The 144,179-nt window shown below is 45.2% G+C and overlaps 1 protein-coding gene across 1 annotated transcript; it reads right to left on the bottom strand.

Moving 5' to 3' along the window:
- Positions 1-9,503: 9,503 nt before the first annotated feature.
- On the bottom strand, positions 9,504-120,285 carry LOC147122283 (glycogen debranching enzyme-like). The gene is made up of 34 exons (XM_085983248.1): positions 120,155-120,285; positions 119,532-119,678; positions 113,162-113,369; positions 110,645-110,811; positions 88,870-89,073; positions 82,075-82,256; positions 80,580-80,691; positions 80,314-80,431; positions 77,693-77,795; positions 77,470-77,567; positions 76,481-76,620; positions 75,028-75,215; positions 72,556-72,679; positions 70,200-70,363; positions 69,393-69,494; positions 63,770-63,925; positions 63,483-63,633; positions 52,220-52,344; positions 51,985-52,094; positions 51,734-51,868; positions 41,537-41,667; positions 39,962-40,098; positions 38,600-38,733; positions 34,321-34,496; positions 33,701-33,803; positions 31,776-32,001; positions 26,423-26,534; positions 25,953-26,088; positions 21,128-21,240; positions 15,630-15,841; positions 15,249-15,346; positions 14,894-14,981; positions 14,669-14,802; positions 9,504-11,040 (listed from the first exon to the last, which is right to left on the bottom strand). The coding sequence occupies exons 2-34, from the start codon at positions 119,611-119,613 to the stop codon at positions 10,923-10,925; spliced, it is 4,587 nt and encodes a 1,528-aa protein (XP_085839374.1). The 5' UTR covers positions 119,614-119,678; positions 120,155-120,285; the 3' UTR covers positions 9,504-10,922.
- Between the last annotated feature and the right edge of the window lie 23,894 nt (positions 120,286-144,179).

The raw sequence follows: 144,179 nt of genomic DNA on the forward strand, positions 1-144,179 counted from the left end.
TAATAATGGACTCCAAAATTTTACCTACCACAGATGTTAGGCTAACCGGTCTATAGTTTCCAGCCTTCTGTCTACTGCCCTTTTTAAATAAGGGTGTTACATTAGCAGGACATATTGAGAGAGTTGTTAGCAAAGCATATGGGATCTTGGGTTTCATAAATAGAGGTATTGAGTACAAAAGTAGAGAAGTTATGTTGAACCTTCATAAAGCGCTTGTTAGGCCATAACCGGAGTATTGCGTCCAGTTCTGGTCACCACACTTAAGAAAGGATGTGAAGGCCTTTGAGAGGGTGCAGGCCCTTGAGAGGGTGCAGGGATTTACCAAAATGGTTCCGGGGATGGGGGATCATAGCTACAAGGACAGGTTGGAGAAACTGGATTTGTTTTCATTAGGCCGAGGGGTGATTTGATAGGTGTACAAGATTATGATGGGTTTGGATAGGCTAGACGGGGAAAGGCTGTTCCCACTAGTTGATGGTACAAGGACTAGGGGACACAGATTTAAGGTTTTGGGCTAAGAGATACGGGGGGGGGGGGGGGGATGTGAGGAAAAGCTTTATTACGCAGCGAGTGGCGAGGACCTGGAACTCGCTGCCGGTGGAAGTGGTGGAAGCGGACACGCTCAATGTTTTCAAGGGGAGACTGGATAGGCACTTGAGGGAAATAAATTTGCATGGCTACAGGCATAGAGCAGGGGAATGGGACTGACTGGATTGCTCTACAGAGAGCCGGCACAGACTCGATGGACCAAATGGCCGCCTCCTGTGCCGCTATGACTCTGACTACGATAGAGGTGCAGTGAAGGGCTTCCTAGAGAGCAGAGTGCCCAGCAGTCATCTTGAGTTATCAATTTATTTATACTAGTCCAATATTGGTCTATAGACCAACACTTCTTCCCATCTTTCAACTGAATAACAAATGCCATGAGATTAATTGTTTAGAGTTCCATGACTACCGCTCAATGAAACTTAATGAGAAAGTTACCTACATAAATCTAAAAATATTGCAGTTGAAGGCTGTAATAATACATGACTGTAAAACGCTTGAAGCTTCTCACTTGCTGCTTATGTTGTCATCTGACTCTCCAATGCCCCAGTACCAGCCACACAGCATTACAGTCTTTTAGCTGTTCTTCGAGAGGGCTATTTACTTTAATGCCATAAAACTCCAAGGGGGCTAAACTCGGTTGATTTGCCTTAAGTGGGCGCTAACGGGGCGCAAATCAACTCGCGCCGGTAACGCCTCCCGTGAAATTCAGCAGGAGGTTAGCGGCGGCTTTACCCCCAACTCTTTCATCCAGGAATTAAAGTAGGGTTCTCCAAGGCTTCTTGCAGTAGGTTGTTCAGCATACAAAGACACACGGGGCTGGATTTTGTCAATGGGGAGCTTTTGGAGGCGGGACTCCCACTTTGAGTTGTAGTCCTGCCTCCATCGACTTGTGGCCAACCCACGCTATTTTCCTTTGATTGACGTTGTTGAGCCCGCCCAGTGGGCTCAGCAGGCCAAGGGACATCTGGTTACTGGTGATGTCAGCAATTGACATTTCATCAGTCAAGAGCTTTTGACAGATGAAATATCAGCGTTTGACTGCTGTTTGAATCTGTCAAACACTGACAATCTGTACTCCAAGTTAATTCTTTCCTCTCAGGATGATTTAGAGATCTCTCTGGAACACAAAGCTGAATGCTGCAATTTTTGACAGCTCGCGGCCATTCTGCTTTCTGTGCCGGTGAGATGAGGGACTCCTGTGACCTGAAGGAAGGCTGTAAAGGTAAGTAAATGTAAGTACAATTTCTTTAAACACACTTACCTCTGCACTCATCACTCACCTGAACACTGGACATCTCGACCCCTCCAAGCCCTTCAGCCCGCCTCACTAACTTGCCGTGGTTTGGAGCCGTCGGGAATCCCACACTTCAGCAATGAAAATAGGGATTTGGCTAAAAACTGCCAGTATTGGCACTAATCCCCTTCCCACCTCGGGGAGGCGGCTCCCAGCGTGGGTCGGGTAGCCGCCTCCTTTGAAACTGGCATGGAGGCGGGTTGGGTTCGTGCCCCCCGATTTCGAGATTTTAACCCCCCCACACGCCTTCAATCCCGCCTCCACGGCCCAATGAAAATTCTGCCCAATCTGTCTTCTAACTTGAGTCCTTCTACTCCGACTCAGTGAGAGAGCTCTCCAGACCAAAAAGCAGAGGCTGCAGCTTTTGACAGTTCAGCGGCCATTCTGCTTTCTGTGCCAGTGAGCTAAGGGACTCCCGAGTCCTGAAGGGAGGAAGCCTGCAGGAGAAAGTAAAAGTAAGTAAAACTTATTAAAACGCTTTACACACACCTCACACACTTACCTCTGCACACATGCACCAATTACTCACCTGCACACCGGACATCTCGACCCCTCCACCCCGTACAGACCGACGGCCCGCCTTGCTAACTTGGTTCGGAGCTGTTGGACAGCCCACACTTCAGAGCTAAAAATAGGGATTAGGCAAAAAACTGCCCGTTAACAGGCAGTTAATTGGCACCAGCCCCCTTCCCGTCTCGGGGAGGTGGCTCCCAGCACAGGTCGGGCACCTGCCTCCTGGGACATTGGCACGGAGGCGGGTTGGGGGCAGGATGGGTTCCTACCCCCCGATTCTGCAATTCTCCCACCACTCCCACCTCCTCGGGGCTTGGAAAATCGAGCCCACGGTGTCTATTGTGATCAAGTCCCTCTCGCCTCAGGATGGCCAGCACTTGTACCACTCCTTTGTGTTCTCAATACCAATTCAGTTCAGTCAACTGAAGGCACTTCAGCACTCCTGTTCACTTTTATTGTTAGATTCAAACAAAAATACAACTAACTTCAAACTTGTCACAAACCTGTCTTTCTATCCTGTCAGTCTGCCCGTAATTTAAAACATTTGGTTCATATATACCCTGGCTTATTTAATCAGGGACACCGGTGACCACTTATTTTGGAACCCAGATGGCTGTCGCCATCCACTCCCCATGGTCTTAGTGCCCTATTACTTCGGGAGTTATGTACACTTCAGTACACTATTCATTGCTCAAATGCAAAACACAACTACTAACACAGTGCTGTAGAGGCCTAACATCGGAGAGGAACTATCCTATAGGCCATAACTTTTGGTAATCTGTCCCAATTATAAATGAGGGTTATAATTACCTTTCGCCAGAAGGTTCTGGTTTCCCACATGTCAAAGCGTAACTAAATAGATTACAGGTGATGCGCTATCAATTACTCAAAAGACTGAGGTTAAGCGAGTAACTAACAGGCTTTTATTAACAAGAGAATGAAGGTGTGCCTCGAGTGGTCGACCAGTCCAGAATACAGAGGGACTGTGGAGCAGTCACCGTTATACCTGGACTCGTGGGAGGAGTCAGCCGAGGCATGTACAGACATGTACACAGTGGAATACAAACACACCCACAGGCAGGTATAACAGTGGTTTACCACATTCACCTTGTTTAAAAATGAGTCCGGCGGGGTGAAGTGTATTAAAAGTGTGTGTATTGGAGTCTCTCCGGAGGTCTTGTCTGCCGCTGTGATCGACGTGGCGACGGCAGGGGCGGTGAAGCTTCCGGCGTCGAGTCCCGTGTAGGCTGGGGCACTGGTGTGTAGTCCTCGTGGGTGTCGAGCAGGTCGCGGGGCCCAGGCGTGCCATCTGCTGGGGTTGGATATTGGATCGTTTGTGGGGGGGGGGGGTGGTAGTGGGTAGTGGGTTACTGGGGCCCCCGAGGGTGCAAGGTCTCGTATGGAGACTGTGTCCTCCCGCCCGTCCGGGTACGCAATGTAAGCATACTGGGGGTTGGCGTGGAGGAGGTCGACCCTCTCGACCAGGGGGTCCGTTTTATGGGTCCTCACGTGTCTTCTCAGTAGGACCGGCCCTGGGGACGTCAGCCATGGCGGTAGCGATGTCCCCGATGTGGACTTCCTTGGGAAGACAAACATTTTCTCATGAGGGGTGGCGTTAGTGGCAGTGCAGAGCAGTGACCGAATAGAGTGGAGCGCATCGGGGAGCACATCCTGCCAGCGGGAGGTCGGAAGGCCCCTAGACTTTAAGGCTAGCAGGGCGGCCTTCCAAACTGTCGCATTCTCTCTTTCCACCTGTCCGTTCCCCCAGGGGTTGTAACTGGTGGTCCTGCTTGTGGCAATACCCCTAGCGAGCAGGTACTGGCGGAGTTCGTCGCTCATAAACGATGAGCCCCGGTCGCTATGGATATAACTGGGGAAACCGAACAGGGTGAAGAGGTCGTTCAGACATTTAATGACCGTGGCACTGGTCATGTCCGGGCAGGGGATGGCGAACGGGAAACGGGCGTACTCATCAATAATGTTGAGGAAGTACACATTGCGGTCGGAGGAGGGGAGAGGCCCTTTAAAATCAACGCTCAGGCGCTCGAAGGGGCGAGTGGCTTTTATCAGGTGAGCCCTGCTTGGTCTATAAAGGTGCGGTTTGCACTCAGCGCAGACTTGGCAGTTCCTGGTCATGGTCCTGACCTCCTCAATGGAGTAAGGCAGGTTGCGGGCCTTGATGAAGTGGAAGAACCTGGTGACCCCCGGGTGGCAGAGGTCATTGTGGAGGGTCCGCAGTCTATCGATCTGCGCGCTGGCGCAGGTGCCACGCAATAGAGCATCCGGGGGTTCATTGAGCTTCCCGGGCCGGTACAAGATCTCGTAATTGTAGGTGGAAAGTTCGATTCTCCACCTCAAGATCTTGTCGTTTTTGATTTTGCCCCTCTGCTTGTTGTTAAACATAAAAGCAACTGAACGCTGGTCAGTGAGCAGGGTAAATCGCTTTCCGGCCAGGTAGTGCCTCCAATGACGCACAGCCTCCACAATAGCCTGGGCCTCCTTCTCAACAGCGGAGTGTCTGGTCTCCGGGCCCTGGAGGGTTCGTGAAAAGAAGGCCACGGGTCTCCCCGCCTGATTAAGGGTAGCGGCCGGGGCAAAGTCGGACGCGTCGCTTTCCACCTGGAAGGGGATGGATTCGTCCACTGCGTGCATGGTGGCTTTGGCAATGTCTTCCTTGATACGGTGGAAGGCTAAGCGGGCCTCTGCCGTCAAGGGAAAAGAGGTGGACTTGATCAGCGGACGGGCCTTGTCCGCATAGTAGGGGACCCACTGGGCGTAATAGGAGAAAAACCCTAGGCACCTCTTCAGGGCCTTGAGGCAGTGGGAGTTCCATAAGGGGACGCATCCGGTCGGGGTCGGGACCGATGACTCCGTGTTCCACAACACAACCAAGGATGGCGAGGCGGGTTGTGCGGAATATGCACTTCTCCTTGTTATACGTCAGGTTCAGGAGTTGGGCGGTGCAGAGGAATTTTTCGAGGTTTGCGTCATGGTCCTGCAAGTCATGGCCGCAGATGGTCACATTGTCCAGATATGGGAAAGTGGCCTGCAACGCATTTTGATCGACCATCCGGTCCATCTCCCTTTGGAAGGCGGAGACCCCGTTGGTGACGCCAAAGGGAACCCTAAGGAAGTGGTAGAGGCGGCCGTTTGCCTCAAAGGCAGTATACTGGCGGTCCTCAGGGCGGATAGGGAGCTGGTGGTACGCTGATTTCAGGTCAATGGTCGAGAAGACGCGGAACTGCGCGATCTGGTTGACCATATCAGCTATGCGGGGGAGTGGGTAAGCGTCCAGCAGGGTGTAGCGATTTATAGTCTGGCTGTAGTCGATGACCAGGCGCTGCTTCTCGCCGGTCTTAACGACCACAACCTGGGCTCGCCAGGGGCTGGTGCTGCCCTCAATAATCCCCTCCTTCAGGAGCCGCTCCACTTCAGTTTTAATGAAAACCCTGTCCCCGGCACTGTATCGCCTGCTCTTTGTGGCGATGGGCTTACAGTCGGGGGTGAGGTTAGCAAACAGTTGGGGGGGGGGGGGTGACTCTGAGTGTGGAGAGGTTGCAGCTGGTTCACGGCGGGCAATTTGGAAGCTGCTGGCTGCGAACTGTGAGTGGGGGGAGGGGTCCGCCGTACGCCATCGTAACACTTTTAAGGTGGCACTGAAAATCTAACCCCAGTAGAACGGCAGCGCAGAGGTGGGGCAGGACCAGAAGTTTAAAATTATCGTACACAGTCCCGTCTACTAAGAGTGTCACCACGCAGTAGCCGCCAATGTCCGCCGACTGGGACTCGGAGGCCATAGAAATCCGCTGGTGCGCAGGCAGGACTGGGAGAGAGCAACGCTGCACCGTGTCGGGGTGGATGAAGCTCTCCGTGCTCCCAGAGTCAAAAAGACAGGTTGTTTCGTGACCATTTACCTTAATGTCCATTGTGGACCGGGCCAGTTGGTGCGGTCTCGCTTGGTCCAGCGTAACGGAGGCCAGCGTAGGGGTCGGTGTGTCGCTGCGGGTATCAGATGAGGCGGTGTTGGGGGCCGGCGGCGTCCATGATCCCCATGTGGCTGGAGGCATCCAAAATGGCTGCTGTTTCGGTGGTTCGCACATGGCTGGGGAGGCCCAAGATGGCGGCCCGCACGCGGCGCTGCTGAGGTTCGGGGTGGCTTTGGCCCTGCAGACGCTGGCGTAGTGTCCCTTCTTCCCGCAGCCCGAGCAGATCGCATTTTTCGCTGGGCAGCGCGCTCTGGGGCGTTTGGCCTGGCCACAGAAGTAGCATTTCTGGCCTTGGGACACTGCTGCGGTAGTTGGGCCGTTGCTGGGATGTGGCTGGGGTGGCACGGCGCTACGAGACGGTCCTACCGTGTCCCAGGCTGTCGTTCTCCGCGGCGTCCACGGTGCAGAGGAGTAGGCATCCATGCCCCGGTAGGCTGCGTCCAATGATAGTGCGAGTTCAGAGGCCTTGTTGAGGTCGAGGTCACTCTGCTCCAACAGTCGCTGTCGGGTGTCATTGGACCTGTGGCCCGCCACAAAAGCGTCCCGGATAAGTTCCTCTATGTACACGGCGGCCTTTACATCCTTACAACCACAGGCCCGGCCAAGCACAGACAGTGCCTGAAGGTATTCCTCGGTCGATTCCCCAGGTTGTTGTTTACGACTTCCCAGGAGGTGCCTGGCGTACACCTCGTTCACTGGGCGCGTGTACTGGTCCTTGAGGAGCTTGAGAGCAGCCGTGTACGAGGTCGCGTCCTGGATGACCGAGTACGCTCGGTGGTTCACTTTGGAGATCAGGACATCCAGTTTGTCCTCATCCGATTTGACCGTTGCAGCAGAGGCGATCAGGAATTTTTCAAAGCACTTAAGCCAGTGAGCAAACTTGGTGGATGCGTCCGCCTCCCGATGGTCTAAGTCCAGGCATGCTGGTGTGAGGATCTTCTCCATTATAAAAAAATCTTGTTAATAAAATTGATGCGCTATCAATTACTCAAAAGACTGAGGTTAAGCGAGTAACTAACAGGCTTTTATTAACAAGAGAATGAATGTGTGCCTCGCGTGGTCGACCAGTCCAGAATACAGAGGGACTGTGGAGCAGTCACCTTTATACCTGGACTCGTGGGAGGAGTCAGCCGAGGCATGTACAGACATGTACACAGTGGAATACAAACACACCCACAGGCAGGTATAACAGTGGTTTACCACAACAGGTAAATGTAATAATTATCAGAGACATTGTTACAGATACGCTTTGTCCACAGGTAGTATTTGTATGGGTACCTATACTTTCTCCAGTGATCGTGCCAGCTAGCTATTGTTTGTAGTCAACAAGAAGTGGAATATTAATATGGAATTTTCAGGTCTTTGTCTCAGGTAAATTTAGGACTCCACGAAGAGCCCACACAAGTAAAAGTTTATTTTGAAAACCAGCTTAGATTTACCCCTGTAGGGAGCCTTTAAATTTAATAATTTCCTCTGATCTTCACAAACCAATTCACTTTGGACCAGGTGCTTAGGACCTAGTGATTAACTTGTATTGGACCTTGGTTAGACCACACTGGGAGTACTGTGTACAGTTCTGGTCGCCATATTATAAAAAGTATATAGAGACACTGCTGAAGGTGCAAAAAAAGATTTACAAGGATCAGGAAAGGATCAACAGGTTGGGTCTCTTTTTTTCTTGAAAAGAGGAGGTTGAAGGGTGACCTAAGAGAGGTCTTTAAAACTATGAAAGGTTTTGAGAAAGTAGACACAGACTGTTTTCACTGTGGGGAAGAGCAAAACTAGAGGCCATCAATATAAGATAGTCACCAAGAAATCAAATAGGGAATTCAGAAGAAATTTCTTTACCCAGAGAGTGGTGAGAATGTGGAACTCGCTACCATAGGGAGTTGTTGAGGCGAACAGCATAGATGCATTTAAGGGGAGGCTAGATAAGTATATGAGGGAGAAGGGAATAGAGGGTTATGCTGATAGAGTTAGATAAGGAAGGATGGGAGAAGACTCGGGTGGAGCATAAACACCAACATGGACTGGTTGAGTCGAATGGCCTGTTTCTGTGCTGTATATTCTATGTAGTTTTATATGTCTCCCTTCTAAATTAAATCTTAGGTTTTAATCTCTCCATCTGTCCATAAAACTCAAACCTCTCCCCCCTTTCCCTCATGGGAATACATAAATTTTACACTCTCGCATTTGAAAATTCTCTACAGTTGATCAGTTGTCCTGTTTGTTAATGCTTCTTCCCAGTTAATTTGGGTCAAATCCCTTTTTATCGAACTCAACGTTGAGTTTTTCTAGCATCACTATCTTGGACTATTTTTATACTTTTCTGTTTTCACGTTGAACCTATGTTGCAGTTGCTATTTCCCAATTGCTCTACTCTCACATCCGTTACATCAGAGAAGAGATTTACAAGCTGGGGGGCCTGAAGTCTGAATCAAAATATTGTAGTTTAAAATTGGATGATAAAAGTTTCGAGGAATATTCATATCGATGTTTCAAATTTTGTACAAAATGTAGGATGCCCATGGTAAATGGGCAAGCAGAGTAATCAGAATTTTTGGTATATGCTGCATGTAATACTAATCCTAATCCACATCCCACTTGAAATATAAATTGAAGACAAGATAGAAACAAGGTGAATAGTCACAGTATACCTCTGTGCAGATTATGATGATATGTTGGATTGTTCCAGAGCATGCCAGAAGTAATAGATGAAGCATTTAGTACCTTGGGCAACGTAGTACTGTCCACGAAACAGCTTACCAGCAATATGATCAGTGTTCCCATTAACTTTTATTTTACAGTTACAATGGCAGTTCTAGACAAGACACATTTCGTAACTAAAAAATAACCAGCAAATAAGCCAATACCGAATGCCGGATCAAAGTTTTTGTTATGTTGGATATCTGTAGACAAGAATACATTGTAGCAAGCTTTTATCTCATCAAACTTGAGTTATTAAAATGAATTCAAAATGCAATAACCCCCTCTTTAGTAAATCTGTACTGTTTCCAGACATTGGACAATAAGTATTGCATTGCAAAATTATAAACTTTTAATCTAAATAATGAAGCATAAATTGAGAAAACATATTACTCAGACTTACAAACACCATTGAAGGACTCCACATGAATGACAAACCACACAGGCACAAAGAGCATAGTCTGAGTGATTTAATGCAGTAATATTTGTTTAATCATATCTGTAGATAATGTCATATTCTGTTTGGCTCGTAGCCACCCTTCCTTATAATACACAAAATAGCCACAGAAACTGCTGCTGTATTTCATATTTAACCTTCCCCATAATTCTAGGTGAAAAGTGGCACCTTTTTTAAACAAAAATATGGCTAGTTTCTTCAATATTTGGAAGGTTTGACTGAATAATGTACTATACTTAGGAGTGAAGAGGGAAAAGTTGATTGAAGGACAAGATCACAGTTCAAATACCTCAATCAGCTTGCCTGTCCTCCATTGCCTGGTCCAGTACAAGTACTTAATTCCAAAAGGCAAACTTAGAGTCTGCATGTTGTAACACATTGAAACCGTCAATCCTGGTTTTTGACAACAGCACTTAGAGATGAACAGCATGGAACACTGTTACAGCAGCTTTCAAAAACTGATGGCAACTCTACAATCTCATTTGCTGAAATTCTTAGAATTACTGAAATTAGCTGCAGATAATCCACAGGCAGTAATGTGTTTTTGATTTTTTTCCCCTAAATCCGATACAAAAATACATGCATATTGTATGGTTCTGTGCCTATACTCTATGACAATCTCAATACAATCAGTAATGTTATGACTAACAGTACCATCAGATCTTTGAATATATCATGTCTGCACTCTCCCTCCATTAAACACACACAAACATTAGATTGCTAATAGTACAATTCTAAATGTGCAAATTTCATGCAAGTACTTAAAATCATTTTCATTCCATTGGGCTTAAAATAAGCTTGTACACAGTAGTATGCAAGATAATGCTCCTTGTGCATTACCTCACTATTGCTACTCCTCCAAAATATTTTTGAAAGTGCTTCAATATTGCTGTAAAATTCTAATTTTCCAATCCATAATGTGTGTTAATTCAGGTTATATGTATCTTGGCCGGCACGCACAATAATGGTGACAGCTACAATGCGGCTCAAATTGTGATTTGCACAGTGCATCCTTTTTAAGTAAACAGTCATGAGCCAATCAAACTTCATGCTCTAGATTCAGATCTACACACTGTTGGTTAAGTATGTAAAGCAAGTTTCAGATCAGTGCAACGTTGCTAACAGCCAGACAAGAAGCAGATAAGATCACATCAGTTAATATCACAATCACTTTATAACACAAATTTAAAAGCTCCTTTTATGCTGATCACCTTAGCACAATAAGGGACAAGAGATTACATAACACTTTAGGCCACAACTTTATCCTGTCCCAGTGATGTGATCTGATGTTTTTAAATCGTATCACAAAAACTGTACGGTTAAATGGCAAATGGTATTTAATACTATGGAGGGACGCTAAAGGACCGTCTTCAGTTGAACTGATGTACTGCAATTGGCAACAGGAAAACACTGCACTTCAAAGTTCATACAGAACTTCTAGCGTGGTAGATAATGACCAGGCCTGGGTTTCACAGCTAAATCGACAGTACCCCCCATTTTCATTTGTAAGCTCTGGAAGACCTTTCCAGGAAGATCTGCAAAATACAAAAAAAAAACACCAAATAGTAAATAAAAAGACTGCAATTCATTTTACTTAGTAGCTGTCACAGTTTGATATTCTTTGACTGTTTTTCCATGAGAGGGACTTGGACGTCAGCTACGTTAAGACTTTTTTTTAAGCATAAGCTTGCCTAAAAATGGTTAGTTTCTGAAGACAGCCCCATGCTGCGTTATCAATCTGTTATTACTAGGTTAGAGGTGCTATATAAATGCAAGTAGTAGTTGTTGTAGGTAAACTGTAATTACTATGCGAGTTCGGGAGTGTCTGAAAAACAGAGCACCTTAGTGTTGAACTCTTAATCTCTGTGGGCTGGGGAGAGAGACTTTTAAAACTCAGAATATGACAAGGTTGCAAAGGGATTAAACTGTGATGCTGGGTGGTAGGACAGAATATAGAGATTGTGCTTTTAAATTGAGCTAGACAACCCACCGAGGGGGTTTAGCTCTCATGTATTTTTCCATTTTTGTAACAATATGCGAAGTCGTACTGTGTCCTTTACCTACTATAGACTAAAGCTGCTTACAATTTGAACCAAACTTCATCTCACCCAGTATTAACTCGGTCTGCCGTCAAAGCGACTGAAGGAGAACACACAAAACATGGAAATCTGGTCATGGTGGTTTTCACTGTTAATGCCCTGGGTCCTGCTACTATGCAAACTGTGACAGCTACTAAGTACAATTTCCATATAAAGTAGAGGCCCAGATCACCTAAGCGAGTGACTGTTGCCACTGTACACAAGGTACAATCTGGATGTTTTACTTGAGGTAATTTCCATGCACTACATCGATAAAAAGACAAGAAACATTCTACAATAGTGTTTTAAAAAAACATTAAACAGGGCTCGACGACACCCGTAACCGGACTTGGAAAAGCACATACAGGAAACTCTTTGGTATCCGGCACCGACGGGACCGGCGTGTTGCCGGTTGATCAAAAATTCCAGATGACGGAGAGGGTTATCTATTGAGGCTATTTTTAACAGAAAAATTAAAAAAATCAAGAAATGTGCAGTATACAGTAATTGGGTACTCACCTACAGAATGTTGTGTTAAATGGATGGTGGAAGATGCTTGATTAAGTACAGTACTGCCAGTTGAGGGTAATGCAATGCAATGACTACCAGCAGCGTGGGGGACACACAGTACCCCTGTAATATGGCGGATCAGAAGAGACTACTGGCAGTGTGGGAGAGTCAGACTCCTGTTACAGGGGTATTGAGGTGTTCCGACAGCGCCAAGAAGCCGAGTAGTGGCAGTTTGGAGAACTACCCCCACTGACTAGCTCAGCCACCGCGGGACACTCGGACTCGGCAACAATGCCGGTTATTGAGGTGTTGTTTTCGGAGTGAGAATTTTGTCAGTTAATAGAGAATTCCGGATATTTTAGGTGCCGTTTTTCGAGTTTCCTGTATTTGAAAGCTACTCCTGGTTCTATTTATGAACTCAAATAAGATTTGCTTTTTTTTTTAAAAAAAGGTGAATTTTCTGCTGGGTGTCTTTGCACCTACCACGAGTTTTTAAATTCTGATCATCTATCTTAGATAGATGAGTTAATAAAAAAATTCAACTGATGTGTGTTTTACTATAACAATCACCATCTGGATTGGAATTATAAAGAAACCGAAACATAGAAGATAGGAACAGGAGTAGGCCATTCGCCCCCTTGAGCCTGCTCTGCCATTCAATGAGATCATGGCTGATCATCCAAACTCAGTACCCTGTCTTCTCCCCATATCCTTTGATCACTTTAGCCTTAAGAAATATATCTAACTCCTTCTTGAATATATTTAATGAATTGGCCTCAACTGCCTTGTGTGGTAGAGAGTTCCACAGGTTCACCACTCTCTGGGTGAAGAAATTCCTCCTCATCTCTGCCCTAAATGGCTTACCCCTTATCTTTAGACTGTGACCCCTGGTTCTGGACTCCCCCGCCATTGGGAACATCGTTCCTGCATCTAGTCTGTCTCGTCCTGTTAAAAGTTTCAATGAGATCCCCTCTCATTCTTCTAAACTCCAGCGAGTATAAGCCCAATCGACCCAATATCTCCTCATACGTCATTCCTGCCATCCCAGGTATCAGTCTGGTAAATCTTCGCTGCACTCCCTCCATGGAAAGAACATCCTTCCTCAGATAAGGCGACCAAAACTGCACACAATACTCAAGGTGTGGTCTCACCAAGGCCTTGTACAACTGCAGCAAGACATCCTTGTTCCTGTACCCAAACCCCCTCGCTACGAAGGCCAACATACCATTTGCCTTCTTAACCGCCTGCTGCACCTTCAGCGACTGGTGCACAAGGACACCCAGGTCTCATTGCACTTCCCCTTTTCCCAATCTATTGCCGTTCAGATAATAATCTGCCTTCCTGTTTTTGCCACTAAAGTGGATAACCTCGCATTTATCCACATTATACTGCATCTGCCATGCATCTGCCCAATCACCCAACCTGTCCAAATCATACTGGAGTTTCTCGGCATCCTCCTCACAGCACACACACCCACCCAGCTTTGTGTCATCTACAAACTTGGAGATATTACATCTAGTTCCCTCATCTAGATCATTTATATTGTGACTAGCTGGGGTCCTAGGACCGATCCCTGCGGTACCCCACTAGTCACTGCCTTCCACTCAGAAAACGACCCGTTTATTCCAACTCTTTGCTTCCTGTCTGCCAACCAGTTCTCTATCCAAGTCAATACCTTGCCCCCAATCCCATGTGCCTTAACTTTACACGCTAATCTCTTATACGGGACCTTATCGAAAGCCTTCTGAAAGTCCAAATACACCACATCCACTGGTTCTCCCTTATCTATTCTACCAGTTACATCCTCAAAAAATTCCAGTAGATTAGTCAAGCACGATTTACCTTTTGTAAATCCATGTTGACTTTGTCCGATCCTGTCACTGTTTTCCAAGTGCTCTGCTATTACATCTTTTATAATGGACTCTAGCATTTTCCCCACTACCGATGTCAGGCTTACCAGTCTATAATTCCCCGTTTCCTCTCCACCACCTTTTTTGAACAGTGGGGTAACATTAGCTACCCTTCCAATCCATGGGAACTGTTCCAGAGTCTATCGAATTTTGGAAGATGACCAGCAATGCATCTACTATTTCTAGGGCCACTTCCTTAAGTACCCTAGGATGGAGATTATCAGGCCCTGGGGATTTATCGGCCTTCAATCCCGTCAATTTCCCTAACACCATTTCCCTACAAATACTGATTTCATTCAGTTCCTCCCTCTCATTAGACCCTATGTTCCCTGACATCTCTGGGAGGTTATTTGTGTCCTCCTTTGTGAGGACAGAACCAAAGTATGTATTTAATTGGTCTGCCATTTCTTTGTTCCCCATTATAAATTCCCCTGATTCTGACTGCAAGGGACTTCACCAATCTTTTTCTCAAATGTAGTGACATTCACCAAGAACATTACTTCAGTTAATACCAAAAAAATGTTGAGACACAAGCTAGACACAAATCAAGTTACTGTGGTGATTTGATGTGAAGTTAGATTTTAGAACAATGTTTAAGAATAAAAATTCTGCAAAGGAAACTGCATTAATTAGCTATTTTTTAGTTCTTTAAATTATTGACTTACTTTTCCAAGTAGTCATAATGATGAGAAAGAACATTCTTCACTAAATATATAGTGTCTTCATACAATTTCTCTCCCATCACCTTTGAAAAGTGCAACTTTGCACGTAGGAAATATCCAACAGGCCACAGCCATTCCTAGAACCAAAAATACAACATACAATAATCGTGACATTATATACAAAAAGCATTGTAGCTAAACTTGGTGAAATATAGTACAAATAATTACCGGTCCTTGGTGGTAATTAAAGCCTCTAGATATGTGGAAGTTGCCATTGTCAAAAGAGTTATCATATACACCACAGTAAACCTGGTCACTAGGCAAAAGGAGAAAACAAACATTACGAACTCTGTTAGCATACATTAGCAAAGGAGTCTACTGTGGATAAACACAGAATATGGGGACCCACGAACAGGCTACCAAAAGAGACACCTTAGAATCAAGAGTTCTGTACATTTGTTCATTTTTAAATGCAGAAGTGTTAAAGATCACTATTGTACATTCCACCAGTAGTTTGTCTTCATTAACAACGATTATTCTATCGGAAACCGGGAATATTAGGATCAGCAATAATTTAACTCACTCTGGGTCCAAAGTTTTCAATCCCAGGGGTCCAAGCAGCTTCTCCTCTACAGTTTTTAAAGCTTTCCATGCTTTTTCTGGCATGAAAAGCTCAGGAGCCTGAAAGCATAAGGTATTGATTTTATTGCTGTAATTAAAGCTTTAAGCATTCATGTTATTTTGCATGCCTCATACCAGGGGGCGAGCTCAGAGATTGCACAGCCGATTGGAATGGCAGCGTAAATGGCACCAAGCTCAGGATGTAATCACTTATGTAATTCAAATATTAGCCAGTCTCAGAGCCAATAATATTTAAATTGTGGTATCTTTACTGATAACTTTATTTCTTTAAATTGTAGAATAAAAACAATAAACATTTATTCTGACAAATCTGATCACTTACCACAACCATAGCTATAGGGAAGTTTGGCCTCAGTTGATAGTCACACCATGGGCTGGAAGCACCATAACTGTCTTTATAAATGTTCCTTTTGTGGACAAGGTTGGGAGACTTTTCATGGGGATCAAGTGGATCATCCGAAACAAAGAAGTTCTTTTCAAAGTTCTGTTGTATTTTTGTGTTCCACTCCTCATATGTAATCAGTAGTTCTTTTCCTATATAGTACAATATAGATTTCATCATCCAATTTCGCGGGTTTAGAAAAATAATTTAAAATCAAAATTATAAACTTAATTTATAAACCCCTTAATGTAATGAAGCTTGAATCACATGACTTTAAATTTCCAGCAATGAGACTGACCTCATAAATGTTAGTCACTTCACTTATGAAATAAAACTGTATTACACAGACACCCACGAGTTGTTGCAAACTGTTGATTATAATGTTTAACTGGGTTTGACTAACATAAGGTAAAACCGGCTACTAAAATAATTGTGGATAATAGGGAGTCATTTTCAATTTTGCTGCCTGAGCCGAAAACTGGCAGAACAGGTTTCAAAGAAACGTAAATTGTGCGGGTTCCATAACAGGCAGATGATTCATTCCACCACAGAAACTGTGAATGGGCCCACTCAAGAAAAGTACTAGGAGGAGCACTGGACACACCCCGGTTTAAAAAAGGGGGGAGGGTTAAATCCAGCAACTACAGGCCAGTCAGCCCAACGTTGGTGGTGGGGAAACATTTAGGGCTGGATTTTCTCAGCCCCGAGGAGGCGGGACTGCTGGGAAAGTTGCAGAATTTGGGGGTGGGTGACAAACCCACCCCCAACCCGCCTCCGTGCCCTCCTGCCAGGAGGCGGGAAGCAGTCTGGCCCCAGGTCCCGTCCCCTTGGATGCGGGAAGGGATTAAAGCCTATTAACTGCCTGTTAACATAGAAACATAGAAGATAGGAGCAGGAGTAGGCCATTCGGCCCCTCGAGCCTGTTCCGTCATTCAATGAGATCATGGCTGATCATCCAAATTCAGTACCCTGTCCCTGCCTTCTCCCCATATCCCTTGATCCCTTTAGCCTTAAGAAATATATCTAACTCCTTCTTGAATATATTTAATGAATTGGCCTCAACTGCCTTCTGTGGTAGAGAATACCACAGGTTCACCACTCTCTGGGTGAAAAAATTCCTCCTCATCTCTGTCCTAAATGGCTTACCCCTTATCCTTCGACTGTGACCCCTGGTTCTGGACTCCCCCGCCATCGGGAACATCCTTCCTGCATCTAGTCTGTCTAGTCCTGTTAGAATTTTATAAGTTTCAATGAGATCCCCTCTCATTCTTCTAAACTCCAGCGAGTATAAGCCCAATCGACCCAATCTCTCCTCATACGTCATTCCTGCCATCCCAGGTATCAGTCTGGTAAATCTTCGCTGCACTCCCTCCATGGCAAGAACATCCTTCCTCAGATAAGGCGACCAAAACTGCACACAATATTCAAGATGTGGTCTCACCAAGGCCCTGTACAACTGCAGCAAGACAACCTTGTTCCTGTACTCGAACCCTCTCGCTACAAAGGCCAACATACCATTTGCCTTCTTAACCGCCTGCTGCACCTGCATGCTTACCTTCAGCGACTGATGCATAAGGACACCCAGGTCTCGCTGCATTTCCCCTTCTCCCAATCTACTGCCGTTCAGATAATAATCTGCCTTCCTGTTTTTGCCACCAAAGTGGATAACCTCGGTGGATAACCTCGCATTTATCCAAATTATACTGCATCTGCCATGCTTCTGCCCAATCACCCAACCTGTCCAAATCATACTGGAGTTTCTCGGCATCCTCCTCACAGCACACACGCCCACCCAGCTTTGTGTCATCTGAAAACTTGGAGATAGTACATCTAGTTCCCTCGTCTAGATCATTTATATATAGTGAATAGCTGGGGTCCTAGGACCGATCCCTGCGGTATCCCACTAGTCACTGCCTGCCACTCGGAAAAAGAGCCGATTATTCCAACTCTTTGCTTCCTGTCTGCCAACCAGTTCTTTATCCAAGTCAGTACCTTGCCCCAATCCCATATGCCTTAACTTTACACACTATTCTCTTATGCGGGACCTTATCGAAAGCCTTCTGAAAGTCCAAATACACCACATCCACTGGTTCTCCCTTATCTATTCTACCCGTTACATCCTCAAAAAATTCCAGTAGATTAGTCAAGCACGATTTACCTTTTGTAAATCCATGTTGACTTTATCCGATCCTGTCACTGTTTTCCAAGTGCTCTGCTATGTCATCTTTTATAATGGACTCTAGCATTTTCCCCACTACCGATGTCAGGTTTACTGGTCTATAATTCCCCGTTTTCTCTCTACCACCTTTTTTGAATAGTGGGGTAACATTAGCTACGAACCAATCCATGGGAACTGTTCCAGAGTCTATCGAATTTTGGAAGATGACCAGCAATGCATCTACTATTTCTAGGGCCACTTCTTTAAGTACCCTAGGATGTAGATTATCAGGCCCTGGGGATTTATCGGCCTTCAATCCCGTCAATTTCCCTAACACCATTTCCCTACAAATATTGATTTATTTCAGTTCCTCCCTCTCATTAGACCCTATGTTCCCCGACATCTCTGGGAGGTTATTTGTGTCCTCCTTTGTGAAGACAGAACCAAAGTATGTATTAAATTGGTCTGCCATTTCTTTGTTCCCCATTATAAATTCCCCTGATTCTGACCACTGTGGACCCAGAGTCCCCGACATCTCCATTGTAGAGATCAGACTGGCTGTTGCATCCTCCGATCCAACAGCCAGCTGATTTCTGCAAAGTAGAAAGGTTTAATGCGTCCTGAACACACAGATTCATCAAACTACACAGAATGTCAGTGTTCGACAGCTCCACAGAGCTGTCAAATGATGACATTTCTTCTTTTAAAAGTTCTTGACAGATGACACGTCATACGTTGACGTGCTCTGTCACTGACTTCCCCCTCATTGGCCTGCTGAGCCCGCCGGGTCAATCTGGGGAAATTCCCACTGGTTGGCCAGAAGCTGCTGGAGGCAGGATTGAAAACCGGCAAGCAGCAGTCCCGCCTCCAAAAGCTTCCCATTCAGAAAATCCAGCCCTTAGAGACAATAATCCAGGACAAAATTAATTGGCATTTGGTAAAGTATGGGCTAATAAATGAAAGCCAGCATGGTTTTGTTAAAGGCAAATTGTGTTTGACTACCTTGATTGAGTTCTTTGATGAAGTAATGGGAGAGGTTTGATGAGGATAGTGTGATTGATGTTGTGTATATGGATTTTCAAAAGGCGATTGATAAAGTACTACATAATAGAAGTTAGCAAAAATAAAGCCCATGGGATTAAAGGGACAGTGGCAGCGTGGATACAAAATTAGCTAAGGGACAGAAAGCAGAGTAGTGGTGAATGGTTGGTTTTCAGGCTAGAGGGTGGTATATAGTGGTGTACTCCAGGGGTCGGTGTTAGGACCACTGCTTTTTTGATATCTATTAATGACCTGGACTTGGGCATACAGGGCATAATTTCTAAGAAACCCATTAAATGTCGTAAACAATGAGAAGGATAACAACAGACTTCAGGAGGACATAGACAGACAGGTGAAATGGGCAGACACATGGCAGATGAAATTTAACGCAGAGAAGTGATACATTTTGGTAGGAAGAATGAAGAGAGGCAATATGAACTAAATGGTACAATTTTAAAGGGGGTGCAGGAACAGAGCGACCTGGGGGTGTATGTACACAAATCTTTGAAGATGACAGGACAAGGTGAGAAGGCTGTTTAAAAAAAGCATATGGGATCTTTGGCTTTATTAATTGAGGAATAGAGTACAATAGCCAGGAAGTTATGCTCAACCTTTATAAAACACTAGTTAGGCCTCAGCTGGAGTATTGTGATCAATTCTGGGCACCACACTTTAGGAACGATGTCAAGGCTTTAGAGAGGGGGCAGAAGAGATTTACCAGGGATGAGGGACTTCAGTTATGTGGAGAGACTGGAGCTGTTCTCCTTAGAGCAGAGAAGATTAAAATGAGATTTGATAAAGGCGTTCATGAATGGTTTCGATGAAGTAAATAAGGAGGAGGAGGGTCGGTAACGAGACGACACAGATTTAAGGTGATTGGCAAAAGAACCAGAAGCGGTATGAGGAATTTTTTTAAATTTTTTTTTATATAAAACACAGCGAGTTGTGATCTAGAATGCACTGCCTGAAAGGATGGTGGAACCAGATTCAATATTAACATGCAAAAGAAAATTGGATAAATCACTGAAGGGAAAAAAATTACAGAGCTATGGGCAAAGGACAGAGGAGTGGGATTAATTGGATAGCTCTACCAAAGAGCAAGCACAGGCATGAAGGGCCGAATAGCCGCCTCATGTGCTGAATCATTCTATGATACTATGGGGGAGAAATTGGGTGAGTAGCGCCACCTGTTAGCGCTTAAAGAGGCAGTCAGTGGCTGTAGCGCCACTGGCTGCTTCTCCGGCGATATTCAATAGGGGCGCTAATGGTGGCGTTAGGCATTTGCGCCGCGCCGCCACCGATGACGTCATCGGTGTGCGCAGCGCCCCATTCGCGATATTTGGTAGCGAATGCCGCAGTTGCGCCGCTCGCTACCCGCGCCCGGTTCACGGGGCCTTACTGTGCCGGTAGCGGCGCAAGTTACGGTGGAGGTGCGGGGAGGCCGCTTTTTCGGCGGCCGCCTGCCAGCACCTCCATCCCCGGCCTCCTAACACACACCCCCCCCCCCCTCCCACGGCATTGCCGGCTGTTTCCCCGAGAGCCCGGCACTTCTCCTTGGTGCCGGGCTCATTTGCCGGCACTCGCGATCGGGGATCGCGCTGTTGCAGGCACCTCCCCCTTAACAGTGGGAGGAAGGCCTGCAGTACCGCAGCGTGCCGCGCCGCAGCATGTGGCGCTGCGGCACGTTGCGCTGCGATAATCAGTTTCAGCGCCCTAAGAGGGGCGTGGAGCGCCTCGAGCCTCGCCCCGTCTCCCTCGAGGGGCACCGAAACTGAATTTCTGGCGATCGGTATCACTCCGATCGCTGCACTAAATCCTGCGCTCAGGCGACTTTTTGCGCCACTTTGGCGCCCCAACCCAATTTCTAGGCCCTTGATTTTAAAGCATTAATTTGCAGCCAAGTATACTACTAATTTAAACTTTCAAGGACTGGAACCGATAGTGATATTCAGCAAATATTTGAGAATGTAATAAATGTCTACTTCAGGTATTGAACAGGACTCATACAGTGTAACAGCAGTGTGCCATTCAATCCCTCAAGTCTGTTCCGTCATTCTATTAGATCATGACTGATCTGTATCCGAACTCCATTTATCTGCCTTTGATCCAGATCCCTTGATACTCTTTACCTCGCAAAAATCTACTGATCTCAGTCTTGAAAATTTCAATTGACCCAACAGCCACAGTTGATGTAGTCCAATTGAAACATGGAAAATTATGCAGAGATTAACGTTCTCACCATCTTTATGTGCCTTGACTCCATTGTAAGGGAAGAGAGAATTTTTGTGTAGCTCCATCAACCAGCGAATAGCTGATTTACTGAGGCCAACAATTTCAACTGCAGATCCATCTCTGAAAAGTAAATACATTTCAAATGGTCACTTTAAGAGATTGGCTATTTCCCTGTAGGAAAAAGATTGTTGGAGAGAATGTAACAACTTGCATTTATATAGTGCCTTTAACATAGAAAAATGTTCCAGACTTCAGAGATATAAAGGAAAAACAAACTCCAAGCCAAAAGGAGTTGGGAGGGATTATGAGGAATAATTAAAAGTTTGGTCAAAGAAGTGAGTTTTAAAGGAACAGTGAAAAGTGGAGAGGCAGAAGGGTTTGAGGAAGAAATTACAGAGTGTGGGGCCAATGTGGCTGAAAGCACAGCTGCGCAAGGATGCACAAGAGACCGGAGTCAATGGAACAGAGAGTTTGGTGAGGCTGTTGAGATTGAAGCAAGTTATAAAGATAGCTAAGGGTGAGATACCTCAGTAAGGTACCCTCTCAATTATTTCCTTTAATTTTTTTTTGTTGGGATGCTGGCAAGGCAGTATTTATTGCTCACCCTTGGTTGCCCTTGGCATTTGAATCAACTGCATATAGTGTGTGATTGGAGTCACGGATAGGCCAGATCGGGTAGAGGGGTCAGGTTCCCTTCCCGGAAAAACATTACTAAATCAGTTGGATTTTAACAACCAACCATTCAGCAGCTTTTATGGGCATTTTTTCTGTTGCTAGCTCACGTTATATTTTGCTAGGATAGTCATCCATTATGCAGATTTAGGGGGTAATTCCATGAGTCTCTGCTGTTAGCAGGGGTCTCTCGCTTGTCTGCAGTACAAATATCAGAACTTCAGCAGGCATCATTCACATTTTTCCAATCAGAATGGCGAGAGCTCGAATTTCTGATTTGTACTGTGATGGGCTCGGCTACCCGGTCGGGCAGCACAGAATCAAAATCCCACCCCTCCCATAAAATGCACCTGCCATAAAATTTTCTGTTAATCAACTACAGTTTATTCTGTTGAGCTATAAAGGGAAAAAATATCAGCCAGGGCTCCCATTCTGATGACTGCCCAGCAACCCGAACATATGTGGTGGTTAGCTCAACACTCACTGTCTAGGCTCAGGCTACCTCGGTGAGATATAGGAGGGATGCATGGTGCCCTATCCCAGCAATAGTCAGGGCCTTTAGAAGGAGACCTTGCCCCAGCCTTCAACAGCACCTCTAACATAGAAAATGTTCCAAAGCCTTTCAAAGGCACAATATAAAATAAAAATGGATGTGGAACCAAAGATGTTGTGCTCAAAAGCTTGGTCAGAGGTGAGTTTTAAGGAAGGTCTTAAAGGAGGAGAGGGAGATGGAGAAGCAGAGAGGTTTATGGCGGGGATTCCATAGCTTAGGGCCTAGACGGCTGAAGGCACAGTCGGCAATTGTGGGGTGAAGGAAATAGAGGATGCACAAGTGGCTAGAGTTGGAGGAATGCAGTTCTGAGGGTTGCAGGGCTGGAGGAGGTTATACAGATAGGGAGGGTGAAACCATGGAGGGATTTGAACATGAGGAGGAAAATGTTTTAATCGAGGTGTTGGTGGATCAGGAACCCGTGTAGGTCAGTGAGCATAGGCGTGATGGGTGAATGGGATTTGGTGCTAGTCAGAATACGTTCAGCAGTTTTGATGAGCTTAAGTTTATGGAGGGTGGATGATCGGAGGCTGGCCAGGAGAGTATTGGAATAATAGGGCTCGATTTTCAGTGTGCCGTGGAGTCGGGTTTGGAGGTGTGCGGGGGGTTAAATTCCCAAAATCGGGGGTCCCGACCCCATCCCGCCCCCATGCCAGTTTCAAAGGAGGTGGGCACCCGCCCCGCACTGGGACCCGCCTCCCTGAGGCGGGAAGGGATTAGTGCCAATTAACTGCCAGGTAGTTAACAGGCAGTTTTTAGCCTAATCCCTATTTTTAAGCTTGAACTGTGGGAATCCCGACAGCTCCAAACCACGCCAAGTTGGAGTCGTCGGGCCGTTGGGTTGAAGGACTTGGAGGGGTCGAGATGTCGGTGTTCAGGTGAGTGATGTGTGCATGAGTGCAAAGGTAAGTAAGTGTGTTTGGTGTGTCTAAAGTGATTAAATAAGTTTTATATACATTTTCTTACCTTTTCAGCCTTCCTTCCTTTAGGTTCGGGGAGTCCCTCATCTCACCGGCACAGAAAGCAGAACGGCTGCGATCTGTCAAAAGTGACAGCCTGCAGCTTTCTGTGCAGGAGAGATTTCTAACTGAGTCTGTGGAGAAGGACTCATGTTAGAAGTAAGACTGTCAGTGTTTGACAGCTTCAAACAGCTGTGAAACACTGATATTTCATCTGTCAAAACGTCTTGACAGATGAAATTTCAGTCTGTGATGTCACCTGTTGCCGGGTGGCCCTTAATTGGCCTGTTGAGCCCGCCGGGCAGGCTCAACAAGGTCAATCAAGTTAAAATCGCGTGGATTCTCCGCATCTCGATGGAGGCGGGACTACAACCCCGAAAGTTGTAGTCCCGCCTCCAACCCGACTCCTGAATGAAAATCCAGCCCATAGAATCTGGAGGTACAAAAGCATGAATGAGGGTTACAGCAGCAGATTGGCTAAGGTAGGGTGGAGACTGGCGATATTACTAAGGTGGAAGTAGGTAGTCTTGGTGATGGAGAGGATATGGGGTCAGAAGCTCAGCTCAGGGTCAAGTAGGATGCTGAGGTTGCGAACAGTCTGAGACAGTGGCTGTGGAGTGGGATGGAATCGGTGGCTAGGAAATGGAGTTTGTGGTGGAGAACAAAGACAATGGGCTAAAAATTGAGTAGTGCCCCATTTGGGGCTCTAACTTGGCTGGGGCGCTACTTTTAGCACCCCGGAAAAACTAGCGGGGCACTTCCCTCTTGGGGCGTTGCGAGTCAATATCGCGGTTTACGTGCCGCAATGCCACATCACGCCGCGGTATTGCAGGCCTTCCTCCCCTTCTTAAAGGGGAGGGGCCTTGTGCGGCGCGACCCAGGGCCCAGCTGGGCCCCCGGGGATCGGGAGTGCCGGCAAAAGAGCCCGGCACGCAAGAGAAGTGCCGGGCTCTTGGAGCGTAGCTGGCACTCCGCGGGGTGGGGGTGGGGGGGGACGACATTCAGGAGGCCGGGGACAGAACGTAGGCAGGTGGCCAGCAACAAAAATGGCCACCCCGCACCTCGCCTTTAAATAGCGCCTCCCCGGCTGCAGGTTGGGCCCCCTGGCCGCGTCAGGCATAGCATCCAGCAGTAAGTCAGGGGGCACTCCCGAAGATCGCGAGCGGGGTGCTGCGCGCGGCAACATCATCCCCGGTGGCGCAGCGCCGCGGGGCACTACCGGTTAGCGCCGCCGCTAACCTCCCGCTGAATTTCGCGTGAGGTGTGGGCGGCACCGTGCCTAGGCGCTAGTTGCTTTGCGCCCCGTTAGCGCCCTCTTAGGGTGTTAACGGGAGGCGCAAAGCAACCCAATTTTTCCCCCAATGGCTTTAGTCTTCCCAATGTTAAACTGGAGGAAACGTCAGCTCATTCAGAACTGGATGCCAGACAAGTAGTCTGACAGCACAAAGGCAGTGGAGTGTTTGAAAAAGGTGGTGGCAAGGTAGAGCTGGGCACATGTGGAATCTGACGTGTTTTAAATGATGTATTTGAGGAGTAGCATGTAGATGAAAAAGAGGAGGGGGCCAAAGATAGATCCTTGGGGGGCTCCTGAGGTAACGGTGCAGAAGCAGGAAGAGAAGCCATTGCATGAGATTCTCCGGCTATGACTGAAAAGGTAAGAGTGGAACCAAATGAGGGCAGTCCCTCTCATCTGGACAGAGGAGGCATTCGAGGAGGACGGTGTGGTCAACCATCATACAGGCTGTAGACAGGTTGAGAAGGATGAGGAGGTATAGTGCACCACAGTCACAGAGGATGTAATTTATGACTTTGTTAAGGGCCGTTTCAGTGCTGTGGAAGGGGTGCAAACTCGATTGGAGAGATTCATGGAGATGCGGGAAAGATGGATACACATTTGGAAGGTGACAACAAGTCAAGGACTTTGATGAGGAAAGGAAGGTTAGAGAAGGAGCAGTAGTTTGCAAGGACAGAGGGGTCAAGGGTGGGTTTTTTGGGGGGAGGGGGGGGGGGATGAGAATGGCTGATTTGAAAGCTAAGGAGACAGTGCCCAAGGAGGAAACAGTTTACAGTATCAGCTAGCATGGGGGCCATGAAGGGAAGTTGGGTAGTCAGCAATTTAGTGGTAATAGGATCGAGTGAGCAGGAGGTGGGTCTCAAGGACAAGGTGAGCTTAGAGAGGGCATGAGGGGAGATAGGAGAGAAACTAGAGAAAGATGCAGTACTCATATTTGTTCTTCTGTCCTTCATAGTAATTCGCGTTTGGAATCAAGTGCCTACCCAACATGTTTATCTATTATAACAGCCTCTGTTGGAAAGCAAATGCAATTAATTGAGTCGACCTAGGCAACTTGAGAGTCATGCAGGTCATGGGACCTTCTCCCACAGTGGATTGGCTCTTGCCTAGTAACATCCTCGAACACATTTCTGTGGAGAGCAACATCGTCACTCTTGCCTTAACTATTGCGAAAATGTTTTTAGTACCAAATTCGGAGTTTCAAGAAATGGAAAGCTAAAATAAATTTTTATTAACATTTACAATATTGTTTTAGTAGGGTCACAAAAATGGTTTTTGGAAACAATTAAAAAAAAAAAAATCTAGGTCTATTATTTGAAGCTCAATATTTTTAATCTCATTTTACTGAGACTTTTACCTTGGTGTAGCTGGAACTCCTTTGTTTTGAGCTATATCACTTTCTCCCATTTTGTCCATCCAGGTGCCACAGTTGTATCGCTGTCCTCCAAACACAAAGCCTGTCTCTAGGTCCACGCCTATAGCAACATTGAAACCTACATGGAAAATAAACCCAATCATGTTACATATAGGACACGGCTGTTGCCAATGAACCGGAAGCTGCATAGAAGTGTTCTGCGCACACGCTCTTCCGGTTCGTTATGGGAGAGGGCTTGTTAATTTTTATTTTAAAAAGCCAGGAAGGGAGCGGGCTCGTTAAAAAAAAAAAGCAGAAACATCACGCATCCGGCCGTTGGAGCTTCCGCTTCCGGTCGTTGGCAGCAGTCACTCCGTTACATATAATGCCTCATCACTGACCATTCATTTAAAAATGACTCATTGTATTATTTAAAGTACAGTGTGCAAGCATCAGAGATATAGCTTAAATACCTTCATCTTTCATGTGCGAGTCCATATGAGGTCCGGCATTTCTTTCTCTGTACTGTACACCTTCCAGATGGCGCTGCATGGTCTCCTGAATGACATCATGTAGGGGCTGATCCTGGTCAGAAAGATATCCCAAAATGTATTAATTGGAAAATTTACAAAAAAATGTTTTAAAAGAAAAACAAAGAAATACATAGATACATAGAACATAGGAGCAGGGGTAGGCCATTCGGCCCCTCGAGCCTGTTCCGCCATTTAATGAGATCATGGCTGATCATCAAAATTCAGTACCCTGTCCCTGCCTTCTCCCCATATCCCTTGATCCCTTTAGCCTTAAGAAATATATCTAACTCCTTCTTGAATATATTTAATGAATTGGCCTCAACAAGTATTACGTTATGTTAAATGAAATCCTTTCACAAATAATTTTTCCTTTTTTATTTTTAGTTAAACTTCCTACTCTTGAACCCAGTTTAAACACATCCCCATCAAAAGGCATCTGCCCAGATTTTGTGGGTAGCGCCGAACGAACTTACATGTGCCCAGGGAGACTCTGTGGGCTTTTGCACTGGAACTTGTGGCTATTAGAAATCAAAAACAGTGTGGTGGCCTCTACAGGGGATCTAGGACCTGTGTGAACAGGACAAGCAATGGTGTGTCTCCTTAACCAATCAGATTGAAGAATCCTTACTGGACACTTCTTTACTAAACCAGGAAGTGCAAGTTAGAATAATGTCAAATCGTGTACAGAAAGCAAGAGAGGGAAAAAAGATGGGATTAAGAGACAGAGATATGAGACAAAGAAAAAGTAATTTTTAAATTAAAAAAAAATCTCCAACAATAATTAAAATCTGTAGGAATGAGACTCCACACTTGTAAAAGCTAATTTTCAGTGCCAGAGAGATTGTTTGGCAGTAATTAAGAATTATCACACTGTTAAACAATCACTTACACTTGAATGGACAAGCCCTAACTTTCAGATGAGTTTAGTGGGTAAGTATTCAAATTCAACTTCACGCTGTTCCATGTATTTGAATGCAGAATCCCTGGGCGAGATACCAGTTTAGCAAAGCTTCTGAAGGAGCAGGGCAACTCGGACAGCAACTTCCTGATTTCTGGGTTTAACTATGCCTGTGCGGCTGCTGGAGGTCGTTGTCCAATTTATTCTTTAATAATAGCGCTGAAAACCTCACCGTTATTTTTACCGTAATTCTATGTAAAAAATCTGGGCCACCATTGCAGAACAGGAGACTATTACATTTCTGAGACAAACATGTAGACCCACTTTACTCATGCAGACAGCCCTTTGTTTACCTGATCTCTACCTAGTCCAGAACCATTAGTAGAATCAGTAACAATTACAAGGGTATTAGTCGCTCCTAGAGCTAGCACTTTCACCGAAGGGGTAATTTGTTACTACAGGTACTTGCACATTGTCACATTGCCTCAAGACAAGGAAAAACTGACACTAAATCCAAAAGGCCATAGTAGAATTTGCTCAAAGGCATGTTTAACAAGGCGCCCCATCATCAACCCAACAAGTGCATCAGAATAAAATCTTTCTTAGCCAATATATTCCTACCATTGTCTATGCTTATTTCTTGCTCCTAAAAATTCTTACATTCTTGTGTTCAAACTTTCACAAGCAAAAACTTTAGAACTGCTGTGGGGTAGCTGAAGCTGATGGGCATCACAAACAAATCAAAAGGATCTTTTACATTACAATACTGATTTCCTGGAGTCTCTCTGGCCCATTTATATTTCTATTCAGTCTGACTGGAAGGATTATCATTGTCGTTATAAGAACATAAGAAATAGGAGCAGGAATAGGCCACTTGGCCCCTCGAACCTGCTCCGCCATTCAATAAGATCATGGCTGATCTTGGGCTCAAAGTCACGTCCCCACCCGCTCCTCATAACCCTTCACTCCCTTATCTTGCAAAAATCTGTCTATCTCCACCTTAAATGTATTTAATGACCCAGCCTCCACAGCTCTCTGGGGCAGAGAATTACACAGATTTATGACCCTCAGAGAAGAAATTCCTCCTCATCAGTTCTGAAAGGCCGACCCTTTATTCTAAAACTGTGCCCCCACATTCTAGATTTCCCCACGAGGGGAAACATCCTCTCTGCATCTACCTTGTCGAGCCCCCTCAGTATCTTATATGTTTCAATAAGATCACCTCTCATTCTTCTAAATTCCAGTTATTGGCTGATTGTCTGATTTGGCCTGCTGGTAGCATCTTTAGTTCCATCAATAAACTGATTTCTCATAGAAGGCGCGATGAGAACACTGATGCAGAGTCTGCAAAAGCTAAATAAATACATTTCTGCTCAGTGCCATTGTCCATCACACACCAGGAAAAAACAAGGTGGTGAATCCAGCAGCAGCTCACAAGACACATGAAAGTAGATCTCTCCTGCTTTCTATTTTAACTGTAGATGTTCACAACAGAAATACATGTTTGCCATCATCTGAAGTTTTTAAAACATATAAATGTGCCTTAGGTGCAGCACTGATGCTAGTCACTATGCAGCTTCACTAGTTCTTGCCACGCTCTTACTGGTTGATGGGCACAGAAAACCATCAATTTCTATTCATAATAAAAGGTTGCCTCAGAGCAAATTTAAGCTTTCTTTCTCAATGTTTTTGGCTTTCGGTAGGGGGAGGAGAGACAGACAGACAGAAAACAGACAATCATTTCAAGCTTTCGTCATAGTAACAGCTACAATACAAGATCACCACCTAGGATAGGAGCAGGAGGAGGCCATTTAGCCCCTCGAGCCTGTTCCGCCATTCAATGAGATCATGGCTGATCTGCGACCCAACTCCATATACCCACCTTTGGCCTATATTCCTTAATGCCTTTGGTTAACAAAAAGCTATCAATCTCCAATTTAAAATTAACTGATCTAGCATCAATTGCCATTTGCGGAAGAGAGCTACAAACTTCTTCCGCCCTTTCTGTGTAAAAATGTTTCCTAATTTCACTCCTGAAAGGTCTGGCTCTAATTTTTAGACTATGCCCCCTAGTCCTAGAATCCCCAATCAACAGAAATAGTTTCTCTCTATCTACCCTATCTGTTCCCTTTAATAGCTTGAAAACTTCCCTAATTTTGGAATACAACCCTAATTTGTGTAATCTCTCCTCATAAGTTAACCCTTGGAGATCGGGCATCATTCTGGTAAACCTACGCTGCACTCCCTCCAAGGCCAATATATCCTTCCTAAGGTGAGGTGCCCAGAACTGCTCACAGTGCTCCAGGTGTGGTCTAACCAGGGTTTTGTATAGCTGCAGCATAACTTCTACCCCATGTATTCTAGTCCTCTAGATATAAAGGCCAACATCCCATTAGCCTTTTTGATTATTTTCTGTACCTGTTCATGACATTTTAATGATCTATGTACCTGGACCCCCAAGTCTCTTTGGATCTCCCACTGTTTTTAGCGTTTCACCATTTAGAAAGTACCCTATCCGTTTTTGGTCCAAAGTGGATGATCTCATATTTGCTTACATTGAAATCCATTTGCCACAGTTTTGCCCATTTACTTAATCAATATCCCTTTGTAATTTTATGCTTTCATCTACACTGCCTACAATGCCGCCTATCTTTGTGTCATCGGCAAATTTGGCTATGTGGCTTTCAATGCGATCATCTAAGTCGTTAATAAATACAGTGAATAGTTGAGGCCCCAACACGGATCCCTGCGGGACACCACTAGTCACATCCCGCCAATTAGAGGACCTGCCCATTATCCCCACTCTCTGTCTCCTGCCACTCAGCCAATCTCCTAACCAGGTCAATAATTTGCCTTCAATTCCATGAGCTTCAACCTTAGTTAACACAGTCTCTTATGAGGGACTTTATCAAATGTCTTCTGGAAGTCCATATAAATAATATCCATGGACATTTCCCTGTCCGCTACTTTAGTCACCTCTTCAAAAAATTCACTCAGGTTTGACAGGCATGACCTACCTTTCACAAATCCATGCTGACTCTCTCTGATCAGCTGAAAATTCTCCACGGTGTTCAGTCACCCTATCCTTAATTATAGACTCCAGTCATTTCCCAACAACAGATGTTAGGCTAACTGGTCTATAATTCCCCGGTTTCCCTCTCTCGCCATTCTTAAATAGCGGAGTGACGTGCGCAATTTTCCAATCTAAAGGAACAGTTCCTGAATCGAGAGAACTTTGGAAGATTATAGTTAGGGCATCTGTAATATGCTCACCTACTTCCTTTAAAACCCTGGCATGGAAACCATCTGGTCCTGGGGATCTGTCACTCTTTAGTGCCATTACTTTCTTCATTAGTTATTTTGCTTACATTAATTTTATTGAGTCCCTGTCCCCAATTCAGTATTAGTTTCCTTGGGATTTCTGGCATGCTATCTGCTTCCTCTACTGTAAATACTGACGCAAAATAATTATTTAACATGTCCACCATTTCCTCATCATTGACAATATCACCGATATAAGTTCTCAAGGAGCCAACATTGCGCCTGGCCATCCTCTTTTCCCTAATATAATTGTAAAACTATCCTGGACACACTCAAGAAATTCACTACCTTTCTGACAGGTGCTAGACTGCTTATCCCAATCTATGATAGTTAAAATCCCCCATTAAAATCACTCTGCCTTTGCTACATGCTTGCCTAATTATGCATTTATACAATACAATCTAGCACTTCACAGCTGCTACCAGGGGGCCGACACACAACTCCCACGACAGTCTTAAATCCTTTCCGATTTCTTAATTCTACCCATAAAGTCTCCACTGCCTGTTTACCTCTCGTTAGATCCTCTCTTATCATTGAAGTGATTTCATCCTTAATCGCTAAGGCCCCTCCTCCCCCGCTACCATTTTCCCTATCTTTCCTGTAGACCTTATAATCTGGTATATTTAGATCCCAATCCTAACCGTCTTGTAGCCATGTCTCAGTAATGGCTACCATGTCATACCCTCAAAGTTGAATTTGCGCCTGCAGTTCATTCAACTTATTCCTTATACTCTGTGCGTTTGTTGTGTTTTGAATGGGGAGTTATTATTCTCAGGCTATTGAACAGAAAATGAAAAGGTGAGATTTTGTACTGTTCTATTCAACCATCACTTTGTGCGAAAGAAAACAAGTTATGGCCTTTAATTAAAGCTCATTTACTCCTACTGAAGTTGAATTCTAATATAAAAGATGAAGGTCTAAAATAGTAAAGCAAATATCCTGAAGTAATGATACCCCACCAGCAGAGGTGAAAAAAGCCCTTTGTAATTACAAGTATTTGTCACTGTAGAAAGAAAGTTACTTGCGCCATAGTTATACATTGCTGCAAATTACTAAAACAAAGTAAACAATTACCTCAATGCCTGGAGCAACAGCTGGAGACTGGTCAGTAGGGTACAGTCGAGATACAGGACATTTGAGAATTTGCACTCCATTCTCAACTATGTTACAGTAATCCTGAATACATTGAAGCCACCACCAGACAGCATCTCTACAATTGTATCGTGCATATATTCCATGACCAAGTAGATTTGGAATTAAGCCATGTCGTAGAGTGCTAGCAAATGCAAGGATTATATTCCTGTAATCAAATTAAATAATTTGAGAAGTGACTCCAGATTTTTGTTTTAAAAAGGCAACTAATTTACATTAATACAAAAACACAACAACAATTGCAAAACATCTGAAGCCTCAAATGTATGTCACCCATCTCTGACTTGACTTTAGCACTTGGATCACATGAAACTTCGATACCTGTTTAATGAAGAATTTGAGATCAAACAATGGACTCGCATCAAATGGCTTTGACAAATAAAGCCCGATGATAGATTTTTAAAAAAAACCACAAACTCAAAATATTGCAGATGCTGTAAATCTGAAATAAAAACAGAAAATGCTGGAAACACTCAGCAGGTCAGGCAGCATCTGTGGAGAGAGAAACAGAGTTAACGTTTCAGGTCGATGACCTTTCATCAGAACCTGATAATAGATAAATTTGCTTGCCTGAAATAAGGTAAATAGTAGAAGTATAAGGCTGTAGAGAAAGTAAAACTTGAGAGGTTTCATCAGACAGGGCATACTGAGACAGAGATCTTACAGTACGATTGCATGTTTTGTTGCGAGGGTGTAGGATGTAATTCCCGGTGTAAGGGTGTAGGATGAAATTCCCGGTGTAAGGGTGTAGGATGAAATTCCCGGTGTATGAAAAGATGCAATCCCTAGGAATTCCACTACTGTGAATAACTGTGAAAATAGAACAGAAATCTCAAACCCGAGAAGGAGATTTGCCACTGGGTCACTTTTAATGATCAAAGACACCCAAACTAATAAACAGAGTGGCTCACTAATCCTGCATGGATATACCTCTGGTGGGAGATTGGGCAAATGGCAATTAGAATCCAGTGCTGCTGCCACCACTTGCGCCTCCGGGACAATGGGTCTTCTTTTATTGCATCTTGCTTCATGGTTGCTTCCTCCGTATCTACAACAGATCACTTTGTGGGTGGCTAAATTGACTTTTAGTCAAATCTATTTCCAAATTGTAGTCATCCTGGAATAACCGGAGATTTTTTTTGAACACGTAACTAGTGTGTCATGTTTATATTCTTTAATTCACTGCCATTTCTCATTTAGGATTGCCTACTGAAGATCTGTTTCTCACTTTGGTGCAATTTTTTTTTTTTTTTTTTAAATGCTGCTCATCTATAATCTCTTGCAGTTCTGACAAGGGGTTTACACTTCAAATGTTACCTTATCTGTTCTCTTGACAGATGCTGCCTGACCTGCTGAATGTTTTTGATTTAATGGGTCATGTTTCTTAGGTTTCAGAATTAGGGTGTACAAGTTCAATCAGGCCAAAGCGGCAAAATACAAACTAATTTCACAATGCAGAAGTTTAGGATCCTTTTTCTAAACTCACTAGCCGCAGAAAATTGATTCTAGTTAAGTGCACGCACTATGTGACTTAAAATATTACAAGAGTGTGTCTTATCACTCCTCTGCCTTTTGCAGACTCAATCAACATTGTCCTGGCAAAAAGGACAGTATAGAGTAGCCTGGGTGCAAAGTGAATTTTCAGCTCATTTTCAGAAAACAAAACAAAATTTAGGAGAAAAAAAGGCAAATGTGACCAGGAAAAATATTAATGGGTACAAAGAGCAGAGAAATGGGTTTGGTGTAGATAGTTCCGTTGTGGAGATAGCACTGGTACAGCACGACGGGAAGAATAACCTCCTTCAGTGGTGACATTTCTAGGATTCTATGACATGATCGCTTCTTACCTGGCCTCTAGGTGGCGTCCTGTAACCAGTAGTAGACCTCGGAGAGAAATGAACGTATCTCTACCCCAACAGCGGAATAAACCAGCAGAAAAATGTGGCAACCCTTAAGAAATTTGAAAATTTTAAGTAGAAGAAATGAAATTGCAAAATAAAAAGCCACAATGGCTTTTTAGCAAAACAATGTAAAAGAAAATTATACAGTGGCATTTAGAGAGGCTTCCTGTTCACGGGTAAATTACAAATATTGCATGTTATATAAGAGGGCGCAATGTAAATTTCTACAAAAAGCATTTGAGAGTGGAACTCTGTATTCATTACAAGTCTGCTATAGAGTCATAACGCTGAACGATACCTGCCCTTCACACTGAGTGACAATACCACTTTGAAAAGCTCAACCATTTTGGTATAGAGGATACAAAATTGTTTCTCATGATAGTCTTGTTCATTTTGGAGTACGTGTTTTTTTTTTTAAATGTTGAGGTTAGTTATAAAAGAACAGGAAAGTTTGGAGTTTCAGGTTTGCTGAAATTCCTGAATTGCAGCTTCGTGCAAAAACATTGCAGTAAAATCTCCAAAACGTTTAAAATTAAAACATTTGATGAGAAACTGCGTTCACTTACCAGCTGCTAAGGTAACGCAGCACTGTTCCTTCTCACCAGTAATGTAATTCAGTCTATATGGAACACCTTGCAGGCTAGGAGACAGTTGGGGAAGAGCAGGAAATCTTCCCCCTCCACACATCTGCAGCGAACCCATAGCAAGCTGCTTCACAAACGTTGATCCATTCTGCACAAAGCTACAAGAATTAAATTAAATCAGTAGAAATCATAGCAATAGTAATCAACAACATTTTTCCTCTTGTAAATATGTTCACTCCGATATCCTATCCTTCTGCAACTCCCACTCCCAGCCCCCTATTAAAAAATTTAAGTACATTTGAGGATCGAACAGCAAAGTCATGGCTGGTAATCAAACCAATAACTAGCTAAACAAGTGGATCACCCCAGTAAAACCGTATTCTTTGCCACCGCGCTCTGGAACAATGGAGAAGTTAAAGTCAAATTTCATTCAACTATATCATAAATCTGCTAAAGAACAAATGCTCTTTTCACAACCTGAGGACATCCCAAAGCACTTCACAGCCACTTTGGAAGTGTTGTCACTGTTGTAATGTAGGAAACACAGCAGCCAAGTTGCATGTAGCAAGGTCCCAGAAACACCAATGAGATAAAGTGACCAGCTAGACAAGTTTTTAGTGCTACTGAACTAGACAATTTCATCCACTTAGCCTCCAATTTCCACCCTTCCCTCACCTTCACATGATCCATCTCCGACTCTTCCCTTCCTCGACTTCTCCGTCTCCATCTCTGGGGATAGGTTATTGACCAATATTCACTACAAGCCCACTGACTCCCACAGCTACCTGGACTACACTTCCTCCCACCCCGCCTCCTGTAAGGACTCTATTCCATTCTCCCAGTTTCTCTGTCTCCGCCGCATCTGCTCCGACGATGCCACCTTCCACACCAGTGCTTCCGACATGTCTTCCTTTTTCCGCAACCGAGGATTCCCCTCTACCGTGGTTGACACGGCCCTCGACCTTGTCCGTTCTATCTCCCGCACTTCTGCCCTCACCCCTGCCCCTCCCTCTCGGAACCATGATAGGGTTCCCCTTGTCCTCACCTTTCACCCTACCAGCCTCCACATTCAACGGATCATTCTCCGCCATTTCCGCCACCTCCAAAGCGATCCCACCACCAAACGCATCTTCCCCATCCCTCCCCTTTCAGCATTCCGTAGGGACCGCTCCCGCCGAGGCACCCTAGTCCACTCCTCTATCACCCCCAGCACCCCTTCCCCTGGCACCTTCCCGTGCAAGCGCAGGAGATGGAACACCTGCCCTTATACCTCCCCCTTCCCACTGTCCAGGGCCCCAAACACCCCTTCCAGGTGAAACAGCGATTTACTTGTACTTCTTGCAATCTAGTATACGGTATTCGCTGCTCACGATGCGGTCTCCTCTACATTGGGGAGACCAAACGCAGATTAGGTGACCGCTTTGCAGAACACCTCCGTTCAGTCCGTAAGGGTGACCGTGAGCTTCCGGTCTCCTGTCATTTTAATTCACCGCCCCATTCCCACTCGGACTTCACCGTCCTTGGCCTCTTGCATTGTTCCACGGAAGCTCAACGTAAACTCTAGGAACAGCACCTCATCTTCCGATTAGGCACTATACAGCCTTCCGGACTCAATATCGAGTTCAACAATTTCAGATCATAACCTCGGCCCCTATTACATTTTTACTTATATTTTTTATCCACACCTTTGTTTTGGTTTCCCCCCCCCCTTTCTTTTTTTTTCTCTCTCCCACATGGCAGCTGTCTCCCATTCTGCCAGCGCATTTCACACCTAATCTAGAGCTGTCTTTTGTCTCCACTAGTCCTATCACCATCTCATCTCGTTTTGAATACCTCTTAATGTCTCTTCTCTTTTGTTCTCTCCCAGCACGGCCTCTTAATCTATTTCATTCCCTGTGCCTCTTTAGTCTTGATAAAGGGTTTTGACCCGAAACGTTGACTCTAATTTCTCTCCACAGATGTTGCCTGGCCTGCTGAGTTTTTCCAGCATTTTCTGTTGTTATTTCGGATTTCCAGCATCTGCAGTATTTTGCTATCGTTTTAGTGCTGTTGGTTAGGGCTAAATGTTTTTTTCATTTTCCTTTTTGCACCTCCTATTAATTTCTTTGTATTCCTTTGTTGCTTTTTATGGCTCTTCCAGTCTGCTGAATTTCCACTTTTCCTTGAGCTTGATACTTTCTCTTAACCTCATTTGTTGACCATGGTTGCTTAACTACACAAATGGAGCCTTTGCCTTTTCAGGGAAATTTATAAATTAGGGACATCCAAAGGACTTGCATCAGGTGTCCTTTATTTGCAGGAGTCCTTATTTTCAAAATGGTCAATGTACAGGAAACTCTCGATTTACCGGCACCTAAATAACCGGAAATCTCGGTTAACCGGCAAAATTCAGGAGTAGGTTCAGGTAAGTTTTACTTCATATTAGTGGTCGTTCCTGGATCTGTGGCTGTGTAACTGGGGTTCCTGCACCTGTTGCTAAGCAACAGGGACGCCTGGATCTTGTGGCCGGGGTTCGTGCACCTGTTGCTAAGCAACAGGGAAGCCTGGATTTGTTGCTGTGTACGGAGCTCTCGTACCTTTTACCTCTCTGTAATCTGGACTTTTTGATGGACCGGCACCACGCCGGTCCCGTTGGTGCCTGATAAAAAAAGTTTCCTGTATGTACAGTAAACCAGATGAGCCAAATATACCAGGATTGGCTGTACCTCCTGCAGCGTTCCTTCTTTGTTTTGGCCTCACCTGGGATCGTGCCCAATTCTGTAGCCCTGCCAACAGGATGTAATTTCAGTTTGTTGGGTTTCCCAATACATTGCCATCCCAGGATCCTTTTCCATTGAGGAAGGGATATCCTGATCCTGGGATCTGCTATGTTGGCAGCCTGCACAGGGCAAGGTGGCTGCTGTAGGGCTGGAGTGCCTGGCAGATCCCAGCCAAACTGGGGGTGGGGGGGGAAATTAATGCCATGCATACCCCTGTGCGAGGGCCCCCTCCCTCTGTTTGCTGCAGCTGCTAATGTTTGAAGTGTTGGTGGGGGGGGGGGGGGGGCGGTGGCAGTCAGGGCTGTTAGCAGCTCATCAGTACCGGACATTCTGGTGGAATAGGGTTGCCAACTCTGGTTGGAGGCATTCCTGGTGGTTTGATCGTGATGATCTAACCAAATGACATCTGACCATGTGACATCAGATCACACAACTTCTACAAATGTTACTGGAGTTACCTTACAAAGGTTGGGTCCCCCGTAGTTGGAAATCTTTATTTGTGATTTTGCGCCAGCAGCTATTGCACGAGGAGTTCCAAGAACCAGGAGGCCACCCGAGAGCAGGCGAAGAGGGGAAACCCAAGGGTGGGCGAAGAGGGGAAACCCAAGGGTGGACGAAGAGGGGAAACCATGCTCTCCATCATTCCCCCATCACCCCCAACCCGAGCCCCCAGTCTCCATCTCTTCGCCCCCCACGCCCCCATTCCCCCTCTCCCCTCAACTCGAGTCGCCCCACCCCCCAACTGGCAGTTCCCGGCTTTTCTGTAACAGAGATCTCTTTATCCAGCATCCATAGCAGCAGAAAAACCCCTCTATCCCTGGGATAGCGCTGTGAAAGTATTCAATCGCAGAGATAGAGTGGTTTATCTGCTGCTATGCATGCTGGGTAAAGAGATCTCCATTATACAAAAGCCATTTTTTTTTACCCACTGCCACCTCGCACTTACCTGCCTGTTTTAAGTCGTGAACACACTTGGTTTATTGAAGACTGTCCATAGTTCATAACTTGAGTGTCCATGGTATCTATTATAATGCAAGTTATTTGGGACCGTCAGTAAGTACCCGTTTTTTGGGATGTCCGGTTTTACAGGTTTCACTATGTACTGGTTTCATATTGTACCAAAAACTTTTGAATATTTCCCACTGTTTGTCTGTAGGTTTACCCATTAACAATTCAGTCCAGTTTACGGTGGTCAATTCATTTCTCATCCTTTCTAAGTTTGCTTCACTTAAACTTAAAACCTTGGTTTGTGACTCTCCCTCTCAAACCTAGCATCAAATTCAATCATATTATGGTCACAATTTGCAAGATGTTTCCTTACCATCAGATTGTTAACTAATTTTGGTTTGTCACTCATCATTACATCCAGTATAGCCAGTAGAGACCATTAGCTAGATTCATATGCAGGTTTCAGAGGTGAAATATTAGTGTTCTAACCTGCTGCACCACCATAACACTTCACCATTAATATATTTTTGTTCCAGCTTAAACATCAGACAAACCTTGACATTTGGCTCCATGTTATCTCCATAAGAGTTGTGTATGCCCCTACAAGGATTGCATCGAAGTAGCATGGGATAAGGTAGCGGGGCAGGGATTTGAGGTAAGCAAACATTGCTTCCAACCAGTTACCAACCTGGTAGAAAAGAGAACTTCATTATATGATGCACTGGATTTCTAGTACAATATGCAGTGTTACTCAAAAGTTGATTTACTTTTTCTAATCAAAAGCCACGTTTCACTTACAATACACAAGGGTTTATATAACAATAAACCATCAAAACATATTTTTAGACCTCCCTCAAAATGTAATCACTCGGTTTAAACTCATTACTTTTCACTGAATCTGCATTTTTTTTGATTACCTTAGAGACCCAGTTTCTAATTTTGATGGTAAAATTGCCTTGATTTACAAGTTCAAGACATTTTTTTCTGATCATAAGAAAAAATACTTTTATGACCTCAGGATGTCCCATAGCCAATTAAGTACTTTTGAAGTGTAGTCACTGTTATAATGTAGGAAACACGGCAGCCACTTTGCGCACAGCAAGCTCCCACAAACAGCAATGTGATAATGACCTGATAATCTGGGGGGGGTTTAGTGATTTTGGTTGAGGGATAAATATCGGCCAGGACACCGAGGAGAACTCCCCTGCTCGTCTTCGAAATAGTGCCTTGTGATCTTTTACATCCACCTGAGGGCAGACGGGGCCTCGCTTTAACATCTTATCGGAAAGATGCCTCATCCGACAGTGCAGCACTCCCTCTGTACTGCACTGGAGTGTCAGCCTAAATTGTGCGCTCAAATCTCTGGAGTGGAACTCACAACCTTCTGACTCAGACGGGAGAGTGCTGCCAACTGAGCCATGGCTGACACTGCCAGATTAAACCTTTGAACACTAGTAGAATTTCTGCAAAAAATAACAAGCAGAGCCACAATTTAAGTGGTTCTGCATTTTAATTAAATATTCAGGCTTTAGGAGTAAATATTACATCCTTAGAAGGATTCCAACGTATGCCCAATAATTTAGCTACAAATGACAGCACTTTATTAAAATGATGCAAAAGCTTCTATTTTCTACTGTTCAAGAATTTCCATTTATATAGTGCCTTTAATGTAGAAAGACATCCCAAGGCACTTCACAGGCATAAGCAGACAAAAATGGACACCGAGCAGAAGTAGGAGATATGAGGAGGGGTGTCCAAAAACTTGGTCAAAGAGATGGGTTTTAAGGAGGGTCTTAAAAGGAGGAAAGAGAGGTGGAGGTGGAGGGTTTTGGGGGGGGGGGGGGGGGGGGGGAAGCCTAGGCAGCTGAAGACATGGCCACTATATAAACACACACGCGACAACACTTGGCTCATACCTTTGCAAGATTGCCCCCATGTGCAATTAAACGATTACAGATGTAGTCCATCATCCAGTCTCCAGCCCTCAAATTTTCACACAAAGGATGCCCCAGGTCATTCCTCGGTCTAATTTCTGCGAGTACTGATATGAACCCTAAGTAAAGCACAACCGACTCCGTCACATATGCTAAGAAAGGTTTTCAGAAAGGTAATTCCTTACCTGCATCAAAAAACCTATTATGTACCGATTGAGAACATGTGAATTATAACACCTAAAAAACATTACTTAAATTCTGAAGGTCAGTTTACTTTTATATAGATTTAGGGTAAACCTCCTGTGGACATAATAAGGCGCGATATAAAGTACAAGTTTAATTTGATTGGGACTTAATCCATGAAGAACACAATGCAAATCACTGGTGCCATCCAGTGTTTCCAACAGATATTACACCATGTCAGCATTTTTACTTCCTTTTGCCACCAATTATCTACTCTTGCGTCTTAAGACATTGGCTCGTTGCTGAGAAAAGTTACTGTGCACCCATAAATACCTCACCCAATGATTATTCTTCAGTGTAAGCTTGAACAGTGTGTGTTCAGTGGACTAATCAATGGCGAGGTGCCTCACTTTACAGCCTCATCCACACATGTGCACTTTCAAAATAGCCAGCTAGACAGCAATAAGCAGCAGAAACTCTGGCTGATTTTCCCCTTCTGTAACCCAAGGACAGTGAATTGAATTGTAAACTCCTATTGCTGCCCTGGCCGAGATCAGCCAACTCAGCATGACCAGGGATTGAAACCTGGAACCTGTCTGGTCTGTATGGCTCATTAATCACTAGCTTAACCAGCTGAGCCTCCAATGAAGCTCCAGTAACCCAGGTTTTAAATTGTCTTTTTTTTAATTTTTTTTTAAAAACAGCTGTTTCCACCTCCCCCTGCTCTCCCCCACCCGTTTTAAAATTTGGTTCTTTTCAGGCTGGTGTTTAGAATTTGTCAAAGTACATTCAAAAAATTCCTTTAGAAATACAAGTGTATCTAGATGCCGAGAGGTTGTTCCCCTGGCTAGAACTAGGGGGCATAGTCTCAGGAGAAGGGGTCAGCCTTATGAGGAGGAATTTCTTCACTCAAAGGGTTGTGAATCTTTGGAATTCTCTGCCCCAAAGGGCTGTGGATGCTCAAGCATTGGCAAAGGCCGAGATAGATTGATTTCTGGACACTAAAGGAATCAAGGGATATGGGGATCGGGCGGAAAAGTGGAGTTGAGGTCGAAGATCAGCCATGATCTTATTGAATGGTATAGCAGGTTCGAGGGGCCAAATGGGTTACTCCCGCTCCTAATTCTTATGTTCTTATGTAATTAAGTTCCCTCGTGAAAATGCAAATACTAGTTTTTAATTGCTAATCCAGTTCATCTGTGAATGGTTCTGCCATTGTTTATAAAACTACACCCAAAAAACACCACAGAATAAATATTTCACAGAATTTTATCAAATCAAAGTTGATGCAACAATATTTAAATGTTCCATATATTAATTCACAATAGGGCTGAATATCTGGATAAATGCAACCAGGCATCAAGGTCCACGTACCTTGCAAACCTGCATATTTCAAGGATCCGAAATTTGGAATACTGTAGCAGCCTCCTCCATCCTGCTGTTCCTCAGAGTCACATCGGTAAAGCAACAGATTAAGGTCAGCCAATGTAAGTTTGGAGGCAATGCTGTAGTTTAAAAAAACACAAGAGATACATGAATACACTGCAATTATAGTAAGAAAGCACAGTGTTACTGTTTCAGGTCGCTGACCCTTTGTTTGCAACTTTACAGCCTTCGGGACTCAACAATTTCAGATCATAACCTCTGCCCCCATTTTTTTGAACGGCAACTCTTGATGATTCGGATATTCCCATTTACACCTCCTCTAGACCCATCTTTTGTTTCTTGTCCCATTACTATCTCCTTTCGCCTTGTCCCATCATCTCCTTTGTCATTTAATCTCTACTGCCTTCTACCCCATCTGAGACCTTCCTTTTTGTTCTTTCCTCTCCTCCCCTCCCACCATCCCCTCCCCTGCCTCTGTGCTTGCTTCTAACCTGTTACAGGAAACTTCGCGATATCCGGCACCGACGGGACCGAGCTGCTGCCGATCTATCAAAACTTCCGGATAGACCAGCGATAATGTTGAAGGATACGGAGGTTTTCATCTCTGTATCTGACAACAAACACTGTTGCTTAGCAACAGCTTGTAAACACTCGGCCCGTACCTTGGAAGCGTCTCTGAAGCTGTTGCTAAGCTACAGAGACGCTTTCCAGAGCCTGACTGTTAAAAAAAAAAAATGCTAGAAGAAAAAAAACCTAACCAAAACGGCTGCTGATTTCTGCCGTTAGATCGAGGTTTCCGGACATACAACCTCCGGAGAAACCAAAGTTTCCTGTACATCTCTAACCTTTTCCAATTCAGAGAAAGGTCATCGACCTGAAACATTAACTCAGTTTCTCTCTCCATAGATGCTGCCTGACCTGCTGAGTTTTCCAGCATTTTCTGTTTTTATTTCACAAATCACATTTGTTGATAAGTAGTTGTATTTTCTTATACAGATAAAGAATAAGTAATTATTTGATTAAATAAAAGTAATCACCATATGCGTCTCTTTGAAAAGAATCCAGATTCTTAAAACATTGCTCTATGAGTCTAGCAGTTCACATAAGCTCACAGAAGGAGCCTACTATACTCTAAAGCAAAACTGTGATTTCTGATTATATTTGATAATATTCTGCAGAACTGAAGTCCTACGATAATTAAGGGTCAATTTCATTTTACTTTGATGCTTAGTTTGACAGCTAGTTGTCAGACCCTTAACAGGCTTTTTCTAAACTTACTTTTTAAATTTCCCAGCATGGCCACGGTAACCACGTTGCTCAGGAAGCATGTCTGTCAACCGGAGGGGGGAGTTCAGTGGCCATTGCTCCAGCTGATTACTTGACAGCATCAAATGCACAGTAAAAGCTCCCACCTGACAGATGATCACTTTCCTCAGGCAGAAGCTGTAGCTCAGTCCATTTCCAGCACTGATTTTGCAGGCTGCAAGTCTTTCCAGCAAAGTCTCCATCCAGTCTCACCTCATTGGAAGAACTCTCTCACCATTGACAATGCTTCTGTCATCTGTACTTCACCTACCATCTATTCCGTCAACATGGGTGCCATTTATACTGTCTCACCGTGGTCCTCAGAATCTGACCACGATGAGCCCCAACACCAGCAGCACCAACACCACCACCAACCTTCTCCGCAATCACCTGATGCTACACAGGACACAAGGCATCAGCATCCGAGCACATTGCTACCTGGGAGGTCAGGGATGGCCTCATCATGGCCAGATTTAGTTAACTTTACGCTGTACACCCATATGGCTACTACATGTGCCGCCAGGTTGGCACCACCCCACACCAACACCATAAAGCATCCCTACAATGACCAAGCCGTTCCTTTCACACTCACCACCATTGTGGGGTTACCGTTATGTCTCACCAGTCACTGCAACTCACTAATCCATTTCCAAAGGTGCACACAAATCTGTCCAAGACTGGAAAGTGTTGAAAATAAAGATTTTTATGTTTGACACCACATTAACAGAAACTTTACATAAACATTGGATAAAACACCCAAGTGCCTACCCTTGTATGCTAGTTGGTATGATTGCACAAGGGTGAGGGCGAGTGTGAGGGGTGGTTAGTGAAATGGGGATGTGATAATGTAGAGAGATGGGGGGGGGGGATGGGTGGAGGTGCAAGGTATGTTGGTGTGAGTAAGGATGTGCAGGAATAGGTTAGGGAAGGCAGAGTGATGGGGATGTGATGAGAGGCACAGCAGGATGAAGTTGAGTGTGGCTTTGTACTAATGCTTCCTGATCTAGTGAGATAATTGAAATGTTTGCAGCACTGCACGCAGGTCCACCTGAGCACATCCCTGCTTGTGACCTCTGCAATCTGCAACCAGGCTGATTTGGTCTCCTGGGGAGATCTCTTTCGCCCATCAGAAGGGAAGAGGACCTCCTTGCATGCTCTGACTCCCTGCATAAGCATATGGAGGGAGTAATCGGAGAACCTGGGTGCAACCCTTTGCCTCTGTGCAATGATTGATGGTGTTTGCAGCACTCCCATGCTGTAGTACACTGACAGCATTATGCTAGATTAAACGTCAAATCTAATGTGGCCATGGTCCCTTTAAAGATCCCGGCTAAAAACGCGTCAATCACCAGACCTGCTACATTTAACTGGGCCAGGTAACGTTTAATAGGCCCTGTTTAATAGTGCGTCGGCGGGAATTTCAGCAGCAGCAGCGGGGCTATAAAAGTCCCAGAGACCAGGTAAGGCGTACCAGTCTCCAGTCTGGGAACTCGGAGGGAAGGAGAGAGGTAAAAAGTAATCCAAGTGTGACGTCACCAGAAAGCGGGTAAGTGATTGGTTGGTGAGTATTTCTCCCTTTTGAAGTTTAAATCTCTTTGGTTTGTAGTTTCTAAGGTGTGATATTCACCATCTAGAATCGGGGCAGAGGGTATTTAAGAATAATATTAATAAATTTAATTAATTACATAGAATGGGAGATCAGGTGATGTGTTGCTGCTGCAATATGTGGGAGCTGGTGGACACCATTGATGCTCACGGTGATCACATTTGCAGTAAGTGTTGGCTGCTCGAGGAATTCCGGCTCCGTGTTGAAGAGCTGGAGTCCGAGCTTCAAACACTGAGACACATCAGGGAGGGGGAGAGTTACCTGGACTCTGTATCACAAGGTATTCACACCAATTAGATTAATTAATTCAGATGTAGTCCGTGGCCAGGGTCAGGATGGTGTGACTAGAAGTGAGGCAGGTACGGGGATCCAGGAGGTAGTGTTGGAGGAGCCGCAGCCCTTGCACTTGTCCAACAGGTTCGAGGCTCTTACTCCCTGTGAGGATGGGAACAGGGACTGCGGGGACTATGAGCAACCTGGCCACAGCACCGTGGAGCAGGGGGCCATTCAAGTGGGGGGAGTTAAAAGAAATGTTGCAGTGGTAGGGGATAGTATCGTTAGGGGGATAGATAGAGTTCTTTGCAGCCGAGAGCGAGAGTCCCGAAGGCTGTGTTGCCTGCCCAGTGCCAGGGTTAAGGACATCTCCTCTGGACTGGAGAGAAACTTGGAGTGGGAGGGGGAGGATCCAGTTATTGTGGTCCATGTTGGTACCAACGACATAGATAGGACAAGGAAGGAGGTTCTGCTGAGGGAGTTTGAGCAGCTAGGGGCCAAATTAAAAAGCAGAACCACAAGGGTAATAATCTCTGGATTACTACCTGAGCCACGTGCAAATTTGGCTAGGGTAAATAAAATTAGAGAGTTAAATGCGTGGCTCAAAGACTGGTGTGGGAGAAATGGGTTTTGCTTCCTGGGACACTGGCATCAGTACTGGGACAGGAGAGAGCTGTTCCGTTGGGACGGACTTCACTTGGCCAGTGCTGGGACTAGAGTCCTGGCGGATCATATAACTAGGGCTGTAGAGAGGGCTTTAAACTAACTAGTGGGGCGGAGGTTCCTAGAGAGCAAATAATAAAAATGACAACAGAGAAGGTCATAGACTTAGGTAGCAGTGGGGAAATTAAAAACCAGAGCGTGTCAGGAAGGGGCAGAAGGTATGGAGTAAAAGGTAAAGTAATAAAAAAGGGCAAAAGCAGGAACTAAGTGTCACAAAACATCTTTGAAAGTTCTCTATCTGAATGCACGTAGCATTCGTAACAAAATAGACGAGTTAATGGCACAAATAACTACATATGGGTATGATCTTGTGGCCATTACAGAAACATGGCTGCAGGGTGACAATGCCTGGGAATTAAACATACCAGGTTATTTAACGATCAGGAAGGACAGGCAGGAAGGAAGGGGAGGTGGGGTGGCTATGTTAATAAAGGAAGGAATCACTGCAATACAGAGAAATGATATTGGGTCAAAAGATCAGGATAATGAAACAGTTTGGGTGGAGGTAAGGAATAATAAGGGGAAAAAAACACTAGTGGGCGTAGTCTACAGGCCTCCGAACAGTGGCAACTCTGTTGGACGGAGTATCAATCAGGAAATAGCTGAGGCTTGTAATAAGGGAACATCTATAATTATGGGGGATTTTAACTATCATATTAATTGGACAAATCAAATTGGGCAGGGCTGCCTTGGGGATGAGTTCATTGAGTGTATTAGGGATGGGTTTCTTGAGCAGTATGTAACTGAACCGACCAGGGGGCAAGCAACCTTAGATCTGGTCCTGTGTAACGAGACAGGATTAATTAAAAATGTCCTAGTAAAGGATCCCCTTGGAATGAGTGACCATAACATGGTTGAATTCCATATTCAATTAGAGGGTGAGAAGGTTGGATCTCAAACAAGCGTGCTAAGCTTGAATAAAGGAGACTATGAAGGTATGAGAGCGGAATTGAGTAGAGTGGATTGGGAAAATAGATTAAAGGGTAAGACGATACATGATCAGTGGTGTACATTTAAGGAGTTATTTTACAACTTCCAAAAAAAAAATATTCCACTGAGAAGAAAAGGGTGTAAAAGAAAAGACAGCCATCCGTGGCTAAGTAAAGAAATTAAGGATAGTATTCGACTAAAAACAAGGGCATATAAGGTAGCCAAATCTAGTGGGAGGATAGAGGATTGGGAAAACTTTAAAAGGCAGCAAAAAATAACAAAAAGATTGATTAAGAAAGGGAAGATAGATTATGAAAGTAAATTAGCAAAAAATATAAAAACAGATAGTAAGAGTTTTTATAGTTATATTAAAAGAAAAAGGGTGGCTAAAGTAAATGTTGGTCCCTTAGAGGATGAGACCGGGAAATTAATGGTGGGAAATATGGAGATGGCAAAAACACAATGAATATTTTATATCAGTCTTTACAGTAGAAGACACTAAGAATATCCCAACACTGGACAAACAGGGGGCTAAAGGGGGGGGGGGGGCGGGAAGGAGCTAAACACGATCAAAATCACTAAGGAAGTGGTACTCGGTAAAATAATGGGACTCAAGGCGGATAAATCACCTGGACCTGATGGCTTACATCCTAGGGTCTTGAGGGAAGTGGCGGTAGGGATTGTGGATGCATTAGTAATAATTTTCCAAAACTCCCTGAACTCGGCAACGGTCCCGGCAGACTGGAAAACTGCTAATGTAACACCCTTATTTAAAAAGGGCAGTAGACAGAAGGCTGGAAACTATAGACCGGTTAGCCTAACATCTGTGGTAGGTAAAATATTGGAGTCCATTATTAAGGAGACAGTAACAGGACATTTCGATAATCATAATTTAATAGGACAAAGTCAGCATGGTTTAATGAAGGGGAAGTCATGTTTGACAAGTTTGCTGGAGTTCTTTGAGGAAGTAACGTATAGGGTGGATAAAGGGGAACCAGTGGACGTAGTGTATTTAGACTTCCAAAAGGCATTTGACAAGGTGCCACACAAAAGATTATTGCTTAAGATAAAAAATCACGGGATTGGGGGTAATATTCTGGCATGGATAGAGGATTGGCTATCTAACAGAAGGCAGAGAGTTGGGATAAATGGTTCATTCTCAGACTGGCAATCAGTAACTAGTGGTGTTCTGCAGGGGTCAGTGCTGGGTCCCCAACTCTTTACAATCTATATTAACGATTTGGAGGAGGGGACCGAGTGTAACATATCAAAGTTTGCAGAGGATACTAAGATGGGAGGGAAAGTAGTGAGTGAGGAGGACATAAAAAACCTGCAAGGGGACATAGACAGGCTAAGTAAGTGGGCAGAGATTTGGCAGATGGAATACAATACTGGAAAGTGTGAGGTTATGCACTTTGGCAGGAAAAATCGTAGAGCAAGTTATTATCTTAATGGCAAGAAACTGGAAAGTACTGAAGTACAAAGGGATCTGGGGGTCCTGGTGCATGAAACTCAAAAGGTTAGTATGCAGGTGCAGCAAGTGATTAAGAAGGCCAATGGAATGTTGGCTTTCATTGCTAGGGGGATAGAATATAAAAATAGGGAGGTATTGCTTCAGTTGTACAAGGTATTGGTAAGACCGCACCTGGAATGCTACGTACAGTTTTGGTGTCCATACTTAAGAAAGGACATACTTGCTCTCGAGTCATTACAAAGAAGGTTCACTTGGTTAATCCCGGGGATGAGGGGATGGACATATGAGGAGAGGTCGAGTAGATTGGGACTCTACTCATTGGAGTTCAGAAGAATGAGAGGCGATCTTATTGAAACATAAGATTGTGAAGGGGTTGGATCGGGTGGATGCGGGGAGGATGTTCCTGATGATGGGTGAAACTAGAACTAGGGGGCATAGTCTTAGAATAAGGGGCTGCTCTTTCAAAACTGAGATGAGGAGGAACTACTTCACTCAGAGGGTGGTAGGTCCATGGAATATGCTGCCCCAAAAAGCTGTAGAAGCTACATCATTACATAAATTTAAAACAGAAATAGACAGTTTCCTAGAAGTAAAGGGAATTAAGGGTTATGGGGAGCGGGCAGGAATTTGGACATGAGTCTAGGTTCGGATCGGTCATGGCCCTGTGGATAGCGGAGCGGGCCCAGGGGCCGTGTAGCCTGATCCTGCTCCTACTTCGTGTGTCTAATTCTGTTAGATTCAGGAGATGGTTCTGTGATAGTGGATTGGCGGTTAGGATCAGATCAGCCATGATCTTATTGAATGGCGGAGCAGGCTCGAGGGGCGATTGGCCTACTCCTGCTCCTATTTCTTATGTTCTTATGTTAACGCAAGTTCATTTTCAGCAGCGGGATGGAGCTAGCAGTGGGGTCGCGACCTGCCATGGCAACCGCCCACACCAGACCTGCCAAGGTAGGCAAAATTCTGGCCGAAGAGAGTGTGACCTCACGCCGACTTGACGGCACGTCTGCAAACTTCAACTTTAGCGCTGGGTCCTAAGCTCATTCTGAAAAGCGAGCGTTCAGCAGACTGAGAGTGATGCGGTCAGTACTTTTTAAAGGGACACACACATCTTTCAGGCAAGTTTGCATTTAAGCTTTCGGACTAGAATTTTTAATATTTTATTGAAGTAGTGGCTTGGTGCAATACATGTTAAAAGTTTTTTTTTAAAGTATGTAGGGAGCGCTGCTGGACACTTGCAAGGCCTCAGATGGTAAAGGAAGGCCTTCGAGAAGACAGAAAATGCTGGAAATACTTAGCAGGTCAAGTAGCATCCGTGGCGAGAGAAACAGAGTTCACATCTCAGGTCGAGATGCTGCCTGACCTACTGAGTGCTTTTATTTCAGATTTACACCAGCCACTCGCAGAGGGAAGAGGAAGACGCAGAAGAGGAGGAAGCAGAAGAGGATGCAACCCAGACAGCCCCTTTCTGGCCAGCATATCCAGAACGGAATCATCCACCTGCAGTATCAGTGACTACAACCCCAATTCCCCTTTCAACATTTGTCCCACACCTTACCTTCGCCCTCAGTCAGTGTCCTCTTAGCCACAATGCTGAAATAAAAGCCATCACAAAGCAAACTTTCCAATCCAATTTTATATATCTATCCATCCAACATGACATCAAGAAATCAACTCATCACCCTTATGCATTCCCTTAGTGACACTGTCTTGCGTGTGCCTTTGCCTAACCTACTGGTGTCATGCATTGATACTCCAGTGGCTGCAGGATGGTGAGTGGAAGGCTGCTGACTTTCAGTGGGGGACACTGCAAATAGCCTTGTAGGTCGACCTTGAGGAACTGGTGGCTGGGACTGTGAAATCGGGTGACTGTGTTTCTTATTATTATTTACTCTCCTCTTGGTCACCCACTGGCTGGGCAGACTGCATTTCTTGGGTGTGTGAAATGAGGAAGGCACAAGGGTGGAGTTGTGGTGAGGGGAAGGCAGGAAAGTAAGAGGTGCATGTGAGATGGAGGACAACTTATGAGGTTACCAACATCTTGTATCCTTTCAGCCCCGCTGCTGGCCAAGGGCTCAACCAAGCCCCTGCCAAGAATGGCCAGCACCCTCTCCTCCAAGGGGTGAGGTGAATCTAGGAGTGGAAGGTGTGCCTCGTGTTTGGTTTAGAATGTTGGTAGGTGAGTGCTTTGGGAGGGGGGCAGGGAGTCGTGCATTGAGCAGTGTGTGAGGCTAGTGGTGCAGTTGGTAGGAGATGGCTTTTGAAGATGCATTCATTGACCTCGACCACCGGTCTGAGGTCATAAAGCTTCTTTGTCACTGGAGCCAGGTCGTGGGGGTGACGCTGCTGGCAGTGACAGCCTCGGTGATCTGGTCCCACATCCTTCTTTCTGGAGGGCCTCCTGGCCCCCTGTGGGTAGAGGACCTCTCTTGCAGTGTCGATCCCCTGCACAAAGCTGGAGTGCTGTGTGCAAGACCCTGGGTGCCCCTTGCCTGGCTTGCTGAACAATTTGTGTTCGTGCTTTCCCCATTTTTTTTGTTTAAGGTGCGGAAGGCAATTCAACTTTAAGAGCTGCAGACTCTCATTTGGGAATTCTTTAAATGTTAATTTTTTTTTTCCAGAAGGCCTATTTTAACATGATTTTTATTTTTTTCATTTCAGATGCAGTTCCCCTTTAAGTAACTGAACTGCTTTCTGAAAGGACAGCCTCACTTTCAGAGCAGGCTGTTTGTGCTGCAGTGACGCTACAGCCACGCTACTTTGCGGCCTCCTGCTGGGACGGATGCCACCAGGACAGCGTTGCATAGCTGGGCTAATGTTGAATTAGTTGCCAGCACCAATTTACCGGCCCTGCCAGTGCCACCATTTTCGGCGGCCGTTAACACCGGCAGGTTTTTAGCGTTATCGAATTTCTAGGCCATAATCTCAGAAACATAGAAGATAGGAGCAGGAGTAGGCCATTCGGCCCCTCGAGCCTGCTCCGCCATTCAATGCGATCATGGCTGATCATCCAAGTTCAGTACCCTGTCCCTGCTTTCTCCCCATACCCCTTGATCCCTTTAGCCTTAAGAAATATATCCAACTCCTTCTTGAATATATTTAATGAATTGGCCTCTACTGCCTTCTGTGGTAGAGAATTCCACAGGTTCACCACTCACTGGGTGAAGAAATTCCTCCCCATTTCTGTCCTAAAAGGCCTACCCCTTATCCTTAGACTGTGACCCCTGGTTCTGGAAACTGATCTCAAAACGGATCTCCAATGGCTTTTGCTCATGAATACTCTGGGGTCTGGTGCATTTTTGTGATGTTTAGCTGCCAAGATAGAGCTGTTTTCAACCTAGCTTATCCCTTTAATCTTCCCGTTGGACAATGGTTCAAATAGGCACACCCAGAGGTCAAGGGTAACTTGGCAGCTGCCTCTGAATTTGTGGGTTCACGCTTGCCCAGCTCAGAAAAAGCAGTAGATAAACTTTGTCTCTTTTTTAATTGTCTGAAGTGTGACAACTGAGTGAGAGAGACACACATGCATACACGCAAATAGCAGGAAATTGTATTTTTAAGGGTTCAAGCAAAAGTGAACTGCAAATCCAAAACGAAAACAGAAAATACAGATCAGTCAGCATCAGAAAATAGTTTCAGGTGGAGACCCGTCATCTTAACTCCAGTTCCATATATTTCCACCATTTTTTCCTATTTATAATATAGTATTTTTAAAGTGCCAACTGAAACTATCCTGAAAATAGCTTCCAGGTTTAACTATTTTATTTCTTTCTGGTAAATAAAGTTCCGATTGCGATTTCGAAGAGCTTTTTAAAAAATTTTTAAATCATGTACAACTACACTCCTACAGCACCAAAGGAAATCAGCTACTTACGATGCAAATGAAGAAGTCAGCACTGACGGAGCAGCGTCATCAAGAATACTGCCAGCTTTATAATAGGGATTAAACTGAGTGAGATGATAGCGGAGTATTCCAACTGTTTTCTGGGCCTTTGGATCGAGGCTCAACCTACAAAAAGCACGATTATGAAATATAGAATGCTTTACAGAAACTCATCATAAAGTAAATTTAATTGAAATATGCATAAACATAACGTCACATAGCTGAACACCAGCTTCACTTACCGGAAGATAATGATGCTCCCAGGAGGAAAGTTTTCAAACTTAATTTCATAGACATAGTCACTGCGATCTTTAGAAGTTACCTCTGCTGTAACAATTCTGCTGTCATTTAACTGGAAATTGAACATGGAATTAGCTTTTGATAAAACATTTTGAAAAGCACGTGTGTTCTGATGTGATGTTGCTATAACAATTTATAGATCAACATAATGCAATAAAAAGAGGATGTGCTCTTCACCTGAAGATGTTCTTTGATAGCCACTGTAAATTGAGGCAATCCATTAATGCAGTGCTCATCTCTTTTGTATGGATCAGTTTCCCTCTGCACTGTCTTGGCCTCCATCACAATTTCTTCTATTTTACCTGCAAGAAAAGGTGGGTGGTATAGAATTTTCTCAGTACATTTAGTCAAAATGTAAGAGGAGGAAAAGAAAAAGTACAAAACAAGTTGATGTATTCCTTTAGGAGCAAGCCGTATACAGGAAACTCTCATTTAAATGGCACCTAAATATCCGGAATGCTCTATTAACCGGCAAAATTCATACTCTGAAAACACCACCTCAATAATCGGAAATGTTGCCGAGTCCGAGTCTCCCTGTGAAGGAATAGCCATATTCAGAAAAATACACCAGCCTATGAACAGAATTTTGACTTTATTAAAACATGACATACTGGGTTTGGAAGTCTGGAAGCCTTAACAATCAAAAGCTGTAAACGGCATACAGGCTTTTGAGATAAGAGAAGTTGTTGACACTGAAACAATAGCCCTATTGAAGCAGCAGGTTAGAGGTTCCCAAAAGTCTGCGCTTTGGAGGGAAAACAATAGCCACACCCAGCTTAAGTGTTATAAACCAACACTTCGGGAAAAAGAAACACAAAGATTAAAGAAAAATGTGCCTTTGTAAAAATGACATCAAGTAAAAGAAACACCTGACATCAAATGAAACACGGGAGGCACCAGCCATCACATTGTTTTTGTGTTGAACTTGGAACACCTAGGAGACACGAAGTCTGTGTTGCAACCAGTTGAGGTGTTCTAAATGCAAAAGATACAAACAGGAGACTTTGATAAAAATGACATCAAACAGAACCACTACTGTCACATTGTTTTTATAAGCTTTAAACACCTAAAGGAGAGACACGAGTCTGAATGCTACAAGCTGAACTAAGAATAGCAGGGGTCAACAGAAAAATGACGAGATAATTAGCTTACATCAGCAGAAAACTTCAAATGACATACCACTGAAAAAAAGGGTATAAAAATTGGACTTTCAAATAGGAAGACAGAATTTGCTGGAAGGGGCAAAGCGATTCTTGGCTTCAGAGGCTCGGTAAGCCTACAACTCTGAGTCTCGGGTATCAAAGGTATTTGATTTTGGTGGATATCCTGGAATAAGACGAAGTAAGAAATGTAAAAATGTAACGACGTTAAGATTTGAGAATAAGGATCTCTGAGAATAAGAATTGTAAGCTATTTGTTTTTGGAACTGTTAAAGTTGCGACTGAATCACCAGCTGTAAACTACATGTCGGTTCTTAAATAAATCTATATTTTTTGGGAATTGTCTCACATAGTACTTCTGTATCAAACTCGCGAACTCAATCACTGTACACTCTTTGGTGAGGAGTGCAGAATTCTGGGGGAGTTTTCCGGACCCTCATAATATCCGGAAGGTTACAGTCTAGTTAAACTTATTAAAAGTGCTATCTGGAGGACGGTAACATTTTCAGGTCGTTCCTTTCCTTTAGGGAAGAGATAATCTGGACCTTTAGACCCAATTAAGCATCTTTAGGATTCGGCTACCTCTAACTTTAGTTGAAGGTGAATGTCTGGGGAATACGCCTGATCCGGGGTGGCCCGAAAAGGGGCTAGGACTAGTAATAATCCTTTCATCCCGTGGTGGCCGAGTTAGTCAGCGGGGGCAGTTCTCCAAACTGCCACTACTCAGCTTCTTGGCACTGTCAGAAGTCATTAAAGAGTTATGGATTACCCTCAACTGGCAGTACTGTACTTAATCAAGCATCTTCCACCATCCATTTAACACAACATTCTGTAGGTGAGTACCCAATTACTGTATACTGCACATTTCTTGATTTTTAAAAAATTTTTGTTTGTTAAAAATAGCCTGGGTAGATAACCCTCTCCGTCATCCAGAATTTTTAATCAACCGGCACCATCCCTGTCCCGTTGGTGCCGGACACCAAAGTGTTTCCTGTACAATGTTACAGCCAGGATTATTTTGTTGCTGGGCACAAACACTTTATAGTAATATCTGAAAATATAACTTATGGGGTCAGCCTAAGCTCACTGATAGCAGTCTCACCTCTGAGTCACAAGATCATAGATTCAAGCCCCATGAACACATAATTAAAGTTGCTACTTTAGTGCAATTCTGAGGGAGTGCTATACTGTCGAAGGTGATGTCTTTTAGATTAGTCATTAAACCGAGGCACCGCCTGTTACCTCAGCTGGATGTAACAGATCCCATGACACTATTTAAAGAGTAGACGAATTCTCCCAATGTTGTCGGCAACATTTATCTTTCAATCAACACCACTAAAAACAGATTATCTGGTCACTTATCAAGACCTTGCAGCATGCAAATTGGATGATGTGTTTGTCTTCATTACAAGAGTGAATTAACTTCAAAGGTGCTTCATTGGCTGTGAAGTACTTTGGGATGTCCCGAGGGTGGGAAAGGTGCTATATAAATGGAAGTTCTTTTTTGCTTCTCTCTTTATAAATGTGCTATGTATTGTTTTTATTACAGCAGCGATTTGGACCAGCTCAAGTTTACAGAGGGTAGATGGCGCGAGGCCAGCCAGGAGTGTATTGGAATAGTTAAGTCTGGAGGTAACAAATGCAGGATGAGGGTTTCAGCAACAGATAAGCTGAGGCAGGGGTTTGGTATGGACGATATAACAGAGGTGGAAGTAGGTGGTCTTAGTGACGGAGTGGATATGGGGTCGCAAGCTCAACTCAGGGTCAAATAGAACGCCGAGGTTGTGAACAGTTTGGTTCAGCCTTAGACAGTGCCCAGGGAAAGGGATGAGTCTGTGGCTAGGGAACGGAGTTTGTGGTGGGGTCCGAAGACAATGGCTTTGGTCTTCCCATTATTTAATTGAAGGAAATTGCTGCTCATCCAATGCTGGGTGTCGGACAAGCAGCGTTACAAATTAGAGGCAGTGAAGGGGTCAAGAGAGAGGTGGTGGTGAGGCAGAGCTCGGGCAGCGTACTTATGGAACCTGATGTTTTTTCGGATAATGTCACCGAGGGGCAGCATGTGGATGAGAAGTAGGAGGGGAGCAAGTATAGATTCTTAGGGGACTCCAGATGTAACGGTGTTGGAGTGGGAAAAGAAGCCATTGCAGTTAGATTTTGGGCAGTACAAATATACCCCTAAACGTAAGACACTCGGGGAGAAATTGGGTGAGTAGCGCCACCTGTTAGTGCCTAAAGAGGCAGTCAGTGGTTGTAGCGTCACTGGCTGCGTCTCCCGCGATATTCAGTAGGGGTGCTAATGGTGGCGTTGGGCATTTGCACTGTGCCGCCACCGATGACGTCATCGGTGTGCGCAGCGCCCCATTCGCGATATTTGGTAGCGAACGCCGCAGTTGCGCCGCTCGCTACCCGCGCCCGGTTCACGGGGCCTTACTGTGCCGGCAGTGGCGAAAGTTAAGGTGGAGGTGCGGGGCGGCCGCCTGCCAGCACCTCCGTCCCCGACCTCCTAACCACCCCCCCCGGCAATGCCGGCTGTTTCCCCGAGAGCCCGGCACTTCTCCTTGGTGCCGGGCTCATTTGCCAGCACTCGCGAGCGGGGATCGCGCTGTTGCAGGCACCTCCCCCTTAACAGTGGGAGGAAGGCCTGCAGTACCGCAGCGTGCCGTGCCGCGCCGCAGCGTGTGGCGCTGCAGCACGTTGCGCTGCAATATTCAGTTTCAGCGCCCTAAGAGGGACGCGGAGCGCCTCGAGCCTCGCCCCGTGTCCCTCGAGGAGCAATGAAACTGAATATCTGACGATCGCTAAAGCCTCGAACGCTGCGCTAAATCCTGCGCTCAGGCGACTTTTGCGCCACTTTGGCGCCCCAACCCAATTTCTAGGCCTCAGACTGCTAACAGAAGTGACTTGCACCACTGTAACTGACAGAATATCTAAGGTAATATGTGGCCCATTCACCCGTTGTGAAACATCAATCTAGCCCTTACTCCAACAGTTTGGATATCCCTCGTGTGATGTATGAAGTAGGTCTGTCATCGGCTGGTTGCAGATTACATCAGCCTGGATGCCAATTCTAGCAGGACAATACAAAAAGTTTTAAGGCTACGAAATTTGGTAGGTTAGCGTCTCCCGTTAGCGCCTGGCGGGGGCGCTAAGGGGTTAGCGCCTGGCCGCGGCGAGTCCAATGCCACACGCGACCTTCAGTGGCAAATTAGCGCTGGCGCTGTTAGCATCTATCACATGGTGACATCAATGCGTGTGCAAGGCCCCGTTAACGGCCCTGATGCAAAATTGCCTTTCGCCCCCTGCTTTAGCGCCTCGCGCTGACAACGCCAGTAAAAGGAGGCGTTGTGCACTCGGAAGTGCTCTGCATGAGCGGTAATTAAAGGAAATGCTTCCGTGTCGCTTGAACGCCGTGAAATTTGACACCTTTTCCTCAAACATCTCCAAACGCTGCACTTTCTGAAAGTGATGGGGGCTGCAATGGCAGTCGCCCAGGTCACGTTGAAAAACACCACTGATGACTATGAGTTTATACAGCGTGATTGGCTCTTCCCTTTAAGAGACGGAAGCAGCCTGCGTGATTAAAACGTGCCGTTTGGACTGCGCATGGCCTTCTTTGTTGCTCCGCCAGTAGCGCCCCGCTCTCAGAGGTTATCGCCCTAAGTTAGGAGTGCAGCGCTTGATTTAGCGCGCCACTTCCCTCTTGGAGCGCTAACAAGGAATTTTGCGGGAGTTGACAATGATTAGTGCCTAGCGCTAATTCTTCAACTTTTAGGCCTAGAAATTGGGTATAGCCCCGCTTGAGGCGTTAGAACTGGCGCTGCGCAAAGTTTATAGCCAGACGAAACTTATCGCCGCCTGGCGCGATATTGGGTTACATCGCCCCCCCAAAGGTGATTGAGGCGCGAATTCAGACGTTGCACGGGCCTCCCAAGGCGCAAAACTTCCGGCGCTACCAAATATCGGCGCGGACGGGCGCAGCGGTGATCTCAATTACCGATAACCACGAGACTTCCAGGCGCCAGCCGGCTCTTAAAGGGGTGGGTCAGTCAGCCTCAGCATCCACACTCATCGCCCTGTAGGCCTCACAATCGGCGCACGGCCTTCTCTGGCACAAAAAACTTGGTCAAGATGGAGAAGGTGAGACAGAGAGCAGAGCGCTTCAGCACTGAGGCTCTGGAGCACTTGGTGGCCGCAGTGGAGTGCCGTCAAGATGTTCCCTATCCTGACAATGGCAGGAGGCCGAATCAAAAGGACTACCACTGAGCTTGGAGGGATGTTTGTCAGAGGGTCAACTCCAGCAGCATGGTGACCAGGAGCCCTGTTCAGTGCAGGAAGAAATTCAACGACCTCACTCGGGTCGTGAGGGTGAGTGGTGTTTATGCAAACTCTGATTCTCTCCATCTGCACCTGACTTCATGGCTACAGGGTGCGCGATGCCCCAATGGCCATGTGTCAGCAAGCACCCATGGCCCTTTCTGGGCACACACATGCACATTTGACTCAAGGAGTCATGTAAGGGCTCTTGCACCATGGGGGGCATGAGATGATCACTCAGGGCATCATGTAAGGGCTCTTGCACCATGGGGGGCATGAGATGATCACTCAGGGTGTCATGTAACATAACTTCCCCTTCTTTCCCCTGCAGTCCAAGCTGGCGACGATCCGCAAGGACCAGCTTCGAACCGGTGGAGGACCTCCACAAGTGGTCACTCTGACGGATCTCGAGGAGAGAGTGCACCAGATTCTTGAAGGACATCTGAGTGGTCCTGTTACCACTGCAGCTGCCGACCCCATTGTCGACAGCGATGGTAAGGAGCTCACCTTTTTCAGCTGTCTCCTTCCACTTGGTCCCCCCGCCAGCATGCTTTCTCACTGTGGAGCCATGTCATAGCCTTGCCGCAATCTGGCATGCCTTGCTGCCAACCTGTCCTTTTGCTAAAGCCACTCTTCCACCTCCCTGCTTTCAGATGCTGCATCACCAGCTCGGGATCCAGCCCCTGAAGCTGCCAGTGCCAGTGCCTCCGGAGGCGAGGTTCAAGAGGAAGCCGCACCATCCGTTCCAGCCGCAGGGGAGCCAACACATCTGCAGGCTGGGGATAGTAGCTCCCTGGAGGGGAGGGGGGGGGGGGCGGGCTCTGATGAGGAGCCAGTTGCCGGAACAAGCGGCCTGCATCAACGCGAGGGGGGTAGGCAAGTTCGGCCACTGGCTCCCCGGAGGGAGAGGCAGGGAGCAATGACTGCTGCACAGAGTGCAGAGGAGGTGCGTAGCCTGGCTGAAATGAGCACCCAGGCCCGGCTCAGGCACACTGAGCTTATGGCTGCAGTGGGGAGGATGCCTCAGTCGATAGAAACACTGGCAAAGAGTGTGCTGGACTTTGGCGCTGCAATGGAGAGGACTGTCCAGGGCTTCGGGGCAGCAATGGAGAGGACTGTCCAGGGCTTGTCCGAGGCAGTGGAACGGACTGCTCCGGCCTTGTCCGAAGCAATGGAGAGAACTGTCCAGGGCTTCTCCGAAGCACTGGCACCTGCCACACAGGTCCTCACTGATGCCACGCAGTCACTTGCTGGCCTCGTCCACACCCAGATTGAGGCAACGCGAACTCTCACTGCTGCCACCCTATCTGCATCAGTTAGGATCACCCCAGGCCCTTCCAGTACCACACGAGGCCAGGAATCAGAGGAGCAGTCGATTGCGGCGGCGGAGCCGAACCGGTCCCCTCAGAGAGCCAGTGTGTCGTCCGACCATGGTGCAGGTGCCCTCTCTCGGCAGGTGACCATTGCTTATGCCACCGCTGGAACGTCTGCAGTGCAGCTGCCACCACCTGCAGTGCACACTGCTTCCAGCCATAGCCAGATCAAGCAGCCAGCCTCCGCACCCTCCAAGCCCAGAGGTCGTCCAAGCCATCCCTCAGGGGCTTCTGCGCTTGCAGACAGTCACCAGGCGTCCCCCATCCTTGACGCCGCCACTGGGGTTCAACTACGGAGGAGCAGCAGGGAGGGAAGGGGCTGACCACGAAAGAGAAGTCGGTCTCCATCAAGGGGCCAGCAGTAGAGGGAGGTGCTGAGACGTTTCTTTCCCCAAATTCAAGGACGCCCTCACCAATTCTGATTGTTGGTGATGGTTTGTTTAGTTTTGCGGCTTTGCCAGAGAGTTAACTGCTATTTTGTTAGTTATGGTTTCTGTTGACATGACGTCGCTATGCTGGAAGGAAGCACTTTTTTGAAAATAAAGAAATTTTTTATTTACAATGGTACTCGTAACTATTTACACTCATGGTGGCCTTCATAGGCTTTGAACGATCAGAAGTGCGCAGGACGAATGAGACCCATCATTCCGTCAAAAGGTCCTTGAACCGAGTCCTTATGAGCCTCTGACGGACGGCCCTTCCAGTTTCAGGAGCCCTCCCACCTTCCTCCTCCTCCTCCTCGTCCGCCTGCTCTTCCTCCTCCTCCTCCTCCTCCTCCTCCGCTGGACCTCGAGGGGCAGCTGGCATTGGCTGGGTTCGTCGAATGGCCAAGTTGTGGAGCATGCAGCAGACGACGACGATGCGACCCACTTGCTCCGGCGAGTACTGCAGGGCTCCCCCCGAATGGTCTAGACAGCTGAAACGCTGTTTGAGCACACCAATAGTGTGCTCCACAATGTTCCTGGTCGCCTGATGGCTGCTATTGTAAAGCTCTTCTGCCGGGGTGGCGGGCAAACGGAGTGGGGTCATGAGCCATGGGCAAAGAGGATAGCCCTTGTCGCCAAGAAGCCAGCCTCGTGGGTGAGCCGGCCCCTCAAAAAGGTCAGAAACTGAGGTCTGCCGCAGGATGAACGCATCGTGGCTGCTCCCAGGGAATTGCGCGTTGACTGCCATGATCATCTGGCGGTGGTCACAGACCAGCTGGACATTGAGGGAGTGGAACCCCTTGCGGTTGCAGAACTCCTCAGGATTCAGTAATGGCGCCCGCAAAGCCACGTGTGTGCAATCAATGGCCCCCTGCACCATGGGGAAGTCCACAATAGCAGCGAAGCCCTGCGCGCGCTCCGCCTGCTTCTCCAGGGTCAGAGGGAAGGTGATTAATTGACACCTTCTTCTATAGAGGGCAGCTGTCACTTGCCGGATGCAACAATGCACTGCAAATTGAGATATATTCGCTATGTCCCCAGTGGCTGACTGAAAGGATCTGGTGGCGTAAAAGTTGAGGGCAACAGTCACTTTGACGGCCACCGACAGAGAGGTCCTGCACCATAGACGCGGCTGCAGATCCTCAGCAAGCAGGTGGCACAGCTCAGTCACAACCTCCTTACCAAATCGGAGCCTTCGCAGACACTGCTCCTCCGACATGTTAAGGTACGACACCTGCTGCCTGAAAACCCTCGCAGCGTATCTTCGGAGTGGACGACCTCCATTGCCCCTCCTCCTTCTGGCCAATCCCAGCCCTCTTTCCCGCTGTCTCTGTGCCCCTTCAAAGTGTCCGGCCATGAGGATGTTCCCCTCCAAAGCAGCTCCCATTGCTATGCCAGACGGGCAACAGGCTGTAATGTCTAGCGCTCCAACTGCTCCGGACAGGGCTGAAGGTCCCAAGTATTCGAAGGCTAAATCCGATAAATCCTGTGCAACAGTAGCTCACCAACTCTCTCCAGCAACAATCAGAATGAACAGGCCAAGTGGCTGCAGCTTTTATACTAGAGCTGTCCCCTTTAAATAGCGCCCCCCGGCTCCGAGAAGGGCCTGGGAGCGTTCCATCGAACTGTCACTAATAGCGCCAGGCGGAAAGGTTCCGGGCGCCACTGAATATCCGGTCAGGGGTGCCAAAAGGGCGTTGCACACTGAAATGACGTCATGATCTGCCTGCGCACGCTAACGGTTAACACAGACGCTAAATGGATACTCAATATGGGAGTTGTCGCTATCCTCAGTGCGCCCGTCCAAACATTGGGTAGCGCCCCAAATCTCGGGCTCATTAGGCGCTAATCGCTGGCGCAACCAACCGAATTTCTAGGCCTTAAAGTTTTAGCAACCCAAACGGGGCTATACCGAATTTCTCCCCCAAAGATTCAAACCCCACTTAAGGTGTTGCTGGAAGCATACTCAAACTTAGTATAATAGCAGCAAGCTGGCTGGAGAGGTCACACGAGGTGAGGTGTTCTTGTCCAGCCCAAAGACCTAAATAAGAAGCTCTCCTCTTAGGAAGAGGTATTTGTAAGGAAAAAGGGTTTAGAAGGTATGTGGGGAAACCGGTCTGAAATAATTTAAATTGCAGCTTGCATACAGCAGCAGATTCACCTTAAACTGCTACAGTTGATAATGGGCTTTTCCAGTCGAATGCGCATGCTGTTTATTCCTTTGTCCAATCTACAACCACTTTAATTAGTTTATAATATTGGGCCTTGGTAGACTAGATTTAATCTTTGATAGGCCATGGTTACATTAATTCCTTTAATTTAATTAGTAATGAGGACAATGTTTTGAGACTTGATTACAGTCAGTAAGGTCACTAGTTTCAAGGTCTGTAGGATGGGCCATTAACCCAGAGACATTGGCCCAGAAATTCGGGTCGGGGGCTTCCCGCGGGTGTAAGGCCTGCTCCAGCTGCTGGCGTGCAGTGCTTGCATATCCCAGGAGCGCAGTTAGTTTGATGCGTCCCCTGGGATCACGTGGGCCATGGGGAGCCAATCGGAGCAGGGAATGCTTCATTCAGAAGATTGACAGGAAGAGCTGTCAAAACTTATAAATACTACGGCCCCAAAACAGCACTAAATCTTCAAATAAATTTCAAAAAACATCACATTTTTTAAATAAACTATAAATTACACGAAATAACTATTTTAAACAATAATTTAAATTTCTGAAAAAAATAATTTTATTTTCTAACAGGGCTAAAAATAAACTTACCTTGCTTTAAAGTATTTAAAAATAATAAACCTGTGGAAAAAATGTTTTAATTTTAATTAATTCACCACTTACCTTATAAAAAGCAGGCTTTACGCCTGCTTTTTATGTCTAACTTCTGCAGACTTACCTTCCCGGGAAAACATGCAAAAAAAAACGAAGTTCAATGCACACACGCAGCCTCTCCTGCGCACGCGTTCGAACCCTGAACCCCTTCGTTCAGGGGAACGGAAGTGCCAGTTTCCCACGCATGCGCAGTGCATGCAGGAAACCGGCACTTCCATTGGGCCTACGGGCAAGTACCCCATGCATACTCACCCATGGAGACCCGAATTTCTGGGCCAATAGAAACTTGTGATGAGACTGGCCTGTATGGTTCATCAATACAGGAAACCCGTTTTTATCCGGCACCGAAGTGGTGCCGGTTCATCAAAAATTCCAGATAACCGAGAGCTATAGTAAAAGATACGGAGAGCTGAGAGCTCCGTATAAAGCAACAAACCCTGTTGCTTAGCAACAGGTGTAGAACAATGGCCACAAGTTCCAAGCGTCTCTGTAGCTCAGCAACAGCTGCAGCTACACCCTTGCACAGCAACAGATCGAGGAAGGCAAGTACAATATGAAGTAAAACTTACCTGAACCTACTCCTGAATTTTGCCGGTTAACCGAGATTTCTGGTTATTTAGGTGCTGGTAAATCGAGAGTTTCCTGTATGATTGGGCAGGTTAGGGGGGGCGAGGGGTTGGGGTGGGGGGAGTATGGGAGAAAACATAATTAGACAAATGCTGCTGCAAGTTCCTAGTTGTGGGGTATAACCAGGGGGCCTGGAACCACTCTCAATGTAGAAGGTTCAACAGCGAGCACCTGCAGGGTGAACGAGGACGAACTGAAGAGGGAACGTGGAACTGGACGTCACAACTTCTACCCAAGGATCAACGGAGTAACGTAATTCTCAATTGTTCCTTGTAAACTGCTGCTCAAATACTGTTATTGTATTAAGTCTTACTTATAGCAAATAAAAACCACCAGTTACCAATATGCCGTCAGCTTTGGACAATTGGAAAGAGTCCAAAAAGGGCTATATATTTTACACCGAAGTTTCACAAGGGAAAGGGATGTATTCTCCTTTAAACATCATTATTCATTGTGTATTTATTAAATAACTACACAATTTTTAAATTTTTTTTATATAAAAAGGCACCAAACTCATTTAATAAAAGTAGGATATATCTTTTTTCTTCAAAAGACAAGCAGCCTTTTTGCCCTTTAAAATGAAGGAAGAATCTTGAATGAAGGTTGCTCCAGTTATCAAAGAAATAATATTGAATTATTAAAATCATGTAAGATACCATTAGCCATTACCTTAAAAACGTATTTAAAAAGAAGCAGAAACACTACCTGGGATACACATTGAAGGTAGATCAGACTTATAGTGAGAGGTTGCTGGGTCTCTAAATGCAGTGCGTGATACAGCCACTACTGAGTGATGGGTACTTGGGCAATGTCGTGTTACTGCCACTATGTCTTCATCAACTTGATCCACATACACCTAAAATGTACATAACTACATTTGAATACGAGTCTCATAAGCTTGGTTTTTAATTCAATCAAAGTGCATAATGAAGAGATCTGATTCAGAATTCTGTTTCTAAATTTAAAGAACAGAAAATTGCACTTTTCCACACCTGATTGAAGAGATTAGCTCCTAGCTCACGGTGAAGTCTGTTAATTGCTTGTTTTCCTGCAATGATTCCACTCTGTTGATTGACCTCGCCTAGAAATTCTGGACGCGCATTAGGATTATATTTAGGGTATAGCCTCTCTTCTGAAACCACAGATATCTATTAACGTACAAAAGCAGAGAACAGACGCAGTTGAACACAAAGTATCGAAAGTAATTCAAAATACACATTATATTTTAAATGCCATAATATAATTTTAGGACTTCAATGATGATAGTGCAAGGGTTGGGCAAGAAAGAGGAAGGCAGGTAGCAATTGCCAAGTCACACAGCCAAGTGGGATTTTAAGATCTGAATACTTCAAAATTGTTGATAAAGTCACAGTATAGGGACATCCCTATGCTTCCTCAGATTTAAAAAAGATGAAGGTGGTGTTTTTTTATGATATGTAACACACTACCATTAATGGAAACGTGTATGAGCTTTTCCACAAATTTTAGAAGGAAACATCACGCATAGATTCTGCCTACTTGGTTGTTAAAGCTCATCCTAAAAAACCAGGGCAAGTACAGCAAACGTCAGATTTTAGAACCTTGCAAAGGTGCAACTGTATTTTCCACATAATGCAGACAATACAAATTAGAATTACAAAACTAGTTACCATTGCTTTGCATCTGACACTTGAGGACAAACTTTTAAAATAAACTACACATTTTCAAATTTGAATTCAAGTTCAAATTTGAGTTTGCAATGGAAAATGATCATTGTATTACAGCTAAATGTGAAGTAGGTCATTCTACATTTTGATTTCCCTATATTACATTGAAGGGAACACAGAATCAGTAGTACACTGTAGCAGCACACTGTGGCAAAATATTAAGTCACAAAATTCAAAATTATTTTACAGAAACCATTGTAAAATGGTAACTCAGTGGTTATGTTTCCTGTAAGGTGCGTGGGTGCGCATCGAGCTGCAAGATCCCGCTCACTTAAATTCACAGTGAGATGGGCAGCTGGAGTGGGGGGTTGAGGCCCAATACTCAATGAGCGGGAAGAAGTCATAGTGCTGAATTGGAATGGCGTTTGATAAGACATGGAGTTCTGGAACCCGGCAAACACTGTCTCGGACAGCTGTTGACTAATGGCGGCCGCAGGACCCCCAATTCTCTGCGCCCCAAGAACTGCTCTATTCACCGCGCAAGATTTCCCCACAGTGAGTGCGCATGCTCCCCAGGGCTGCGGTGCATTCTCAAAAGGGTCGGACTCGGTGAAAACAGGTGGCGATGGAACAGCAATTTAATGGTGCCGGGGCCCGTGCCGCACGTCCGCCGGCTCTGATTCGGAGCTTGAGATGTGCGCTCAGCGTTGCTGAGGCCTGCACTCGCCCACGCTCAGTTTCCTGGACCTGCACCACACATGCTCCATGCAGAAGGCATTTTACAGCTGCACTTTGGAACACACCGCGGGAGCTGATTGGAGAAAGTTGAGGACTTCAATGTGCACGGCGGGCAGGATAGTGAATACAGTTATATTTTTATTATCTTATATTTGGAATGTATTTATTTTTTAGGAAAACTTTTTTTTTTTTAATAAATTATCCCGCTCTCTAGACAGCGAGTGTCTTGGTGAACCTCTTTAGGAAAACTTTTTTAAAATGTTTTAATTCATGCGGTGTACTGCAGACAAAGGTGAGTTGTGGATGTATAACCCAAGAAGACGGTCCTGAACTGGAAACGTTGACGTGAATGAGTGTCTGATTAAAGCTGAACAATACCAAGATGGGAGGGGGAGGGAAAAGGAAGTATTTTTTAAATCATAAATTAGGCCGCACTTCTACAAGCGCTTTTGCTCCCATGGAAAGTGATTTTGGGTGCACTTCAATGAAAAAGTGATGGTACAGCCCAAGAGATAATTGAGGGTACTAAAGGTGTGAGCTATGAGTCTCTAAAAGTTTATATTTGCACTGAGTGCATGTTAACTCCAGCTTTAGTAACTCACCACCTCTAACAAATGTTGGAAACAAAGTTATTCCTAATGTCTGCTGTAATAATAAGAAAACTGACAGAACAAGCCATTTGTTTTTGGGATGAGACGTTAAATAAGTGACAGCCAGCAGGGATTTGTCAAAGGCAAATTGTGTCAGACTAACCTGATGGAGGTAGCATGAGATGCGAGAGACTTTGCCCAGAATGTGTACTGAAGTAAGATTCCTTCTCTCCAAACCTTGATATAATGGCCATCTTTGGTTTAACTGCTAATCAATTTAACCTGATATTTACTGTCTGAATTTACAAAAGGAACAGGAGATGACCTGAACAATCTTAAGATAGTTAATGTGACCTTGCTAATAGTTGCTAATGTGTTAGCTTCGGTGCCTCTATTGTTCTGGCCAATCTGCTATTAACACCTCACATGTGACGAGTCCCGACTCGTCTGTTTCGTCCTACTCCACCATTGTCCCGACTAATCTCCAATATTAGCATATCCTAAATAACAACAGAAAATGCTGGAAAAACTCAGCAGGCCAGGCAACATCCGTGGAGAGAAATTAGAGTCGACGTTTCGGGTCGAAACCCTTTTTCAAAATCCCGACCCGTCCATCGGAGCTGATTGAGCGTGGTCAAAGCTTCGATGCTGGGGATGTTGGCCTGAGCAAGAACACCGACGTTGGTGCGCCTATCCTGCCAATGGATTTGCAGGATCTTGCGGAGGCATATCCTAATCGGACAATGACCACGAGATATTATGATTAACTTTGATGGGACACCTGACAATGCAAATTCTAACACAAGACGTGTGTACTATAGTTTCTGTAAGAGCTGTGACTGGTTAGAGATTAAATAAAAACACTTAGAACGTTTATAAAACAAAAAAAACAATTGATTACATGATTTTTAAGAGTTTGTCTGATTGTCTTATGATTAGAAATGGTGGGGTGGCAATATAGCATTACTGTATATATGCTTTTAAGTGGTTGCTGTTGCTGCCCTTGTTGTTGTAAAATTTGCCCACGGACAAAAAAGGTTGCGCTCAAAGGAGTTCATGGCACCCTCAGTACAAAAAAAATTAGAGGTAACATTGCTCAGTGGGTATGTGCACTGCCCCATGCAGCAGCATGCCATATAGAGCAAGAAAAACTACACCAGCTTGAGATCACAGGTCCACCAATCAATTCTGGAAGAGCACACGTATGGTTGTCAGTTGAAGACAGAGACAGGCTTGGACATGATGGCCCTCCCTGTCAGCAATATCTTCAGGGCATTTGGGCAAGGTACCAGAAGTTCATTACTGCACACCTAATTGCACTTGACACCGTCTTCAACAACAATAATAACTTGCATTTATATAGTACCATTAAATGTAGTAAAATTTGACCGAGCCACATAAGGATAGGTGACCAAACGATTGGTCAAAGAGTTAGGTTTTAAGGAGGGGAGAGAAAGGTGTAGAGGTTTAGGCAGGGAATTCCAGTGCTTGGGGACTAGACAGCTGAAGGCACAGCTGTCAATGGTGGAAATTGGGGATGCACAAGATGCCAGAATTAGAGGAGCGTGGAGTTTACTGAGGACTGTCAGGCTGCAGGAGATTACAGATAGGGAGCGTCGAGGTCATTGAGGAATCTGAACACAAGGATGAGAATTTTAAACTTGAGGCTTGCTGGCCTGGGAGTCAATGTAGGTCAGTGAGCACTGGGGTGATGGGTGAACGGGACTTGGTGCGAATTAGGATTCAGGCAGCAGAGTTTCAGATGAACTCAAGTTTATGTAGGGTGGAAGATGGGAGGAGGACTAGGAGAGCATTGGAATAGTCAAATCTAGTAGTAACAAAAGCATAGATGAGGGTTTTAGCAGCAGATGGGCTGAGATGGGGCAGAGACAAACAATATTACAGAGATGGAAGTAGGCAGTCTTGGTGATGGAGAGGATGTGAGGTTAGAAGCTCAGCTCAGGGTGAATTAGCACTCCGAGGTTGGGAACTGTCTGGCTGGCTGGCGCAGCCTCAGACAGTGGCCGGGGAGGGGGATGGAATCAACGCCTAGGGAGTTTGTGGCGGGGCCGAAGACAATGGCTTTGGTCTTCCCAAAATTTAACTGAAGGAATTTTCTGCTCATCCAACACTGGATGTTGAACAAGCAGTGCGGCAAATCAGAGGTAGTGAGGTAGAGCTAAGTGCCATTAGCGTACATGTGGAATCTGAGGTTGTGTTTTCGAATGATGTCGCCGAGGGACAGCATGTAGATGAGAAATAAAAGAAGCCCAAGGATAGATCCTTTAGGTACTCCAGAGGTAACGGTGTGGGAACAGGAAGAGAAGCTATTGTAGGAGATTCTCTGGCTACAACAGGATAGATAGGAATGGAACCGGGCGAGGGCAGTCCACTCAGCTGGACAACGGAGGAGAAGCATTGGAGGAGGATGGTGTGATAACCGTGTCAAAGGCTGCAGACAGGTTGAGATGGATAGGGAGGGTCAGTGCACCATGGCCACAGTCATATTGGATGACATTTGTGACTTTAATAAGGGCCATTTCAGTGCTGTGGCATGGGTGGAAATGGAGTTGTGGGAAAGATGGGCATTGATTTGGGAGGCGACAACACGGTCAAGAATGTTGGAGATGGGGCGGTAGTTTGCAAGGACAGAAGGGTCAAGGGCAAAGTTCCCTCAAAGCTGTGCTTTGTTGTGAGCAGCCTGTTTATTTCAATGTGCGGTCCCTTTAAATTTCTGCACATGCGCGGTATTTGCAATGGAAAAGCTTGTGAGCAGCTGCACAGCACCTTGCAGGTTATGGCGCAGCTGCACACGCACGCAGCTTGGAGGGAACATTGACCAAGGGTGGGTTTTTTTGAGGAAGAGTATGATGATGTTAGATTTCAACGGGAGGGTGACAGAGCTATGGAGAGGGGACAGTTTACAGTATCCACTAGCATTGGGGCAGGAAGGGAAATTACATGGCCAGCAATTTAGTAGGAATAGGGTCGAGAGAGCAGGAGGTTGGCCTCATGGACAAGATGAACTCATAGGGGGAATGAGGCAAGATAGGAGGGAAACTAGAGAAAGATGCGAGTTGAGGGCTAGGGGAAGGGAGGGAAGTGGCAGAGGCAGCTGAACAGATGGTTTCAAATTTAGTGATAAAGAAGTCCATGAGCTCCTCGGACTTGTTATTGGAGGTGAGGGTGGAGGAGACAGGAGAAGGGCTTAAAAATACGGTTGGCTGTGGAGAAGGGAAGCCGGGGTTATCTTTGCATTCCAGGATAATCATGGAGGAGTGAGCAGTCTTGGCAGAGGAGAACAGGACCGGATGGTGCTTTGTGTGGTCTAACCCAATCTGGCAATGAATGACTAAACCAGTTGTCCACCATAAAAGTTCAAGTCTGCATCCTTTGCACGTCAGGAGAGACGAGGTTAAATGCAGGATAATAAGACCCATTACTGGAAAGATATAAAATATGTATTTATTTATTTTCCCACAATGCTATTATCCTTTAATAGAAAAAGCGGGATGAAGAACATTTTGCTTGCTGAGATGTTCCGATTAACAGAAGACCCCAGAAAATTAATGTCCTGCAGCATCATTAAAAAATGCAAATATTCAAAACATTTTACACAAAATAATATCCTTCAAGCAAACCTGATGGGGTACGAGGTGATCATAACCCATTGTACTTCCTGAGGCACAACATGCCATAGAAACAATAGTTGAACTGGGAAGAGCATCTTGAGCAGAACGATGCTGTAAAAACAGAATGGAAGAAATTATGCATAATCAAGATTAATAGACATTTTGATGCGAGTGAAAATTCATACATGTAGTTTGCATGTCAATTCTCAATTTATCTTTTCATTCTCTTTTTTTAAACCAATCCTCTCCAACATTAAAAATAATGTCCTAGTAGTTTTAACAACAGAGTAGTGAACTCCATATTAGAACAGTGAGTTTGATTCCCAATCTCAACTCATCAATACTTCGTGATCTCCACCAGTTCTTACCCATATACAAGATTCAATGGTTAATAATGCCATTTTTGAGGGAATAAAAATTAAAGGACTCGCATCATTTCAAAAGACACACGATTACACAAACCCGATGCCTGCAGTCCGGGTGCCCTGCTCCTTTACAGGAAGATGGATGTAGTAGTGAAATAGTTATTGGGTAAAAATGAACAATATTAAAGATTTCTAAATTAACCAGCTAAAACAGAGGAACTTAAACATTCAGATACTACTTTATACCAATCTACATGTGTTGTAAAACATGCGTTTGACTGATGGGTTCACCACGCTAGTAGTATGCAGGATTTTTTAATAGACACACTATACAAAAATATTCAGCTCTTTACAATCTTGGGACAGGAAAGCTACAACAAGAACTTTTGTGTTCTCCACGCAGAATGTTTGGTTATAAACATTAAGGATAAATGTTAATGATATGCTGTACCTGAATCAAGGACTCGTTATCATGGGTAACATCCATAAACAAAGCATGAGCAATTTTGGGTAACAGAGGCCTTACAGATGGCTGTGCAAAAGATCCAACAGGAACCCCTCCAAAACGGTAAACCAGCCTCCCTTCCTCGTGGCTGTCACCTGCACTCATTGCCTCTGTAGCACACAACACACAGAAAAAGTGTGAAATTTCATTATACAGTAAATATTAAAAATGTTTCGCTAAAATGTTCTAAACAAAATTCAGCACATTATCCTTCTTTCTTGAAATTTATTGCCTATTCCTAAATATCAGTGGAGATTTCATGCAAAAATCAGAGTACAGCAGTCATTGAGAGCAAACTATAAATATTAGTATTAGACTAATTTAACAGGAATACTTTATTTTATGCAGTTACAAATAGAATAAACAAAGTTCCCTAAGCAATAATTTAACGAAATTTAATTTAGTAAATCTGGGTGGGTGGGATCGGGGGGGAAAGAGGGATGAAAAACTAGTGCAACTATATAAAGCAACTCACTGAAATCAATGGTCCATAGCTCTCCACTCTACTAATGGTAAGTGACACCAAAATAAAGAAAACCAGGGGTGTTGTGCATTGAATTCAATGTATTTTAAGGATGAGTGAATTAGCTTGGGTTTGATAACTCATTTTGGCTCAATTTAAATCACCCACACAGCTAGCGCAATATACAAACCCAGGACATCTCACTACTAACTCCAAGGCGATGTGTTAAGGCATCTCAAAATGACCTACTGAACCAAGTTGCCAGATATATGCGGTCCCTGACATGCTACCCAGCCACCTTGGACACATGTTCCCAAAGGCTTTTCACTCATCAGCACTTTAATTTGACCAGGAATGTGTGCAATGCGCTGGTGCTCTGTGTTTCTGCCCACCTGACTCTGGAGGGAGATAACAGATGGAACAATAACCAGCCAGTCTTAGTGAAAACATGCTTTACTTCATGGCACTGTTTAAAGTTAGATTCTGAATTAAAGTGAAGTGATTAAAGTGCACTTTGATTGCCAGATCAGCTGTTTACTCTACCAGCTGGCAACTTCCTCCATGGTCAGGCAGTCAAAGAGCATCTTTTCCATGTTCTTGATTAAAAAAGTGAAGTGCTAGTCAGTGGAGAAACAGCTGAAAAAAAGTCTACAGGGCATTGGGACTCAGGAAGTTGGGCAGTCTTTGCATACATTTGCTACAGCATAACAAGAGTTTTTGTTCCATCGGATGTGCACTTCAGTAGAGCAGGGATGTACTATACACACAACTAGCACCTGCATCCAACACTAACCTGGGATCCAAAATCCAGCCAACCTGCCTCATTATATATAACGGTCTCCCTCGAGAAACATCCATTTTCTTTCATTCCCATTGCCAAGATATCTTGCCTCTTCTCTAGCAAACAACTTGCATTTATATATTTAACACCAAATGTAAATCAATTTTGTAAAATTTGGCCCTTTTACAAGTCACTTAAAGCTTCCTGTTTGGGTAGTTTCCTTCCATGCTCACAGTAGCTCCTCAGGATTCATCGCCTCTCTGAGTCTTGTGGCTCTACCCAGCCTCTGAATACTTCTACAGCATTGGCCTGGCAGCCCTCTGTGCTGTTCATTCCTTGGCAACCCCACAAGCTACCCCTTTCTCCCCAGCTTTGCAGACCCCCCCCCCCCACCCCATGTAGATATTTCACCCTGCAGAACACTCCTCAGCCAACCTCACCCCCAGGCAGCTGCTTTTTGGGACCCTGGGTCCAATGCCCAGCATCCCTCCACCCAGTTGACCTCCCACAGTTGCAAACCAGCCCCCACCCCCCCAATCTCTGTTTTTTTGGGTTTGGGTCCTGATTCTCAACTAGTCACTAGCCACACCCATCCCTCTCCTCCTCATCTAGTCATGTTCCTCTTCTCTCCTCCTACCCTTTCACCCTCACCTCCCCTCTTGCCTCTCACTTCGCAGATCTGCTTCCGGCCCTACCTCCTTCCCCACCTTAGTTCAATTATACTCCTGCCCTCTAGCTCTGCTTGACCGGAATAGCTCTCTTGGTTTCAACTCCCTGTGAGAAACACCATAGGAGATAACCCAGTAAACTGATATGCGTATATAGCAAAATCTCCTTTTAGGAAACAAATGGATTATTGAACTGAACATTCAATAGTGTTTAACAGATGGCCGCATATAGTGGCACCGCTATTTCCACCCCAAATGGGAGATGATTGGGTTTTAACAGATAGCAGTTTTCATAATAAATACAATACACAACTCAAGCACACACCGCTTACAAAAATAATAATCCATCACCATATTAGTAGACTGTATTCAGAAAATTATCATGCCTACCTCGTACTAAGGAACTTATGCCCAGTTTAGTCACAAAGACATTATCCGTCTCCTCACTTCCAGTGAACAGTTCTGCCACTACATACAAATTAGGTCGCATTCTTCTGGCAGTGTCCAGCATATACTGCAGGTGAGAAAGCAAGAACCAAGGGAAGGGGATAAAGAAATAGGAAGCAAGGCAAAAATCAAAGACCCAAACTGGGCAAAAGGGGAGATCAAGACGAAAGCCATGCAGAAAAATGAAATAATTAGCAAAATGAAAATAAAATTTTGCCAGGTTAGTGGGATGTTGGAGAAATGGAAAGCAAAAAGTGTTAGAGGAGAACAAATGGCAAAATTAAATAAATCCCAAGTGTAAAAAGGAAAGCAGAAGATTTCATAAGTCAGAAATAGAATGATGGGAAGAAAAAAAGAACAATTTCAGTTACATGCTCTTTAAGGTTATTTCACATTTTCTGAAGTCAGGTCTTTTCAAGCACCTCAAATGAGCCTGGTAATTCCCCAGACAGTTGACAAAGATATTGAAGAGCTCTGCTGTCATGCACATATTTGGCCTAACTGATCTAGTCACCGCCAGCATCTTCTACAGATAATACAGCTCAATAACCTCTTCTGCAAAAACATTGCTATTTATAACCGTGAATGCCAAAGTTAAAGCCTAGCACTCCATAGCCAAATAAATGAATGTATTAGAAATGCAAGGAAAATGCAAAATAACTTATCTTTAAATTGCAGTTCAGCACTAGTAACTTTAAAAAAAAGGGCAAAAATAGTGATAAAAAGTTTGAAATGGAGCATACATATTGTAAGTCAATAATATCGAAGGTGCAATAAAGAAATGAAAAGATCTATATATACTTCTTTTGTGGTAGTTTTAAAGAAAAAAATTTAAGTGTCATCATTATGAACTCGTTTTAAAAAGGTTTGTGATCAATTTGATTAGGACGAATGATGGAACTGGTTTGCAGTTGTCACTAAACCTGACAATTCAAGAGAACTGGCTTATAAGCTGCAGTTCCAATTCCACTGGTATTCAGTGGTACACTCTATTAATGGACAAAAACTCTTTCCCTAATTTTGCCTTCCTTTCATCGTCCGGCTTGGCAACTCCAATCAGTTTTGTTGGCAAGTCCATCGTTTTAACTATAAATCATACAGCACAGAAGGCAGCCATTCGGCCCATCATCTCTTTGAAAGAGCCATCCAATTAGTCCCACTCTCCTGCTCTTTCCCATAGCTATGCACATTTCTCCAAATCAATTACCTTTTGAACAAAAAAGGTACAGATGACAGCACAAACTCTAGCCTGAATAGGGTTTTACTTCAGTACAGAAATTGAACCAGAATGCTCAAGTCATCAACCAAATGGTATTCACATTTTCATCGAGGTGGAAACTAAAATGAATTCTCAGAAGTTTTGATTTGCAGTATGAATGAGAATACTTGCCTAGTGCTTAATCTGCTATAACATAATTTACTTGAGGTGATCACTTAAGTTCTTATCAAAATTTGCAGCAGTTTCCTTTTATACTTCTAAATTAAAATTTTACACAGCAACAGTAATTTGCTAATCCAAATTAAGGCTTTCAACATCGTGATTGTACCTACTGTATGACAACTTTAAAGAAAAGACATGCCCCCCCCACACGATAATTAATAAATGGATAGGATATTGATAAATGACTGGATCTAACTGAGCAACATGAGTAAGTCAGTCAAGGGTACATTATAATCCCCAGTTGTACAATGGAAACCACTAAAGTACTGCATAATCTGGTCAGGTCATTGCAGTTATTTATTGAAAAAAAAACATCTTTAAGGTAGGGGTATGCAACCTGTGGCTGCAAGGCCATATACAACCTCCTAGCCTTGGTAATCTGACCCACGACATCCAGGGAGACTCTGCCCTATGTGCATTTATATACCTTATTTTGTGAGTCTGGAGGCTTAGACATGGCTGTTTTTAGCACTGTTATCACATTGGTGGATAAATCCTCAATCAGAACACCAGGATTTGTTGGTTTCAGCAACTTCAGATATATGCAAACTAATGTGAACATGGATTTAAACTTTATATGAGGCTCCTAAAGGGTACATGTTACGCATCTATGGGACACACCATGGTAGGCACCTATGCAGCCGAAAGTGACGTGGACACTCTTGCTTTAAAGAGCCCTTAGAAGCCTAAATGAATTGGCCGATATAGCACAATGCAGGCAAAATTGTGCTGACCATGCAGAATTGGCCAGTTTTGTAGTTGGAAAGCCACTTTGTGGAATTCCTGAAGGATGTCCTGACTAATAATAGTGAGTGACGATACAGGGCCAGTATGTGCGCATTGGCAATTGAAAATGAATTCTATTCTAAATTAGAGCTGGAAACATCTTTGAATGAGATCTATTAATCCTAACATGCATGTTAGAACACTTCCTAAAAACAAAACTAATGGACAGGAGAAAGCTTTATCTGTACCTCCGCGACACGAATAGGTGTCGAATGACAGTTGTCTAACCGCACCCCATGGAAGATTTTGGCTGTTATTTCTGTATATTTCTGCATGTGAGCCCAAAGATAAGGGCAGTCTTCTGGCTTCTTTCCATACCGCAGTTTAACACTGTCACCCCAGCAAATCAATTCTCTTCTTAGGTAAACATTAGAACCTATGATGATAAAATCCAATTTGTTAAAATGTATAGTAATTAGACCCATTTGTAAATACCTCAAAAACAATTACAGAATTTATGATAAGAAATACTGCAGTGGCAAACACGGGAGAGTGTAATACAAGAACGTTTAGGATCGTGAAACATGAAAAGGTCATTAGGCTAAATACACCTACCCCTTCTGGGATAATACATCATACCATCTCATTATATCCTTCAGGAGGATCATGTATTAAAGTAAATCTGCAGGATTTAATGAGATTGCTAATGCAATAAAGTGACAAGTTAAAAAAATGAAATTTCCAAGAGGATTTTCTAAAGCAACCATTTAGCTGATCTTCATTCACAATAAACACTTTCTTAATGCAATTGGGTAACAAAGTCTAATTTGGATAACTAGGGTTTACACCACATCTTACTTAAGCAATCACCTTTCTGCAAGAGACAGCAGGTCATAGGATAGGACTGAGCTGATGGCTAAATAGATGGCCTTTTAATTTAGACTATCCATCTTCAATTAAACTACTGAATGAATTCAAATTAAATACCATCAATTATTTATTAAAACAAAGTTAAAAAAGTTTAGAAAATCTGTTGATTATACAGGAATAATAATCTGCAAAGACAGAAATGTCATCTACTGAAGCAGTTCTGGTGAATTTAAGGCAAATTTCTTCAGTGGCTTTAGGAGGGTTCAATTTTTTAGTATTTTGGCCAACACCAGCAATAACAACACTACTGCGTTCCAAATTAATGTGGAAAGCATTACGACAGCAAGTGCACCAAGATTTCATTTTGACTTTCGTAATCAATGCAGAACTTTGATAGAATAAGAAGTTATCATGTAGGGATCATTTAAAAAGGTGTAGTCAGGGACAGTAATGTGACGTTGAAAGAGTAGAACAAAGGAACACAGGTTTAAACTGGTAAAAGGCAAATCTAAGACCTATGTTCAGAAGTCCTTCTTCATACGGAGTCAAGAATGGCAGTTCTTCATTGCATACAGAGTGATCAACACAGTAGAGTCCTGAAGGCAAAAACCTTGGAACTATTTAAGAAACAATTGGATGCCTTTGCAGGGACAACACTTGAAGAGTCCTTCTGGATGCATGAACTGAAACAGGCCAAACGACATTTTCGTGCATATTTACCTTGTGACCAAATTCCCCATTTGTTTTTAACCTCCTCACTCCCCCAAAAGCATTTCACAAAATACTTTAGTTTCAGTATTGTCCATCCTGATGCAAATACTAATAATTCACCTGGCTCAGCAAAGTTTCTTAAAGGGTCATCACCCATCACCCAGCCATTATGGGCCATAAAATACACAGCCTTTTCTGGATGATACATCATTGACTCCTCCTTCTCCAAAGGCATCTCTTCAAAATCGTATGTGAAGTAGCTGCACGCAAAGCATATAATTTTTAAAAAGTTAACAGGCCCCACTGGAGTCATTTGAACAGACTGAATATCTATAAAATATACACTGCCTGTAGGACTTACACACTGCACCTTTAATAACATTTGATGGCAATTTCTTTCCAAGATAAAAATTCACTTAACTTTTCTGTTACTGGAACCGGCAAAGCATGCAATGTGCTCATCTAACAGCAAGCCAGAGTACACATGCATTTTACTTTTCTGACTAAATTCTGGCATCAGTTACATATACTGAAATTAGGGACAGTTCTGTGCAGATCCCCCCCCCCCCCAAATTGGGAACTGAGTGGAGACGATGTAAACTCATTTTGTGTACAATCTTTATGACTAGCAGACAAAAAAGACTTGAATCCTGTTAATCCCAGGATCCAAAATTGAAAGTCCAACGTTTACCCACTGTGCCAAGTCTCCTTTGAGAAGGGCATTATCTAACCAACAGGTAAGTACAATGCCAGTACTAGTGACTTTTCAAGCTCATCTATAGCTTAGACCTAGTAATGAACCAGTGACGGAAATTTGCCAGTAGGAAAAAATTGTCTCATTCTTCAAAGAACTTTACATACTAAATGAGCTTGTGTTTAGTTGTTTCCAGTGACCTGTTCTGATGAAGGGTCATCGACCTGAAACGTTAACTCTGTTTCTCTCTCCACAGATGCTGCCTGACCTGCTGAGTATTTCCAGCATTTTCTGTTTTTATTTCAGATTTGAGCCTCCGCAGTATTTTGCTTTTGTAGACCTGTTCACTGTACCTGGTTACTAAAGGATTTGTAGCCTCCGCAGTATTTTGATTTTGTAGACCTGTTCACTGTACCTGGTTACTAAAGGATGTTTTGTTGTTACAGATCCAAGTTTGGGGCCATGGTCTGACAAGCGCTCATAAGTTACAGTCTCCAATGTGCAGTTCACAGCCTGAAAGTACATAACTCTGTATTAAACTGCTTGATGACGATAAAAAGGACACGTTAGCTGTTTTGAAAAATATATTAAGTTCACTCAAGGAATGCAGGACAGGGGCAAACTCAAATAAAACCTGCCTGCTCCTGATGACGATGCATTTCCTGCTGGCGTTCCATATTTAACTCTTCCAATCTTGCACGGAGCTGGCTGCAGCATTCTTCTACCGCTTCAGGACTATTACTTTAAAAAGAAAATTCAAAGAAACTATCAACAATTTCCAGAGTAATCCTCACATTTGGTAACCAGGGAACATGTATTTCTATAGCACCTTTCATGATCTCGGGACGTCCCAAAGCACTTTACAGCCAATGAAGAACTTTGAAATTTGTAATGTAGGGAAATGCAGCCGCCAAATTGTACACAGCAGGTTCCCACAAACAGCAATGTGACAATGTCTAGATAATCTCTTTTTAGTGATATTGGCCAGGATACCGAAAGAACTCACTGAATCGTGCTATTGGATCTTATATGTCCACTGGAGAGGGCAGATGGATCCACTTCGGACCCAGCACCTTGCTCTCCTTTAGCTTAACTAACTACTGTTAAACATTCCATTTATTTATGATAACATCTCTCATCTCAGGCAAGTTTAATTTTTCTTTCTTTTAGAGCCAACAGAAAACTATTAACACATTATAGAAAGGCTACTTCAGGTGAGTTCTCCATGAACATGGTGATAATGAGCTGCATCAGCTTTTTTTTAATATATGACTGATTATTAATTCGATAATTTTTAGCATTAAGTACTGAATTGCAGCAATCACAAAATCAAGTTATTAAAAGGAGCAGATCTTCATTTCATCTGGAATTTACAACTTGCTTGTTCAGTTAACTTGTTAGCTATTGTCCAACCTGTTGGAATGGATGTAAAAATAAAAATTCCTGTAATCCAGTATACAATCTTTGCAATTACAATTTGACACTTCAGTTTTCTGCTTTTAAACCATTTACCACAGAAGAGACTAACATGTGACCAATTATATGTTGTGGGAGTTTAGAGAAATGTTTATATAAAATAAAAGGTACAGGAAACTTTCGATTTACCGGCACCTAAATAACCGGAAATCTCGGTTAACCGGCAAAATTCAGGAGTAGGTTTTACTTCATATTGGTATTTGCTTTCTTCCATCTGTGCTGTGCAAGGGTGTGGCTGCAGCTGTTGCTAAGCTACAGAGACGCTTGAAACTTGTGTTCATTGTTCTACAGTTGTTGCTAAGCAACAGGGTTTGCTGCTTTATATGGAGCTGTCAGCTCTCCCCATCTTTTACTATAGCGTTCGGTTATCCGGAATTTTTGATGAACCGGCACCACGTCGGTCCCATCCGTGCCAGATAAAAAAAAGTTTCCTGTATTATTCAATTTATTTAAAATCAAAATCATTGTTAATGAGTGTACATTTTACACCATTCTATTCAGTTCAATCTAATGGACTAAAATTTACTTGCATAAATGCTAGTAATATGAAATGATACTCAGGGACTTGACTTAAAAAAAAATTAAACAAGTACATTTTACATACCTCACATACATGAAATTATAAAGGCACACATGCTGAGTGGAATATATTTTAATAAGCATTTGATATAAATTTTGGAAAACTGACAGATTCACTATTTTACCAGGTCAGAAGATTATGGCCTGTATTTTCCGATGCCTACGGGTGTGTACGAGCTGTGTACACACCCGTAGGGACATTGGAAATGCCAGTTTCAGGCATGTGAAGCGCATTCGCTGAAAACCAGCACTTCCGATCTGTCAAAGGTTGGACGCCTGCCCTGGAGAAGGGCCTTGGCAGGTGGAGTTCCGCTTTCTGCAGAACCTCTGCCCCCTGAAAACCTTTAAAAATCTTACGCTTGGTAAAAGAGTTTAAAAAAGTAAAAAATAATGTTTTATCCCCACTCATTTATAATTTTAAAAATACTTTTAAAAAAGGTAAGCTTATTTTTAGCCCCATAAAAACTTTAATTTTTTTTTTCAAATAATTAAATTTGTTTAAATATTTAATTTAATGTAATTTTAACTCATTTTTAAAACGTGATTGTTTTTTAAAAATGTATTTAATGTTTTAGTGTCTTTTTGGGGTGATCTCCATTCATACTTTTGACAGGTCTATCTGTCAAAAGTATGAAGGGGGATTCCCTTCTTTCATTTGACTCACCTGGCCCACGTGATCCCAGGGACGCTTGCGAACCACACGCGCCCCTGGCATACGTAGGCCCTGCGCATTGACTGTGGAGAGGCCCAGGAGCGGAAGTGTCCGGACCTCGGGAGCCCTCAGTTAAGTTCATAGATTTTTTTCTGATAGCAGGCATCCGCACACAGGAAGCCTGCTATCGTAAATTACGGGCCAACAAGATAGGAGCAGCTCCATATCCTACTGGCAACACAAACATATGGATCAGAGGATTTACAAATGCTCTGGGCAGCAATGGAGTAATTAACACCCCATCTGAAAAAAGAACTATACAATCTACGCTTAATTTGAAGTTACTGATTTTGAATTATCTATTAAAAAAAAAAAATCCCCCCCCAGAGCAAACAAGAACCTCCTGCGCAGTTTATTTAAATTGCACAATTGAAACTACTGGATAATTTAAAACATCTTGAACAAAAAACAACTCTTAACAGGAGTAGACTGTAATCTATTTCCTCCTATAGCCGTGCTAATTTCTACTGAAGTATATTTTGTATAACTCACCCGCGAGGTACAAACGTTTTCAGTAATGCGCTCACATTGACAACGCAGCCATATCTCTTAAATTCAGGGTCCTGGATAATCCTAAGAGGCAGTTTGCTCTCACACTTTTTCTTCTCGCCTTAAACAGAAACAAAAGAGCCTTTACAACTGTTAGCTTTAGAAACTTTAAGATTAAAAAAAAGTCGACAAATTCTCATACGTGCAAATATTCTTGGTGTCTCAAAGCAAACAACGCACTGTACAAAATAAATGTTGTTGTAGTGTACCATGTTGGAGTATGTCCCGGAAGTCTTCAACAATTTTGTCAACATTCACTTGATAGAATTCCCATAACCGCAGTTTAGGGTAGATTTCATCCCACATGATTGCGCGAATAGGCTGTCAAAAAAATAAAACATAAGTTACATCCTCTGTCAGAGATTTACATAGAATGTACAGCACAGTTACATCCTCTGTCAGAGATTTACATAGAATTACGTAGAATGTACAGCACAGAAACAGGCCCTTCAGTCCATCTGGTCTGTGCTGGTGTTTATGCTGCACACGAGCCTCCTCCCTACTTCATCTCACCCGATCAACATATCCTTCTATTCCTTTCTCCCTCACATATTTATCCAGCTTCCCCTTAAATGCATCTATGCTGTTCGCCATAACGACTCCTTGTGGTAGTGAGTTCCACATTCTAACCACTCTCTGGATAAAGAAGTTTCTCCTGAATTCCCGATCTGATTTCTTAGTGACTATCTTGTATTTATGGCCCCTAGTTTTGGACACCCCCACAAGTGGAAACATCTTCTCTACATATAGATATGTAAATATTATTTCAGATTTTCAGCATCCACAGTATTGCACTTTTGTAAATATTAGCTGTACATGGTGAACACTTATACACACTATTACTGCTTATTTTTAAAAATTCAATCCTCTGCTTTACACAAAATGTTTTTATAATTTAATTATCACCTTCCACACCTTCTCAACCTGTAACCAACAGGATGTTAAATATTCAACTACTAAATTCGGAAGTAAATTCTCTGCTGCACTCAATTTACATAATTAAAAAAACAGGTTGGGGTTCTTCTGATTGCTCTGATGTAAAATCTTAGTCTGAGCCACACAGATCAGGAAGGTCCCAAATTCAATCCTAGTCTGTGTTGAGTTAGCTAACCTCAACCATGGCAGGGATGCTAAAACAGGCTGTAGCACTCCTAGGTTAGGCAACATAAAATCAGCCCCCGCACCCCCACCACCACTCACTCTCCCTTCCCCCCCCCCCAATTGTTATGCAGTCGCTCCTACTAGAAATGCGCGGGTGATCCAAGGTGACAACAGGATCAAATCCAACATCCTTCTCATTTAATAGCCTGTCTGCACTCAGTGTTGAGGCTCACACATATATTAATAGCCACTTGAGTGAAGTTCTGATGAAGTCATCGACCTGAAACATTAACTCTGTTTCTCTCTCCACAGATGCTGCCTGACCTGCTGAGTATTTCCAGCATTTTCTGTTTTTATTTCAGATTTCCAGCATCCGCAGTATTTTGCTTTTGTATGGGTGAGATACCGGCCTGAAAAGAGTCAAAATCTTTGGAAGAGGAAGAGAGTAAACTCGAAACAAAAAGATGCATACATTTATGTTGAAAGATATTTTGTAAATTAAAATTACTTAACTGGCTTCAGGGGTTTTTTTTGGACTTTATGGGAGGAGTGGGTGAAGGAGCAAAGGAAAGGTGCAGAGAAGAAACATTATCTTGTACTTACATTAAGGTGGCTTTCATTTTCAATAAGAGCAGGTAGTCCTCTATCCTGATATTTTCCTTTAGCCACATCAGAAGACAAATGCCACAAGGCTCGGTCTAAAAGCCAGGCAGGTTTCAAATGAGGGGAATTTAAAATGTTGTAGGAACATTCTGGGTGTTTCTGCAGCCAGCCGCTGTTGGCAGCTAGTGAGGAAAGGGGAAGAAAAATGTATAACCAAACGTTCACCATTTCTTATAAAAATTAGATGGAGACAAAAAAGGTGTATATCACCAACTATACTTGCAAATAATACACTTTTTCTAACTCTTGTAAGCACTATTTCATAACTTAAGATATTCTAAAGTTTTGCAAATTAAACTAGATATTAAATTCAACCACAACCTATTCCCCATGTTTGAGATATTCCAACAATTTGTGTCACTATTTCTAGGACCATTTCGAGCCCAGCAAGTCTACTTTCCTCGATATTTAGCTAAGTTAAATTGTGGAAAGGAATAACTAGTTGTCTCAAAATGTCAAAGTCAGGATGACCAGCTTTGTTTTACAGAACCGTCACAACAACATTTAAACAAAAAAAAACAACTCGGGTACCTAAGATACACATTAGCATGGTATCATGCTATGACAAAGAGATCTCTACCTTTGAAAATACTACAACAACAACTTGCATTTATATAGCACCTTTAATGTAGTAAGATGTCCCAAGGCACTTCATAGGAGCGTTATCAAATTAAATCCGACACCAAACCACAAGGAGATATTAAGACAGGTGACGAGGTAGGTTTTAAGGAGGAAAGCGAGGTGGAGACATATAGGGAGGGAATTCCAGAGCTTAGGGCCTAGGCAACTGAAGCCAATGGTGGAGCCATGAAAATTGGGGATGTGCAACAGGCCAGAATTAGAGAAATGCAGAGATGTCGGAGGTTTGTAAGACAGGACATCTTAAAACCAGAGAGTGGTGAACCTGTGGAATTCTCTGCCACAGAGGGTGGTGGAGGCCAGTTCATTAAATATATTCAAGAAAGAGTTGGATATATTTCTTAAGGCTAAAGGGATCAAGGGATATGGGGAGAAGGCAGGGACAGGGTACTGAATTTGAATGATCAGCCATGATCTAATTGAATGGCAGAGCAGGCTCGAAGGGCCGAATGGCCTACTCCTATCTTCCATGTTTCTATGTATTTTAAAAGATAGTGAATTGCATGTTATGCCGTTGAACATTGTGTGTGTGTGTGTGTGTGTGTGTGTGTGTGTGTGTGTATCAGCTTCCATAAGCATGAAGTAATTACTCTGAAATGCGATTTGTAAATTTGCTGAACTCTAGAGAAATTCCCAAGGGCTGGAAAGAAATTAACATCCATCCATAATCTAAAAAAAGGGTGAAGACATATTTGGAGACTCTATGCTAATAAATTTATCAGTTGTAGGGAAAGGGAGGCACCTGATTTATGGAATAAGTTACCAGGGTAGACCAGTATATATCTCACTTTTCTACAGAAAAAAGACAGCACAATTTGCTGCTGTAGTTTTACCTAAACGTTATTTTTCCCTCCCCCTTCTGGTGTGTCTAATACTTTTGTCATAATGTGATAATTAATAGCAATTTTAAAACAAAATGCACCGTACAAAATCTTTAAACGGACCAAACTAGAAAGATATTAGGTTAACTGTAAATGGTTACTGTCTTTGCTACCAGGCAGAATTATATTCTTAATGCAACAACTGCTAAGCTTTATTACCAAGTTTATAATATTACAAATGAATTGATCTTTCAGATCTTGGCAGTGGCCAACTACATTAACAAGAAAATGAAGTACAAGGCTCAAAAAATTAAACTGCAAATATTTCCTGTACAGTTCATCAGAAGAAACTAGAATTACTGAGAATACTAATTCAGTAGAGAAAAACCTGCGTCATTGCACAACTAAATTATTCTTGGCCATCTGAAGATCAGTTCTAACTTGGCATTTAAAAAGCAGAGTGTCAAATTAATGTGGCACCCTGACCTTTACAAAAATAAAACAAGCAAGTACTGGCAGTCTCGAACATCTCCGTGTACAGTACAGCTACTCAATCATTGCTTTTTAAATAGATGACATTCCACCTTTGACATTTTTAAGCCATCTCCTGCGTAAGACCACTTCAAACCCAATTATTAAATGAAAGCTTCAAGTCCCTTTTTATAATTTAATTGTAAAGTTGCATTTGTTTTGAAAGGTCATTTCAGAAAATAGTGATGTTATTTAATCCAATGTTCAAGCGCCCTCATCCTAGTGATAAGTTAACTTAGCAATAACTAGCCGTAAGTATCTAATCTTGTTTATTGTATTCAAATTAGTGCACCCTGACCAAAAGCCACAATCTCTCGGGCAAGTATTAACTGATTTATTTTGTTTATGTAACTGGATTGCAGTCGTTAAGTAGACTTGACAGGATTCAAGGAGATACATTGCAAGTCGGTATATCTTTGAAAATGATTATGTTAAGGCATCAAAAGGATTGGATGGGATCACAAGTCACTCAACAAAAGCTTAAACATTTCCAAGACTTTCCTCTCTCCCTTCACACTAATGCTGAGGTAGAATCTGGTTCAAAGAGTAGTGAGTTAGTTATTTAGCAGCCTGGGCTATTATCTAGTGCTTGTGGAAGTGTCAGCCTTGACTCTTTTACCCCAGAGTCAGAAAGTTGTGGGTTCAAGCCCCACTCCAAAGACGTGACCACATAATCTAGGATGCAGTTCAGTGCAGTACTGAGGGAGTGCTGCACTGTCGGAGGTGCTGCCTTTCAGATGCGGCGTTAAACCGAAGTGCTGTTTGCACTCTCAGGTGGGCGTAAAAGATCCTATGGCACTATTCGAAGAGGAGCAGGGGCGTTCTCCCCAGTGTCCTGACCCCAACATTCACCCATCATCCAACATCACTGAAATAAATGACCAGATAATGTTTTATTCATGTTTGTGTGAAAATTGCTTACCACGTTTCCTACATTACAACAGGATTACACTTCAAAAAGTACTTAATTGGCTTTAAAGCACTTTGGGACATCCTGAGGTCATGAAAGGCACTATATGAATGCAAGTCTTTATTTATTTAAAGAGATTGGTTGTGCAATCAAATTAAGGTGTTAGTGTTTTGCAGACAAGGCACTTTAAATACTACTACAACCCTTGGATTTTTGCAGCCCAGATTTATTACATACATAGGATATACGGCACAAACAGGCAATTCAGCCCAACCAGTCCATGCCAGTGTCTATGCTCCACTCGAGCCTCCTCCTGTCTTTTTTCATCTAAATCTAACAGCATAGCCCTCTATTCCCTTCTCCCTCATATGTTTGTCTAGCCTCCCCTTAAATGCATCTATACTATTCGCTTCAACCACTCCCTGTGGTAGCGAGTTCCACATTCTCACCACTCTCTGGGTAAAGAAGTTTCTTCTGAAATCCCTATTGGCTTCCTTGGTGACTATCTTATGTTGATGGCCTCTAGTTATGCTCTTCTCCACAAGTGGAAACATTCTCTCTGTATCCACTCTATCAAAATCTCTCAATTTTATAAACATCTATTAGGTCACCCCTGCGCCTTCTTTTTTCAAGAGAAAACGAGACCCAGCCTGTTCATCCTTTCCTGATAGGTATACCCTCACATTTCTGGTATCATCCCTGTAAATCATCTCTGCATCCTCTCCAGTGCCTCTATATCCTTTTAATAATATGGCAACCAGAACTGCATGTAGTGCTCCAAGTGTGGTCTAACCAAGGTTCAATACAGGTTTAGCATAACTTTCCTACTTTTCAATTCTATCCCTCTAGAAATAAACCCTAGTGCTTGATTTGCATTGTAATGGCCTTGCTGACCTGTGGCGCAACTTTTAGTGATCTGTGTAATTGTACTCCGAGATCCCTTTGTTCCTCTATCCCACCTAGACTCGCACGCTCCAAGTGATAAGTGACCTCCCTATTCTTCCTATCAAAATGCAATACCTCACATTTGTCTGAGTTGAACTTCATTTGACAATTATATGCCCATTCTGCAAGTTTATTAATGTCCTCCTGTAATTTGTTGCAGTCCTCCTCAGTATTGACTATCCCCCCCAATTTGGTATCATCCACAAATTTAGAAATTGTGTTTTTGATTCCAAAGTCTAAATCGTTAATATAAATTGTGAACAGCAGTGGTCCCAGCACTGATCCTTGTGGAACACCATTACCCACCTTCTGCCACTCTGAATAGCTACCCTTTACCCCTACTCTCTGCTTTCTGTCTTGAAGCTAGCCAGCAATCCATTCTGCTACTTGTCCCCTGATTCCGCATTCCCTGACTTTATTCATTAGTCTATTATGGGGTACCTTATCAAAGACCTTTTGAAAATCTAGATAAATTACATTTTCAAAAAATTCAATTACGTTAGTCAAGCAAGATTTTCCCTTTTGAAATCCACGCTGACTATTCATTATTATACTTTTCGTTGCTAGATGTTCTTCTATTCTCTCCTTTAGTAGGGATTCCATTATTTTTTCTACCACCGATGTTAAGCTGATTGGTCTATAATACCCTCGAAATGTTCTATCCCCCTTCTTAAAGATAGGTATTATGTTAGCTATCCGCCAGTCCCCTGGCACTATACCTTATTCTAACGAATTATTAAATATGTGTAGTAATGCCTCTATCTCTTCCCTAGATTCTTTTAAAATGTGTGGATGCAATCCATCTGGACCAGGGGTTTTATCCTCTTTGAGTTTGACTAGTTTATTTAATAATATCCCCTTTTTAAAAAATTTTAAATGTACTTATCCCATTACTCACCTCATCATCCAATGTCATGTCCATCTGTTCTATTTCCCTGGTAAATACCAAAGCAAAATAATGATTTAATATTTCTCCCATTTCCCTATCGTTACCTGTGGTATTGTCCTGTCTATCTCTTAAATGACCCTATTCTCATCCCAACATTCCTTTTTTTATTGATGTGCCTATTTTGTTTTATGTTCCTTGATAATTTAATTTCATAGCTCCTCTTTGCCTTCCTAATTGTTTTTTGACTTCTCTCCTAATCCCTTCGTATTCTCTCTCATGATGCACTCCTCTGCTGTCTATGTACTTAATGTATACCTCTTTCCTTACCCTCAATTGTTTCCTTATGTCTTTATTCATCCATGGAGTCTCATTAGTGTTGAGTTTGTTCTTTCCTTTTGGCGGAATATATTTTCCTGCACTCCGTTGAACACCATTTTAAATGTTTCCCATTGTCGTTCTACATCGTTGTTTGCCAATATTGTTGCTCATTTTATCTTCCCAAGTTCTATTCTCAGCCCCTCAATCAACTTTTCTCCAATCTATTAATTTGTTTTTTGCATTCTTACATAGAAACATAGAAGATAGGAGCAGGAGTAGGCCATTCGGCCCCTCGAGCCTGCTCCGCCATTCAATGAGATCATGGCTGATCATCCAAATTCAGTACCCTGTCCCTGCCTTCTCCCCATATCCCTTTAGCCTTAAGAAATATATCCAACTCCTTCTTGAATATATTTAATGAACTGGCCTCCACCACCCTCTGTGGCAGAGAATTCCACAGCTTCACCACTCTCTGGGTGAAGAAATTCCTCCTCATCTCAGTCGTAAATGGCTTACCCCTTACCCTTAGACTATGACCCCTGGTTCTGGACTCCCCGGCCATCGGAAACATCCATCCTGCATCTAGTCTGTCCAGGCCTGACAGAATTTTATAGGTTTCGATGAGATCCCCTCTCAATCTTCTAAACTCCAGTGAGTATAAGCCCAATCGACACAATCTCTCCTCATACGTCATTCCTGCCATCCCAGGTATCAGCCTGGTGAATCTTCGCTGCACTCCTTCCATGGCAAGAACGTCCTTCCTCAGATAAGGTGACCAAAACTGCACACAATACTCAAGGTGCGGTCTCACCAAGGCCCTGTACAATTGCAGCAAGACATCCTTGTTCCTGTACTTGAACCCTCTTGCTATGAAGGCCAACATACCATTTGCCTTCTTAACCGCCTGCTGCACCTGCATGCTTACCTTCAGTGACTGGTGCACAAGAACACCCAGGTCTCTTTGCACTTCCCCTTCTCCCAATCTATTGCCACTCAAATAATAATCTGCCTTCCTGTTTTTGCCACCAAAGTGGATAACCTCACATTTATCCACATTATAGTGCATTTGCCATGTTTCTGCCCAATCACCCAACCTGTCCAAATCGTACTGGAGTTTCACGACATCCTCCTCACAGCATACCCTCCCACCCAGCTTTGTGTCGTCTGCAAACTTGGAGATATTACATCTAGTTCCCTCGTCCAGATCATTAATATATATTGTGAATAGCTGGGGTCCAAGGACCGATCCTTGCGGTACCCCACAAGTCACTGCCTGCCACTCGGAAAATGACCCGTTTATTCCAACTCTTTGCTTTCTATCCGCCAACCAGTTCTCTATCCAAGTCAGTACCTTGCCCCCAATCCCATGTGCCTTAATTTTACACGCTAATCTCTTATGCGGGACCTTATCGAAAGCCTTCTGAAAGTCCAAATACACCACATCCACTGGTTCTCCCATATCTATTTTACCAGTTACATCCTCAAAAAATTGCCGTAGATTAGTCAAACATGATTTACCTTTTGTAAATCCATGTTGACTTTGTCATTCTTATGTCCTTCTCTATTGTCATCTTAAAGCGTATATTATGGTCACTGTACTAGGCCTAATAGCTGGGAACTGGTACATCAAAGCAAAATAACTATTTTATAATGTTGCTGGAATTTTTCCATTAATTCAGTACCTGTATGATTGTAGACCACATCTGTAATGCAGAGTACATTCCATTCCTTCTTTAATTTCTCCACTAGCCGTGCAACATCATTCCAGTTATGAGTTTTATCAGGCCGAGAAAAATCAGGGTTCAGTTCCAATTGGTCAGCTAACGAATAGCATGATCTGGACAATCCAAGAGTTTGTAATGGGGTAAAATGTATCATATTATAGCCTGTCAAAAAGAAAAATAAGTTAGTACTCATTTGTGTGTTCAAATGCATTAAAACGTAGCACTTAGGTCAGTAATATTAATTTCCTAACTATAACTGAGGTTTGATTTTGAACAAAGTTTTCTAAACTGCATAAGTTTGGTTTTCTTTATATATCAAAGAAAGAACATGCATTTATATAGCACCTTTCCTGTCTCAGGACAACCCAGCCAGTAGTCAATGGTCTTATATAGGCAAACATGACAGCCAAATCCCACAAACAGCATACAAGATGTGGCTAGTTAATCTGTTTTGGTGGTGCTGTTAATTAATGAAGGATTATGTTGACTAGAAGCTCCCTAGTTTTCTTCAAATAAGTGCCATAGGACCCCCTATTTCTACCTGAATAGGCAGATGGAAACTTGATTTAATGTCTCACCCAAAAGGCCTAGAAATTGGCCTCCTTAGCACCTCCCATTATCGCCTCCTTCGCCTGGAGATCATGATGTCATCGCCGTGCGCATTGCCCCGATCCTGAACTTCGGTTCCACCCCCTGCCACACTGCAAGGCGAAAACACCGGCAGCTGCAGGACGCGTTCATTGGGAGGCCGGGCGCTTCGGGGCGAAACTTAAGGAGGTGGCCGAGGTAAGTAAAAAAAAGTGAAATGCTGTTTTTTAAAAAAATTTCTTCGCCAGCGATTGATCAGCCCGGCACTCTGCTGCAATGCATCGGGTTGATCAGGCCAGATCGCGGCTGCCGTTGGGGACCAGGTAAGTTTTCCCCTTGCAGAGCCTGCAGCGATATGGCCCTTCCCTTTTAAGCACTCCACTTCCTTCCTGGAGCGCAAACCCCGAATTTTTTTAAAGTTAAAAAACATTAGCTCCTGGCGCTAATTTTTTCAGCTTTTAAAAGTTAGTGCCGCAAACAGGACAATAATAAATTTCTCCCCCTCTGACTTTGTACTGTTTTGAAGTGTCACCCTAGATTACATGCTGCAGTGGAACTTGAATGTACAACCTCTGATTCAGAGCAAAAGTACCCTCAACCGAGTGAAGCCAACGCTTTAACTGACTTAAAAACTCAAATCAATTTCATGTTATGATCAAAAGGTTCTTCACATATTGTTAGAATATTTTATTAATATGATTTAAACCTAAAAAGTAATCGCTTAGCTCCAGACACTTTAGCAAGAGGGCGAGTGGCAGTGGTAGGAGTGGGGGGGGGGGCTGCGTCTTGCCTCTATGTGTGAATAAAAAAAGCAGAGAAAGTACAGTGCAGATTCACCAGAACAACACCAGGACTTAGAGGGTTCAATTATGAGGGCAGCTTGCATAAATCTGGCCTGTATTTTTCCTAGTTTAGAAGGTTGAGGGATTGCAAGAATATTGACCATTACCCCATCAGACCCTGCCCGTGTACGACAAGTTAAAATGTCCTTGGGACGTACTAGGAACAGGAGGAGGCCATTTAGCCCCTCGAGCCTGTTCCGCCATTCAATGAGATCAAGGCTGATCTGCAACCTAACTCCTAACTAGCTGGGCTTACAGATAACAGGTTTAGTTTACAAACAAGCTGTAAGAACCAGACGCTTACAGATAGAGCCTACATATTCCAGAGGACAATAACAAGCCTGTAAGACAGAGATAAAGGCCGATGAGATCAGGACGCTGGGTAAACAGCTCACCTTGCTTGGCAGTGTGGCTTCAGCTTGGTGGAAAAATTAATAACTAGAAGGTAAGAACAGGGATGTGTACATGCAGCCTAAGGTAGCAATATAGTATAAAGAAAGAGCCTGTTCCCTCCCAAAAGTTAGAGCACTCTCAGGACAGTCGGAAGTCCATTGCCTTGAGGCAGCCCACTAAGGACAATCATAAAAAGTTACAGCGCGGAAGGAGGCCATTTCGGCCCATCGTGTCCGCGCCAGCTAACAAAGATCCAGCCTAATCCCACTTTCCAGCTCTTGGTCCGTACCCCTGCAGGTAACAGCATCCCAAGTACTTTTTAAATGTGGTTAGGGTTCCTGCCTCTACCACCCTTTCAGGCAGTGAGTTTCAGACCCCCAAAACCCTCTGGGTGAAGACATTTCCCCTCAAATCCCCTCTAAACCTTCCACCAATTACTTTAAATCTGTGCCCCCTGGTTTTTGACCCCTCTGCTAAGGGAAATAGGTCCTTTCTATTCACTTTATCTAGGCCCCTCATAATTTTATAAACCTCAATAAGGTCTCCCCTCAGCCTCCTCTGTTCCAAGGAAAACAGACCCAGCCTATCCAGTCGTTCCTCATAGCGAAGATTCTCTACTCCCGGCAACATCCTTGTAAATTTCCTCTGTACCTTCTCTAGTGCAATCACATCTTTCCTGTAATGTGGTGACCAGAACTGCAAGCAGTACTCCAGCTGAGGCCTAACTAGTGTTTTATACAGTTGGAGCATAACCCCCCTTGTATTCTATTAGCCGTGGCATAAAGGCAAGCATTCCGTATGCCTTCTTAACCACCTTATCTACCTGGCCTGCTACCTTCAGGGATCTGTGGACATGCACTCCAAGGTCCCTTTATTCCTCTACACTACTCAGTGTCCTACCATTTGATGTGTATTCCCTTTCCTTGTTAGCCCTCCCCAAATGCATTACCTCACACTTCTCCGGATTGAATTCCATTTGCCACTGTTCTGCCCACCTGACCAATTTATTGATATCTTTCTTCTTCAGTATCAACCACACAGCCGATTTTAGTATCATCTGCAAACTTCTTAATCATACCCCCTATATTCAAGTCTAGATCATTGATATATACCACAAAAAGCAAGGGACCTAGTACTGAGCCCTGCGGAACCCCACTGGAAACAGCCTTCCAGTCACAAAAACACCCATCAACCATTACCCTCTGCTTCCTGTCTCCGATCCAGTTTTGAATCCAATTTGACAAGTCTGATCATCTTGGAATTCGCGGGAAGAACAGGTTGTATTAATTGCTTGTCATTTCATGTAATACTGTAGAACAGTTGCATAACAATATACTGTTCTTAGTCAATATATATTGTTGTTTAAAACCACAGAATCACAGAGGTTATTGTTGCAACCCTTTTGTTGCAACATAATGTCTGGTGTCCTTCAACTGGACAATCAATATATCAACTGAACTACTTTAAAAGACAAGTTTGAGGCAAATTAATCATTATTTTACCAACCTTTACCTACAAACCAAACGAGACGAGATTTCTAACCTAGCACATTTAATTACCCTTACAAATAAAACGCTGTTTCAATTTATTTTTCATACCAACTGAAAGTTTCAAAAAATATTTTTCTATTGAACTCGCAATTCCTTGCAAGTTCTTGCTATAAAGTTAGAACAAAGCAAGACTAACAACCCTTTATTGCAACAGTAATCTTCATATGAAACCATTTCCATTCACTGTAGCTTAAAATACCATAGGATCAATATCCTGTCTCTCAATCCCATTCCAATCACTCAATCAAATGACTGAAAACAGGAACTTCCTGGCTGGACTTTAATTAGTTGACATTAGCTGATGCTCAAGCAACGGTGCAAGACTTGAGGACTTAAGGCCTAGAAATTCAGTATAGCCACGTTTGGGGCGCTACAGCATGGCGTTTGCTAACTTTTGCGCTCGGCGCAACTTAGTGCCACCGTCGCCGATATTCAGTTGCATCGCCACAAGAGGTTGCATGCTGCGCTAAAGCAGGCGATGCACGACTATCATTAGGCGCTAAGCCGGCGATCCGGGGCGCAAACACCGAAGGCGGGCGCAGCGCAGGTGCTCATTGAGGGCAGTCAGGCGCCGGTCAGCACTTAAAGGGGGAGGGTGGAATTGCTTGGCTGCCACGCCCTGCACACTGCAGCCCTAAGGCAAGGCCTGAACACTGCTTCTGGAACAGCTCCACACCCAGGAGAATGGAGAAGGCGAGGGAGAGAGCGCAGCGCTTCGGCGAGGGTGACCTGAGGCTGCTGGTTGGCGCAGTGGGCCGCAGGCGCCATATCCTCTTCCCTGAGGGTGGCAGGAGGCCGCTGCCCGCCGAATATCGGAAAGCATGGAGGGATGTGGCAAACAGGGTCACGTCCAACAGCGTGGTTGGCAGGACACCAACCCAGTGCCGGAAAAAATTCAACGACCTCACTCGGGTTGTCAGGGTGAGTACCCTTTCCAGTATCCTCCTCATCCCTGCATGTGCACCTCACTTTATGGCCAAACAGGTCTGAAAGCCCTAATGGCCAGCCCTCATCCAGCAGCTATGGGACTGTCATGAAAAGCACTTGCGCAATCAGGACTTTAGACACGGTCAGGGCTATTCGACCATGGGAGGCAGTGCGGGCAAGATCAGGGCTTGACACTGTCAGGGCTATTCGACCATGGGAGGCAGTACGGGCAAGATCAGGGCTTGACACTGTACTTAGAGGCGGTCCTTTCTCTTGCAGGCCAAGCTGGCGCATAACAGAAGACAGCAGCGACAGACCGGGAGAGGCCGTCCTGACCTGAAACAGCTGAGCGACCTCGAGCAGTGAGTGGAGCGGATCATGGCAGGCCGGCTGAGTGGCCCCGTCGCCACTGGAGATGCTGACCCGGTTCTGGGCACCAATGGTAAGGTCATCACCTTTTTGACCTCTCCCTTTCCACTTGCGCCTCACACCAGCATCCTTTGCCACTATCGAACCAATGCAGTGCACAGCAGCACTCATGCCTCCCTCGCTGCCGCCCTGTCCTCACTCTAAAGCAACTCTTGTGCCTCCCTGCTTTCAGATGGTGACTCGCCAGGTGAGGAGGCGGCCTCTAAAGCTGGCACTGTGTCCGAGTCAGACATAGAGGAGGAGGAAGAGGAAGCCAGCCCATCAGGGACACCCTCAGCCGAGGCAGCCCATGGCCATGATGGTGACACGTCTTCCCTGGAGGGGAGCAGGGGGGAAGGGTCGGAGGATAGTGAAGCTCCGGGGACCAGCGGGCTGCAGCAACGCGGGAGGGGTGGGGAAGCTCGGCGGCCCTTCTCCCCGGAGGGTGAGTGCAGCCTCCAGTCCTGCTACGGTGAGCGCAGAGGAGGTGTGGCTCCTAGCGGAAATGGGCGCCCAGGCTGAGCGCAGGCACACTGAGCTCATGGCTGCAGTGGCAAGGATGCCTGACTCCATAGAGTCACTGGCAAGGAGTGTGCAGGAATTCGGGGCAGCACAGGCCAGGAGTCTGCAACAATTCAGTGCAGCACAGGCCAGGAGTCTGCAACAATTCAGTGCAGCACAGGCTAGGAGTCAGCAGGACTTCGCTGCTTCACAGGCGGCTTCTAGCCAAGTGCTCAGTCGTGCCGTGCATTCGCTGGCTGCTGTCATGCAGACACAGACCAGGGCCACACGGGCACTAACTGCTGCCACACTCGCTGGATCGGCCAGGCATCGCCGGGGCACTCGCTGTGCCGCAGCAGCCCAGCAGTCTGTGCCTCAGCAGATTGCTGTGCATGCTGCAGTGCTGGCCCGTGCGCGTGCCAATGTATCAGCTGACCAGGGAGTGCCTATGATCTGTCAGGTTGGCAGCATTCCTGCAGCCAACACTGTCACTCCTCCATTGCAGCTGCCACCAGCTGTTGGACAGACTGCTGCCGCCCAGAGTTGGAGCAGTCAGCAGCCGGCCCCTCCAGTCCCAGAGCTGGTCCAGGCCGACCCCCAAGGGCATCTGCCGTCTCATCATCTGACCCTCAGCAGCCTTCTCCCAGCCTTGCTGCAGCCACTGGGGTCCCATTGAGGAGGAGCTGCAGGGTGGGTAGGGGCCAGTCACGGAAGCAAAACGGATCACCCTCGCAGGGGAAAAAGTAGATGGTGTGGCCAAATGTTATGTTTTACTTGTAAAGGCCGAGACTGGTGTATTTGTTTCATATTTAAAGGCCGAGACTGGTGCATTTGTGTTTTTTTGGGGGGGGTTTCTCTCCATTAGTTTGTCATGTGGGAAGGGCACAGAGGTATCACAGTGAAAAATTTTCTTAAATCGCACTGTCCATGCTTTCTTTTGGAAGTCCTGGTTGCCCTGCTCGGCTGAGGACTTGTGGAGCGGCTACATTCATCTTCTGCCATTGGCACAAGCCATTCCCTGAGAGGGGGCCTAGAACCGACTTGCAATAAGCCGCCGACGGGCGGCCCTTGCACTTTCTGCCTCCCTCCTGTGCTGGTCCTCCTCCTCCTCCGGTGGTCCTCCAATGTCTGCTGGCAGTGGCTGAGTCCTGCGGATAGCCAGGTTGTGCAGCATGCAGCACACGACAACGAAATGGGAGACTCGCTCAGGCGAGTACTGTAGGGCTCCCCGGAACGATCCAGACAGCGGAACCATTGCTTCAGCATGCCGATTGTTTGCTCAATGGTGTTCCTGGTTGCTTGATGGCTGTCATTGTATCCCTCTTCAGCAGGGGTGCTGGGCGCACGGAGCGGGGTCATCAGCCAGGTGCACAAAGGATAGCCTTTGTCCCCGAGAAGCCATCCTCGTGGGTGAGGCTGGGCCTCGAACATGTCTGCCACAGAAGTCTGGCGCAGGATGAAGGCATCGTGGCTGCTGCCTGGAAAGCGGGCATTGACAACTAGGATGAGCTGCCTGTGGTCACACACCAACTGCACGTTGAGCGAATGGTAGCCCTTCCGGTTGCGGTAATCCTCGGCATTCTCTAGAGGTGCCCGCAAAGCCACATGCGTGCAGTCAATGGCGCCCTGCACCATGGGGAAGCCCGCTAATGCTGCAAAGCCCATTGCACACTCTTGCTGCTTGTCAACTGTCATGGGGAAGGAGATGAACTGACGTCTCCTTCTGAAAAGGGCATTGGTCACCTGGCGGATGCAGCAATATACCGCAAACTGGGAGATGTTGGAAATGTCCCCAGTAGCGGATTGGAAGGAGCCGGTGGCATAGAAGTTGAGAGCCACCGTCACCTTCACTGCCACCGACAGAGACGTCCTGCTCCTCAGCTGTGGCTGCAGATCTCCGCGAAGCAGGTGGCAGATCTCAGTGACCACCGCCCTTCTGAATCGCAGCCTCCGAACACACTGCTCCTCAGACATGTTCAGATATGAGAACTGCTGGCGGTATACCGTGGGTGGGTAAGGCCTCCTTTGCCGACGCCTGTTGCCCCTTCTCCGTCTGGCCATGACTGGCACTCTCTCACGGCGTCTCTGAGCCCTTTGAATGCAATGGAGAAGCCCAACGTTTCCACCCATTGCAGCCCCCATTATATGTTTCCAATCAATGCTATGGCTCTGAAGTTAAAGACAAGTGCAAAGCTGTGGCCTGAAGCCACAAGTACCTGTGCGAGTGTTGAGCCAAACCAGAAAGCTCTCTACCTTTGTCTCTCTCCAAAGGTCCGTCTCTCACAAAGAAGGAGTGGTGCAAAATGGCTGCCATTTATACTGCAGGAGGAGTCCCCTTTAATTAGCCCCCCCCGCAGCGACTGGGAACCATTCCCCTCTACCAGTCGCTAGGGGCGCCAGGCGCACAATAGGCCGGCGCCACTGAATTTCCGGTTCGGGGCGCACAAAGGGCGTCAAACCATGAAATGACGTCAGGATCTGCGCGCGCAGCTGAGCGCGCGCAAAGGTTTTGCGCCGCCACTAAATCTTAACTGAAGTTCGCGAGAGGCGCAGATAGCGCTGCGCCCAGGCGCTAGCCGCTTAGGAGGAGAAGTGGGGTGCTAAGGCGCTAGCGGCTGGCGCAAACAACTGAATTTCTAGGCCTAATTCTTTTAGATTTGTTTTTAGTTTTGTACCAGCTTGACTTAGGGCACTTTATACACAGTTTATATTATGTTATTTCTATGCCACTCCTACAATGTTTGTAGGCAATGTTGGCAAAGTATAGCTGTCTATTGTACTTTTCCAAGATATTCTACTCCTTTCTTAGGGAGAAGGCACTCCAGAAATAACTAAAGCATTCTTCGCAGGAAAGAAATGTTCCTTACTTAGAAACATTTAGATTGTTTAAACTAACTCAGTGAAGCAATTCTGCCTGCATAGACACGTGGTTTGAATCATACTTCAAAGCAAATGCAGTACCTACCTGTTAATGTCAGTTATGTTTGGGATCCAGTTTCCTTCTCGCCTACCTAATTTAAATTAAGGATGTTTGATGGCTGCCTCAATGTTCCTCATAAGTTTCAACTATCCTTGCTTTGTTCTAACTTTATATCAAGAACTTGCAAGGAATTGCGAGCTCAATATAATAATATTTTTTAAAACTTTCAGTTGGTGTGAAAAATAAATTGAAACAGCGTTTTATTTGCAAGGGTAATTAAATGTGCTAGGTTAGAAATCTCGTCTCGTTTGGTTTGTAGGTAAAGGTTGGTAAAATAATGATTAATTTGCCTCAAACTTGTCTTTTAAAGTAGTTCAGTTGATATATTGATTGTCCAGTTGAAGGACACCAGACATTATGTAGCAATACTCTTGGGAAATAGAAATGCTGCTAAACAGAAGGACTATCGATCCCAATTGCAAAAGAAAGCCCAACTGCCTCATACACTGCTCGAATATGACTGGATGTTCATACCAACATTCTGAATGTCATGTACAGGGCTGCAGTAGTGAAGAATTGCTGCCAGTGTAAATGCTAATTGTATTTTTTTGAAAATTCGTCATCCTGTTATGTTAACTAAACCCGTTTGTGTTTGTTCTGCTTATGCAAGAATAAAATGAGTAGAGTAGTTTTAAGTCAAGCAGGAGTCACGATAGCAGGAAAGGTTTGTGCTGCTATAGTGCTGCATTTAGCGTTTGTGCTTTGCGTGATTCTTTTGAGTCGATATACTGCGTTAGTCATAAAAAATGCAATTTTATGCAGTCAGCCTAGTTGCAAAATAAGAAAAACCAAGTCATGTTGTTCAGTAATTTCTTTAAAAATCTGTAAGCTGCTATGTGGTTGACTTTCCAACCTTTTACTTATCAATTTTACAAAAAGTATGCTTTTTGATTGGTACATAAAGTTAACCAAACACAACAGCAAAGTTGTATATCCTTATCAGGAATGGAGGGCAATTTATATACATCTTCCTTCTTAAATAAAGAGTCACCTGTATCAATTTATGTATCTACATTTGTGCTTGACCGTTATATATTGTCTTGGATAAGATTTGCATTTTGATTAATTGATCAAGACGTGTAGAAGGTGGCCAACAGGTGGATATGAACCCAGAAGCTCAGATATATAGAGATATACCATACTGAGCGGTAAACTGGAGGCAAATCTACAGATGAATGCTAGATGTATCAGAAATAAGGTTAGAAGCAAGATGCTTCAATTAGGATTTGGAATGCACAGCCTGTTAGGGTGGTGGATACAGATTCAATAGTAGCCTTCAAAAGGGAATTGGATAAGACTTGAAGGAGGAAGAATTGCAGGGATATAGGGAAAGAGCGGGGGAGTGGACTAACTGGCTTGTTCTTTGAAAGAGCCGGCACAGACTAGATGGGCCGAATGGCCTCCTTCTGTGCTGTACTATTCTATGATTCTGGAAGCTGTTGTGGCCGTGGGGAACTTGCAATATAGTATGAATACTAAAAAGATGGCTGACCAGAGGATGGTAACATACAAGGCACAGAGTGTTATGGAAAAATAGACAGGAAAGGATGCAGTGTAGTCCTGCGTGTCAGGGATACCTGGCGAGGTTAAAAAAGTTGAGTCAGTAAGAAGTGGACGCTACACAATGAACCACTCTGGTTAGACATTGTTAATACTAGGAGCATGTTACAAAGTGCCAGGTCAGACAAAGAAGAAAACCAGTTTATTCCATCAACACACTGGTATATTTGTTTTACTTGTAAAGGCCGAGACTGGTGCATTTGTTTTTTTTTGGGGGGGGTTTCTCTCCATTAGTTTGTCATGTGGGAAGGGCACAGAGGTATCACAGTGAAAAATTTTCTTAAATCGCACTGTCCATGCTTTCTTTTGGAAGTCCTGGTTGCCCTGCTCGGCTGAGGACTTGCGGAGCGGCTACATTCATCTTCTGCCATTGGCACAAGCCATTCCCTGAGAGGGGGCCTAGAACCGACTTGCAATAAGCCGCCGACGGGCGGCCCTTGCACTTTCTGCCTCCCTCCTGTGCTGGTCCTCCTCCTCCTCCGGTGGTCCTCCAATGTCTGCTGGCAGTGGCTGAGTCCTGCGGATAGCCAGGTTGTGCAGCATGCAGCACACGACAACGAAATGGGAGACTCGCTCAGGCGAGTACTGTAGGGCTCCCCGGAACGATCCAGACAGCGGAACCATTGCTTCAGCATGCCGATTGTTTGCTCAATGGTGTTCCTGGTTGCTTGATGGCTGTCATTGTATCCCTCTTCAGCAGGGGTGCTGGGCGCACGGAGCGGGGTCATCAGCCAGGTGCACAAAGGATAGCCTTTGTCCCCGAGAAGCCATCCTCGTGGGTGAGGCTGGGCCTCGAACATGTCTGCCACAGAAGTCTGGCGCAGGATGAAGGCATCGTGGCTGCTGCCTGGAAAGCGGGCATTGACAACTAGGATGAGCTGCCTGTGGTCACACACCAACTGCACGTTGAGCGAATGGTAGCCCTTCCGGTTGCGGTAATCCTCGGCATTCTCTAGAGGTGCCCGCAAAGCCACATGCGTGCAGTCAATGGCGCCCTGCACCATGGGGAAGCCCGCTAATGCTGCAAAGCCCATTGCACACTCTTGCTGCTTGTCAACTGTCATGGGGAAGGAGATGAACTGACGTCTCCTTCTGAAAAGGGCATTGGTCACCTGGCGGATGCAGCAATATACCGCAAACTGGGAGATGTTGGAAATGTCCCCAGTAGCGGATTGGAAGGAGCCGGTGGCATAGAAGTTGAGAGCCACCGTCACCTTCACTGCCACCGACAGAGACGTCCTGCTCCTCAGCTGTGGCTGCAGATCTCCGCGAAGCAGGTGGCAGATCTCAGTGACCACCGCCCTTCTGAATCGCAGCCTCCGAACACACTGCTCCTCAGACATGTTCAGATATGAGAACTGCTGGCGGTATACCGTGGGTGGGTAAGGCCTCCTTTGCCGACGCCTGTTGCCCCTTCTCCGTCTGGCCATGACTGGCACTCTCTCACGGCGTCTCTGAGCCCTTTGAATGCAATGGAGAAGCCCAACGTTTCCACCCATTGCAGCCCCCATTATATGTTTCCAATCAATGCTATGACTCTGAAGTTAAAGACAAGTGCAAAGCTGTGGCCTGAAGCCACAAGTACCTGTGCGAGTGTTGAGCCAAACCAGAAAGCTCTCTACCTTTGTCTCTCTCCAAAGGTCCGTCTCTCACAAAGAAGGAGTGGTGCAAAATGGCTGCCATTTATACTGCAGGAGGAGTCCCCTTTAATTAGCCCCCCCCGCAGCGACTGGGAACCATTCCCCTCTACCAGTCGCTAGGGGCGCCAGGCGCACAATAGGCCGGCGCCACTGAATTTCCGGTTCGGGGCGCACAAAGGGCGTCAAACCATGAAATGACGTCAGGATCTGCGCGCGCAGCTGAGCGCGCGCAAAGGTTTTGCGCCGCCACTAAATCTTAACTGAAGTTCGCGAGAGGCGCAGATAGCGCTGCGCCCAGGCGCTAGCCGCTTAGGAGGAGAAGTGGGGTGCTAAGGCGCTAGCGGCTGGCGCAAACAACTGAATTTCTAGGCCTAATTCTTTTAGATTTGTTTTTAGTTTTGTACCAGCTTGACTTAGGGCACTTTATACACAGTTTATATTATGTTATTTCTATGCCACTCCTACAATGTTTGTAGGCAATGTTGGCAAAGTATAGCTGTCTATTGTACTTTTCCAAGATATTCTACTCCTTTCTTAGGGAGAAGGCACTCCAGAAATAACTAAAGCATTCTTCGCAGGAAAGAAATGTTCCTTACTTAGAAACATTTAGATTGTTTAAACTAACTCAGTGAAGCAATTCTGCCTGCATAGACACGTGGTTTGAATCATACTTCAAAGCAAATGCAGTACCTACCTGTTAATGTCAGTTATGTTTGGGATCCAGTTTCCTTCTCGCCTACCTAATTTAAATTAAGGATGTTTGATGGCTGCCTCAATGTTCCTCATAAGTTTCAACTATCCTTGCTTTGTTCTAACTTTATATCAAGAACTTGCAAGGAATTGCGAGCTCAATATAATAATATTTTTTAAAACTTTCAGTTGGTGTGAAAAATAAATTGAAACAGCGTTTTATTTGCAAGGGTAATTAAATGTGCTAGGTTAGAAATCTCGTCTCGTTTGGTTTGTAGGTAAAGGTTGGTAAAATAATGATTAATTTGCCTCAAACTTGTCTTTTAAAGTAGTTCAGTTGATATATTGATTGTCCAGTTGAAGGACACCAGACATTATGTAGCAATACTCTTGGGAAATAGAAATGCTGCTAAACAGAAGGACTATCGATCCCAATTGCAAAAGAAAGCCCAACTGCCTCATACACTGCTCGAATATGACTGGATGTTCATACCAACATTCTGAATGTCATGTACAGGGCTGCAGTAGTGAAGAATTGCTGCCAGTGTAAATGCTAATTGTATTTTTTTGAAAATTCGTCATCCTGTTATGTTAACTAAACCCGTTTGTGTTTGTTCTGCTTATGCAAGAATAAAATGAGTAGAGTAGTTTTAAGTCAAGCAGGAGTCACGATAGCAGGAAAGGTTTGTGCTGCTATAGTGCTGCATTTAGCGTTTGTGCTTTGCGTGATTCTTTTGAGTCGATATACTGCGTTAGTCATAAAAAATGCAATTTTATGCAGTCAGCCTAGTTGCAAAATAAGAAAAACCAAGTCATGTTGTTCAGTAATTTCTTTAAAAATCTGTAAGCTGCTATGTGGTTGACTTTCCAACCTTTTACTTATCAATTTTACAAAAAGTATGCTTTTTGATTGGTACATAAAGTTAACCAAACACAACAGCAAAGTTGTATATCCTTATCAGGAATGGAGGGCAATTTATATACATCTTCCTTCTTAAATAAAGAGTCACCTGTATCAATTTATGTATCTACATTTGTGCTTGACCGTTATATATTGTCTTGGATAAGATTTGCATTTTGATTAATTGATCAAGACGTGTAGAAGGTGGCCAACAGGTGGATATGAACCCAGAAGCTCAGATATATAGAGATATACCATACTGAGCGGTAAACTGGAGGCAAATCTACAGATGAATGCTAGATGTATCAGAAATAAGGTTAGAAGCAAGATGCTTCAATTAGGATTTGGAATGCACAGCCTGTTAGGGTGGTGGATACAGATTCAATAGTAGCCTTCAAAAGGGAATTGGATAAGACTTGAAGGAGGAAGAATTGCAGGGATATAGGGAAAGAGCGGGGGAGTGGACTAACTGGCTTGTTCTTTGAAAGAGCCGGCACAGACTAGATGGGCCGAATGGCCTCCTTCTGTGCTGTACTATTCTATGATTCTGGAAGCTGTTGTGGCCGTGGGGAACTTGCAATATAGTATGAATACTAAAAAGATGGCTGACCAGAGGATGGTAACATACAAGGCACAGAGTGTTATGGAAAAATAGACAGGAAAGGATGCAGTGTAGTCCTGCGTGTCAGGGATACCTGGCGAGGTTAAAAAAGTTGAGTCAGTAAGAAGTGGACGCTACACAATGAACCACTCTGGTTAGACATTGTTAATACTAGGAGCATGTTACAAAGTGCCAGGTCAGACAAAGAAGAAAACCAGTTTATTCCATCAACACACAAGAGTACTTGAAAACAGAAAGTTATATTAATGGGGACTCCAATCTACTAAATAGAAATTGAGAATTTCCAAATGGTTCAGAGTCCAAGTCAATAAACGTAATATTACTGCTTCATGTCCTAGTGCACTGGGAAACCATGGGAGCCAGTACACATCTTGGCTTCATAATAGCAAGTGACCAGAGATGCAAGAAATGGAAGCTGTGGCACCCCTAGGAAATCGTGACTACAAAATGATCAACTGTGACTTGATGTGTAGAGAACAAAAAGCCAGGTACAGGAAACTTTGGTTTATCCGGAGGTTAACTGTCTGGAATGCTCGAGCCACCGGCAAAAATCAGGAGCCGTTTCGTTAGGTGCTTTTTTTCCCCACCAGTCAGGCTCTGCAAGGTCTCGCTGAAGCTGTTGCTAAGCTACAGAGATGCTTGCAAGGTACGGCCGACTGTTTAGAAGCTGTTGCTAAGCAACGGGGTTTGTTGCCAGATACGGAGCTCAAAATCTCAGTATGTTTCAACATTAGCGCTGGTTTGTCCAGCAGTTTTGATGGGACGGCAACAGCTCGGTCCCGTCGGTGCCGGATAGCACAAAGTTTCCTATAAGAGAAAATCAAAGCCCGTCTGAAGCAAACTGATTGGGATTGGAGTGTTTGCTCAACAATACTTCAGCAGAGGGAAATAGAATACCTTTAAAAGGCATAATTCTCAGCAGTCAGGCTAAATAGCTACATAGAATTAACAAGTGAAGACGAAACAGGGGAGAGTTGAAACAAATGACTCAGAAGCAAAATAAGGAGGAAACAATCTATAAATCCCACAAGGAGAAAGGCGACAGCCTACTAGGATTACACAAACACGTTAGAGGAGCAAAGAGGAATCAAATCGTTTTTCAGGAATCTAAAATAACACTTGCAGAAACAAAATATAACCATAAAAAGAGTACTATAACAATACAACAGTGATTAGAGAAAAAAATGTTACATGGACTAAAATAGAGGATGAAAATAATATAGTTAATACATTAAATGATTAGCTACTTCAAGTATTAATCGGGGAAGACTTGCGCAACATACCTTTCCTGAAGAGCAATAATTCAAGTAATTCAATAATTAAAGGAGCTCAGAGCAAATAAATCCCCATGGATGAATAGCATTTATTCCCAAGTACTAAAAACAAAGGATGACATTTGTTAACTTCTAAATCCAATGTGTTAAATTAGAAATTGTAGGAGTCCCAACATTAATCCCTGGAGTCCAGACAAAGCATTTATCATCTCCCCTTTCCCCACTCCATACCAGTCAGCCAATTTCTTATCCACTTCCAGGTTTTACTTTGAATCCCCAACTCTCAAGTATAAACCGTAGTTTTTTGTTGTAACATTGTCAAATGCTCTTTGGATGTTCAGGTATAAGACGGGGCTTTCCACGGGCTACTTGGCATGACCCTTCCTCAAAAGGAAGTCAAGGAGGTTGGTTAACTTAGGACTGAGATGAGGAGAAATCTATTCACTCAAATGGTTGTGAATCTTTGGAATTCTCTACCCCAGGGAGCTGCGGATGCTCAGTTATTGAGAATATTCAAGACAGAGGTCAATAAATTTTTGGAAACTAAGGGAATTAAAGGATATGAGGATAGAAACATAGAAGATAGGAGCAGGGGTTGGCCATTCGGCCCCTCAAGCCTGCTCCGCCATTCAATGAGATCATGGCTGATCATCCAAACTCCGTACCCTGTCCCTGCCTTCTCCTCATATCCCTTGATCCCTTTAGCCTTAAGAAATATATCCAACTCCTTCCTGAATATATTTAATGAATTGGCCTCAACTGCCTTCTGTGGTAGAGAATTCCACAGGTTCACCACTCTCTGGGTGAAGAAATTCCTCCTCATCTCTGTCCTAAATGTCTTACCCCTTATCCTTAGACTGTGGCCCCGGGTTCTGGACTCCCCAACCATCGGGAACATCCTCCCTGCATCTAGTCTGTCCAGGCCTGTTAGAATTTTATAAGTTTCAATGAGATCCCCTCTCATTCTTCTAAACTCCAGCGAGCATAAGCCCAATCGACCCAATCTTTCCTCATATGTCATTCCTGCCATCCCAGGTATCAGCCTAGTGAATCTTCGCTGCACTCCCTCCATGGCAAGAACATCCTTCCTCAGATAAGGCGACCAAAACTGCACACAATACTCAAGGTGTGGTCTCACCAAGGCCCTGTACAACTGCAGCAAGACATCCTTGTTCCTGTACTCGAATCTCTCGCTATGAAGGCCAACATACCATTTGCCTTCTTAACCGCCTGCTGAACCTGCATGCTTACCTTCAGCGACTGGTGCACAAGGACACCCAGGTCTCGTTGCACTTCCCCTTCTCCCAATCTATTGCCGTTCAGATAATAATCTGCCTTCCTGTTTTTGCCACCAAAGTGGACAACTTCGCATTTATCCACATTATACTGCATCTGCCACACATCTGCCCAAATCATACTGGAGTTTCTCGGCATCCATCTCACAGCACACACGCCCACCCAGCTTTGTGTCGTCTGCAAACTTGGAGATATTACATCTAGTTCCCTCGTCTAGATCATTAATATATAGTGAATAACTGGGGTCCTAGCACCGATCCCTGCGGTACCCCACTAGTCACTGCCCGCCACTCGGAAAGAGAGCCGTTTATTCCAACTCTTTGCTTCCTGTCTGCCAGCCAGTTCTCTATCCAGGATAGTGCGGGAAGGTGGAGCTGAGGTAGATCACCCATGATCTTGTTGAATGGCGGAGCAGGCTCGAAGGGCCAAATGGCCAGCTCCTGCTCCTATTTCTTATGTTAAGCAAGATGTCCCCCTTCAGAGCCCATTTTGGCTACAATTATTCAGATAATCAAATTGTATTACTGATGGTCAATTCCAATCTACCAGGGCATCCCTAGCATTTGATTTCTTCATAATGACTGTCAGCACCTCACAAATTTCAACCTATGGTGAATCCTAACCTGCCATACAGTTCAGCAATCTATTAGATTGTTGGTACTATGTTAACAGGATTTCACAGTTAAATGTTTCATTATATGAGAGCCATACCATTTTTACAGGTGGTGTAATTCTATAGCTTGTCTATCTAAATGGCTACATCGGAATACAGAAACAAGAGTAGACCATTCAATGAGATCATGGCTGATTTCTATTTTAACTCCATCCACCTGCCTCGGCTCCATATTCTTTTATACACTTGTCTAGCAAAAAACTATTGATCTCAGATTTAAAATTACTAACTGAGCCAGCATCTACTGCTTTTTGACAAGAGAGTACCACACTTCTACCACCAGGAAGCGTGCATATTTCCACTTAAGGATGTAAGAATAAATTTGCAAGAGATTTGCATAGACACTGAAATGTTTTTTGTTTGGTTCCTTAAAAAGGCAAATAAATATGTTCAAAAACAGAATACTGCAAATGCTAGAAATCTGAAACAAAAACAGAAAATGCTAGAAACGCTCAGCGACTCGGCAGCATTTGTAAAGAATGGAAACTATTAACGTTTCAGGCATACCCCTTCATCAGAACTAGAAGCTATTACAAACAGCTTAGAAGGAATAAAGTGAAGGAAAGGGTGGGAGGAAAAAAATCAGCTGTAAAGTTTTAAAAAGGGGAAAAGGGATAAACTTGGCAAATTTCAGGACAGTCAGCTTACCGTCAAAGGTGGGGAAACTTTGAGAGACAATAATCCGGGACAAAATTAATTGGCATTTGGAAAATTATGGGCAAATTAATGAAAGTCAGCATGGATTTGTTAAAGGTAAATAGTGTTTGACTAACCTGATGAAGTAACAGAGAAGGTTAATGAGGGTAGTGCTGTTGATGTTGTGTATCTGGACTATAAAAGGCGTTTGACAAAGTACCACATAATAGACTTGTAAGCAAAATTAAAGTCCGTGGGATTAATGGGACAGAGGCAGTGTGGATATGAAATTGGCTAAGGGACAGAAAGCAGAGAATAGCGGTGAACAATTGTTTTTCAGACTGAAGAGAAGTATACAATGGTGTTCCCCAGGGGTTAGTATTAGGTCCACTGCTCTTTTTGAAATATATTAATGACCTGAACTTGGATATACAGGGCACAATTTCAAAGTTTGCAGATGATACGAAACTTGGAAATGTAGTAAACAACGAGGAGGATAGTAGCAGACTTCAGGAGGACATAAACAGACTGGTGAAATGGGCAGGCATATGGCTGATGAAATTTAGCATGGAGAAGTATGAACTGATGCATTTTGGTAGGAAGAATGTGGAGAGGCAATATGAATTAAATGGCAACATTTTAAAAGGGGTGCAGGAATGGAGAGACCTGGGGGTGTATGTACACAAATCTTTGAAGGTGGCAGGTTAAGTTGAGAAGGCTGTTAAAAAGCATATGGGATCCTTGGCTTTATTAATAGAGGCAAAGAGTTCAAAAGCAAGAAGTTTTACTAAACCATTATAAAACACCGGTTAGGCCTGGAGTATTGTGTTCAATTCTGGGCACCACATTTTAGGAAGGATGTCAAGGGGCCTTAGAGAGGGTGCAAAAGAGATGTACTAGAATGGTACCAGAGACGAGGGACTTTAGTTATGTGGAGAGACTAGAGAAGCTGGGGTTGTTCTCATTGCTTTCTACTTCCCTTCTTGTGTTTGATCAGGTAGCTCCAAAACTCGCTTTCACAGCCACATCTATTTCCTACTTGTCCCATTACCACCCCTGTTGTCTTGCACCATCATCCCTTTTGTCATTTAATCTTTTGTGCTTTCCACCCTATCACAGACTTTCCCTTTTGTTCTTTCCTCCCCTCGCCCCTTTTCTCTGCCTCTGTACTTGCTTAAAACCTGTTACATCCCTAAACTTTTCCAGTTGTGACAGGTTATCAACCTGAAACGTTAACTCGGTTTCTCTCTCCACAGATGCTGCCTGACCTGCTGACTATTTCCAGCATTTTCTGCTTTTATTTAAGGTTAAGAGGAGATTTGATAGAGGTGTTCAAAATCACAACAGTTTTGATAGAGTAAATAAGGAGAAACTGTTTCCAGTGGCAGAACGGTCAGTAACCAGAAGACAGATTTAAAGGTGATTGGCAAAAGAACCAGAGGCGACATGAGGAAACATTTTTTTTTTTTTTTTTTTTTTAAACACTGCGACTTGTTGCGATCTGGAATGCCCTGCCTGAAAGGGCGGTGGAAGCAGACTCCATAGTAACTTTCAAAAGGGAATTGGATAAATACTTGAAGGGGGAAAAAAAGAGCACTATGGGGAAAGAGCAGGGCAGTAGCACTAGTTGACTAGCTCTACCAAAGAGCTGGCACAGGCACGATGGACCGAATGGCCTCCTTCTATACTGTATCATTCTAGAATTCTATGAAAGTGATTAGTTGGAGAGCAAAAGATGGTTAACTGACAGAAGTGATAATAGTGTTAAGATAAACTGAGGCATGATGAGAGAAATAAAAGACATCTACAAGACCAAGCGAATGTGTGAATAGTTAAAAGAGGTAAGCTAAGTCGGGGAAGGGCAGCATGAAAACCAGCATGGTAAAGCAGAGCAGGCTCCAGTGGCCCAGGTGTCCGGTAGAACAAGGTAAGTCAACACCAGAGGTCTACCGATGGGGGATCCCCACCCCAAGCATCAATCCACTCTCTTCCCCCATCCTCAGAAGTGCTGGTATATTCATTCGAATTTACCAGCATCCACTGTCAGAGAAAATGGAAGCTGTGGTTAAGGTCTGAAGTTGTTGAAATCAATACTAAGTGACTAGTAGAAAGATGAGGTGCTGTTCTTCAAGCTTTCGTTGAATTTCACTGGAACGCCATAGAAGGCTAAGGACAGAGAGGTCAGAATGGAATGGAGAATTAAACTGGTAAGCGACAGGGAGCTTAGGATCACGCTTATGGACAGAATGGAGGTGTTGTACAGGTAATGGGACAGACTTGGTCGAGGGCCCTAGCTACCACGGTGGAGGGGAATCTTCAGCTGAGGAACAGGCCTCCAATTATATGCGTCATTCTCAGGAAACAAGTGATAAATTTTTAGTGATAAATGCACCACAGTAGCTCAACAAGGTCTTCTACTTTTTGAACTATTAACTTTTAGATTTCCTTTGGTAATGTATTCCTGTTACGATTTTTCATTGTATATATTTTGAGCTGTCAGGTTTCGAGCAATTGGGATTTCAACAGAATACAGCACCTTCTGGCTCTATTCCACCCTCACCACCCCTCCCCCAACCTCGGTCAAGCATCAAGTAGTTCTTAACTGATGAGCAGAGATTATGATCCCATTGCGGTAAGAAGCTTACAGAGTACAATGACATCTTTGTGTGGACAATTTGGGAGCACCAGAATTCTATATCACTCCGAGTTCTATCATTAAAAAAGCTGTCAAAATCTATTAATGAGGTCCGAGTCTTTAATTTGAATTTGAAAGACTGGAATACAGCATTACTAATATTTCAAAACATTGTTCCTCCACAAATCAGCAATTTCTCCTAATTGTTGCCACTGCCTCTGGTGATTTAATGTCATAATCTTTTCACAACTACCTGAGAAAAATTGATAGTACGTCAAAAAAGTCAGCTATTATTTTAAACACACATACAAAAAGTAGTGACTTTGTACAGCTTCTTATACATTACAGTTAATAATGCAGTGTCAGCTGTGGCTCAGTGGGTAGCACACTTGCCTCCGAGTCAGAAGGTTGTGGGTTCAAGACCCACTCCAGGGACTAGAGCACATAAAGCTAGGCTGACACTCCAGTGCAGTGCTGAAGGAGTGCTGCACTGTCGGAGGTGACATCTTTCGGATGAGATGTTAAACCGAGGCCCCGTCTGCTCTCAGGTGGACGTAAAAGATCCCATGGCGTCCCATCCCACTATTTCAAAGAAGAGCAGGGGAGTTATGCCCGGTGTCCTGGCCAATATTTATCCCTCAGGTGAACATAACAAAAACAGATTATCTGGTCATTATCACATTGCTGTTTGTGGGAGCGTGCTGGGCACAAATTGGCTGCTGCAATTTCCCACATTACAACAGTGACTACACTCCAAAAAAGTACTTAATTGGCTGTAAAGCGCTTTGAGACGTCTGGTGGTCGTGAAAGGCGTTATATAAATGTAAGTCTTCCTTTTTTCTTTCTTTCAGTATTGGAAAATATTTCATTTTCCTCTAACTTCAAACTTCTCGGAGTTAGCATTTGTCATTATTGAAAAACCTGGAAGGTCCAGGTCCAATATTACAGGATGCCATCAAGGTTAAAAACAGCAGAGGAGAAGATGAGTAAAATCAGGAAAGTGTGTTTAAAAAGCCTACGGATTGTAGAAGGCAGGGGAAACTGGAAGGCAAGGAATTCCACATGAATTAAGATAAGGAATGTCTCAATTTCAAAAAGTGAGGATTCAAGGAGCAGCCTGAACATATAGAATGGTGTGTTTGCAGCTTAGGAGAAACCGAGAGGAAAATTCAAAGGAACACTGACCATGCCTAGTATCGTCAATAGCATCTTATAAAGTACACTGTGTGTAGGAAGGCATCTCAGAGTGGTTTACAAAGGAGGAGGGGTATTTGGTGAACACAGAGAATGGGAAAAGAGGTATGTATATATGAATGAGAGAGAGAGAAAGAGATTATGAGCTACAGGTGCAGGAAGGAGGTGAAGGTTTTTTTTCCTGTATCTCATCAAATATTTACAAGAGGGGTATTAGAAAAACTTCTCCACATATGGAAATAGTACTGAAATCTTGTATGATTTTGAATTTTGAGTTGTTTGTTGATATTACAAATGCACATTAGGGCCTGTCATTTGATTGTCTATACAGGTTAAGAAAAGTTGTGATAAACTACTTGACATTAAAGTTATATTTCACAATACTAGAGATTTATAATTAGTAAATGCATTGATCTTCATTACCTGATTGCTTAGAAACTTTTAGTCGGTCCTCCCATTCATCCAACTGTCCCAAACATTTGGACAAAAACGTCTGTGCACATATGCAATCCAGTAGCAGAACTTGGTTGTCATGTCCGACATGTAGAATAGGATCTACGACTAGAAAGCCCGTACTAATCTTACGATCACTTTTTTGAGAAAAAACAGGAAAGTTATGCAGTGAGTCATTCTACATTTTCCTCAATTGTTTATTGGAATTCATGTTAATATGTTCTACTTACAAAGTCATACAAATATGCATTTTCTTTTCATTCACTCTTCTGCCTCACCCTGCACTGTCCCCCCAGCCAAGATTACACATTCACCCTATATAGCACACACTTTGGCCCAGAAATTCGGGTCTCCACGGGTAAGTACGCATGGGGTACTCACCCGTAAGCCCAATGGAAGTGCTGATTTGGTGCATGCATTGCGTATGCGCGGGAAACCGGCACTTCCGTTCCCCTGAAAGAAGGGGTTAAGAGGTCGAACGCGAGCACGGGAGAGGCAGCGCGTGCGCATCGAACTTACCTTCCCGGGAAAACCTGCAAAAAAAGTAAGTCTCCAGAAGTTAGACATGTAAAAAGCAGTCGCAAGGCCTGCTTTTTACAAGGTAAGTGGTGAATTAATTAAAATTAAAACATTTTTTCCACAGGTTTATTATTTTTAAATACTTTAAAGAAAGGTAAGTTTATTTTTAGCCCCGTTAAACAATAAAATTATTTTTTTCAAAAATTTAAATTATTGTTTAAAATAGTTATTTCATGTAATTTATAGTTTATTTTAAAAATGTCATTAAAAAAAAATATTTATTTGAAGATTTAGTGATTTTTGGGGCTTATAGTATTTATAGGTTTGACAGGTCTTGTCAAACTTATGAATGAAGCATTCCCTGCTACCATTGGCTCTCCATGGCCCACATCGAACTAACTGCGCCCCTGGGATACGCAAGCACTGCGCGCCGGCAGTTGGAGGAGGCCCAGGATTGCAATTCCACGGGGGCCCACAGCTCAACGGCCGGCGCGGTAGGCAAGTGCAGGTCGGGGGCTTGCGCCCGCGGGAAGCCTCCGACCCAAATTTCTGGGCCATTATTTGAAATATAATGCTATTTATGAAAAATGCATTTGACGTTGAAGCATATGGATACATCAACAAGTCACTACAATGCAGTGTTTCGATAAATCATACGGAAGACCATGTACTTAAAGCTACTTTGTGATGGTTTCCATTATATTAAAAAAAGTTTTTGTTCTCTTTCCCTCTCAATGCGATTCCCATACTACAAAGGCTGCAGACAGTATGGTTCAGGGAGTTAGGGAATCTTCCTCTGCTGCATAATAAGGCTCTTCGTGTAGCACTAGTAATAGTCATGAATGGCAGAAAGTGAGTTCCAAGGACAGTCAAAGTGAAATGACCTTCTAGCTGGGAGGCCACTTAGGTTAGGTTATCTTAGCTTAGGTTATCTCAATTGAAAGATCATGAAAGACCCTAATGTAACATTATTTTTCTCCAAAAGAGAACATTTACAGAAAGGTGACTGGGCATTAATTTCATAGAATTTGACTTTCAAACAAGAAAGCAAAAGATAACACCAATTATCAAATGATATTCACACTTAGATTCTCCAGGAATGAGTCTACTAAGAAGACAAGGGCAAGCCAAAGATTAAGACTTAGTAGCTGTGAAGATAGCCTGCCCAAAAGTGCAATAGGTCAATGTTGGGAAGAGAAAGGGGAACTTAAAAAATAACATAGGGAAGTGACAAACTGATCTAACACTGCTATCTTTACCATTACCAACCGTTTCATACCCAGGCATTTCAGGAAGTTACATTACCTTCGGTGTAAATTTACAGCCACTTTGAAAACGAAGGTCTCAGGATGCTTTAATAAAGCAGTAAGAATTGTGCATCTACATGTGTTTAGCAAAACACGGGGTGAGGGGAAGAGTTGTTGGTAAGAGATGTCCAATTGAAAATTGGACTCTACCTATTCACTTAACAGAAATGGATTTTGCTGGTTTTGTTGGCAAACTTGTTACCTAGTGTAGAATGGAGCCACACAGGCCAGAAAGATCCCAGGTTCGATATGCAGAGATAACTGAATGCCACCAATGTGGTGGTAAGGTTGCTATGACTAACCCCCCCCAACAGCCTGTGGATAGGGAAGGGAAAACCAGCACGGGTTCTTGCTCCTTTGCTGTCCAACAACTCAAGAGAGGAGAGTGCATGCTTGTGGGTGTCAAGTGATGACAGATCAGGCTCATCGGTTATGCTTTCCAGTCAATTAGTCTGCAGTCACTCACTCTGCCTAGATCCAATACATGAAAAATGGATAGGATTCCAGAAAGTGGCTGATGGCCTTTGAACATACCCCAGAACGGTTCAGCATCTTCATGAAAGAACATCGGAAGGGGCAAAAGTAAAATGGACCGCAAAAGCATTTTAAGAGAGTACTTGATTCCTTACTATTAGGAAAATAAATCTTCATTTAAACTCACCCATGGCTGAAATAAAATTGAAATGATCCCGACATCTGCAGATTAATGGCACAGTAATTATCAGAGTCATCTCTTCCTAATGTATCCTGCCACGCCAGTAACTGAAAGCGATGACGATCAAACCTTTCTGTAGCAACTGGATAGTTGGTGTGCACATGGACGTTCTTCCCTTGTAAAGTTGGACCAAGGCGAAACTGCAATTCATATCCTGAAGACCAGAACAGAAAAATAAAGTGTAACAATCTTATTTTGTGCAGTAATTATGAAACAAAAGTATTGTTTTGAAAGCTTCAAAGAAAAAGTACCAGTAATTAAATTTTAGCTGCTAAACATCAACTGAGTAGACAGGGTTTTTTTTAAACTCAAGGTAACAAAGTAAATCCTCACTAGAACAGGGAATTGAGGACTTGCATTTATATAGTGCCTTATCATGTATTTCAGCAACTCTTTACAGCAGCTCACATACATTGAATTGCATTCAAGTTCAACCATTTTGTGCACAGTCAGACCCCACAAACAATAATGACATGAAAAAAAGTTATTCTGTTTTTTTGCTGGTGTTGGTCAGGACATCACGAAAACTCTGTTTTTCCAAATAGTCCCATAGCACCTTTAACATCCACCTGAACCAAACAGTTGGAGGCATCTCAGTTTAAAATCTATCCAATGGAAAGCACTTATAATAATGTAGAACAGCAGTGGAGTGTCAGGCAGATAACATGCTCAAGTCTTGGAAGAGGACTTCAGCTTTCTGGCCCAGAGACAAGAGTGCCATCAAGCAGACACTTTTGCTATTCACAATGACATGCTAAAAATTTAGCAGAATGAATATAATGAAGATCTGACTATATTACTTTTCTGTGTTTGCATGCCTGTATTCACTCACCGCAGTCTATATGGACATTCGTTTACTTGCCGTTTTGATCCAATATCCTTCATTATAAAGGGGGAAATGAATGGCAATGAAGTGTAAAGGGAAGGGGACAGAAGCTGGGAGCAATGCATGGGGGAGGAAATCAGGAGAAGCTTAGGAGTAGCACTGTGGGATGGGGAAATGAAGTGTGAAAAAGTGAAAGAAAGAGCTTGCATTTATATAGTGCCTTTCATGACCTCAGGATGTACCAAAGCGCTTTACAGCTAATAAAGTACTTTGGAAATGTAGTCACTCTTGAAATGTAGGAAAACGCGGCAGTCAATCTGCACACAGTAAGGTCCCACAAACAACAATGAAATAAATAACCAGATAAACTGTTTTAGTGATGTTAGTTGAGGGATAAGTATTGGCCAGGACACCGGGAAAACTGCTTTGTTCTTCGAATAGTGCCACAAGACCGTTGACATTTACCCAAGAGGGCCTCAGTTTAACATCTCATTTGAAAGACAGCACCTCCAAGAACATAGCACTCCCTCAGTACTGCACTGACGTGGCAGTCTACATTAGCTGCTTAAATCTCTGGAGTGGAACTTAAACCTACCAACTTCTGACTCAGACACAAACACATTTAAAACTTCTTTTATTATGTGCCACCACTGAGCCAAGGCTGACACTTTAACTGATCTTGCTGGTACGGGGAAGGGATGAAGGAGTATGCCAGTGTGAACTGAAAGGGAAAAGAAAAAAAGAGAATAGTGCTAGGTTGAATGGAAGGGTGGAAAAAAAAGGTAAAAGATCAAACTGGATTGGAGGAAGCGAAGAGCATCAGCTTGAACATAGAAGTGGGGGGACATGAAGATTGCGCAAATAAATTGGGAGAGTGGAGAGCATGTCTGTGAAATGTTAGGGAGTTATAAATAGACTACAATGTCTCTGAACTGTCTGGAAGTGAACTGCGGCTGGGGTTGAATGTCGGAGAATAACTCGAGGTACATTTTGGTCTGATTGAGTCCACTGAATATCCAAATGTCACTTTTCCCTTATTTAACATTAAAACATTATCAATTTGAAGTGTAAAAATGCTTAAAATAAATCTTATGTATCATTTTTAATGTACAACTTCAATATTTTCTAGGGAAGCATGCTCCTCTGCATGCCCTCCACCCAAGAAATGCACCACTAATCTTGAGCCTTCAACATTTGGATTTCCACTTCAGAAATACAGAATACAGACGCCAAGCTTCCCAGCCTATGGCGGGGAGTACTGTACTGCCAAAATTGGAGCTAAGTTTAGCTGCAGCAGGCCTGTGATGTCTGGAGCTTATACTCTGCCTGCCAAAGCTAATAAATAAAAAACACAAATTATGAGGCTTCCTCATTGGCCTCTGAAAAGTCATACCATCTGAACACTTGCACAGGCCAAGAACTGGAAAAATTTATGCTGAATGCCTGGGCTGAACAGGTAGCTCCTGTGTCCAGCATTCAAAGGATGCACTTGCAGGACACACATCAGAAGATGCATTTCCTCAATTTGCATATCATTGGCATACACCCAATTACATCTGGGCCAGTGTACCCTCTGCCACCAGCTCAAACACTGGGAAATGAGGGTGGGGGAGACATTGAGAGTTGGGGACATGGCAAAGCCTGCGTACCTTTCCATGGCCCACCCCAGATCCACTGAAAAATCACTCGGGAGTGCCAGAAAGCTTAGGCCATAATCAGTTTTATACCCTATTTTCTATCCACACAACACCAAATACTACCACTAGAACCCCACACTACAGCCCGAACCCAAATCAACTTAACCCTCTCTCCACACCAACACTCGGCTTCCTTTCAAAACCACTCTGCATCTGTCCCCAGCATTCCTACAGCCCACCCTGATTTCACACTCACTAGAACCCAACCTCACCCATCATACATCCTACACTGGAGCCTATGCCTAATCCCATCAGACTCACAGCTTGACCTCAGTGTCGATCTCCTCCTACTTTAAAATTTCCGCCCAAGGCTGGCAGACAGCCAGATCCAGAGCCCCTCAACCCTGACCCAGAACCCAGCCTCGCCAAGTCTGGCCCCAGCTGAACCAAAATCCCCCGCACCCAACCCTGCCACCCAAACACACGCAGCCTTAACTCCACACCATGCGAGCTTCCATGCATTTCAAGCCACAGGCTACCCTCACCACCAGCCCCAACCTGCAGCTTCAACCCAGACTTGCTTCCCCACACATATCTAGCCTCTCTGTCAGCCCATGTGCAATACTGCAAGAATCCACTAATCTTTTATGAGTTGATACATTACTATGGAAATTAAAAGCATATTCTAACAATAAAGCATTTCACTCCTTATCTCCCCAACTGAAACACAAATGCTAATACAAAACAATTATTAATTGGTCTTATATCATAGCCTTACTAGTCACATTTCAAATGTATCCTCCATACTGAATACATAATAAAATAGGATTTGCTAGTAATTGTGATCGATATACAAACATACATAAGCACTTTTACAGCAAATATCACAATTACACTATTACCCAAAATGTGCCAAAGTTTCCAGCTCAAGAAATCACATGTAGCGCAATAACTTACTGTATCGCAAAACCTAAATGAAGGGCAAGCTATATAGTGCAAGACACTACCAAGGTCGGAGAATGGGAAGAGAAGACAGTAAGTGGTGATTGGGTGAAGCCAAGTTTAGCATTTAAAAATCATGTCGATTGTAGCAGGGAGAGATGTTCTGCAATTTCAAGAGCTTTGGATAGAATTAGGTTCAATAAATCTTGATTTCAACACAATGGGTATACAGGAAGAGTTACTGCAACATCGAATTGCAGATCTTACCATGGCCTCGCCCCTCCATATCTCTGTAATCTCTTCCAGCTCCACAACCCTCCAAGATCTCTGCGCTCCTCTAATTCTGGCCTCTTGAGCATCCCCGAATGTAATTGCTCCACCATTGGCGGCCGTGCCTTCCGCTGCCTAGGCCCTAAGCTCTGGAATTCCCTCCCTAACCCTCTCTGCCTCACTACCTCCCTTTTCTCCTTTAAGACACTCCTTAAAACCTACCTCACCTGCCCCAATATCTCATGTGGCTTTGTGTCAAATTTTGTTTTATAATGCTCCTGTGAAGCGCCTTGGGATGTTTTACTACGTTAAGGCATAAGACGTAGGAGCAGGAGTAGGTCATTCGGCCCCTCGATCCTGCTCCGCCATTCAATAAGACCATGGCTGATCTGATCTTGGCCTCAACTCCACTTCCCTACCCGCTCCCCATAACCCTCGACTCTCTTCCCTAATTTGTCTATCACCACCTTAAATATATTCAATGACCCAGCCTCCACAGCTCTCTGGGGAAGAGAATTCCAAAGATTCACGACCCTCAGAGCAGAAATTCCTCCTCATTTCCGATTTAAATGGGTGCCCCCCTTATTCTGAAATTATGCCCCATAGTTCTAGATTCCCCCACGAGGGGAAACATCCTCTGAGCATCTACCCTGTCAAGCCCCTTCAGAATCTTATATGTTTCAATAAGATCCCCTCTCATTCTTCTAAACTCCAATGAGTATAGGCCCAACCTTTCTTCATAAGACAACCCCTTCATCTCCAGAATCAACCTCGTGAACCTTCTCTGAACTGCCTCCAATGCAAGTATATCCTTCCTTAAATAAGGAGACCAAAACTGTACACAGCACTCCAGGTGTGGTCTCACCAACGCCCTGTTAAAGGCGCTATATGAATACAAGTTGTTGTTGTTGCAGGAACAATTGACTAATCTACTGGAATTTTTTGAGGATGTAACTGGGAAAATAGATAAGGGAGAACCAGTAGATGTGGTGTATTTGGACTTTCAAAAGGCTTTCGATAAGGTCCCGCATAAGAGATTAACGTGTAAAGTTAAGGCACATGGGATTGGGGGCATGGTATTGACTTGGATAGAGAACTGGTTGGCGGACAGAAAGCAGAGTAGGAATTAACGGGTCTTTTTCCGAGTGGCAGGCAGTGACTAGTGGGGTACCGCAGGGATCGGTCCTTGGACCCCAGCTATTCACAATATACATTAATGATCTAGATAAGGGAACTAGATGTAATATCTCCAAGTTTGCAGACGACACAAAGCTGGGTGGGCGTGTGTGCTGCGAGGAGGATACCGAGAAACTCCAGGATGATTTGGACAGGTTGGGTGATTGGGCAGAAGCATGGCAGATGCAATATAATGTGGATAAATGCGAGGTTATCCACTTTGGTGTCAAAAACAGAAAGGCAGACTATTATCTGAATGGCAATAGGTTGGGAGAAGGGGAAGTGCAACGAGACCTGGGTGTCCTTGTGCACCAGTCGCTGAAGGTAAGCATGCAGGTGCAGCAGGCGGTGAAGAAGGCAAATGGTATGTTGGCCTTCATAGCGAGAGGGTTTGAGTACAGGAGCAAGGATGTCCTGCTGCAGTTGTACAGGGCCTTGGTGAGACCACACCTTGAGTAGTGTGTGCAGTTTTGGTCACCTTATCTGAGGAAGGATATTCTTGCCATGGAAGGAGTTCAGCGAAGATTCACAAGGCTGATCCCTGGGATGGCAGGAATGATGTATGAGGAGAGATTGGGTCGATTGGGCTTATACTCGCTGGAGTTTCGAAGAATGAGGGGGGATCTCATCGAAACTTATAAAATTATGACAGGTCTGGACAGACTAGATGCAAGTAGAATGTTCCCGATGGTCGGAGTGTCCAGAACCAGGGGTCACAGTCTAAGGATAAGGGGTTAGCCATTTAGGACAGAGATGAGGAAGAATTTCTTCACCCAGAGAGTGGTGAACCTGTGGAATTCTCTACCACAGAAGGCAGTTGAGGCCAAGTCTTTAAATATATTCAAGAAGGAGTTAGATATATTTCTTCGAGCTAAAGGTATCAAGGGATATGGGGAGAAGGCAGGTACGGGGTACCGAGTTTGGATGATCAGCCATGATCTCATCGAATGGCGGAGCAGGCTCGAGGGGCCGAATGGCCTACTCCTGCTCCTATCTTCTATGTTTCTATATGTAATACAACAGCTTTTGCTGAAAGTAATTCAAAATAAAACATTCAACAGCACTCAAGATATTTTAAGTGTACTGTTTGTTATCATATGCTAGTGAAGTTCTGCAACAGCAGCTGTACTACTGGTCATCGATACTGCTCCCAAATTAGACTGAGGCAGACTAACAGCTATGTCACATCGAAAATTTGCCAAAAGAAGACATACATTTGCTCACTCACACACACTGGTTCAAAAGTTGTGTGTGCAAATGCGTCAAAATTACAGTATAACCAGAAAGTAACCAACTCTGGAACCAAACTTTGAAACATCCTTTCTTACAGCATAAAGACGCATTAAAAGCTGGCCAAAATGCACTCTCCCACAAATACTGCTGATTCCGGCACTTCTTCATTGGAACTAATTGAACTTGCAACGGATGTGTATACAAAGACAGCGGAGGTTAAATAAACACCAACCTTGTTTGAGCCGAAAAAGCGTTTTTTCAAGCTTGTCCCAATCATTTAAGTGCAGAATTCGAACTTGTTTATGGTGCTCCATGTTTCAATTTTAAACGTGCGTGCGTGACTCTTGCCCCGCAGAAAGTAAATGAGAATCGGCAACCCCTGAAAGCGTACACAATTGGACAATGCATCAAGTCAGCTAGGGTATGTTTCCCTCCCACCGACAACTGCCAATTACATTTTAATTTTATAAAAACACCAGCAAGAGAGAGGGAGGGCGGGCGAGAAGTAAACACAAACATTGAATAACCGCAACACTGCACCAGCTCCAACAGCAGCCAAAAGAAACGTTGGATGAGCCGTATTCACTAATCGCTCACGGCTGATGCAAGCACTGTAGGTAACAATGGTGCGACCATCATCACTCAGGCCGGGGGCTTCAGCTCTCCACAGGGGAGGCGGCCCCGCTCACTGCGGCACAACTAAAGGCCGTTCGGCCTAGGCTTGGCTTTCCCGATTCTCGCCGCTGGAATATGGAGCTGATTTTACACCTGCCCCTTGAATCGCTGCTCAGCACCCGGGCTCCATCACTACCCCCATGGGCCTACAGCTGGTCAAGGCTCCGCTCCGCTCCTCACCTCCCTGTTGCTCGGTCTCTCTCTCACTCGGTGAGCAATCCCCTCGCACCGCGGCAGATCAGCAAGCGATTAGCCGCCGCCGCCCCCTTCTCAAGGTCGCAGAGCTGGGCTCGAGCCAGACGCAGGCCCCGCCCACCCGGCTCCGACCACACTCCGGGCCCCGCCCCCTCCCCGACCACACTCCGGGCCCCGCCCCTTCCCCCGACCACACTCCGGGCCCCGCCCCTTCCCCCGACCACACTCCGGGCCCCGCCCCTTCCCCCGACCACACTCCGGGCCCCGCCCCTTCCCCCGACCACACTCCGGGCCCCGCCCCTTCCCCGACCACACTCAGGCCCCGCCCACCCGGCTCCGCTCCGACCACACTCCGGGCCCCGCCCCCTCCCCGACCACACTCCGGGCCCCGCCCCTTCCCCGACCACACTCAGGCCCCGCCCCTTCCCCGACCACACTCAGGCCCCGCCCACCCGGCTCCGCTCCGACCACACTCCGGGCCCCGCCCCCTCCCCCGACCACACTCAGGCCCCGCCCACCCGGCTCCGCTCCGAACACACTCCGCCCCCTACCACACACCGGGCCCCGCCCCTTCTCCGCTCCGCCCCCGCGCAGCTCCAACCACACTCCTGGCCCCGCCCCCTCCCCGCCCCCTCGCTCATACCCCCTGGACCCCGCCCCCTGCCCGCTCCGACAGCACCGACGTCATCTACGCCTCTGCGAGCGAACGGCTTCATCTCCGAGAGGAAGATGTCTCCCTAGCAACAGGGAGGAGAAGGCACATTAAAGTCGGGTTCATCGACTGATACCGTTATTTTGTGCCCAGCCGGCTGACGCCGAGCTTTGCTGCTCGGATGTTGTAATTTAAGGAGCTGGTCCCCCCCGCCCCGGCCTAAATTAGGCCGACCGACGCCATCTTTGTGAGGGGCAGCAGGACCCTCTCTGCTCACCTATTGCGCACCCACGGTTGTTGCTCTGACCCCATCTACTTAGCTATTTCCATTGGCTACATTTTGACATCTTTTAAGTAAGAGGCTCTGGCCTAGAAATTGGGTTGGGGCGCCAAAGTCGCCTGAGCGCAGGATTTAGCGCAGCGTTCGAGGCTTTAGCGATCGTCAGATATTCAGTTTCATTGCCCCTAGAGGGAGATGGGGCGAGGCTCGAGGCAAACTGAATATCGCAGCGCAACGTGCCGCAGCGCCACACTGCGGTACTGCGGGCCTTCCTCCCATTGTTAAGGGGGAGGGGCCTGCAACAGCGCGATCCCCGCTCGCGAGTGCCGGCAAACGAGCCCGGCACCAAGGAGAAGTGCCGGGTTCTCGGGAAACAGCCGGCAATGCCGCTGGGGGGGGGGGGGGCGGTCAGGAGGCCGGGGACGGAGGTGCTGGGAGGCGGCCGCCGAAAAAGGCGGCCACCCCGCACCTCCACCTTAACTTGCGCCGCTGCCGGCACAGCAAGGCCCCGTGAACCGGGCGCGGGTAGCGAACGGCGCAACTGCGGCATTCGCTACCAAATATCGCCAACGGGGTGCTGCGCACACCGATGACGTCATTGGTGGCGGCACAGCGCAAATCGCTAACGCCACCATTAGCGCCCCTGCTGAATATCGCGGGAGGCGCAGCGCCACTGACTGCCTCTTTAGGCGCTAACAGGTGGCGCTACTCACCCAATTTTTCCCCCCATATGTTTAATGCAGCTCCCCCCTCTGTGGCTCAATCTACTGTGATGTCACTGTTGTAACATCATGCCAGTAAGCCTCAGTTGGTGAAGGTCAAATTGGCCTGAGGTTTTATTCTGCAGCAAATAGCACTGACAGTCTGTGTAAAATGACATGGAAACAGGCTATTCCACCTCACCAGTCTGTAACATTACAACGTGTACCGTGGCTGCAGTGTGTCTTCTTAGGCAGTCCCTCGGAACCGAGGATGATTTGCTTCCACATTAAAAATGAGTTTGCAGGTGACTGATGAGTCCAATGCGGAACCTACAGTTTCTGTCACAGGTGGGGCAGACGGTGGTTGAGGGGGCTTGGGTTGATGTGCGCTCCTTGCGCTGCCTGCGCTTGGCTTCTGCTTGCTCCCGGCGAAGAGACTCAAGGTGTTCGGTGCCTTCTCGGATGCTTCTCCTCCACGTTGTGCGGCCTTGGGCCAGGGATTCCCAGGTGTCGATGGGGATGTTACACTTTTTCAAGGAGGCTTTGAGGGTGCCCTTGAAGCGTTTCCTCTGCCCACCTGGGGCTCTCTGGCCGTGTCGGAGCTCCGAGTAGAGCGCTTGTTTTGGGAGTCTCGTATCGGGCATGTGGACAGTGTGACCCGTCCATCGGAGCTGATTGAGCGTCGTCAAGGCTTCGATGCTGGGGATGCTGGCCTGAGCAAGAACACTGACATTGGTGCGCCTATCCTGCCAATGGATTTGCAGGATCTTGCGGAGGCAGCATTGGTGGTACCTCTCCAGTACTTTGAGGTGCCTGCTGTACATGGTCCATGTCTCTGAGGCATACAGCAGGGCAGGTATCAACGATGACGAGACGGAGTACAGAGATGAGATAGTCCAGCTGATGAGATGGTGCAATGACAACAACCTTGCCCTGAACGTTGGCAAGACTAAGGAGCTCATCGTGGACTTCAGAAGGCACCAAGGGAACCATCGCCCCATCAGCATAGCTGGGACACCAGTGGAAGTCGTCAGTTGCTTCCGATTCCTGGGACTGCAGATCTCTGATGACCTGGCCTGGAACCATAATACTGAGGCTATGCTGAAGAAGGCACACCAGCGCCTTTACCCTCTACGGTGCCTGAGGAAATGCGGCATAAGCACACAGTGGCTTGTGAACTTTTACCGCGGCACCATAGAGAGTGTCTTGACGAGTGGTGTCAATGTGTGGTATGGTAACACCACTGCACAGAACAAGAAAGCCATCCAGAGAGTTGTGAATACGGCAGAAAAGATCATCGGGTGTGCACTTCCGTCCATCGAGGTGATCTTCCAGACCAGGTGCCGGAACAAGGCCCGCTCCATCATCCAGGACCCCAATCACCCTGGGCACAAACTGTTCTCCCTCCTGCGGTCCGGACGTCGGTACCGCAGCATCCGAACCAGGACCAGCAGGTTTAAGAACAGTTTCTATCCACAGGCAGTGCGCCTACTGAACTGCTAACCGCACTGCCCCATATATTATAGTTATATGTTTATGTAAATATATATATTATACTTATATTACCATATATTATATTACATTACTATTATTTCCAGTGGTAATTGAGGCTTTTTTGCCCTATTATACCCTGCAACTTGGACTGTTATTGCTATACTTTCTGCTTATTTGCTTATTGTTTTTATTTATACTTGTTTTTATTTTTTGCTTTTATATTTATATGCTTGTATTGTGGGAGTGAGTGGGGAGTAAGCATTCCATCGTACTGGTTACATATGGCAATAAAATGATCCTGAATCTTGAATCTGTAGACCATGAGCTTAGTGCCGGGTTTGAGGTCCTGGTCTTCAAACACTTTCTTCCTCAGGCAACCGAAGACTGCACTGGCACACTGAAGGCAGCAGTGTGTACCATCTACAAGCACTGCACTGCAGCAACTTGCCAAGGCTTCTTCGGCAGCACCTCCCAAATCCACGACCTCTTCCACCTAGAAGGACAAGGGCAGCAGGCGCATGGGAACACCACCACCTCCAAGTCACACACCATCCTGACTTAGAAGTATAGTGCCGATCCTTCATCGTCACTGGGTCAAAATCCTGGAACTCCCTCCCTAACAGCACTGGGAGTACCTTCACCACACGGACTGCAGCGGTTCAAGAAGGCAGCTCACCACCACCTTCTCAAGGGCAAATAAGAATGGGCAATAAATGCTGGCCTTGCCAGCAACGCCCACATCCCATAAGCAAACTTAATAAAAACACGGAAACAGGCTTCTCAGCCTCACCAGTCTGTAAAATTACAACACGGAAACAGGTTATTCAGCCTCATCAGTTTCTGTTGGTTATATCCTCCACACAAATGGCAGTCCTAATCCCATGTGCTCAGTCTGTTCCTGTATCACTTTCCTTCAATCACCTATCTAATCTATTCTTACATGTTGACACGGTCTCTGCTTCAATCATGAACTCCAGTAGTGCATTCTACAGCCTTGCAACTGTGCAAAAAAAAGTTTCTTCTGCACTCTGTCCCAAAATTCACGTCGAATTACATAGAATCTACACAGAAACAGACCATTCGGCCCAATGCCGGTGTTTATACTTAACACGAGCCTGTGTTAATGAAGTAATTATAGTTTTGCACCAATGTCTCCTACTGCCTTTGAGGAGTTGCTTCAGGTAGTTATCCAATTCCCTTTTGAAAGCCACAATTGAATCTGCCACCACCCTTTCAGGCAGTGCATTCCAGATTATAACCACTCGCTGTGTAAAAATGTTTTTCCTCCTGTCGCCTTTGGTTCTTCTGCCAATCACCTTAAATCTGTGTCCTCTGGTTCTCGACTGTTCCTTCAATGGGAACAGTTTCTCTCTATCTGCTCTGTCTAGACCCCTCATGATTTTGAACACCTCGATCAAATGTCCTCTCAACCTTCTCTGCTCTAAAGAGAACAACCCCAGATTCTCCAGTCTATCCATGTAACTGAAGTGCCTCACCCCTGGAATCATTCTTGTAAATCTTTTCTGTACCCTCTCTAAGGCCTTCACATCCTTCCTAAAGTGCGGTGCCCAGAATTGGCCACAATACTCCAGTGGCCTGGCTACTCCCACCGTGTCAATCGCAGATAAGGCCATCTCTGACCACTTCCTTGTATCGCTCTCCACCCACATCCCCCTTCCCATACCCAATCCTACTTCCTTCTGTGTCCGCCCCTGGAAAATCTCTCTCCCAACTGCACTTACAAAATCCCAACTGTCCAGCCTTTGGCCCTCCATTCACCATGGCATTTCTGCAGCTACCAATCTGCTCCACCACACCCTCACCTTTGATGCCCTAGTCATAGAATCATAACGGCACAGAAGGAGGCCATTCGACCCATCGAGTCCGTGCCAGCTCTCTGTAGATAGATCCAGTCAGTCCCATTCACCCGCTCTGTCCCTGTAGCCCTGCAAGTTTATTTCCCTCAAGTGCCTATCCAGTCTCCCCTTGAAAACATTGAGTGTCTCCGCTTCCACCACTTCCATCGTCAGCGAGTTCCAGGTCATCACCACTCGCTGCATAAAAAAGTTTTTCCTCACATCCCCCCTGTATCTCTTACCCAAAACCTTAAATCTGAGTTCCCTTGTCCTTGTACCATCAACTAGTGGGAACAGCCTTTCCCCGTCTAGCCTATCCAAACCCATCATAATCTTGTACACCTCTATCAAATCACCCCTCAACCTCCTTTGCTCTAATGAAAACAAATCCAGCTTCTAAAACCTGTCCTTGTAGCTAAGATACCCCCATCCCCGAATCTATTCTGGTAAATCTCCTCTGCACCTTCTCCAGGGCCTTCACATCCTTCCTAAAGTGTGGTGACCAGAACTGGACGCAATACTCCAGTTGTGGCCTAACCAGCGCTTTATAAAGGCTCAGCATAACTTCTCTACTTTTGTACTCAATACCTCTATTTATGAAGCACAAGATCCCATATGCTTTGTTAACCACTGTCTCAATATGTCCTGCCACCTTCAGGGACCTATGCACATTAACTCCTAGGTCCTTCTGTCCCTACACATTCTTTAAAACTGAGCCATTAAGTGTACATTGCCTCTCCCGGTTCCTTCTGCCAAAATGCATCACCTCACACTTCTCTGTATTAACTTCCATCTGCCACTTGTCTGCCCATTCTGCTAGCCTTTCTATGTCCTGTTGCAGTCGATTGATATCATCATCACTGTTTGTCACACCCCCAAGTTTGGTGTCATCGGCAAATTTAGAAATTCTACTCTCTATTCCAATATCCAGGTCATTTATATATATCAAAAAAAGCAGTGGCCCCAGCACTGATCCTTGGGGAACACCACTGCCTACCATCCTGCAGTCTGAAAAACAGCCATTTACCACAACTCGCTGTTTACTGTCCTTAAGCCAATTCCTTATCCAAGCTGCCACTGGCCCACCTATTCCATGAGCCTCAATTTTGTTAACCAGCCTTCTATGTGGTACTTTGTCAAATGCCTTCCGAAAATCCATATAGACAACATCCATTGCATTCCCTTCATCAATCCTCTCTGTTACTTCATCAAAAAATTCAATTAGTTTAGTCAAACACGATTTGCCTTTTACAAATCCGTGTAAGCTCTCCTTAATTACCTTAAACCTCTCCATGTGCCTGTTAATTTTTTCCTTGATTATTATTTCTAAAACTTTACCCACCACTGATGTTAAACTGACCAGCCTGTAGTTACTAGGATTGTCCTTACACCCTTTCTTGAACAATGGTGTCACATTTACCACTTTCCAATCCTCAGGCACCTCCCCCGCATCTAGGGAAGATTGGAAAATTATGGCAAGCCCTTCCGCTATCTCCTCCCCCAATTCCCTTAGCCACCTGGGATGCAAGCCATCTGAACCAGGCGACTCGTCCACTCTAAGCATACCCAGCCTTTCTAGTACATCCTGTCTATCAATTTTCACCCCTTTCATTGCTTCTACCATTTCCACTTCTACCGATATTTTGTCAGCATCCACCTCCTTAGTAAACACCGATACAAAGTACTCGAGTATTCTAGCCTTGCCCTGCGCCACTAAGCATATCACCTTCTCTGTCTCTAATAGGCCCCACCCCGCCTCTTACTACCCGCTTACGGCTTACATGCCGGTAGAAGATTTTTGGGTTCCCTTTTATGTTAACCACCACTCTACTCTCATATTCTCTCTTTGCCAATCTTATTTTCATCTTCGCATCCTCTCTCAACTGATTGTATTTGGTCTGGTTCTCCCTTGAAGAATTCTCCTGACATGCATCATACACCCTCTTTTTTTGTTTCAATCCCTATTAAAACCATTACTCTCTCTCACCCTCGCTGTTCCCCCTGGTAGGGCCCTCATCTCTGCTCCCTCAAGTCCAAGGGATGCAGACTTGAACGGATATGGTGGACAACTGGTTTAGCCATTCACCACCAGATCTGGCTGGACCACATAAAGCATTATCGGGTCCTACTCTTGTCTGCCAAAACTGCTCACTATTCCAGGATCATTCTGGAATGCAAAGATAACTCCTGGCTTCTAATCTCTACTGCTAACCATCTTCTTAAACCTCTTTCCCCTGTCTCCCCCACACTCACCTCCAACAACAAGTGCGAGGAGCTCATGGATTTCTTTGTCTCTAAGATTGAGACCATCTGATCAGCTGCCTCTGCCACTTCACTTCCTTCCCCTAGCCCACCGGGCCAAACTTCCTCTAAGGTTCCCCCCTACCCTACCTGCAACTTTCTCCAGTTTCTCTCCAAACTCCCCTCTTGACCTCTCCACATTCACCTTGTCCATGAGACCCACTTCCTGCTCTCTCGACTTTATTCCCACTAAACTGTTGACCACCCAACTTCCTTTTCTGGCTCCCATCTTAGCTGATATTGTTAACAGTTTAATCGCCTCAGGTACTGTCCCCCTCTCCTTCAAATCTGCCGTCATCACCCCTCTCCTCAAAAAACCAACCCTTGACCCCTCCATCCTTGCAAACTATCGCCCATCTCCAACCTCTCTTTCCTCTCCAAAGTCCTTGAACGTGTTGTCGCCTCCCAAATCTGTGCCCATCTTTCCCGCAACTCCATGTTTGAATCCCTCCAATCTGGTTTCCACCCTTGCCACAGCACCGAAACGGCTCTCATCAAAGTCACAAATCACATCCTTTGTGACTGTGACAAAGGTAAACTATCCCTCCTTGCCCTTCTTGACCTGTCTGCAGCCTTTGAAACAGTTGACCACTCCATCCTCCTCCAACGTCTCTCCACCATCGTCCAGCTGTGTGGACTGCACTCACCTAGTTCCATTCTTACCTATTTAATCGTAGCCAGAAAATCACCTGCAATAGCTTCTCTTCCCGTTCCCGCATCGTTACCTCTGGTGTCCCCCAAGGATCTATCCTTGGCCCCTTCCTATTTCTCATCTACATGCTACCCCTTGGTGGCATCATCTGAAAACACGGCATCAATTTCCACATATACGCTGATGACACCCAGCTCTACCTCATCACCTAAATTGTCAGACTGCTTGTCCGACATCCAGCACTGGATGAGCAGAAATTTTCTCCAATTAAATATTGGAAAGACTGAAGCCATTGTTTTTGGTCCCCGCCACAAACTCTGTTCCCTAGCCACCGACTCCATCCATCTCCCTAGCATCTGTCTGAGGCTGAACCAGACTGTTCGCAAGCTTGGTGTCATATTTGATTCTGAAATGAGCTTCTGATCACATATCTGCAGCATAACTAAAACCGCCTATTTCCACCTCCGTAACATCACCCGTCTCTGCCCCAGCCTCAGTTCATCAACCCTCATCCATGCCTTTGTTACCTCTAGACTTGACTATTCCAACGCACTCTTGGCTGGCCTCCCACATTCTACCCTACGTAAACTTGAGGTCATCCAAAACTCAGCTGCCTGTGTCCTAACTTGTACCAAGTCCCGTTCATCCATCACCCCTGTTCTCACTGACCTACATTGGCTCCTGGTTAAGCAACGCCTCGATTTCAAAATTCTCATCCTTGTTTTCAAATCCCTCCATCCCTTCCTATCTCTGTAAACTCCTTCAGCTGCACAACCCCCCGAGATATCTACACTCCTCAAATTCTGTCCTCTGAAGCATCCCTGACTATAATAGCTCAACCATCAATGGCCTTGCCTTCAGCTGCCTAGGCTTTAAACTCTGGAACTCCCTCCCTAAACCTCTCTGCCTCTCTACCTCTCTTTCCTCCTTTAAGACGCACCTTGAAACATACCCATCTGCCCTAATTTCTTCTTACGTGGCTTGGTGCCAAATTTTTATCTTATAACACTCCTGTGAAGCGCCTTGGGACGTTTTACTACGATAAAGGCACTATATAAATACAAGTTGTTGTTGTTGAGGCCGAACCAGTGTTTTATAAAGGTTCATCATAACTTCCCTGCTTTTGTACTCTATGCCTCTATTTATGAAGCCCAGGATCCTGTATGCTTTTTTAACTAATTTCCACCTTCAATGATTTGTGCACATATACCCCCAGGTCTCTCTGTTCATGCACCCACTTTAGAAGTGTACCCTTTAGTTTATATTTCCCAGACAACCCTGCAAAGTCCTCCTCACCAACATCTGGGGACTTGTGCCAAAATTGGGAGAGCTGTCCCACAGACTAGTCAAGCAACAGCCTGACATAGTCATACTCATAGAATCATACCTTTCAGCCAATGTCCCAAACTCCTCCATCACCATCCCTGGGAATGTCCTGTCCCAATGGTAGGACAGACCCACCAGGGGTGGTGGCACAGTGGAATACAGTCGAGAAAGAGTGCTCCTGGGAGTCCTCAACATGAAGTCTCATGGCTTCAGGTCAAGCATGGTCAAGGAAACCTCCTGCTGATTACCACTGTGGGGGGGGCATCTTTTAACTGATTTATGGTAATTTACCTGGCCAGCAGCCTTTGCCTATGCTCTGACCAATTCCAACCTTTTATCTGGTTTACGGTAATTCACCTGGTCAGGCAGCCCTTTTGCTGCTACACTATAAACCAATTTTCAAACAGCGGTTTCGAATCGCTCACCCCACATTCCAGTTCGGACTGGAGGAACTTATAATTAATGATATTAAAACAGACAAATGGTCTGGATGAGAGAAAAATCAAGCTTTATTAACTAAACTATACCACACGAACACAGTAATTACAGTAAAACTACTTAACAGGGGAAGGCGGATGGCAAAAATGAGGGATAGGTGATTACAATGTTGATTAAACAATCTTAGTAATTTCCCTTAAATCACCACCCCCTAATTCCTTACTAGATTACTTTGCTGAGGAGTCAGAAACCTGCTCACCTGGCATCCAAGGGAGAGAGAGAGAGATAGCTCTCCAGAAGCTATCTTTATATCCTACCAACTCCTGCTGTTTTGGCGCTGAAAGGGTCTGTGTGCAAAATTCGTGCCCAAAAGTTCCAATATACAAGAGAAGGCCCATGATTGGCTGACTCAAATGGGTTTGGAGTGATTTAATGTGTCTACACTATGGGGCCGGAATGTTCCCGCCCACCTCCGGAGCTCCCTGGGCTGAACAAAGGGAATCCAACTGCTGTATTGTCTGAGTCAATGGGTGATTCAAAACCTCATTTGTTTCTTAACTGTTCCATATCAAAAGTCTTTTCCATGGTTTAGATGTATCCATTGTGTGTGAGTGGTGTCTGAATGGGTTTGGATTTCTGTGTAAACAGAAACTGATTGTTCTGGTTTAGCTCTCAAGTGGATAATTCCTTATGACAATATCCTGCAGTTTCGTGTAAACAAACCTTGCCTCTGTAGAAGGGAAACTCCCTGGTTTGATTGACAGGTCTATCTGCCACTGTGTGATCCTCCCACTTACACAGAGATCACGGGCTGCTTATCCAAGCCCTATTGTTCTTGGCCAATGCTTTCTCTGACAGCCATTTTAAAATCTTTGTGATTGACCAAACTCCAGGGAACAATTTTATTAATAAAAATGTACTGTCATTAAGGTGTGCGAATTTTTCCACAGAACTCCTTGATTCCGGTGTTGTCCATGTGCTGTCCATCTCAACGCAGCCTTTTGTGGTTCTGAGCATGTTTTAAAACATTGTAGACATTTCACATCACCCAATTCTTCGTCCACGGTGTGGACCAATATTTCTGATCTTCAGGGAAAATAGGGGAATTTTGCGAACCCCTACATTCCGCCTTTTGATACTCCCAACTTGATTGAAGTATCCACTCGAAGGAGTGAGCAAAATTTTCTGACCCCCCAACAAACAACCTTCCCCTGTATTTACCTAACAGCTACCTACCACTGATCCCCGTCCCGTCTATTCCCCTCAAATTCGAGGGGGAAAAAATGTGGTACGGTAGGCATCTTACAGATACATCAATTTACAATAAGGGGTACTCATACCCCTGCATTACTTGTTACATTATACAATGCAATCAAAATTTACAATCACTTGTTACATTACAACTTATTACAGGCTGTTGCAATCTTAGTCACACAGGGTAATCAAAATGATTCCAAGCACGGAGAGGATCCTACGCCTCTGCTCCACTTGGGGCTGTAACACAAAATACAAAAAAATCTTGAACAACATGCTTAAACAGACCTCGTCCATCACGTGCCACTGATGGGTCACGAAATTCGAGTGGGTATTGCTCCTCCCACCCGGGCAGTAAATGTACCTTCCACCCCCCTTTGATTGTCTTAAACTTTAAAACAGACAGAATGGATTTACAGACCAGCCTGCTCCACCAGCCCTGAGCCATTCCCTTGTCCCTTTGTGGAGGCGGGGTACCCCTCATGTTTAAAATTACCTTGGCACAGACCGAGACCGGGGAGTATGGGATCGCGACTCCCAGTCCCTCCCCCTCCCATCTTCCCTCAACTGGCTGCAGAAAATGATGGGTGCCTGTGTGGCGGCTCTCCCTGGCCCCACACTCAAACTTGGATCCCAGATCCGGCCACCCACTCATCCTCCCCAGCCACAGTTACATTCTAACTTGTCCCGTGGGCCCCCGGGTGAGTTCCTCCCTTCCCCGAATGCACCCACGTGACTCTTGGGTCTCCTCCTCCCCTTTACAATCTTTTCCGGGCCATCACCACCCACTCCTGGGGAACGCATCCCTATTTGACAAGGCGCCCGTGCTTCCCCACCATGACTCTTCAACAGCGAGGTCTCCCGCAAGTGAACTTCGGTCAGGATAGTGCTGGGTTGGGGGCCGTGCCCCACCCAGCTGGGGCCATCTCTTCCACGTAGGAGGAGTAGGCAAGTTCCCCCGGACCCTGTCCGGTTTCTCCTGAAGGTCGCTGCGGGGTTTCCCTCTGGATTTGTCCAGTGGCGAGGTGATCCCCAACATTCTGTATCCATATCTTCATTCGATGCCCAGCTCGGGCTGGGCAAACAGGGCTGCTTCATCTTCCACTCTCCTGCAAAACTTAAAAGGACATGCAGCCAGGTCTCACTGACCTGCTGCCTTAGGTGGAGACATGGTCGGGTCCCTTGACCTCGGACCAAAATACAAACATTTGGCACCCATGTAAACTTAAACTTACACTTAAACTCAAAACATTTGAAACATTCTAAACTTAAAATACAAACCTTAAAAGCACACTATAATCAAAATGATAATCAAAACAAAGCTATAATACAAATGCCGCCCGTCTCCGGGCGGCCAGGCTAATCTCTGGCACTGTCACGGATTACTGCTGGCTGCAGCGAAGCTGGACTGCCTCCTGCCTCTGGTCCCTTGCAGCTTATGGCTGCTGGTTGGGGACCTCTGTTCTTTGGCTTCTCCCTGGTTTGGGAGATTGCTCTCTGTGGCAGGTACTCTGGTGACCATCTGTTCTTGGGCTTGCGGATCCGCTGAGACTTTCTGAGGGGCGTCTCTGTGGGGGAAACGTTGGCTGGCGGACCCTCAGCTTGGGTCACAGCCCTAGCTGGCTGGGAACTTTCTCCCCCTGATGCAAACATCCTGGACTGTATAAGACACCTGGCAGCCTGCCGGTACTCTGAGTTTGTCTCCTTTTCCCTACCCACTCCTGTACTGGGGGCAGGTATTCCCTCACCACCCGCTGCTGGTGGCTGGAAATTTTCCTCCCCATGTCCAAAACCTGTTACCAGCTCCCCTGCAAGAGGAATTGCTATCCCTGCCTCCCCAGGGTCCCACATCATGGGGGGGACCACTCTAGAAACGGGCTGGGAAGCTGGTCCCTTTAAACAGGTGACTGCGCCTGCGCAAACTTCCTCCCCTGAGTCCCTCGGCAGAGGCTGTGAAGCCTCTGTCTTCAAACAGGCAATTGCGCCTGCGCAAACCTCCTCCTCAGAGTCCCGTGGCAGAGGCTGTGAAGCCTCTGGCTTCTAACAGGCGACTGCGCCTGAGCAAACCTTCTGAAAAAGAGCTGCTGTGGTCCCGCCGGCAACTGCGCCTGCGCAAACCTCCTCCTCGGCATCCCGCGGCAGAGGCTGTGAAGCCTCTGGCTTCAAACAGGCGATTGCGCCTGCGCGGGAAAACTTAGAAAGAGCCGCTGGGGTCCTGCAGACAACTGCGCCTGCACGAACAATTTCACTGAAAAGGGTAGGAAGAACCACTGGGTCTTCCAAGCAGGCTACTGCGCCTGTGCGTATGGATTGGGAAGCGGGGACCTTTAAACGGCCAACTGCGCCTGCGCGCTCAGCCTTACACAGAAAAAGAGTCGCTCGGGGTTCCGAGTCTGCGACTGCGCCTGCGCGAAACTAGTATTGAGAAACCTCTCCTCTCAGGCACGTGGCTGCACCTGCGTGAACCTCCTGTTGGCAAAACTCTCCCCTCAGGCGTGCAACTGCGCCTGCGCGGGAAAACTGAAAAGGATCCGCTGGTGGTACAGGCTGGGGAACCACGCCTGCGTGAACCTGGTGCTGGGAAACCTCTCCCCTTAGGCGCGTGACTGCGCCTGCGTGGACCTCTTGTTTAAAAGACTGGGGAATTTCTGTCTCCAGACTAGCGACTGCACATGCGCGGGCAGTCTCCAAGCGGTCTTCTATGAATGGATTGGCAGCAACCTGCAGATTTCTAATCTCAGGTTGCTGTTTCTCTGTTTCTGAGCCACATAACTTGTTTAAATTTAAACTTTGGTTCGAATTTAAGCTTTGGCCAAAATTTAGGTTTCACTGGGGCAGGGAAGTGTCCCAATTTGTGGGCTGGACAACTTTTCCCTGGAAACAAGCCACAGTGCCTGTCTTTACAGGCTGTGAACTTGAACTTGTCTGGTCAGCAAACTCATGTTCTCTTACCCGGATGGTTTTAAATGGGGAATTTTGGACCTGGACCTGCCTTTGGTCTGGGGCCAAAACTATCCCCTGTGTGCCTCCCTTGTCCCGGATTTCTGCAACCGGACCTGCTCTACAGGGGTCCCAGAACTCTCCTTCCCTGTTCCCCTGCTTGCCTGTAATCGCTGCCACTGGCCCAGACTCATATGGGTCCCAGAAAGTGCCTGCACATGCACCCTCCTTGGCCAGCCTATCGGCCAGTCATTGTGGGGAGGCAGAGGTGGGCGAGGGGGCTGCAGCACCATTGATGGCTGCCACCTTTCCCTGGTTGGTCAGGAGAGGCCGCATTGCCTCCAGTAGCGACTCGACTGAGGCGGGGGAAATTCCTGTCTCTACCCTCTGAGCTGGGGCTGCGGGGGTCCTGGCTTTATCCTCTCTCCCGGGCTTTTTACAATCCCTGCATCAGTGGCCATCCTCCCCGCACCTGTAACAAGTGACCTTGTTCTGGGAGGGACGGCTCCCCTCCTGTTGCCACTCTTTCTGATATTGAGCCCCAGGTTTAACCTCGTGGACTTTACCCTTTTGCTGGGGGGTCTCACTATTCCTCCCGTTTCTATATGCTACCGTGAGCTGCCGGATTACAGTCTCTTTGGTTGCTAGGGGGTCTCGGGAGTCAAACCAGGTATCAGCTTTTACATTTATCTGGGGCAGGCAATTGGACACCAGGCAACGAAGCCATTGGGTCTGCTGCCGCTGGTTCAGTTGTGCCCTATCTTGTCCCCCTGCACAGGCATGGTTGTAGACTGGCCACAGCCTGTCTGCAAATGTCTGTGGGGTCTCCCCTTCCTTCTGCAGGGTTTTCCCTACGCGATCGAACAGATTGCCGTCGTTCGCACCCATGGCTTCCAGTATTTCCTCCTTCAGGTCCTCAAAACCCTTCTGCCCTCTCTTCGCCTTATCTGAAAGGGTCTGATAGAGCTTGCTATCCACAGAGAAAAGCAACATTCTGGCTTTCTCTTCATCATCACAGCCGTTAACACCGGCTGCCTGGTCTACTTGTTGGAAGTGCATTGAGGGGTCTCCCTTTTCAGAGAGCATGGGAATATGTTTCACCATGCCTCTGAGCTGTTGGGTATCATAGGGCACCAGATAGGTATTTTGAACAGCCCCTGGGTTATCATCGCTCACAGCCGGACTGTACCTCCGTTGTCGGAGGGGGTGCACTGGTCCTGGTCCCCGCCTGCCTAGCGGGACCTGCTGGTGTTCTCCCCCCACCCCACTGTCCACCCCTCCTTGCTGCCAGAGCTCCTCAAGACTCAGAGCTGTGGGCTGCGGTCTTGGGATCTCTAGTTCCCAATCCAGCACTGCTCTGGGTGCTGCCTGTGGAGTGGTCTGGTTTGGGCTGCCAGTAAAATCCGGCTGAACTGCCTTCGGGCTGATCACACAAATCGTCCCCTTTGCTCCCTTTGATTCCACCTTAAGGCTTTCTATCTCTGCCCTACAGGGGCCATGATCTGCTTCACTAAACCTTTGGTTGCAGGCCAGCTTATAAGCTGCTGTAACTCCTGAGATGAGGCGGACATTTTCTTCCCGCAGTCTCATCTCGCTATCTCTGGCCTCAGTGACTTCCTGCACGAGGCGCTCCATCTCTGCCTGGCATTTTTCCAACTCTGACTCCCGATTCTTGGCCTCTTTAACCTCCTCCTGCACCCTCATCTTCTTAACCCAGCCACCTATACCATGATAGGTCAGCCTACACGCTGCCGCTAACATCTGCAGGGCTACCCACATACTGACAATGAGAGAAACAAGAGCTGATGCTTTCTCCAGATCCAGATCACCTATCAAATCAAAAACTGCCTCCAGTCCTGCCACGGTCGCCAATTTGTGGGGGGGCATCTTTTAACTGATTTATGGTAATTTACCTGGCCAGCAGCCTTTGCCTACGCTCTGACCAATTCCAACCTTTTACCTGGTTTACGGTAATTCACCTGGTCAGGCAGCCCTTTTGCTGCTACACTATAAACCAATTTTCAAACAGCGGTTTCGAATCGCTCACCCCACCTTCCAGTTCAGACTGGGGGAACTTATAATTAATGATATTAAAACGGACAAATGGTCTGGATGAGAGAAAAATCAAGCTTTATTAACTAAATAAACTATACCACATGAACACAGTAATTACAGTAAAACTACTTAACAGGGGAAGGCGGACAGCAAAAATGAGGGATAAGTGACGACAATGTTGATTAAACAATCTTAGTAATTTCCATTAAATCACCACCCCCTAATTCGTTACTAGATTGCTTTGCTGAGGAGTCAGAAACCTGCTCACCTGGTGTCCAAGGGAGAGAGAGAGAGATAGCTCTTCAGAAGCTATCTTTATATCCTGCCAACTCCTGCTGTTTTGGCGCTGAAAGGGTCTGTGTGCAACATTCGCACCCAAAAGTTCCAATATACAAGAGAAGGCCCATGATTGGCTGACTCAAATGGGTTTGGAGTGGTTTAATATGTCTACACTCTGGGGCCGGAATGTTCCCGCCCACCTCCGGAGCTCCCTGGGCTGAACAAAGGGAATCCAACTGCCGTATTGTCTGAGTCAATGGGTGATTCAAAACCTCATTTGTTTCTTAACTGTTCCATATCAAAAGTCTTTTCCATGGTTTAGATGTATCCATTGTGTGTGAGTGGTGTCTGAATGGGTTTGGATTTCTGTGTAAACAGAAACTGATTGTTCTGGTTTAGCTCTCAAGTGGATAATTCCTTATGTCAATATCATGCAGTTTTGTGTAAACAAACCATGCCTCTGTAGAAGGGAAACTCCCTGGTTTGATTGACAGGTCTATCTGCCACTGTATGATCCTCCCACTTACACAGAGATCACGGGTTGCTTATCTAAACCCTGTTGTTCTTGGCCAATGCTTTCTCTGACAGCCATTTTAAAATCTTTGTGATTGACCAAACTCCAGGGAACAATTTTATTAATAAAAATGTACTGTCATTAAGGTGTGCGAATTTTTCCACAGAACTCCTCGATTCCGGTGTTGTCCACATGCTGTCCATCTCAACGCAGCCTTTTGCGGTTCTGGGCATGTTTTAAAACATTGTAGACATTTCACATCACCCAATTCTTCGTCCACGATGTGGACCAATATTTCCGATCTTCAGGGAAAATAGGGGACTTTTGTGAACCCCTACACCACCTACCGCCCTCAGCTGATGAATCAGTAATCCTCCATGTTGAACACCACTTGGAAGAAGCACTGAAAGTAGCAAGGGCATAGAATATACTCTGGGTGGAGGACTTCAATGTTCATCACCAAGAGTGGCTCAGTAGCACCACTACTGGCCGAGTCCTGAAGGACATATCTGCTAGTCTGGGCCTGTGACAGGTGGTGAGAGAACCAACACGAGGGAAAAACCTACTTGACCTCGTCCTCACCAATCTACCTGTCGCAGATGCATCTGTCCATGACAGTATTGGTAGCAGTGACCACCGCACAGTCATTGTGGAGACGAAGACCCGTCTTCACACTGAGGACACCCTCCATCGTGTTGTGTGTCACTACCACTGTGCTAAAATGGATAGATTCAGAACAGATCTAGCAGCTCAAAACTGGACATCCATGAGGTGCTGTGGGCCAACAACAGCAGCAAAATTGTATTCCATCACAATCTGTAACCTCATGGCCTGGCATATCCCTCACTCTACCTTTACCATCAAGCCAGGGGACCAACCCTGGTTCAATAAGGAGTGTAGAAGAGCATGCCAGGAACAGCACTAGGCGTACCTAAAGGTGAGGTGCCAACCTGGGGAAGCAGCAACACAAGACTACATGCATGTCAAAAGGTGGAAGCAGCATGCTATAGACAGGGCTAAGCGATCCCACAATCAACGGATCAGATCAAAGCTCTGCAGTACTGCCACATCCAGTCATGAATGGTGGTGGACCATTAAACAACTAACGGGAGGAGGAGGCGGCTCCATGAATATCCCCATCCTCAATGATGGTGGAGCCCAGCACGTGAGTGCAAAAAACAAGGCTGAAGCGTTTGCAACCATCTTCAGCCAGAAGAGCTGAGTGGATGATCCATATCAGCCTCCTCCTGAGGTTCCCACCATCACAGAAGCCAGTCTTCAGCCAATTCGATTCACTCCACGTGATATCAAGAAATGGCTGAGCGCACTGGATACAGCAAAGGCTATGGGCCCCGACAACATCCCGGCTATCGTGCTGAAGACTTGTGTTCCAGAACTAGTCGCGCCTCTAGCCAAGCTGTTCCAGTACAGCTACAACACTGGCATCTATCTGAAAATGTGGAAAACTGACCAGATATGTCCTGTCCACAAAAAGCAGGATAAATCCAAACCAGCCAATCACCGCCCCATCAGTCTACTCTCAATCATCAGCAAAGTGATGGAAGGTGTCGTTGACAATGCTATCAAGCGGCACTTACTCACCAATAACCTGCTCACTGATGCCCAGTTTGGATTCCGCCAAGACCACTCGGCTGCCGACCTCATTACAGCCTTGGTCCAAATATGGAAAAAGGAGCTGAATTCCAGAGGAGAGGTGAGAGTGACTGCCCTTGACATCAAGGCAGCATTTGACCGAGTGTGGCATGAAGGAGCCCTAGTAAAACTGAAGTCAATGGGAATCGGGGGGAAAACGCTCCACTGGCTGGAGTCATACCTAGCACAAAGGAAGATGGTTGTGGTGGTTGAAGGTCAATCATCACAGCTCCAGGACATCACTGCAGGAGTTCCTCAGGGCAGTGTCCTAGGCCCAACCATCTTCAGCTGCTTCATCAATGACCTTCCCTCCAACACAAGGTCAGAAATGGGGATGTTTGCTGATGACTGCACAGTGTTCAGCATGATTCACAACTCCTCAGATAATGAAGCAGTCCATGCCCGCATGCAACAAGACCTGGACGACGTTCAGGCTTGGGCTGATAAGTGGCAGGTAACATTTGTGCCACTGAAGTGCCAGGCAATGACTACCTCCAACAAGCGAGAATCTAACCGCTGCCCCTTGACATTCAATGGCATTACCATCGCCGAATCCCCCACCATCAACATCCTGGGGGTCACCATTGACCAGAAACTTAACTGGACCAGCCGCATAAATACGAAGGCAAAAAGAGCAGGTCAGAGGCTAGGTATTCTGCGGCGAGTGTCTCACCTCCTGACTCCCCAAAGCCTTTCCACCATCTACAAGGCACAAGTAAGGAGTGTGATGGGATACTCTCCACTTGCCTGGATGAGTGGAGCTCCAACAACACTCAAGAAGCTCGACACCATCTAGGACAAAGCAGCCCGCTTGATTGGCACCCCATCTACCACCTTAAACATTCACTCCCTCCACCACCGGTGTACCGTGGCCGCAGTGTGTACCATCTGCAAGATGCACTGCAGCAACTTGCCAAGGCTTCTTTGGCAGCGCCTCCCAAACCTGCAACCTCTTCCACCTCGAAGGACAAGGGCAGCAGGCGCATAGGAGCACCACCACCTCCAAGTTCCCCTCCAAGTCACACACCATCCTGACTTAGAAGTATATCGCCGATCCTTCATGGTTGCTGGGTCAAAATCCTGGAACTCCCTACCTACCAGCACTGGACCACATGGACTGCAGCGGTTCAAGAAGGCAGCTCACCACCACCTTCTCAAGGGCAGTTAGGGATGGGCAATAAATACTGGTCTTGCCAGCGACGCCCACATCCCATAAACAAATAAAAAAAGAAAAAGGCAGCATCTTGACCTGAGACGTGAACTCTGTTTTTCTCTCCACGGATGTTGCATGACCTGCTGAGTATTCGCAGCATGTTCTGTCTTCTTAAAGGCCTGCATTTACCATCTGAGCCCTTGCATGTATCCAGCAGCACACCCTACACACTTAAAAAACTTTTCACATCTATTGCAGCAAGCAACCACTTCAATAAAATCAAAAAAAAACAGTGCAAACCCTGAAATTCAAACTTGCCTGAATGATTTGTGTGTCTGTTTAAGAGCTGCAGACATCACCACAGTCAGCCTGCTTGCTGCCATTTTTTTCCAGGGTGCTGCCAGTTACCAGCAGCGCAAAGGGGGAGAGGAATATGGTGGCCGTTGCGGGAACCACCACCAGCTGGTGAAAGAGTGGCGGCCACCATACGGATTGGCGGTAAGTAGATGAATTTCTAGCCCAATGTGTTTTGTTTTAATCAGCTTTGCCTTCCAGCCAATTCTCAGCTTTCAGTTCAACTACTGACTTCGTATTGTGTGGTTACTTAAGCTGAACTCCATTTTGAGAGCACATTTCAGGTAGTTTACAGGGCATTTCCCCAATACATCTTGAGGGCACCCTTCAGGCGATTTACAGGGCACTTTTCCTACACAGCCTCCTTGCAAATAGCTCTTGCAGCATAGTTTTCAATTTTTTTCACCTCTATCCCCAAAACATGCTTCTTTTTTCTGCCTTAACTCACTTAAGAGATGCTCCATCTCATTCTCACTAACATTGGCTCCTCTTCTTTTCCTCCCACTTGCTGCCACTATCTCCAGTTCCTGGTTTTTGACAGCAATAAGTGCAGTGTGCCTTTAAATGACAATACCCTGTGCCTTCCTCTGTTCCCCCCATGAGGTTTCCGAGCCTCCTAAGGCATTTCACAGCTATTTCTGGCAGGACTCACGGCCATGTCCTGTCCAGCATTATTATAATCAGCTGACCCTGAGACTTCTGACAGGATCAGAGTCTGTGCAGAACGGCAAGCTTAAGTCCCCCCGACCACTGCACTTCTGGAGGTGGATGGCGGGCAGTGGAATGTCAGGCTCACAGTGTCTGCTGTCCAGCTGTGTGGGACTGCCCTTGCTTGATTCCACTCTTACATATCCACTTGTAGCTAGAAGGTCTCCTGCAATCTTCTCTTCCTGCAGCACTGTTATCCATGGAGTCCCCCAAGGATCTATCCTTGACCCCTCCTATTTCTCGCCTACATGCTGCCCCTTGGCGAAATCATCTGAAGACACGGGACCCCTGACTATTGCAAAAATCTGGCCTGTGATTCATGATCTAGGGACATTCCGTCCTTGTCCTCTTTGAAAAGCAAGGGTTTCTTTTAAGAAGTTTTCAGATTATACTATGTCGCAGTCCTTATTGAGGACCTTGTTCCATTTGCAATTTTGATCAAACCCAAATTGGAAGTGTTAGATTTTAATGAAGAGGCAGAACAATTATGTGATAAAGGATAAATAGAAATGGCAATAGACAGCTCATCTCAGAGACAGCAAGATCAAGTTATGTTGCGGAATCCAATGGCGTACATCAGATCCTGGCAACAGAAGTACAAGATGGCCAATCGCACAAAGTCAAAATGATATAGGCAATCACCTTCTGATCAAAACCATAAAGCTTTTTTAGCAGTTATTGTAATGAAGAACTACTTTATTATATCTTATTCATTCATTTTGAGATCAAAGCCTACAAATTACTGATGGAAATATTAGCATATGAACGATGAACACATTTGTATGACATTCAAAAATTATTACAGGGCTTGATAGGGTGGATGCTGGGAGAATGTTTCCCTTGGCTGGGAAGTCTATAACCAGGGGCCACAGCCTCAGGATAAAGGGTAGGCCATTCAGGACTGAGATAAGAAGAAAGTTCTTCATGCAGAGGGTGGTGAATCTTTGGAATTCTCTACCCCAGAGGGCTGTGGAGGCTCAGTCATTGGGTATATTCAAAACAGAAGTCGATAGATTTCTGCTTAGTAAGGGCATCAAGGGATATGGCGATAGGGCCGGTGAATGGAATTGAGGCAGAAGGTCAGCCAAGATCTCACTGAATGGCGGAGCAGGCTCGAAGGGCCGAATGGCCTACTCCTGCTCTTATTTCTTATGTTCTTATGTTCTTATTCCTTTGTCCAGTACAGGAAACTTTGTGCTATCCGGCACCGACGGGACCGAGCTGCTGCCGTTCCCTCAAAACTGCCGGACAAACCAGCGCTAATGTTGAAAGATACGGAAGCTTTTGAGCTCTGTATCTGTCAACAAACCCTGTTGCTTACAGCTTCTAAACAGTCCAAGCGTCTCTGTAGCGTCTCTGTAGCTTAGCAACAGCTTCAGCAGACCTTGCAGAGCTTGACTGTTGAGAAAAAAGCAACAAGAAGAAAAAAAACCTAATGAAAACGGCTCCTGATTTTTGCCGGTGGCTCGAGCATTCCGGACAGTTAGCCTCCGGATAACACAAAGTTTCCTGCACTTTGAAGGAGGTGTTAACCTATTTAAAATAATTGATTTACTACCTCCTAAAATAGCCGACTGAGGAATATCATACCAATATCAGCAATGGTAATTTCTAGGCTCAAAATATAATTGCATATCAAGAAATAAGTATCTTCTCCTTCTTCTTAGGTGGTCCCTCGGAACCGAGGATGACTTGCTTCCACATCAAAAATGAGTTCTCAGGTGACTGATGACCCCAATGCAGGACCAACAGTCTCTGTCACAGGTGGGGCAGACGGTGGTTGAAGGGGCGGGTGGGTGGGGTGCTTGGGTTGACATGCGCTCCTTGCGCTGCCGGCGCTTGGCTTCCGCTTGCTCCCGGCGAAGAGATTCAAGGTGTTCGGCATGCTTCCCGGATGCTTCTCCTCCACTTTGTGCGGTCTTGGGCCAGGTGTCGGTGGGGATGTTGCACTTTTTCAAGGAGGCTTTGAGGGTGTCCTTGAAGTATTTTCTCTGCCCACCTGGGGCTCTCTTGCCATGCTGGAGCTCCGAGTAGAGCGCTTGTTTTGGGAGTCTCATATCGGGCATGTGGACTGTCATGAATCTTACCATTCATGTAGAAATGGCTCATGAGATAACACTGGGCAGCCAGCTGGTGGTGCCGTCCAAGGGAAGTATAAATACTTGGGCATGGGCCCAGCTTGCTCAGGATGTTTCTGTAACCAGGAACTAGTAATGTAACTAGAGCTCATGGTTGTGAAACAGTTGATTAAAGCCTTGTTTTATACTCAAACCAAGTGCTTGGTGAGTTTTCTTATGTCATGGACGATGTGACCCGTCCATCGGAGCTGAGCGAGCGTGGTCAAAGCTTCGATGCTGGGGATGTTGGCCTGAGCAAGAACACTGACATTGGTGTGCCTATCCTGCCAATGGATTTGCATGATCTTGCGGAGGCAGCGATGGTTGTACCTCTCCAGTGCTTTGAGATGCCTGCTGTACATGGTCCATGTCTCTGAGACATACAGCAGGGCAGGTATCACTGCTGTTCTGTAGACCATGAGCTTAGTGCCGGGTTTGAGGTCCTGGTCTTCAAACACTCTCTTCCTCAGGCGACCGAAGGCTGCACTGGCACACTGAAGGCGGTGTTGGACTTCGTCGTCGACGTCTGCCCTTGTTGACAGTAGGCTCCCGAGGTATGGAAAGTGGTCCACGTTGTCCAAGGCCTTGTCGTGGATTTTGATAATCAGGGGGCAATACTGTGTGGCAGGGGCAGGTTGGTAGAGGACCTTTGTCTTACGGATGTTTAGTGTAAGGCCCATGCTCTCATATGCTTCGGTGAAGGTGTTGCCGATGGTTTGGAGTTCGACCTCCGAGTGAGCGCAGACGCAAGCATCGTCTGCATACTGTAATTCGACGACAGAGGATGGGACAACCTTGGATCTGGACTGGAGGCGACGGAGATTGAACAGTTTCCCATTTGTTCTGTAAATTAGCTCCACTCCAGCGGGGAGCTTACTGAGGGTGAGATGGAGCATTGCAGCAAGGAAGATTGAGATGAGCATTGGTGCGATGACACAGCCTTGCTTGACCCCGGTCCGTATGTGAATTGGGACTGTGGTGGAACCGTTGGTCAGGATCATGGCTTGCATGTCGTCATGAAGCAGGTGAAGGATGGTGACAAACTTTTGAGGGCAGCCAAATTTGAGGAGGACACTCCATAATCCCTCACGGTTGACAGTGTCGAAGGCCTTTGTGAGGTCAAAGAAGGCCATGTACATGTTGGTGCTGTTCCCTGCATTTCTCTTGTATTGACGTGCGGTGAAGATCAATTTCTAGGCTCAAAATATAATTGTATATCAAGAAAAAGGTTTAATATCCTTTTCATAATAGATCACCATTATGTACATGATTCACCATATACT

This window comes from Somniosus microcephalus, chromosome 3, assembly GCF_052327205.1.
Source record: "Somniosus microcephalus isolate GS21.2 chromosome 3, FLI_Smic_1.0, whole genome shotgun sequence".
NCBI classification, from domain to species: Eukaryota; Metazoa; Chordata; class Chondrichthyes; order Squaliformes; family Somniosidae; genus Somniosus; species Somniosus microcephalus.

What these genes read in the sequence shown, in the direction of transcription:
- LOC147122283 (XM_085983248.1), bottom strand. Translation starts at nt 119,613, where the DNA reads ATGGAGCACCATAAACAAGTTCGAATTCTGCACTTAAATGATTGGGAC. An exon ending in CACCTATTCGTGTCGCGGAG is followed by an intron (nt 72,680 to 75,027) that starts GTACAGATAAAG and finishes TCTCACCTGCAG; the next exon opens with TATATGCTGGACACTGCCAG. An exon ending in ACCTTCAATGTGTATCCCAG is followed by an intron (nt 52,345 to 63,482) that starts GTAGTGTTTCTG and finishes CTTTTCTTGCAG; the next exon opens with GTAAAATAGAAGAAATTGTG.